Below are 144,179 nucleotides of genomic sequence, written 5' to 3' on the forward strand. Positions count from 1 at the left end.
AAGAGATCTGCTCTGAATTAAAAGAACAAGGAGTAACAGCTGTCAAGCGAATATCCATGCGTAAGGACGGGAATCTTGTCCCTACCCGAGTTCTCATCCTAACATTCAACACCCCAAGGCCTCCAAGTTCCATCAAGGCAGGGTACTTAAACTGCCCAGTGAGGATTTACGTTCCAAACCCACTGAGGTGTTTTAAATGTCAAATGTACGGCCACTCACAAACAGCTTGTCGTGGTAACCCTGCCTGTGCTCGATGTGGTGCTAAAGATCACGAGAGCAAGGAATGTATAGCTCCTAAGCCTAACTGTATTAACTGCCAAGGAGAGCACCCTGCATACTCTCGAGCATGCCAGCGGTGGAAGGACGAAAAGGAGATACAAAAGTTAAAACCGGAGCTAAACATCTCCTACCCAGAGGCCAGAAAACGCATACAACCAATAAATAGCGGAAAGCCTTCATATGCTCAGAAGGTTTCTGCGAAGTGCACTATCGGTACACAAACAGATATGACTATACCACCAAGAGAGTCATTCACGCCGATTGCACGCTATTTATTGAGTTCACAAAAGCCCACCACAAAAACACAATCAGCTGCTACTCCAATATCCGTACCTCCTAGTGCTCCACCACTAACAAAACCAAGTGGTAAAAAAGAGCAACAAAAATTAACAGAATCAATGGATGTAGAGGACAAGGAGGTACCGGACGATTCAGTCTTGCAACTCTTCGTGGAGGAAGAAATGGACACCGGACAGCGTCCATTCTCCCCCAAAAAAGATAAAGCCAAGACTGATAAAAGTAAGCCCTCAGCACCTGGGAAGCCGCCTGATGGACCCACCAAGCCAAAATAATGGCTAAATTCCTACAATGGAATTGTCGTGGATTCCGGCGAAATACAGATGACATCAAGGCCCTCCTGCAAAAGCATGAGCCAGTTTGCTTTTGCTTGCAGGAGACTTATCTAAAGGCAAATGATGATCCCACCATGCATAACATCACAATCTTTCGTAAGGATAGAATTGCGGATGGTCCTGCTCATGGAGGAGTGGCTATCCTTGTGAGTAATCAGACCCCAGTTCAGCCTTTGCTAATTACAACCAGCATAGAGGCTGTTGCAATTCGCCTTACAGTGGGATTTTTATTAACGGTCTGCTCTATTTGCCACCTGGGACTGACATCTCCCAGGAAGACCTTGATGATCTTCTAACGCAGTTTCCACCCCCTTTCTTACTTCTTGGGGATTTTAATGTGTTCCATTGATGTTAGCACTACCCTGTGGGGTAGTGCTAACATCAATGGAAGGGGACGGGTCATAGAGCGTATGCTCAATGACAATGCCCTTTCCCTTCTAAATACTGGAACAAACACCTTCTTCCATATGCCTACCCGTACTTTTTCTGCCATTGATCTCTCTATCTGCTCCCCTTCTCTACTCCCATCACTCACTTGGGAAGTGGAGGAGAATCCATACGGAAGTGATCACTTCCCTGTGATAACCTTGTTACACAGTGGGAGACCATGTCTTCCTTTTAGGTTACCACGGTGGAAGTTTGATCAGGCTGACTGGAATGCCTTCCAACATCAGGCAAATTTTGAACTCAGTACAGTCAGTCAGGAGCCTATCAATGACGCAGTAACGTACATCACAGAAATCATTGTCCAAGCAGCTGCGAATGCTGTTCCAAAAACATCTGCCCGGTTTCCACCATTTCCCAAACCTTGGTGGAATTCACAATGCACAGCAGCAAAAAAGGCTCAAAACAAAGCGTGGGGGATATTCCGTCGATATCCTACCACTTGTAATCTAATAGCCTTCAAGCGTGCACGAGCCAAAGCACGCTACATTCGCCGTCAGAGTCAAAAGGAATCATGGATCCGTTTTACATCATCTATTAACCAGGCTACCAATTCTAAGGTAGTCTGGGATAAAATCCGGAAAATGAAGGGAAAATATACATCCCACCCTTCTTCAATCCTAGATTATAATGGATGCGCTATTGCAGATCCAACTGCAATAGCCAATGACTCTACTCCCATCACTCACTTCCCAAGTGAGTGATGGGAGTAGAGAAACTCTTGGGGAAACATTCTCTAACATCTCCGCAACATCTTCGTATTCCCCAGAGTTCCTGGTCCTGAAACATAAAATCGAAAAGCAGGCACTTAATTTCAAGTCCAAGGGCCTCTATCCCTACAACGGGGCATTCACTATGCAGGAACTGAAGAGAGCCCTCACTCTTTCTAATGCAAGTGCTGTTGGACCAGATGGCATCCATTATGAAATGATTAAACGGCTTTCACCAAAATCTATGGATTATCTGCTCCTTCTTTATAACAGAATCTTTATTGAAGGGCAGTTTCCGGACTCCTGGCGGAAGGCAATCGTCCTTGCTTTTCCTAAGCCAGGAAAGGATCCAAAAGTCACCACCAATTATCGTCCTATAGCTCTGACTAGCTGTCTGTGCAAAATCCTGGAGAGAATGGTTAATTCTCGTTTAATATGGTACTTAGAAACAAATGACCTTCTCTCCAACATCCAGTGCGGCTTCCGAAGGAACCGGTCCACTTTGGACCATCTTATTAGATTGGAAACATCCATCCGGGATGCTTTCCTAAAACGCGAACACTTGGTGTCGGTGTTCTTTGACATGGAGAAAGCGTATGACACAACTTGGAGATTTGGCATCATAAAAGATCTGCATAGCCTTGGTCTTAGGGGACGACTCCCCATTTTTATTGAAAACTTTTTAGCCGATCGATCTTTCCAAGTTCGTGTGGGATCCTCACTCTCTCGTTCCTTTAGCCAAGAGGAGGGAGTACCACAGGGATCAGTTTTAAGTGTCACGCTTTTCGCCATCAAAGTAAATTCCATCACAGAACAACTTCCTCCAACCGTAAACGGTGCCCTCTATGTTGATGACTTTAGCATATTTTGTCAGTCATGCAACATGAGGGTTATTGAAAGACAACTGCAGAAAGCCATTGATCGCCTCAACTCCTGGGCACTTGAAAATGGTTTCAGGTTCTCGCCGGAGAAGACCGTTTGCGTACACTTTTGTCGTAAGCGTAATCTTCATCCTGAACCTGAATTAAGGCTCGGACAAAATGCTATTCCAGTTGCGGCGGATACAAAATTTCTGGGACTCGTATTTGATAAAAAGTTGACCTTTCTTGATCACATTCGTCAACTCCGCACCAAGTGCACAAGAGGGCTAAATATCCTCCGCTCTCTCTCCTCTACATCTTGGGGAGCAGACCGATGTACCCTCCTTCGGCTTTACCGTGCACTTGTGCGATCCAGACTAGATTACGGGTCCCTGGTATACAATTCGGCCAGAGACAGTATACTTCGTTGGCTGGATCCTGTCCATCATCTGGCACTCCGTATCGCTATTGGAGCATATCGAACATCTCCAGTCCAGAGCTTATACGTCGAAGCAAACGAACCGCCGTTATCGCTTCGTCGTAAGCAGTTGTCTCTAAACTACGTTTTCAAACTGAAATCCCTGCCAGACCATCCTACGTGGCTATCCGTTTTTGAGCCACGATGGGAAAATTTGTATAACACACATAAGACTGCCAACCGACCTTTTGGTATTCGTGTCCAAGAGCTACTCAAAGAATTTAATATCAAGGTAGACAAGGTTGCCCAAACACCGAAGCAACCCCTTCCACCCTGGCATGCTCATTTCCCGGCATGTGACTTGTCCCTTAGAAATTGGGGAAAGTCGGACACTCCATCGTCTGTCTACCTGCAGCTTTATTCAGCACACCGAGCTGAATATTCTGACTTCGCGCCAGTTTACACAGACGTCTCGAAGTCGGAATCATATGTGGGATCTGCTGCTGTATTTACAGACAGCACTACATCGGAGCAGATTCCCTCTGAATGCAGCATATTTACTGCAGAGCTGCTCGCTATAGAGTTAGCCTTGGATCACATTAGTAAATGCGAATACCATCGGTTCATTTTGTATACCGACGCTCTCAGCGTGTTACAGGCTTTAATATCTGTGAGATATAATTCTCATCCAGTTCTGTCTAGCATTCAGCAGAAGATTCACTTCATCCGAGAACGTGAATATGATATCCGCTTCTGCTGGATTCCCAGCCACATTGGGATTAAGGGAAATGATTTGGCTGACAATGCAGCCAAATCTGCAGTTCCCAATTATAATCGCTGCCTGTCAGTCCCTTATACAGACTGCAGGCGAATAATACACGAAAAGATACACTCCCAATGGCAGGATTCGTGGAATAGACAGACTGCGAATAAATTATATCTTATAAAGCCTTTAATTGAACCGTGGCAGTCTAGTCTGCGCAGGAATCGTAAAGAGGAAGTTGTTCTCGCCCGGACCCGCATAGGAAATAGTCATTTGACTCATTCGTTTTTGCTGAGGGCTGATGACCCTCCTATGTGTGAGTCCTGTGGCACAATTTTATCAATTAGACACATTTTAGTTGACTGTCCAGATTTTAGCAATATCCGTTTTACCGCTTTTAGCCATCTGACTGAGCCGTATACACTCAGTCAGATTTTATCTGACAATGACAATGTGTCTGCTATTTTTAGCTTTTTGAAAGCAATAAACGTTTTTAATCGTATTTAAAATTCATGTTATTATTATTTCGTTTATTGATTTATCATTGTAATTAGATCTGGACACGGTGGCCTAATTAATTAGGTCACTGAGATGTTAAATTTTTATATATTACCTGGTCTTGGCGCATTATAGCCTTAGATGCTAATGCGCCAATAAAACCAAACCAAACCAAACCAAACCAAGCTTGAACTACGGTCCACTCAAGGAGAGGGTACTATCGCACCCGCGCTATTGACCACTCCGCTAGGGTACCAGTCTCCAGAAGTTGTAAAGACATCGGAGGCGATTCTCAAACGCATGTCAAAAAAATGGCATCCACTATGTTTTTGAAGAATGGCAGAAACGTTCGACTACGTTCATTTCATCAGATTGGAGACTACTTTGAAAAGATCATCAAAATATGGAAGATTAATAAAAGTATGTAATGAAAAATCTGATCTTTATTGAACAGTCCTTGAAGAATAAACCAATAACATAAAAAAAATTATAAAATAAAAACATTTCATTATTTTAAGTTTATAAATGTTTGCCGATTATTAAGAATGAATTCAATTTATTAAAAATATAATTTTAAGTTGTTTACTGGGTCCCAGTGTACAATTGTAGGCCATGGTACTGTCCCTCGACGTGGGCACCTGTACGTGGTGAGGGGACCTCCCAGTGACGCTGCTGGACTTCAAGATTAGTATCACTGAGATCCAACGCCCACAGTCTAGGTTCCTGGCTAACATCAATGGAATCCGGCGTGTTTTCCGTGTGCTGTGACCCGTGGAAATTCGAAAAGGGATCCTGGTGGTTGAGGGGCCCAGCTTCAATATACCACTTTGGCCCCTGCTTCGACAAGACGGATGGTCCTGGAAAGCCCGGCTAGAATCAATCGGATAGTAGATTCGCCTGCGAGGGTCAACCGTGTCAATGCCATGGCCCTACCCTCATGGTCCGAGGGACTGGATTCAGTCTGACGGCTGTGCGAGTATGGTGTCTGGGTAGCCCTGGCGTTCCACTACCGAGCACATTTATTGCAAGCTGGGTAGTGGGTCCCTTTAGGCTCCCTGGTGGGTGGGGAGCCCGGGCACTGAACCATTTCAAAAATTCATGAATCCTGATAAACCTGAAAAGTAGAAGCGCTAGCGGTTCGCCTAACGGTGGGATTTTTATTAACAGTCTGTTCGGTTTATTTACCACCTGGGGCTGATATCTCCCAGAAAGACCTTGATGATCTCATCGTGCAGCTGCCTACTCCTGTCTTACTCTTGGGCGATTTCAATGGACATAACACCCTGTGGGGTAGTGCCGACGTTAATGGAAGGGGGGACGTTTCATAGAACATATGCTCATTGATAATGACCTTTCCCTTCTAAATGTAGGAATTAGCACCTTTTTCCACATGCCTACCCGTACGATCTCTGCTATTGACCCCTCCATGTGCTCCCCCTCTCTTCTTCCTTCACTCACCTGGGAGGTAGAGGAGAACCTTTATGTAAGCGATCACTTCCCCGTGATAACCAACTTACGTAAAGGGAGGCCGTGCCACTTTTTAGGTTACCGCGATGGAAGATTGATCAGGCTAACTGGTAGACCTTAACATCAGTGCTGTCAGTCAGGAGCCTATCAATGATGCAGTGGCATACATCACAGAAAGCATTCCCCGTGCAGCTGCAGCTACAATTCCAAAAACATCTAGCTGGTTCACGCCATTTCGAAAACCTTGGTGGAATCCTGAATGCACAGCAGCAAAAAAGGCACAAAATCACAAAATAAACGCGGGAAAGCACGATATACTCGTCGTCAGAGCCAAAAGGAATCGTGGATCCGCTTAACATCCACTTTTACCCAATCAGGCTATCTGGGACAAAATCCGGAAAATGAAGGGTAAATATACATCACACCCTTCATCGGTCCTGGAATGTAATGGATGCGTTATTGCGGACCCAACTGTAATAGCCTTTTCTGCTGGTGGCAGAAAAGGTCTCACTTGGGGAGACCTTTTCTGCCATCTCGTCAACATCTGCTTACTCCCCAATTTTTGGAGTGGAAAGCCAATCTCGAAAAGCAGCCAATTAACTTTAAATCTAAAAGGTCTCATCCCTGTAACGGGCCCTTTACCACGGAAGAGTTAGAAATAGCTCTAACTATTGCCAAGGCCAGTGCTGCTGGACCAGATCTTATCCAATATGATATGATCAAACATCTGTCTGCAAAATCCATGGACTAACTGCTTTTTCTATATAACAGAATATTTCAAGAAGAGCACTTTCCGGATTCCTGCCATAAGGCATTCGTGCTTGCCTTTCCTAAGCCAGGAAAAGATCCGAAAATCCCAACGAACTACCGTCCTGTTACTCTGACCAGCTGTCTGTGCAAAATTCTGGAGAGAGTGGTCAATGCCCGCCTTATATGGTATTTAGAGGCTAATGGGTTCCTCTCCAGATTTCAGTGCGGCTTCCGTAGGAATAGGTCAACTTTGGACCATTTAATCTGGCGCGAAACTTCCATTCGAGATGCCTTTTTAAAACGAGAACACCTGGTGTCAGTGTTCTTCGATATGGAAAAAGCGTACGACACAACTTGGAGATTTGGCATTTTAAAAGATTTAAATAGCCTTGGCCTTAGGGGGAAACTCCCCATTTTTATTAAAAACTTTTTAGCCAATCGATCTTTCCAAGTTCGTGTGGGATCCTCACTCTCTCGTTCCTTCAGCCAAGAGGAGGGAGTACCTCAAGGATCCGTTCTAAGTGTTACGCTTTTTGCCATTAAAGTGAATACCATCACAGAACAACTCCCTCCAACTGTAAATTGTGCCCTCTATGTTGACAATTTTAGCATTTTCTGTCATTCCTGCAACATGAGGGTAATTGAGAGGCAACTGCAACATGCCATTGACCATCTGAAATCATGGGCAATGAATAACGGATTCAGGTTCTCTCCACAGAAGACTGTTTGCATGCATCTTTGCAGATAGCGCAATCTTCACCCCGAACCTGAATTGAGGCTTGGACTTAATGCTATTCCAGGAGTACCTGAGACTAGATTTTGGGGCTCGTATTTGAAAGAAAGTTGACCTTTCTATAACACATTCGTCAACTACGTACGAAGTGCACGAGACATGGTACTGTATATCCTCAATACCCCTCTCTCTCTCTCGTCGGGCCTGGTTGCCAAACATTCGTTCCACTGTTAAGTGATATCGTTCTTGCTTGCATTTTGTTCATGGTAAACACCCTCTCAATGTTCTCCATGATACTTGTCACTTGTTTAGAGATTTAAAAGTAATACGAGCACCCCTTCTTCGATTTAGTATTTTATGGCAGCATGTGTAGTATAATGATGGGTGTTTTTACTATTAGTATGCAACTGCATCGCTAATTTCCAAATGAGCAGATAACAGCAGAGAAAAACGAGTACTTACTTCATACTTGGGCAAGTAATTGTACACCAACATGTTTCTGTCCAGGTACAATTTCAAAACTGCTTTCATCGCTTCCCTAGAAAAATAATTGGACTGTGAATATTGCTTAGAAGATAAAAAAGTACATTTTTATAATTTCTTGTATATATTTTAATTTTTATGACTTTTTGTGTGACTTTTTGAATGCTCGATTTTTCATCCATCAAACAAGCAAATCTACCACAGAATACAGAATTTAAAGACACAATATGCTGTCGCCTCATAGCCTTAGTTTCTTTGGACCTTAACACACACACATAGCCATTCATTTACTGACAATCAGTGGAAAAGAATTCGCAAATGCGGTTATTATAAAACTGGCTTCAACCAAAGCGAACTGTGAATAATACGATTTAATGTATCAGTGCAAAATAGTGTTGATATTACGGATTTTTACCAAACAAATTGGTAAATCCCAGGATTTACCGGATTTCAGACTTTTACAATAACATTTACACATCACAGCCATAAAATGGTCTATACACAGAGAAAATACTTACTCTTTAGCCTTCTTTCGGAATCTGCTTTTCATCGTTTTTCCCTGAAGTAAAATGAGAAAAAAAAAATAGGAATACAAGATTATCGTAAAATAATAAATAATCTTGCGTTCTAATACCGGAAAATACTTACGTAAGCGATGTACTCTTCCCCCTTCACATCGTAGTCATACCGTACATCACTGTAACCAAAAGGAGAAAAAAAAGTTTGAATTATACGTATATGCAAGGTGATTCAGTGATAATATATATTTGGTATCAAAAACTCAATCGCTTTTACGTTGACTAAAACTAATGCTACTGCCACCACATGAATATGATAAATTCCTCCTTCCTTCTGCTGAAAGTACGAGCTACCGTTATGGATTTTTTGAGCGCTTAGTTCCTTTTTCTGAGATAGATCTACCATGAACTAGTTTATGATGACTATATCTGTCAATGTTCCAGAAAATGACCATACAACCAGCGCTTTGTGAAGTAAAATACGAGGAAAGCATCAACAGTTTTATTCAAGGTTTAACTGGAAAGAAACCCCACCCCCTAGGAATAAAAATTACTTTTGTTTCGATTTGGACTAAGAACCGATTCTCAAATACAGCCATGGATCGCTTTTCATCCAGAAAACCAACCATAGTTGCACTGGAAACACCAAAGCTTTCGTGGGTAGCACAGTTGGCATAATCATTCACCTCATAGCGGATGAAAGAGATCAGAATTCAAATCCCTCAATGACACAAAGAACTTTTTATGGGCTCCGTGGATAAGTTCGTACAGACATGTCTGAGGAGTGGACAGCAAATCGTTCCTCTTGGAAACTCGGGTTTTTCGTTCAGTAAAGCAGGCAAACAGACCAGAGAACACCTGCAATTTACAGATATGATATACTTGGGTTGATGACGTTATTTTGGAGTTGCCCGAAGATTTTTGTTTACTTCTGTTGAGTTTGTGATCTGAAAATCTGCCATGAAAACCAGGCTGCATTCTCCCGTAAGATTTCTGCTTCATGTTAATGATATCTGTTACACACCCTTGATACTATTATTAGGCTGTTTACTGTGCACTCATCTTTTCGCAGCTATTTTATTAACATCACAAGAATGCATGAACAGTTTGTACATTTGAAAGAACAATACTTTACATTAGTCGACATTTTACCTAAATCGGAAACTTATCTCGTTAGTTGTTAAGGTGATTCTCATAATTTACTTTATTTGAATTATACAGTATGTACAATGCAAGAAACCACAATAAAAATACGAAATGACTTACTCGCATGGTTGGCTACATCTCTTAGAGCAATCTTCATAGACTGGAACTTCAGAAACACGATATTCAGACTCTAAAAAATGAATGATAATGGACTATAATAATCTCTTGGAGAATATGAATAGCTGAGAAAAGAACAGCGAAAAATACATGTTTAAATTTAGTAGTTGATAACAAAGATAACATTTAAAACTGGAGTGTGTCATAGTGGCTAAAAAGAGGATCATGTCGGTTCTCTTTTTGGCCGTTATGATAAATCCCATTCTCATGATGAGACGTTCTTCCAACGAACGGCAGACTGCAGGGGATATAATCATATTCCTTCTACAGAAACAGTTCAACTACTGATGTAGAAAGTGTTGGTCTTCCCCTCCCTCATCAGACGTTCCATTTCATTCTGTAGATGTTCCACACGGTTCACATTTCAATATGCGTTGGCCATTCCACCTTTTGCATATTTATGTCCATGAGCCATTCTAGAACAACACCGGTCGTATAGAATGGGGCAGAGCTCTGCTGAAACAAACGTTTCTCTGTACCAAAAAACTGCTAGTATCGTTGGGAGCATGAAATTGTTAAGCTAGTGTTGGCGTTCATGGTTCTCCCATAACCACCAAAAGTAAGTCCTAATCCATGCCATCAGAAACAGTGCAATATCGTAACCGCACTTGTTGGCGCAATGCACTCCAAGAGCACATATTTTCTAAATAATCTTACACGCCGACATCCCCCCATCTGATCGGAGAGTGTAGTGATATTCGTCACTCCACCGAACTCAGTTCATTATTGTGTAGACCAATTTTTCAATGGACGCCTCCTTTGCACCCTGAACGGCGAAACCCTGATTGCAACTGGTGTCGTTTAGCTAATGTACTCCTCCATGTAAACCGACAATGTGGAGCTCCATACATAGGGTGTTCGTACAGACATCAATCCTTGTGATGCTTTACACTTATGGTTGATATTTCACAGGGCTGTCTGACGAAGTTGATGTACTACTCTTCCAAGTACTCTCTGGCCACGTTTAGTGAGCGTCCATGGTTCTGTGCTTTGCTGAACGGTGGTGGTATTGTCACATTTCCATTTCATTTGTTATTTATTTTGTTATTTAGTGTTTAGGAACATTAGCAACTAAGGTCATTTTGCTCCGGGGATATGCGTTGGTCATTCTCTGACCTTTCCGCATCCTCCTTATTTGGTGGTCACGGGCTTGAACCCCGGTCTAATCAAGAAGCGTGTGCTACGCACTGCTGCTCCTGCCCACCCCTGGCTACGAAGGCGCCCTTTCCATTTCATGATAATATTATCCACAGTCGACTTTGTATGGTGTAGGCTGTCTGCAATGGCTGGAATCAACAAAGTTGCAATGTAACATCGCACATCTCGAAATCAGTCAGCTCCGCTCCACGTGCCATGACCAAAACAGCTAATCAATACGTCTTCCTTATATAGCGGTGTGAGTCACTTGTCCATCCGAGAAGATTCAATGGACTATGAAAACCGAGGTGTCCAGATACTTTTTGGAGAACAGTGTATGTGGAGTAAGTGACAGATGCTTATTTACAAAGAGATTTCACAGGGTAAATAGATCCTAATATTGAGATGTAAAATAGCAGTAACTTATATTGGAGAACACCCTTATAAACTACATTCTTTATAGGAGTTCTTGCCATATTGCTGATACTGATGCCATGCCATGATCCCTCAATAACAGATGTTGAAATCCCATTCATTAAAGAACCCAATAACACTAGTGTTTGAATTGTACAAGTTCAGTTGTCCGTGGTTAAGATTAATGATGACACTTACCATTGGCACACTTTTTCTTCGCATAGGGGTAGAGATGAGCGATTGGTACGCATCCGTTGTACTTCTCAATCAACTCTTCAGTTACACAGGTGTAGACGCAATCCTGAAAAGGCAGGTGGGATATCTCCGTATAGCACAAATAATTGCAGTTATTATTACTATATAAGTTTCCTTATATTTCATTTTGCATATTTAAATAGAAGTGATACGAATTCTGAAATGAAACAAATCCATCCCGTTTTGTTTACTTGCTAGAAATTAACATTGTCAGTCTCCTAAAGGAGTAAAAGATGGAACATTACTTGGAGTAGCATTAATTAAGATAGTTTAATAAAAGACACTTTGCCACGAGAAGCATTCGATTAGTTTATTGATACGAAAATAAAAAGATAAGTAAAATTAGACCAAAACATTCCCATATGTTTAAATTTGCCTTCCGACCTGGATTTTGGATTTAGAAAATGTTTACAACTTTATCATAGGAGAGCATAACTGTGGTAACCTCCTGGAAGATTTCAGATGAAAATTTTATTCTGCATGTTTAGTCCCTGGTGTGTAGCACTGTTGATAAAATCACCATCGTCCTCATACCGTGTGGAAACAACTTGAGTTCGAATCCCGCCAATGAAGGGAGGAATTTTTAGTTAGTTGGTTAGTTAGTAGAGGAAGTTAGTTGGTCTCAGAGAAGGGGACATGGCTTTTTCTCTTGGAAATTCGGGTTTTTCGTCCAGCAAACAGAAAATCGACCATAGAACACACGCATTTCACAGATATATTATCCGAAATTATAACCTTGGTCATTGTATGCCGTGGTAGTGAGTCAAAATGAGAGGAATAATCCGGTGGGACGTTCCTACATGTTTGTTGTGCCACAGTTTGATCTGGCCAAAGCTCCGAGAAGGTTGAAGTCCCAAAATTCAACTGAAGAACGTCGAAAGTCATTTTCCACTCCATGTTCCTCCAATAGTTATTTCTTCCCCTTGTTCACCCAACAAGAAATAAAAATAGAAGTTTAAGATCCTTCGATTGTTTTCAATAGCTTTGTTTTTTTTTTTTTTTTTTTTCTTTTCTTGGGTACTAAACCCAGTTGGGTGTAAAAACTTTCAATTGCACAGGTCCTCTAAGAGATATCTGATATTTACCTCAAAAGTAAGGGGTACGTTTTCTTCTTCTGTTTCTCTCAGTGCAGTATAGTTCGTGCAGTTAGTTTGATATGGAGGAGGAAGAAGAATTTTCCTTGTCTGTAAAAAAATAAAATAAAATCAGCAATAAATATTTACAAAGTTTATTACGTTGCTACGAATTCGATAAATTTTATTTTCCAGAAATTAGTCAACGCTTACTGCCTTTATTGGGATGGAATATAACTTATTGGGATGCACTACGAATCTATCGGAATGCTCAGGAAAGGAATATGGAGAATGGATGGCCACAGAAATCCCGACTTCCATATCCGGGAGGATGTAGTCGCTTTCGCCAAAGTACAAAGTGAGGAGCAAATAATGATCTAAGAATATGCAAGTTTCAAACCATTATTCCATATTATAAAAAAATACTATAACGATCAATTATATTAGAAAAGAAACAGACATTGCAAGACATCACAGATTAAAAGACTCAGAACTTTAAAATGGTACTCAGTGCTTTACTCGGGGTATCGTTTAGCTATAGTCAGGAGATAATCAACAGGCGGTTGGTTATTCACTACTTTCCACCCACCCCCTTTTCTTTCGCTCTGTACACCTTCGCCCATCTGGGAAAGGAAGCTCTCTTAGATCAAGGGTTTGTTTATGAGAAAGGAGTGGGTGTGAGTACGAAGTGAAGAAGCTAATGAACGATCTCGATCCATCTGTTGATTTTCTCTTGACTATAGCTCTCAGTGAATGTAGAAATTTAAAGAGGTCCAACGTTTCAAAGAAAATCTAAATATACAGTCGTAATTACCGAATGATGGCCTTATTGGATTTTCTTCCAGTCTTTTTCGCACTTCAGGGTCCCGTTTCGAAAATAAGGTGAAACATTTCTTCATTTGATTATCAATAAGAAATACGTGCTCGGTTACATAATTTCTGAAATAAACATAAAATAGAATCAACAATTTAGGGATTACAATGAAACCTATATCATGTTACTTTCTATAAACAACTATTGGGTGTTTATAATCATCAGAACGTAATCATAAAAACAACTACTGTGTTGGGTGTTTACAATTGTCTGAACACTACAATACAATATGTATAGAAAGCGACTTATTGTAATTACTGTTGGATATGCAGTACAGCCTGTGTTAAAAGCGATTTAGAATAAGCTTCGAGGCAGTTTTAGTACTGCTCAAGGTCATTCATTTGGCGTAGGAGCTTCAGGGTAGAGTAGACAAAAAAGTGAGAGCCCAGCGAGCAACCTTAAACCGCCTATTAAAGAAAGTGATATCTACAACGTTTTTGGGCATAACATCAGACCCAGCAAATGACATTAAAGCAGAAAAGAAAAGAATCTGGATTGAGATAACAGCTATTTGGCAGTCCAGATGGGACGAATCTGTGTCTGAAATGGTAATCAAAAGGTTCATTCAACAAGCAACTTTTGTATCTTCTCCGGGAATCTGTTCATTGTTCACACCATCTATGACTATAGCATGTTTACTAACGGGTCACGGTTCTCTCGGGCTAAGTTCCATGAGATGGGGCTGGAGCCGGATCCGTTCTGCACTTATGGTCAGAACCAGGATTGGGAACATGTCCTGTTAATGTGTCCACTGTACTCGGAACAGAGACGACGTCTTGTGACTAGGGTCCCTAACCTAACCTATCGGTGGATAATGATCATATCCTTCTAGAAAATGAACAAAATTTTACGGTCTTCTCACTGTAAATTTTTCAGAAGAGAACTGAACTTACGAAGATTTCTAATTGTTGAGTACCTTTGACTGGAAGGATAACAAGGATCATTATGCTCTTTTGTGGCAGTGGTCTCTTGTATGGTTGATTTGATTTCAAGTTTAGTAAGTCGATTTGGACCAGCTAATATTAATGGGCTGTGACAGTCTCGTTGTGGCTGTTCATAGCAACCATCATCACCATTAAATTTTTGATCTAATTTTCCTGAATTTGACTCTGTGGGAATCAATGCTTTATCGAGAAACAAAGCTTTTGTTTCCCATTGATGCTACTGGCTTTATCATCTGCTTCCAGTACGCCTCTTCTCGTGGAAGATTGTTAAGATGTGTTTCATTGCTGTGTATCTTGGATCGGAAGTGACGAAAATCAACATGCTTCCTGTAGCAGTAGTCTAATCGTGACTACTTGCCACTGGCTATCCGTTTAATTTCCTTGCGTCGTAATATCTAAAAGTTAAATTCAAGTAAGGTTTCTGTATCCGTGGTTTGGGCAACCTGGGATCGGGATTACTGGTGCCCACCGGTATTGCGTTACTCCGGTGGGTGCGGGATTTGTGTTTCAGCACTACAGGTGATAGTAGACCAAGACCAGCACATTTTTCGGGCTCGCTCTGCAGAGGTTCTGCACCACCACAGATGGACAGGGTGGAGATGGAAAAATGTCTAGGAGCCACCAGCGATACCACACACACGCTCCGTTACTATTCTCGCTAAATTTGTATAAAATTGGTATTAATACTATTTCGAAGGAACTTGTAAATACTTACGTGCAATATCTCTGAGGAAGACCTGCATTTAACTGACAGGGCCAACAGATTTCATGAAACTTATAACCAAATTCTTCTACTTGCTGGACATCGTCAAATGTAGGTTCGTTAATCGGAAACTAAAATGGAAACAAAAGTTCGTAAAGAGCACGTGAACAATTACATAAATGTAAACAGTTGAGGAACTTAGTAAAAATCATGATCTGAAGTTAATGTTGTGCTAGTTAGAGAAAACTTTGATTATTGCAACTGGCAATTGTAGATGTCCCTGAATAAAGTCCAAAGGGGTGCAATGTACAATGGCTGTCGTCTGTCACAGCAGAAAACTGTTGCAATCCACTTTTCCAATCAACGTAAATCACATACAGATCCTGAACGTCAGATGCCAAACTTTACTATTCCAGTGGCTAACAACATCAGATTCTTGGGATTAATCCTTGACAGGAAGTTATGGTCCGAAGGACAGGATTCAGGCTGGCGGTGGTGCGGGTATGATGTCTGTGGAAGCCCTGGCTTACTTGCACTCTGGCATGAGTGCAAGTAAGCCAGGCATGCAATAAATGCACTCCCGAGCGCATTTATTGCATGCCAGGTAGTGTGCGTATCTCTGGGCACCGTGGTGGGTGGGTGGGTAGCTCGGGCATTGAACCAAAACGAAACTACTATGAATCCTGATAAACTTAATTATTCAGGGGCCGCAACACGCTCCCTATCTGCAAATTTAAGTGAAGAAACAGAAGGCGTTATTGTGTCAATGAGATGACGTACTGAAATACCATCACTGCCTGTGCCAAGGTTCTTAATCATTCACTCAACCAGCGAGAAACCAATTGGAAAAATGTCACTCTTTTTTATACAGAAAGGGTTAGATAGTTTAGCAGATTCCCCTTAAAATCTCTGGAAATGCTCCGTTCTGGGGACCGCTTAATAGAACCAAAAAATGATAGACAATCTGAGCAGCTACTCCGAGCAACTTCAATCAGAGGATTGCCGATATCAGGAGGCAAGGAAAACAGTTAACCCTATAAATATGAACAGACCCACTAATGCCCAGTGGATAGCAGGCAGATGTTCCATCGGAACTCAGACGGACATGACCATTCCTCCAAAAGAGTCATTCACTCCCATCGCACGTTACCTCTTAATCTCACAAACAGCTGCACAGAAAGATCAATCAGCTGCCAATCCCATTTCGGTACATCCTAATGCTCCACCAGTATCAAAAGTAACAGTCAAAGAAAAGACCAAGAAAACTGAAGTACCTTCTAGTACTCAAGAAAACATGGACATCGAGGAGAAGGAGGTACAGCACGTTTCAGTCTTGGAACTCTTTCCTCTGGAGGAGATGGACACAGGACAGCGTCCATACTTCCCCCAGAAAAGATGAATCCAAGACTGACAAAGGCAAGCGTTCAGCACCTCGGAAACCGCCTTATGCACCCACCAAACCAAAATAATGGCTAAATTCTTATAATGGAACTGTCGTAGAATTCCGGCGAAACAATGATGACTTCAAGGCCCTCCTGCAAAAGAACGAACCAGTTTGCATTTGCTTGCAGGAGACATAGTTGAAGGCAAATGAAAACCGTTCCCTTTGTAATATTACTATCGTTCGAAAGGATAGAATCGGGAACTGATCTGCTCATGAGGGTGTTGCAATTCTTCTAGGCACAAAACCCATTTCAACCTATTCCGATCTCTACTAACATAGAATCGCTAACAGTTCGCCTCACGGTAGGGTTTTTGATAACACTGTGTTCGGTTAACTTGCCAACTGGAGCCGACATCTCCCATAAAGACCATGATGATCTCATTGCGCAGCTGCCTTCTCCTATCTTACTCCCGTAGTGCTGACGTTAATGGAAGGAGACGTGTCATAGAGTATATGCTCACTGACAATGACCTTTCTCTTTTAAATGTGGGAAGTAATACCTTTTTCCACATGCCTACCCGTAGGTTCTCTGCCATTGATCCCACTATATGCTCCCCCTCTCTCCTTCCTTCACTCTCTTGGAAGGTAGAGGAGAACCTCTATGGAAGCGATCACTTCCTCGTGATAACCAGCCTAATTAACGGAAGACCATGCCTTTGTCTACCTTTCAGGTTCCCGGGGTGGAAGGCTGATCACGCTGACTGGTATGCCTTTCAGTATCTAGTAGACTTTGACATCAATACAGTCAGCCAGGAGCCTATCAAGGATGCAATGGCATACATCACAAAGCATTGTTCACACAGCTGCAACTACAATTCCGAAAACATCAACCCGGTTTCTACCATTTGCGAAAACTTGGTAGTTTTCTGAATGCGCAGCAGCAAAAAAGGTACAGAACAGGGCTTGAGGGATATTTCGTCGATATCCCACCACGGACAACCTGTTAGCCTTGAAACCTGCACGCGCAGAACACGGTATATTCGACAACAGAGCCAAAAGGCATCGTGGATCCACTTTACATCCATTATTACTCAGTCGACCAGAGCTAAAGCTGTCTGGGACAAAATCCGGGAAATGAAGGAGAAATATACATCGCACCCTTCATCGGTCCTAGAACGTAATGGATGTGTTATTGTAGATCGAACTGCTTTTGATGGTAGCAAAAGTTTCTTGGGGAAACTTTTGCTACCATCTCTTCAACATCCTCTTACTCCCTAGAGATCTTGGTCCTCAAAATCAAACCCGAAAAGGAGCCCATTGCCTTCAAATGTAAGGATTCTCATCCTTATAATGGGCCCTTCGCTATAGAAGAGTTAAAAACAGCTCTTACTCTTACCATGACAAGTGCTGCTGAACCAGATCTCATCCATTACGAAAAGATCAAACACCTGTCAACAAAATCCATAGGCCATTTGCTCTTTCTATATAATAGGATCTTTCTAGAAGGGCAATTTCCGGATTTCTGGCATAAGGCAATCGTGCTTACCTTTTCTAAGCTAAGAAAAAGATCCAAAAATCCCAACAAACTACCGCCCTATCGCTCTGACTTGCTGTCTGTACAAAATCCTAGAGAGAATGACGCCTGCCTTATATGGTATTTGGAAGTAAATGGGCTCCTTTCCAGAGTACAGTGTGGCTTCCGAAGGAATAGGTCCACTTTGGACCGTTTAATCAGGCTCGAAACTTCTATTCGAGATGCCTTTTTAAAACGAGAACACCTGGTGTCCGTGTTCTTATAGGGAAAAAGCGTATGACACAACTTGGAGATTTGGAATTTTAAAAGACCTTTATAGCATCGCCCTTAGAGGTCATCTACAAGTTTTTATCAAAAACGTTTTAACCCATCGTTCCTTCCAAGTTCCTGTAGGTTCTACCCTCTCTCGACCTATCTGTCAAGAGGAGGGAGTACCTCAAGGATCCGTTTTAAGTGTTACGCTTTTTGCCATTAAAGTGAATTCCATCACGGAACAACTTCCTCCAGCTGTGAATTGTGCCCTGTATGTTGATGATTTTAGCATTTTCTCTTATTCTTGCAACATGAGGGTAATCAAAAGACAGCTGCAACATGACATTGACCACCTGAACTCATGGGCAATGAATAATGGCTTCAGGTACTCTCCGCAAAATACCGTTTGCGTGCACATTTGCCGCAAGCGTAATCTTCATCCCGAACCTGAACTTAGACCAGGGCAAAATGCTTTTCTAGTAGTACCTGGGACTAGATTTTTTGGGCTCCTACTTTACAGAAAGTTGGCCTTTCTACAGCACATTTGTCAACTAGGCGCAAAATGCATGAAAGGCTTGAACATAATGCGTTCTATCCCATGTATCTCTTGGGGTGCAAACCTATGCACATTATTACACCTCTATCGCGCAATCGTGCGATCTCATTTAGACTACGGATCCCAGGTATATGCATCTGCTGGGCTCAATGTACTTCGATGGTTGGAATGAATTCGTTCGATAGGAGTAAGGATCGAATAAGGGCCAAACCTATAAGGGCCAAACCAGCCCTTGAAATCGGGATCGGTACACTGGAGGGGCAAAGTATCAAATAATGGACGAATACATCCAAGTCGACGGAGTAAGTTCTGCCTATATTTTTTATCCAATCACTTGTACATCAGATCTTCGAAGAAGCCTCGGCCGAAGTCCCCGCATTGTTCCATAGGATTTCATTTTAATGGCAGTCTTAAAACAGGGTGTAGAAGAAGCAAAATTATTCTAGACGGGACCCACATCTTTACGAGTTGTAGTCTTTGATTTCTTTATGTCGATGAGAACTTCGATTGATTTGTTTTTCTTCTTAGGAAAGATAATTTTAGAAGAAGAAGAACTCTTTATTGCAGACAAAAGGCTCACGCCGTACATAATACCCTTCACGGCTACAAGCCAGGGGTTTACAGTAAAGGCTAATGCAATGTAATAAACAAGGATGAGATAGGAGAAAAAAAACAATATTATTGCTAATTATAAAGTGTAGGATTAAACATTGGGAAAAAAATTGAAAATTTTACCTATGAAAATATATACACAACAGCGTGTTATCAAGTTATTTTATTCTCCAAGAAGTAGTCCTTTTACAGTGCTGGAGTCATCTGAGCAGACGCAGAAAGTTGGAATAATGTAGTGATGGATCCATGGCAGTGATGGACAGGTCCTTGGGAGCAGGTTCTAATATCCTGTGAGGTGGTCCTGAGAAGGAAGTCGATGGAGTAAGTTCTGCCTGTATTTTTTATCCAATGCGAACTTGTAGAGGTCGCCATCCAAGGAGTATATGTACTGCAGCATTTGCACGGGTAAGAACCGATCGGATAACTTTAACCGGTTTGGAGTGGCCTGAAGGACTGGATTGGCCCTAAGGCTTGGTACTGGGATTCTCCATCCGCAGTTAGCCCAGAAGTCTGGTTCCGAAATAATGCCAACCATCATTTTTACAGCAAAGTCGAGTCTTCTCTCGTGGACAATGGCAGGAAGGCGTCTGATGTTTAGAGCTGCTGCCATCTGGGTGGTCCTTGGTGCAGGGGGAAGCCGAAATTTCCATATGGCCCACTTCAATAGCTAAAATTCACCCTCAAAAATCTGTCTCAGATGCTTTGTGGCAGTTGAGGTCCAGACTTCTGCGCCATAAAGTATGACCGGATAGATACATGTCTTAATATATCTGCACCCAACGGTCTGGTCAAGGACATGCATAAGTTGTTGCTTAGGCATCCGCCGGAGTCGACAGAACTTTCTTTGCAGATGGTTTATGTGTGGCAGAAAGGAGAGCTTTTGGTGAAAATAACGCCCAGATCGGTGTGTTGCTGAACAGCAGAAATCGCAGATCCTCTTATATTGGGTTGCACCATTGTTGGGTTGCGTTTGAGCAAGAAGGTCAACTGTTTCGACTTTTCAGGATTGATGTGAAGGCCGAAACCGGAGAGGAAGGCCTCGATGTTCTGGATTTTCTGTACGATAAAGAATTTGTGTAGTCAGCTGTGTCTCCAGGGTTGATAACAGTGTACAGCTTTATATCATCAGCAAATGTGATAATATCAGTTCGGCCCGTCGCGAAAGGCAGAAGAACAGCTGGGAACAAGCTAACAGAGAGGACCCCACCTTGTGAGACTCCAGCTGTAATAGTTCTGGTGTAGCGCCGATTGACATCGCGAACAAGAATAGTCCTGTTCTCAAGCATTGTCTGAATAAACCAGAGCACGTCTCCACCAATGAGCTAATACTCACATAATAGCCTTGCCAACGCGTGAATGGATACGGAATCAAATGCTGCCTGGACGTCGATATACGTAACGGTGATTTCCAAACGGTGCTCAAATGCCTCGAGGATCTTGGTAGTGGTGGTGACTAGATTTGTAGCGATGGATCTTGACAGGGTGGCATAGTCGATCTGCGGTGGCTGATGCGGCATTATTTGGGTGGTTAACGTTTTCAGAAGAGATTTCTCAAATGGCTTTAATAGGCATGATGCAGAAGAAATAAGACGGAAGTGACTGGGCTGAGAAGCAGAGCATGTTTTTGGCAGTGGTCTTACTAGATAGACATGCCACATAGGAGGGAAGAATTTTTGATGAAGAATTTTGTTGAATAACGACAGAATGGGATCAACAATAAATGTACTGAGGCATTTCAGAATAAACTGATGACCGTCAGCACCGAGTAAGGCCGTAGGTGCTAAGCTGTTTATTGAGTCGATCAGCTGCTGATTGGTGAGGTTAACTGAATTTAAGGGGTCTGTTGAAATCGGATTGATTGGGAATTCCATTGGTGTAGTGGACTCTGGCTGAGCGGCGAACTTAGTTATATGGTCGAGCCAACTGCTCAGATTGAGTGAGTCGATGGCGCCCTCTGAATTGCTTCTATGGAAGGGCTTCCCATTATATATGATTAGCATTAGCATTAGCATTAGTAGAGGCATATGATGCAAGAAAGCAAGCTTATTCAGCATCAGCCAAAAAAAAAAAAAAATACCTGTCCAATTGAGCCTTAAATTTGTTTAGGCTATCAACTTCAACAACAAGTGACGGAAGTCGGTTCCACCAACCAACCGCCCGCTGGCCAAAGGCAAATTTCCGCACATCTATCCGACATCCGTCCTTCCTCAATTTGAATTTATGCCCTCTGAGGTGATTATTTTGAGCACGATGAAGAATTCCATTGGCATTGAGCATGCTCAAACCATTCAAGGCTTTATACACCTCTATCAGATCACCTCGACGGTGCCTAGTCTCCAGACACTGTAATTTGCAAAACTTAAGCCTTTCTTCGTAAGAGCACCCCTTTGTTCCATTCACTAATCTTGTTGCCCTTCTCTGTACTCGTTCCAGCAGCTCTACATCCTTCTTGAAATGAGGCCTCCAGACCTGTATACAGTACTCAAGGTGGGGCCTGACCATTGCGTTATACAAGGGAATAATCACCTCCTTATCCCTGCTAGAAAAATTCCTGTATATCATTGACAAGACACCATTAGCTACTCTTGCAGCTCGTCTGCACTGCTCAGAGAACTTCATATCTGCCTGCACAATTACCCCCAGGTCCTTTTCATTCTCCACCACTGTCAGTGTAGTACCGCAGAGTTGATACGTTGCTCTGGGGTTACTGTTTCCCATATGTAGTACTTTACATTTGTCAATGTTAAACTTCATTTGCCACCTCTCAGCCCATCTGTTCAACCTTTCCAGATCCTGTTGCAGCAGCATAGCGTCAGTAGTGTCCTTTAACAACCCTGCCAACCTTTGTATCATCTGCAAACTTGGACATTAAACTTGATATCCCATCATCAATATCATTCATAAACACCGAAAACAACAACGGACCCAAAACTGAACCCTGAGGAACTCCACTAATAACATTAGTCCACGTTGAGCAGTGTCCATTGATTACCACTCTCTGTCTTCTGCCACTCAACCATCCCCTTATCCATAGCAGCAATTTGCCTCCAATGCCACACTGCTCCAATTTGTGCAGCAGTCTTCCATGTGCACAGTATCAAAAGCCTTTCTAAGATCCAAATATATAATATCAAAGTTATTCCCTGCATCCAGTTCTTTTGTGACTACATCATAGTATCCAATCAAATTGGTCAGGCAAGACCTGCCCTTAACAAAACCGTGCTGCGTCTGAGCTATAACTGAATTCTTGTCTAGATGATCCTGCAGTGCTTCTTTAACCAGTGCCTCCATTAATTTACCTGGAACAGAAGTTAAACTAACAGGTCTATAATTACTTGTGTCAGCCTTTGATCCTCCTTTGTGAATTGGGGTTACATTTGCACATCTCCAGTCTATGGGTACCTCCCCTGAGTCCAAAGCTCTCATAATTATGGCTAGGGGTTTGCTTACTTCCTTTGCTGCCTCCTTTAATATAACTGGATAGATCCCATCCACCCCAGGTGCTTTTTTATATTTATCCTCAACAATCTCTCCTCCACTTTCCTCTCAGTTATTACAAAATCATCCAGCTCACTGCCAACGTTTACTTTACCTACATCATTCTCCTTCCTGAATAACTCCTCATGCGTGAATGTAGATGCAAAATACTCGTTTATATTGTTAGCCACCTGAGCAGGATCCTCAACTGTTGAACCATCAATATCCAGTGGACCAATCTGATTCATCCCTTTCCTTCTTGAGTTTAAATAGGTAACGAACTCTTTTCTGTTTTTCTTTGCATCCTTTGCCAAGGATTTTTCGTAGTCTGCCTTTGCCTGCCTAATCTCCTTTGTGACTTGGTTACAGACCAACTTATATCTATCATAGGCTTCCATGTCACCCATTAATTTGTATGTATCCCATGCATTTTTCTTCTCTGCCACATGTCTCATTAGTTCATCTGACAACCATTTAGGCCTAAACCTTGAACAATATTTCTTAGTTGGCATGTAAAGCCTGGTAGCCACCAAGATTAGTTCCTTGAATGCTTCCCATTTTGAATTTGCTGTTGGTAACATCATCATCAGTTGGTCCCACTGTATAGAATTTAAATACTGTCTCAGACCATCATAGTCGCCTTTACGAAAACAAAAACCCTTCCCTTTACCTCTGATGGTAGTTACCTCCTTGAGTAAATCCCACTTCAACACACTGTGATCACTGCCACCTAGTGGTTCATTTATCTGCAGATTCTTAATGCATGAAGAATCACTACTGATAATCAGATCAAGAGTATTGCTCCCTCTTGTTGCCTCCCGAACATGCTGATGTAGAAAACAATCATCCAATAAATCCACAAAAGCCTTGCTAGTGTGCGAGTGATCAATCCACAAATTCCAGTCAATATCTGGGAAATTAAAATCCCCCATTATAAGACTCTCTGTTTTACTGGCCCACTCTATTTCCCTGTACAATATCGTATTATACTCATCAGAGTCATTAGGCCTATAGCACACTCCTACTCTCAATTTTGATCTCCCAATGCTTATGTCACACCAAACTGACTCGACACTGACCTGTCCATCGATGTCGACTGGCTTCACTTCCTTGGACTTTATGTGTTTCTTAATTAATAGCATAACCCCTCCCCCCTTCCTATCCTGTCTATCCTTTCTGTAGACGTTGTACTCTCCAAATTGCAGTTCTGCATCCCTTATATCTGTGTGACACCCCGTCTCTGAAATCCCAACAATAACTGCCTTTGATGTTTTGAGCAATACCTCAAATTCATCAAATTTATTTACCAAACTCCTAGCATTGGTGTACACACATGTATACATGCACCTGTTTCTATTCTTAGCTACCCTAACACAACCCATGTGTTTACTTGTACCGCAATGATTCCCAGCAGTCTCTGAAATATCCTGCATCTTGTTTTTCAGGCTTCTGCTCATTTCAATAGAAGCAGTGCAAGAATCACTTCCACCTCTGCCAGTGGCTACTGTTAATCTATTAGTCCTTGTATCCCCCCCCAACTAGCAGTTTTCCGACCCACCTAACACTGCCTCGACAGCATCAGCAAAAATTCTTGCACCCTTTCTATTTAAGTGTATCCCATCCCTGTAGAAGCAATCTCTCCTGTTAACAAGTACAGTCCAGGCTGAAAAAAATTCTACCCCTTGAGCCTTGCACAATCCCTCCAGGGCCGAATTGATCGACAAGGCTCTCATCATATACTCCCTCCTATCGTGTCTGGGCAGAATTGCAGACACTTTCAAATTCAACCCTAATTCACGGCTTTTTTTCAACAGTGACCTGTACTTGCTAAGTAATTCCGCTGGTCTCCTACTCTTAATAGCATTAGTGCCAACGTGTACAACTATATCACCTTTCGTGCCCTTAAAAGATGATATCCGCTCTACAACGTCATCAACCTTTGCCCCTGGCAGACATACCCTGGTCCTATTCCACCTATCCTTTTTACAAAGCATGTTCCCCGTTTCCCTGACAATAGAGTCACCAACAACTACTAGTTCCTGTGGGACCAGCGCATTCTGCCTAGGGGGCTGCCTCTGTGTTGCCTGATGACCAAGTGCAAGCTCTGGCGTTGGTGTGGGCAGCTGAGAGCTTGATGGGCCCCTCAATTTATTTCCTTCGAGGGCATCCACCCTGCCCTTCAAGCTCTCATAAAGGCCCATAACAACGCTGAGTTGTCGCCTGATTTCCTTGCACTCCTTACATCGTGCACACACAAAGACATCCCCCTTGGCAGTATCATGTCCCGTACCCGACTGCTCCGCAAACATCAAGCAAACAGTGCATTTTAAAAGACTGTGATTCAGAGGGCAACTGCCCCCCTCAGTTCTCCCCTGAACCACAGCACCCCCATTAGCTTGAGCCTTTTGCTTTGCTGCTCTGGTCTGAGTCATGATTCCGATTTATTCAATAAAATTTCAAAACAAAATTAATTCCTTAAGTTATATCCCAAAACAGTTATAACGCTATATTTATTTTTTCGGTATCTAGTGTTTTCTACGAGTTCCCTTTATACAACTTCCGTATCACGTGTACCACTATAGTTATGTATTAATTATTTGTTACGACCAAGTCGTTATATATATATATATATATATATTACTACACTAAGCTTATGCTGTCGTGTAAAAATGGCGGGAATTCACGAACGGTACTTCTACGGACTCGTAAGTATTGATTAGCTTCGAAATCTCGCTATCTCAATTTAGAATAAACTAAGGATCCTGACTAGGTCTATAATCTACTTATAGAAGATAATTTGATATAACAATTGGTTAATAAATCGACTAAATTTGGTTAAAAAAAAAAAGACCTCTCGTTCAATTTGTAACACGTGGATTTGATACCGTTAGCGATACTAAGTAATATCTACAAAATCTCTGTCTAAGTTAAACTTTAAACTAAGTATCGTAACTAGGAATATAAAGCTACTCTAGAAAATAAGTTAATATGACAATTTAAGCTAATAAATCAGAAAATAAATCAGGAAAAACTTCTCTGTTCCAAGAGCGTCGAAGAGTTTCGTCCGCACAGGCTAAGCTCGTACCCAGACCTCCTCGTACCCAGACAAATTGACCCATGATAGCCTCTAGGTGAAGTTTTATTGCCTCCCTCTTGTTCCTAATAAAAAGCGCCCTAGTTAGGGAGAAGGCAGTTCTGTCCGAAGGTGAGCCGGAGTTTTTCCATCGCTTGTGCATGTTCTGTTTGACGTGAAGGCTTTCAGAGACTTTTGGACTCCACTAGGCCCTTGAATGGTCTGTAATGGTTAGCTTCTTTGTTGCAGCATAGAGAGAGAGAGATAGTGGGTATCCATCTTGTCATTAGGTCACTTCCGAGTTCTGAGTCGCATTCCTCAAGGACATCCCATGGGATTGCTTGGGCCGCATAAACACACCTTTCAGGATTGAGGTATTTGGGCGCTGTAATTGTTTTGGCTGTGACTTTCCTCTGCCAGAAGTGATGGTCATTTCTGTTAGCACAGAAAGAATGATGGGGTTATGATTAGACTGCATGTTGCTTGTCGGGTTTTGATTTTTGCTGACGCTAACGCGAGGTTCAATATGCTTTCACCCCTTGTCGGTGGTATGCTCACCAGTTTAAGACCTAATATGTCTAGACGCTGACTTAGTCTTCTCTTGAGGCTCCCCCGAGTATTTGAGAGATTGAAATCCCCACACACAGAACGTGCTTCAGTGATGAATGGAGATGGTTAAGCAGCCAATTGAGGAGTTCTTCAACTACTTGTGCGTCTGGAACCGGTGGGATATACACTGCGACAATGTCGAGAGAACCGTTCTGGCTGTTGTTGTTTTTAGGTTTTAGTGTGACTAGCACTACCTCGAAAAAATCAGACTGACTTGATACTGAATGGAGGATAGAAAATACCTGCTCGTTGAACAAAATTGCAACTCCTCCTCCCCTGCGGTTTTCTCTAGACGTGCACACCATCTGATGTCTTGCAGGCCAAGTAGAAGAAAGTGTTTCTTCGCTGGGATCAAGCCATGTTTCTGCGAAGAAAACCACGTCCATTGAACTGGACAGCAAGAGCTCCTCAACTTCATTCAATTTTTTCTTCATGGATCGCACATTTTAAAATAGCAGTTGGAATGAAGCTGTTCTCTTGACCTTGACGAGGGATGTACACTGTCTGATGCGTTGCTGGTTTTCGATTTTTTTAAATGATGACAGGGATCGTAAAATTCAGAGATAGTGATGCCGGAGATTTTGAGTAGTTTCCAATCATCGTTGAGAGTCCCCTTTCCATATACATGTTAAGTGCGAAATATAGAATTACCTTTTTGCTATGCCAATTCCATGTAGAGCAGTTCGGTTGTCAGTTGGGAATAGAGATACATCGTCCAGTCAGCGTCAGGAGTATTTGAGGGTATCGCTTCTTTTCTGCTTTTCGTGTTTCATAAAATGGCCTGATGATGGTGCCGAGGGGCCATTTGGTACACGTTCCAATCCTTTCAAACTGGCTTGTGTCACAATAGATGCGAAAAGAAGCATTTTGTGGATTTCTCTTGATTTCTTGCCCAATGGAAAAATATACATTTCACGTGCCGAACGTCGACTAACAACATCTTGGATAACTTTTTCATTTATTTGAGTCTCAGAAAACAAACAGAATTTTAAATCGTTAGCCTGAGAGAATAATCCGGATTGGAACAGCATAAGAGTTCCAGTTCTGCTACAAAGAGGGTGGTAGATGATATGCCACACTGAGACACGTACTTGGTGACGGAAAAATTGGTATGAAATTCTTGATGTGACGTCAGTTGTTGGCTTTTCACGATGGATTTTAGGATACAAAGGAAGTTTCCTATTTTCAGAGTGTGTAATAGATCAGGAATTGTAATTATGCGTACGCTTCAAGGAAGATGATGTCCGGTTTCTTGCGTTCAGGGTCCGCTGTATGTGAATGGTGTTTCAAGGAGGTCAGTGGTAATTGACTTCTTATTGATTGCTGAGTGGAAGCAAGTTGGATGGTTGCCGCAGCAGTGGTCAACAATTGTTGAGTGAATAAACTACTCAAACCTTTTCAGGAATCAGTAGCCAATTGAAATAGTTTAAAGGTCTTCATTGGTTCTTTAGGCCACTGATATTCGGTATAGGTGTCAATAGATAGTGATTCAATTAGTTAGGGACGAGTAAGAAGAAATAATCCTGTTGGAGACTTGTAAGAGAAAGTCAACAGCAAGAGATGAAGATATGAAGTTCATCCAGGTTCACAGTTGTCTTCTTGGGAAGCTTGGAAAGCTTGAAACACTTGCGACGTACGAGAATCAAACAGCTTATAATCGCTGCTGACTACATTACGTTGCCTGATAAGGATTTCTTTATTATCAAGTTTTTATTGTGTACTTGAAAGTGAGCCTTCTTTCTGATACGAAATTTAGCAGCTTCAGGTATGATAGGCAAAACAGATGCAGATAAGCTGTTTTGCCTTTATGGTGATGTCTTTGACGATCCCGTTCTAGCCGAGTGATTGGTTTGTTTAGTTGATTAGTTATAATTAACCATTAACCTCACTTGGTTAGTTTAATTAGTTGGTTAGTAATTAAACTACATCTGATTTGGTTAAATAGCTATAGTTTATTTTAAAGAATGAATTTATTTGGCTATTTTCGCTTTTCATTTGGTTAGTTAATTAGTTTTTTGTTGATTGGTTAGTTTTAGTTAGTTATGGGTTACATAGTTTTAAAGTTAGTTAGTTGGTTTTAATTATGGGTTATAGTTTTAAAGTTAATTAGTTTTAGCTAGTTTTGTTTCATTTAGCTTACCTACACTTTTTGATTACTTTTAACATGTTAGTTTAGTTAGAATGTTAGTAATATGTTAGTTTAGTTAGAATGTTAGTAATATGATAGTTTAGTTAGATAGTATGAATCAGAGCTGTAATACTCAATATGTAGTACTACTGTTAGTTTAGTTAGAATTTTTGTAATATGATAGTTTAGTTAGAATGTTTGTAATATGATAGTTTAGTTAGAATGTTAGTAATATGATAGTTTAGTTAGAATGTTAGTAATATGTTAGTGTAGTTAGAATGGTAGTAATATGTTAGTTTAGTTAGAATGTTAGTAATATGTTAATTTAGTTAGAATGTTAGTAATATGTTAATTTAGTTAGAATGTTAGTAATATGTTAGTGTAGTTAGAATGGTAGTAATATGTTAGTTTAGTTAGAATGTTAGTAATATGTTAGTTTAGTTAGATAGTATGAATCAGAGCTGTAATACTCAATATGTAGTACTACTGTTAGTTTAGTTAGAATTTTTGTAATATGATAGTTTAGTTAGAATGTTTGTAATATGATAGTTTAGTTAGAATGTTAGTAATATGATAGTTTAGTTAGAATGTTAGTAATATGATAGTTTAGTTAGAATGTTAGTAATATGTTAATTTAGTTAGAATGTTAGTAATATGTTAGTGTAGTTAGAATGGTAGTAATATGTTAGTTTAGTTAGAATGTTAGTAATATGTTAATTTAGTTAGAATGTTAGTAATATGTTGATTTAGTTAGAATGTTAGTAATATGTTAGTGTAGTTAGAATGGTAGTAATATGTTAGTTTAGTTAGAATGTTAGTAATATGTTAGTTTAGTTAGAATATTAGTAATATGTTAGTTTAGTTAGATAGTATGAATCAGAGCTGTAATACTCAATATGTAATACTACTGTTAGTTTAGTTAGAATGTTAGTAATATGTTAGTTTAGTTAGAATGTTAGTAATATGTTAGTTAGTTAGAATGTTAGTAATATGTTAGTTTAGTCAGATAGTATGAATCAGAGCTGTAATACTCAATATGTAATACTACTGTTAGTTTAGTTAGAATGTTTGTAATATGATAGTTTAGTTAGAATGTTTGTAATATGATACTTTAGTTAGAATGTTAGTAATATGATAGTTTAGTTAGAATGTTAGTAATATGATAGTTTAGTTAGAATGTTAGTAATATGATAGTTTAGTTAGAATGTTAGTAATATGTTAGTGTAGTTAGAATGGTAGTAATATGTTAGTTTAGTTAGAATGTTAGTAATATGTTAATTTAGTTAGAATGTTAGTAATATGTTAATTTAGTTAGAATGTTAGTAATATGTTAGTGTAGTTAGAATGGTAGTAATATGTTAGTTTAGTTAGAATGTTAGTAATATGTTAGTTTAGTTAGATAGTATGAATCAGAGCTGTAATACTCAATATGTAGTACTACTGTTAGTTTAGTTAGAATTTTTGTAATATGATAGTTTAGTTAGAATGTTTGTAATATGATAGTTTAGTTAGAATGTTAGTAATATGATAGTTTAGTTAGAATGTTAGTAATATTATAGTTTAGTTAGAATGTTAGTAATATGTTAATTTAGTTAGAATGTTAGTAATATGTTAGTGTAGTTAGAATGGTAGTAATATGTTAGTTTAGTTAGAATGTTATAATATGTTAATTTAGTTAGAATGTTAGTAATATGTTAATTTAGTTAGAATGTTAGTAATATGTTAGTGTAGTTAGAATGGTAGTAATATGTTAGTTTAGTTAGAATGTTAGTAATATGTTAATTTAGTTACAATGTTAGTAATATGTTAGTTTAGTTAGATAGTATGAATCAGAGCTGTAATACTCAATATGTAATACTACTGTTAGTTTAGTTAGAATGTTAGTAATATGTTAGTTTAGTTAGAATGTTAGTAATATGTTAGTTTAGTTAGAATGTTAGTAATATGTTAGTTTAGTTAGAATGTTAGTAATATGTTAGTTTAGTCAGATAGTATGAATCAGAGCTGTAATACTCAATATGTAATACTACTGTTAGTTTAGATAGAATGTTTGTAATATGATAGTTTAGTTAGAATGTTAGTAATATGATAGTTTAGTTAGAATGTTAGTAATATGATAGTTTAGTTAGAATGTTAGTAATATGATAGTTTAGTTAGAATGTTAGTAATATGATAGTTTAATTAGAATGTTAGTAATATGTTAATTTAGTTAGAATGTTAGTAATATGTTAGTGTAGTTAGAATGACAGTAATATGTTAGTTTAGTTAGAATGTTAGTAATATGTTAATTTAGTTAGAATGTTAGTAATATGTTAATTTAGTTAGAATGTTAGTAATATGTTAGTGTAGTCAGAATGGTAGTAATATGTTAGTTTAGTTAGAATGTTAGTAATATGTTAGTTTAGTTAGAATGTTAGTAATATGTTAGTTTAGTTAGAATGTTAGTAATATGTTAGTTTAGTTAGAATGTTAGTAATATGTTAGTTTAGTTAGAATGTTAGTAATATGTTAGTTTAGTTAGATAGTATGAATCAGAGCTGTAATACTCAATATGTAATACTACTGTTAGTTTAGTTAGAATGTTAGTAATATGATAGTTTAGTTAGAATGTTAGTAATATGTTAGTTTAGTTAGAATGTTAGTAATATGATAGTTTAGTTAGAATGTTAGTAATATGTTAGTTTAGTCAGATAGTACGAATCAGAGCTGTAATACTCAATATGTAATACTACCGTTAGTTTAGTTAGAATGTTAGTAATATGTTAGTGTAGTTAGAATGGTAGTAATATGTTAATTTAGTTAGAATGTTAGTAATATGTTAGTTTAGTCAGATAGTACGAATCAGAGCTGTAATACTCAATATGTAATACTACTGTTAGTTTAGTTAGAATGTTAGTAATATGTTAGTGTAGTTAGAATGGTAGTAATATGTTAATTTAGTTAGAATGTTAGTAATATGTTAGTTTAGTTAGAATGTTAGTAATATGTTAGTTTAGTTAGAATATTAGTAATACGTTAGTGTAGTTAGAATGGTAGTAATATGTTAGTTTAGTTAGAATGTTAGTAATATGTTAATTTAGTTAGAATGTTAGTAATATGTTAGTGTAGTTAGAATGGTAGTAATATGTTAGTTTAGTTAGAATGTTAGTAATATGTTAGTTTAGTTAGATAGTATGAATCAGAGCTGTAATACTCAATATGTAGTACTACTGTTAGTTTAGTTAGAATTTTTGTAATATGATAGTTTAGTTAGAATGTTTGTAATATGATAGTTTAGTTAGAATGTTAGTAATATGATAGTTTAGTTAGAATGTTAGTAATATGATAGTTTAGTTAGAATGTTAGTAATATGTTAATTTAGTTAGAATGTTAGTAATATGTTAGTGTAGTTAGAATGGTAGTAATATGTTAGTTTAGTTAGAATGTTAGTAATATGTTAATTTAGTTAGAATGTTAGTAATATGTTAATTTAGTTTGAATGTTAGTAATATGTTAGTGTAGTTAGAATGGTAATAATATGTTAGTTTAGTTAGAATGTTAGTAATATGTTAGTTTAGTTAGAATGTTAGTAATATGTTAGTTTAGTTAGATAGTATGAATCAGAGCTGTAATACTCAATATGTAATACTACTGTTAGTTTAGTTAGAATGTTAGTAATATGTTAGTTTAGTTAGAATGTTAGTAATATGTTAGTTTAGTTAGAATGTTAGTAATATGTTAGTTTAGTTAGAATGTTAGTAATATATTAGTTTAGTCAGATAGTATGAATCAGAGCTGTAATACTCAATATGTAATACTACTGTTAGTTTAGTTAGATTGTTTGTAATATGATAGTTTAGTTAGAATGTTAGTAATATGATAGTTTAGTTAGAATGTTAGTAATATGATAGTTTAGTTAGAATGTTAGTAATATGATAGTTTAGTTAGAATGTTAGTAATATGATAGTTTAATTAGAATGTTAGTAATATGTTAATTTAGTTAGAATGTTAGTAATATGTTAGTGTAGTTAGAATGATAGTAATATGTTAGTTTAGTTAGAATGTTAGTAATATGTTAATTTAGTTAGAATGTTAGTAATATGTTAGTGTAGTTAGAATGGTAGTAATATGTTAGTTTAGTTAGAATGTTAGTAATATGTTAGTTTAGTTAGAATGTTAGTAATATGTTAGTTTAGTTAGATAGTATGAATCAGAGCTGTAATACTCAATATGTAATACTACTCTTAGTTTAGTTAGAATGTTAGTAATATGATAGTTTAGTTAGAATGTTAGTAATATGTTAGTTTAGTTAGAATGTTAGTAATATGATAGTTTAGTTAGAATGTTAGTAATATGTTAGTTTAGTCAGATAGTAGGAATCAGAGCTGTAATACTCAATATGTAATACTACTGTTAGTTTAGTTAGAATGTTAGTAATATGTTAGTGTAGTTAGAATGGTAGTAATATGTTAATTTAGTTAGAATGTTAGTAATATGTTAGTTTAGTTAGAATGTTAGTAATATGTTAGTTTAGTTAGAATGTTAGTAATATGTTAGTTTAGTTAGAATGTTAGTAATATGTTAGTTTAGTTCGAACTAGTTGCAATTAGTTCTGTTAATTACGTTAGTTATTAGTTGTTATAGTGGCAGAGCCACAAAGTCACGCAGGCCTAGGGTTCACAACCATCCTTCCTAGAATTTTTGAATATCAACTTTTTCATTAATGGATGGCAGTTACACGTTTACGTTTCTCTCTCTCTCTCTCTCTCTCTCTGCCTTTTTCACAATGTGGTTGAGCCAGTTGTCTTAAGGGACGGCTCAACAACATTGTGATTGAGCCGTCCCTTAAAGATTCCATTAAAACAAACTAAACGTTCCAATATCTTGAAACGTTTAGTTTGTTTTAATGGAATTTTTTGTTTTGGAGGATGAATTTTTCTTTTCGGTGTTTCGAGTTAACGACAGACTTTTCAAGACTGTATCGCGTTCATTACTGAGACGTTATGACATTTAAATTTTAGTTATATTTTAATCTAAACAGCAATTTAAAATCACGCCGTATTCTAAAATCTTCAACTTTTAACTGTGTGAAATCGAACTCAATATTTTCATTTTGGGATAAGACGTGTAGAGTAATTAAACATCGGATAGGTGTGAACTGTAGACTTGCGCATCGATGATTTCAGGTTTTTTTTGACATTCGTTTGAGTTTCCCATGAGCGCGACTCGAGCCCACTTGCTATCAACGTATGCCCAATAACTTTGAAGATTTGGGAAGTAAAGTTACATCAAGCCTTGCACAAGGGCATTAACCTCTTATATTGCAATGATATATCCAAAACTTTTTTCGGTATTACAGCTATGAATAAACGGTAGTGATTTTCGACGAAAGAAAATCAGAAAAAGGAGTACAGGCAGTCTCCGATTTACATCGAGGATGTGTTTCTATGAACAACCATGTATATCGAAACCACTTAAATCGGGCATGTTTTTAACTAAAGATAATGCATTCCTCTGGTCAAATTTTTTGAATGGCCTTATAATCGTTAATTAACTACTTATTAAAAAATAAATATTAATCTAATCACACTGGTTTCATAGGCAAGTTTCTGGACATCTGGATGGTGCCCAGAAACTTGTCCATGAAATATTGGACCCCCATCCACAACTTCAACATTAACAGGACAGCAGATGCGTTGCGCAAAAACAAGACCCTGGTTTAACCACCTAATCATCTTAAGGAGACCATCTACCATTTGATGAGGGATCAACATATTCCGAAACAAGCTATTTATTCAAAAGCCTGTTTCGGATTTTGTTGATCCCTCATCAAATGGTAGATGGTCTCCTTAATATGACTAGGTGGTCTCCTTGTCAGGTAACACCAGATGTCAACTGACTAGGGGACCATCAAGTGTAAAGAACGCACCTGGTCACTAGAAATCACCCGCTGTTTGATGAGGTACCAGTAAATTCCGGAACAGACACTCGTAGGAATATGCCAGTTTTTAAATTACTAATTAAGTTCTTTGGAACACTGTTTATTTCACGCTCATATTACTTAATTTAATATTATTCTACGTGACGCATTTATGACAATGCTAATTAAAATTGTATCCCAGTAGACCGCTAATCACTGCATCCTACTCTATATAATAATATGAAACAGCAAACTGTTTTTAAAGTGACTTACGTATTCTATCTGTTTGGTTGAATTCTCATAAAAAATTAAGCCTAAAAGTAAAATCGAAAACTAAACGTTCCAAGATATTTAAAAAGGCCTTAAACGTACTGTAATACATTTTAACTAAATTAAGTTTGAAACAAGCTACCGAAATTTTGCAAAAATTAAATTATTGCTTCAAAAAGCTGAAAAGAATTAACTTTTTTGGATTTTACTCGTTTTCGGTTGTCAGTACAGGAAAGCGATAGTAGCAGTTTTAATAATAGAGTCACGTGGACAGACGATTCACGTGGGTGAAGATAAATTCATTTTATCTAAGTACCAGATCCCAAGGATTCTACGGGTGGTCCAGCATTAAGCGTATGCTCATTATCTTTTAACCAAACAGAGAATAGAAGAGAGACACTTTAGCCATTTTATCATTATTGAAATGAATCGTTCTGTTTTAATTTAAGTCTCAAGAAAGTGCATATCTTATTGGAAAACTGACAAATGGCTCATCCTTATATATGTGTATGTAGATGTAGACGAGGGGTGTAGTTTATTCATAGCTGGAACCCCGAGGCAATGGGACAAGCATTGAAGGATTGGGAGGGCAGACCTGCATACCGACAGTTAACACGTTGCAGTTAAATATTTCAATGCGGTTAAAAGAGTCTGTAATAAGAGACTGCAGGCCATTATGTATAAGAGAGATGAAAAGGGACGAAGATCAGCTTTAAAGCACCTTTGAAGAATTGAATATGGTTGGAGGGAGAGGGGTGTATATTTAATATAAAACTTAAAAACTGTTAATGGAAGTAAGGAATGGAAAGGTCATGTGGTGAGGAACTGAGACACAGCTTTTGCATGGGTAAGAGATGTGGGGTAAGAGGGGATGAAGTAGTTGTGGGAGATTGGAGGGGAATTTGAGTGAGGGTTAAATAATAAAGGTAGAGATTGGAACGAACAGAATTGGAATTAGAGTTGTTTTAAGAGAGGGGGTTAGGGTTTGGGGAGCAGGAGAGGTAAAGGAATGTAAAGGAGGATCGGAAAAGTTGTTGCAAGGAAGTATAAGGTTGGGTGAGGATGGGAAAAGACAGGGTATTAGTTGGTAGGGTCGCTTCTTTTATAACAGCTTTAATATAACTACAATAAAACTTCATTAATTCGAAACCTCTATAATCTGAGTACCTTCTCGTATTTACACAGAACAGATTTTTCTTAAACGAGAATTTAATGACATATTCTAAACTTTAATAATTTTAAATGAAGAAAAATTATCCAAAGTACCTTCCAATATAATCTAGGGAATCCTACTTAGCTTTTTGTGTCAAAGGAAACAGGATTGGTAGAGTCTTTCTGAGGATTCTGACAGTAAGTAGGACAAAGGAGGCGAAAAGACACTGGACAATATTAAAAGTATAACTTAAAAGCACCAATTGCGACTAGGTTTCAAGCTGCAATAAAGTAAAAAAGAATACAATAATAATTGTATAAAGAAAGCTATTAAATGATGAAGATTTCCCTATTGATTTGCCTGGAATCAAAGATAAATAGTGTGGCAAAAGGAATATTGATTTGAAGAAAGTAGAGAAGGTGAAGACCGGGCTGAATATCGTATGGCAAAACAAGAAGGAGAAATAGCAACGCAGTTCAAGGAGGAAAGCAATATGTGAGGCAAGAATTATTACAGAACCTAGATTTGCTTCTACTTCAAGACCCTCTGACCCTTACCTAATTACAATATAAGAATTTTGCATTTATTTAAAGCCGAATATTCAGACCTTTGTACAAACCATTGATTACCAATAAACAAATGAAATAAACCTATTACACAGAAGAATGAACGAAACCCATTAAAACAGTTAAGACCATTAAATGAAATCACTATAAGGATTAAAATCAAAGATGAACACAAATGAAAGATTTAATAATGCATCCCAATGAATGAGAAAGAACAGTGGATAAGTTTCCGACGTGTGATTCAATGGATGAAGCATCGACCCTATGAAGGAAGGTAAAAAGAAAGAGTAGGATAGTTAGAAATCTCTCCGCTCCCTCGGATAACCCTAATAGATTGGAGAGGGAAAGTAGTAGAGTTTAGTAAAGTTGAAAGAAAGTAGAAGTAAGATTGAAAGTTTTCACTCGGAAATCCGGGTGCGTGACTACCCGTCCTCATTAGTAGAGGTCCTGGATTGTGAGGCTGTAAAAGGGGCGCTGGTGGGAAGGGAGGGAAGGGGGTCTCCTAATTTGTTTCCAGAAGGCGAAAGGTGAAAGATCAGGACAGTTAGAAATCTCTCCGCTCCCTCGGATTACCCTAATAGATTGGAGAGGGAAAAAGGAGATTTTAGTAAAGCGAAAAGAAAGTAGAAGATAAAGCGAAAGTTTTTCACTCGGAAATCCGGGTGCGTGACTACCCGCCCTCATTAGTAGAGGTCCTGGATTGGGGAAAACTATGAAAGGGAAGGGGCTGGGGGGAGGGGGTCAACGTTAAAGGACATGGATATTCTGAAAAGGAATTCGAAAAGTATATATACGTTCTAAGAGAAATGAAAATACAGTAGGACGTAGAATAAGAGTTCTTTCGTTCAATTCAAAAAAAGACAGCACGATTGGAGATGGAACGTGTATTTCTCATTGAAATTGAAGATACTGAAGTCTACTGATTAAAAATACCATAATCTCTGTGTTCTATTTCGGTTGAACTCCTTATTTCAATTTTGTGTGGATTAAAAATGAAGTTGAACGTAAATTAATGCGTAACTAACCTCATATTAACTAACCCTTTCTTTTTTGTCATATCTGGGTCCTAACAATCCATTAAGTTAACATACGTTGCTGGATTGAATAATCTGTTCCTTTGTCCGAACTTGAAATCATGAACAGATAATTGCGTTCTACAACTCGGACTGGACTATTCCTTGCTGTTACCGAATCACTGAAATTTTACTGTATAATATTAAAGCACTCCGCTCGCGTTAATTAATAAAATTCTAAAGACTTAGCAACTTATTAAGGTGCTAATTCTTCTTTTAAACAGGAAAATGGGGAGAAATTTAAGGAGATAATTGAAACGTAAGAAACCAGTAAATTTTGTGCAACGACCATCAGGCTTTTAACTTGGCGAACCTTCCTTCGATACCGAGCATACATTAATCTCAACAGGCTGTTGCCCTCCTCATTTGAAACTGAGGAATTTTCAGTTGAGAAGCACTTTTTATTCGTGTTTGCATATTGTTGCAAATTGTTGCGAATTGTGACAATTACTGATGCAGAAACTCCAGTGAAATAATAATGCAGTATAGAAAACATTGTCGTCAATTTTCAAAGTCCAAGAGTCCAAGATAAATTATTATTAATTCCAGGTGGTATAAGAGTGGTTATTAAATACAGCAATTAATCTTCGTGGAAAACAACCACGTAACTTCCTTCCCTAACTATAAAATAGTACTAAGTTAATTCTTCAGTGCGCTGGAGTATTTCACCCTGTGATGGTTCGATAAAATTCTTCACCATCTCCAGAGAAATCGTCTGCTCAATCCAGTTGTTGAACCCACAGATCTCGGACACAAAGATCCGTGAATTTGATTTTCACGATTATTATGGACTCCTGACATTTGAGGGATGGTTTCTCAATCCCAATAGGCTAGGAGGATTCAAGAATATCCTCCATTACCGTGAATTTCAACTTAGTAAGTAGTAATTATGAAAATAGTACGAAAGAAGATGATTATTGTCGAACTGAATCAATATGGAACACTCACCTGGAGATTTTCCGTGTCGTTGCTACAGAAATGTGGTGAAACTTCACAAAGTTCGCTAACGTTGCTGACTGGAGCACATTTCTCTGGATGTTTTTCACAGAACGGCTTTCTACGAAATCTGAAAATTTTCAATGAAATTATTTAATGGTAACTAAACACATAAGTGGATCTTTATTTACGATTAGGAATATGTTATATTAAAAATAACATAAAGCGATAATACAATGGAACCTCTCAAATCCTGCAATATCGGTAACTTTGCTAGATCTTGGAATGTTCAAGTTTTCAAGTCATCCAGAACTGAATAATAAGAATGATTACTGTTATTTCTACTAATCTGTAAGGTTACTCTCGTTTGATTATGTGATTAATACATGTCTAAACATCCATAAAGAAGCCCGACTATAACTTGTTGATAAGGATCCTTATTTCCATGAGTGATGATTATGTGTCTTTTAGAAGCAATAAAGATTTATACTGAGTTGTGTTATAGTATAATTAGTATTCAATGAATCAAAATAGGACGAATTATAAGAAGAGAATAAAGTCCTATAATCAATGCACTGTTTTCTGTGTCATGCAATATCTTATAATAAATATGAATATAAAACTTCTAAAATACACTGCACGACAAAATTAACAGAACAAAATGTTCTTCGTGAATGTTATATTGTGAACAGTGTCGCCGAAGGCGAATATTTGATATAATCCGCATTCTGGCATTCAAATTCCGACTGTCCAATAGATCTCGATCTCCTATCTTACAAAGATGCTAATTCATGTTCAAGAACAATTCTCCTCGAGAATCATTCTTGAACATGAATGTATAAAAGTTGGAAGGGATGGTGCAGAATCCGGTGGTAGTTGATATTGGATGGTAATACCAAATTGAATATAGGAAAGCCCACTACGTGCAATACAGGAAAGCCCTCGTGGGGAATACAGTTGGTATAATCATCGTCCTGCCCACACAGGGTGGAAAAGATCGGAATTCGAATCCTGTTAATGATGCGAGGAATTTTCATGGATCTCTTTTACAACGTGACTGAATTAGTCAGTCTCAGACGAGGGCAGCATGGTGTTTTTCTCCCAGACACTAGGGCTTTTCATCCAGCAAACAAATCAATCAACACAACGCTTAATTTTCAGACATATTAGATATGGGGCAATATGCGCCTAAAACCTTACATCACTAATAGTAGTGTAGGAATCAATGTCTACTTAACGAAATGCCCCAGAGTGTTAGTTACCAAATCAAATTTGATGCGCCAGTATATTGTGTCTGTATGTTGCGTGCATTTTGCTGTCGATTTGTTGTTTGTTGTACGAAAAACCTGAATTTAAGAGAGGGAGAAACAATGCAACTCCTCGCCTGAGACCGACTAACTGGGCCACGCGTGAAAAAAAAAAAAGTCCATAAAAATTCATGGTATTTCTGATAGGAATTCGAACCCCTACATTTCCACCTGGCGTAGGGAGCACTAGGTGCGTTCAGAACATCTCCAGTGCAAAGTTTGTATGTTGAAGCCCATCAACCTCCTCTAAACATCAGGAGAAAGATGTTGCTGTTGAACTATGCAACCAAGATCCAAAGCCAGGTGACCCATCCTAATTGATCAATACTATATGATCCGGTGTATATGACCCTCTATAGAAACAAACCACAGTCAGTTCGGCCTGCTGATATTAGTCTAAAACTTCTAGCAGAAGATTGGGATATAAACTTCAATAAAATCATGCAAGATCCAACAGATCCCGAACCTCCATGGTCTGTCATCATGCCGTCTTGTAACAATTATTTCCACCAGTGTGGAAAACACTCTCTATCATCCAACAGCTACACATTGAGCATACTCAACATTATCCCGACTTCGCTAAAATATATACAGATGGATCGAAGTCTGAGAGTGGAACGGGCGCAGCAGTGGTACTCCCTGATACTATCATTTCACTATCTCTTTCAACAGAGTGTAGTAGCTACACGACTGAATTATATGCCATAAAGCTTGCATTAGAAAATATTTTCCATGTGTCAATTTAAAAGAGCATAATATACACAGACTCGCCAGGTTCCGTATTAGCATTGCAAAACAATTCCCCGCCTACTCACCCGTTATTAAAGCTCATCAAAACACAGTTGATACGTCTCAGAGAACATCAGCAAAAGGTTATCTTCTGCTGGATCCCAGGCCATACGGGAATACCAGGAAATGAAATTGCAGATGATGCTGCCAAAAATCCATCCAGCTCAGCCCCAACGAATTCCCTAGTACCGGTCACAGATTATAAAATGAATATACAAAGAATATGTAAAGATCAATTAACCCTTCAGTGGCAAACGCAATCTATAATAAACTACTCCAAATAAAACCCTTACAAAAATTATGGGCTTCTAACCCCATTGCAAACAGACAAGAAGTAATTCTAGCCAGAACCAGAATCGGCCATACTCATTTAACTCATTTGTTCCTCCTATCAGGGAATGACCCTCCTCAGTGTAATCATTGTCATACACCACTCACAGTCAAACACATACTTCTGGAATGTACTCTATATGATAATTTGAGGAGATAGTCATGGAATTAGCAGAACAGAAAGTAACTCAAGCAAGAAGAATTATGATAAAGAAGGATGACAAACTTGTTCCCACACGTAATATTATACTGACCTTTAGTACACCAAATTTGCCGACCTCAGTTAAAGCAGGCTACCTAAACTGCCGTATCCGCCCATACATTCCAAACCCTCTAAGATGTTTCAAGTGCCAAAAGTTTGGTCACTCCCAAACAACATGTAGAGGCGAAAATACTTGTCCTAACTGCGGGTCAAAAAACCATTCACAAACAGAGTGCACTGCAAAGGCTCCGGAATGTCCAAATTGCAAGAATGACCATCCAGCCTACTCAAAATCATGCGAACTCTGGAAAATTGAAAAAAGAATACAAAAGTACAAGACTGAGAATAAGGTCACATATCAAGAAGCAAGAAAGCAAATAAAATCAACTGTCCCAAAAACCACGTACGCTGCCGTTACACTAAAATGCCAAGCTGTTTCAACCCAAACTGATGTATCAATTCCGCCAAATACATCCATTGCAGAATGGGCACGATCTGTGCTGTCAACACCTCAACCTATCAGCAAACCCGTTGTAGTTGATGAAATAAGCAATACCCCTATCACAGTTCCGCCTAAAATAAAATCATGTGATAAAATGTCAAATAAATCACGAAGGCAACAAGCCACTGAATCACAAAAGGCAAACTCAAATAGAATGGACTCTGAAAATATAACTACACACGATGAAACAGTACTTGATCTTCATGCAGAAGATGATATGGAGACTGGATTTTCATCAGGTCAAACTGATGACGTAGAAGAGGGTACAGATTCCGGACGTCCCAATTTCCCTAGAAAAGATAAAATGAAATACGACCGTCAAAAGCAACCCACTCACAAGAAACAGACAGACTCGCCTTCCCTCCTCAAACCCCGATAATGCAGAACATTGTTCAATGGAATTGTAGAGGTTTACGAAGCAGTACCGATGACATCTATGATTTAATCTCCCGATATGGTCCTATAGCCGTTTGCATACAAGAGACTAATCTAACTCCACAAGTCACTCCATCAATCAGAAATTTTACATTTTACAGAAAAGATAGAAACTCCTCATTATCCGCACGTGGAGGCGTCGCGATTCTAGTTGACTGTAAAATACCATCTAGAAAAATTCCGCTTCAAACCCACTTAGAAGGCATTGCCGTACGTGTATCAGTTGGGCAAATTCTAACTCTAGTATCTCTGTACCTTCCACCTAACAAGATGTGCACGTTTAAAGAACTAGAAGACCTTATAAGACAGATACCACCACCTTTCTGTATCTTTGGTGATTTCAACGCGCATCATCCATTGTGGGGATCAGACCACATGGACAGTAGAGGACACTTGATCGAGACGATACTAGACCAACTGAATCTAACATTACTGAACACTGGTGAAAATACTTATACTCACCTTTCCACTGGATCTATGTCAGCAATTGATTTAACACTCTGTTCCCCCAAATTATACCCCAGTATAGAATGGACAGTATTAAACGACCCACACAACAGTGATCATTTTCCAATCATATGCAGAATCCAAACGCTTCAAACATCATATCCTGATAACCGCTCAAAATGGAAATTCTCCAGAGCAGACTGGAAAAAGTTTTCAACCCGTCTTTCTTTTGATAGCCAATTGATCAAACTACAATCCATTGATGATGCAACAGAGCATATTACCAAACAAATACTGACCACTGCCTCCGAAGCAATACCTCAAGCCTCCACATTTAAACACAAAAACCTTAAACGCTGGTGGAATGAAGCTTGTACCAATGCCAAAAAGGAAAAAAATAAAGCTTGGAACCTGTTCCGGAAGTTCCCAACTACCAACAACCTAATTCAGTATAAAAGGCTAAAGTCAAAAGCTAGGCAAGTTAGAAGAAAAGCCAAAAAGGAATCGTGGATACAGTTTGCCTCCACTATTACAAAAGATACTAGCAGTCGTCTCATCTGGAAAAAGATTCGGCAATTAAATGGGAAATATCCAACTCTTCCTTCTCCCATCTTAATCAAAAATGGACAGGAAATTTTTCCATGTCAAGAAATAGCTAACGTCCTTGCAGAGAACTTTTACCAAACATCTGCCACGTCAGCATATAGCAACTCCTTTCTTAAAATCAAAGTTTCAGCAGAAAGGTACAAAATAAAATTCCATACTTCCCAATATATTGGCTATAATCAACCGTTTAACCTATTTGAACTGCAAACAGCATTAAAAAGATCACCTAACAGTGCAGCTGGACCTGATGGTATATATTATGTAATGCTGAAACATATAAACAGTACAGCCTTGAATTTACTATTAATGTTCTATAATCGGATTTTTCTTGAGGGTACGTATCCATCTTCCTGGCATCATTCCATCATTTTGGCCTTTCCTAAACCAGGAAAAGATCACACATTTCTAGAAAATTACCGACCTATTTCTCTAACTAGCTGCCTAAGTAAAATCCTAGAAAGAATGATACACAGACGGCTTACCCGGGCTCTTGAAACTAAACAACTGATGAACAACAATCAGTTTGGTTTCCGACAAAACAGATCCACTTTAGATCTAATGGTGAAAGCTGAGACTAACATCCGCAATGCTTACGTCAAAAATGAACATCTTGTAATGGTAAGTCTCGATATAGAAAAGGCTTTCGACACTACCTGGAGATACGGCATATTGAGAGAGCTTCATTCCATAGGATTGCGAGGGCACTTACCAGAATTCGTTAAAAATTTTCTTCAATACAGAAGCTTTCAGGTCCGCTATCAATCTGTACTTTCCCGGTACTACACTCAAGAAGAAGGTATCCCGCAAGGATCAGTACTGAGCTCTACCCTTTTTTCACTTAGACTGAACACCATAACACACAACATCCCAAATACTGTAGAACTATATATGTATGCTGATGATCTAACTATATCTTGCCGTTCCAAAAATATACATACCATTGAAAGACAGCTGCAACTCTCTATAAATAAGTTGGAGGCATGGGCAATGCAGAATGGATATCGTTTATCAGACCAAAAAACAATTGCAGTTCACTTTTGCAAAAAACGTAAGCTACACCAAGAACCAGAACTCAGATTAAAAAACCATTTGATCCCTCTCACCAGTAATTTCCGTTTTTTAGGATTAATATTGGACACCAAACTGAACTTTGTTTCACATATCACACACCTCCGAACTGTCTGTCTAAAGAAACTTAATATACTTAGGTCCATTTCTGCTATGACATGGGGAGCTGATAGGTACACTCTGTTACATTTGTATCGTGCTATTATCAGATCTCGTTTAGACTACGGTGCTATTGTATATGATTCAGCTAGGAAAAGCGCATTAATCAGACTTAATACCATCCAACACAGTGCCCTTCGAACTTCTCTGGGCGCATTTAGAACATCCCCTGTTCAGAGTCTGTATGTAGAGGCACACGAACCTCCACTTCACCTTCGAAGGAAAATGTTGCTTCTAAATTATGGAGCTAAAATTCAGAGCCTTCCAGACCATCCCGTTCGACCGTTGCTTTCCAACCCTGAGTGGACAACGTTCTATAACAGTAAACCGAATGAAAATAGACCAACTGGCATGAGACTAAAAGATTTGCTTCACACCTGGAATATTGATTTTGATAACATACTTAAAGAAAGCGATATTCCTGATCCACCCTGGTCTGTAAATCTCCCTCACTGTGATACGCACTTTCAGCAATGGGGAAAGAACTCCCTGGCAAATGAAAATATCAAACAACTACATAAAGAACATGCCCTCAACAATATACAAAGCTACCAAATATATACAGATGGCTCAAAAACAGATTCTACAGCTGGTGCCGCAGCTGTCTTTCCATCTTTTACAGTCTCCATATCACTACCAGTTGAATGTAGCAGTTATACTGCTGAGTTATATGCAATTAAACTAGCCTTACAGAATATTAACACTGTCCACAATACTAGCAGTATAATATACACTGATTCATTGAGTGCAGTGTCTGCTTTGGGTAATCAGTTTTCAATATCACAACCAATCGAAAAACAAATCATTTGCTACTTAAACCACCTACGAAGTAGGAATCATTCAGTGAAATTCTGCTGGATCCCAGGGCATTCTGGTATCTTAGGCAATGAGAGAGCAGATCAGGAAGCCAAAAATCCAAACAGTACAACACCAGCAAATTATAAAGTACCATATAGAGATTATTTGAAGCACATAAAAAAAGTCTGTATGTTTCAGTGGTCAGAAATATGGAAGGCACAAAGTAATAACAAGTTGCTCCAAATCAAAAAAGAACCTGCGTTATGGATTTCCAGCTTTAGACAAAATAGACAGGAAGAAGTTGTTCTAGCAAGACTAAGGATTGGACATACTCATCTAACCCATATGTTTCTACTCATGGGGGATGACCCACCTCGATGCACGCATTGTTCACTACCGCTTACAGTCAAGCATATACTTTTAGATTGTCCTCACTATTCTCCTTTCAGAATAATTTTCCACTCTCAATCACAACTACAAGAACCGTTATCGCTTAACCACATGATTGGCAATAGTGCTAACCTAGCTACACTCTATACATTTCTGAAGGAAATACATATATATGAATTCCTATGATGCCAAAATAGAACATATTATATTACCTTAGAATAATAATGTAGGACCTGGCACATTTTGGCCTTAGTTGCCCTTGTGCCTTTAAACACCAATACCAGTACCAATACCAATATGATAATTTGGTATTTGGTATGTTGAGGGTCTAGCGGCTCCTGGGATTTCTCCCATCTCCGCGGTGTTCTCTGTATCGAGTGACAAGCCAGAGATTTAAAGTGTGTGGATCGTATATAGTGTAGTCTGTTGTGCCCATTGTTCATCTGGCTTATTGGCCATCGGGCCCCTGATGGGACCCAACGTTGCCCATACCGCGCCACGTGGATGCTAGCCAGGTGTTACCAATAAGGAATAAGTACTCTGGCAGGTCCTGCCACCTACTTTCCTCAGATTTCAATGGCTAGGACTTATAAAAAAAAAAAAAAAAAAAAAAAAAAAAGACATTGCTTTAATCGCTGTTAGTGCTTTGTTTGGTCATAGAGATTTGCCTTAAGAGCGAGAATGGATTGTACGCTGGATGAGTTTTATTTATTTTATTTTTTTTTGGCCGAAAAGGGTCGGGCAAGCAATTTTGGTGTGGATACAATTTTGACATGTGGGGCTGTGCGCTGTGAAGGTAGACAGATTTGGGTGGGGAGAAGGAAGGCTGGAGGGTAGAAAAGGAAGAAAGGGACCGATAGAGGAGGTGGCCCCCAAATGTTCAGTGGGCATGCCCATGCCACACCAGAGGGATAATGCTCGACTAGTGTCATTCAGTTCTCTGGCAAGCTTAAAGGAACCTTTGTCACTTAGCCATATCATAGGCGAAAAATCAAATCTCGCAGAATTCTTTCCTTCCTAAAACGGATAGGATTGTATAGTCGTTTTTAACTGCTTCTAAATCAACAAACTCAGGCAGTATGCACCACTTTCGTAAGTGCAATATGGCCTAAGCGGCCATTACACTTAAAATCCCATCATCAACAACAACAACATCGTACCACAATGACTTTACCCAGCCTGACTATGAATCTGTACATCAAAGTTCATTTTGAGCTATGGATCTGATCATTCGAACATTCTCTCCAACTCTCATGAGATCACCCCCTAATTTCCCATGTTACAAATAAGGCATTACGAAGTGACTCCCTCTGCAGAGATGCAATAAGGAAGCACTGCTCAAAGCGGTCCTAATCAGAATCACACAATGCCCACAATCGTTTCCCGCACAAAATCATCTGAGTTGTTCAGCAGTCAAATACATCCCATTTAATAATTTATCCCATTCATAATTATATTTTCTACCAGAATTCAAGAGGCATTAGAAATAAACTCAACTCACTTCACTAATTATGACAAAATGTGACGTGCCTAAAAAAAATGGGATTGAAAATTAAACAAAGTTCCTAAGCACTGCAAATGCAGCATGCGATTAAGCGCTTGGAACATCAAGAAAGCATCGTGGGGTAGCGATGCTGCAGTCATCTACATGTCGGACATTTTTCCCTTGTTCAGCATTGTTTTAGTAAGACTCTTACTGAAGCCTCAAACTAAAGTGATCTGGACCAGTTCATTTAAATATTCGAAAACGATTTTTACTGCCTCGATTCTTCCTTGGGACCCCTCAATGACTACAGCTTTGGCCTGGCTATGCTATTTAGCTCACTAGATGGTTGAATCTAGTTGCTGAGACTTCTGCATTCAAGAAACCAACCATAACTACAAAAGCAAACGCTTAGTGGACCTCCACAACTCTTTAACTTATTAAAACTCAAGGAACCTCCAGTCACTGTGGAAGGTCTTAGAAAACCCACAGGACAGATCTGCATATTTCAAAATGAAGGAGATCACCAACAGTAAAAAACGGGAATTACCAAACTATAATTGCAGGAAACTCCGCGGAAAGGGAACCTACCTAATACACAAACTTTAGTGGAATTTCCCAACTATTTTGATGCCTGGCTTGATCATACTACCAGAATCCAAATAAACCACAATTCCTACACTTCACAATTAGAAAATGATTTGGAAATACAACCTCTGGCAAGATTCATACCTGCCGTCAACCATCTAGCAATAACAACTGCTAGAGATGATAATCTACCTCAGTTCCTTCTTAAATGCCTGACTCAATTTATCATCGTATTCCTTAACATATGTATATCATAGCATTTCAAAGTAAAACTTTGCTTCAACCCCATTGAAGTATATATCGTATCACAACAATTCAAAAAATTCGTACACCAACTGCCAAAAATTTGGGTTTATTTTTTTAAAAATAAATGGGCTCATTTAAATTATTTTTTTATGTAAAAAAGTGTTTGTAGCAGCGATACCCACCCGTTCATATTACACACAGTGATGGCTGGGATCTGAATGTTCTTCTCGTACACTAAGTTGATACTGGGATAGCAAGGATATTGCAGATATAACAATAAAAATCGAACCGTGTAGGCCATGAAGCCACAGAGACATGCCACTAGAATTGCGATCCTTTCAATCTTCCTGATAATGTTTTTGCTCGATATTATTTGGGGCACCCCAGTCAGTATCGATTTCCCGAACACGTAAGCTAGGTGGTCTTTCGTGGAAGTCATCTTGCAGATGTGAATAGGTTTTCACAAGTTCGTTCATTTCATATCTGAAAGTAAATAATAAATATTTTATTTATTATAAATATATATATATAAATACATTAGTAAATATTGTAAATATAAAAATATACACTGAGTTTCCGTTGCATTAGCAACACCTGCCACCTTTTTCTGTAATACAGCCTGTACCCGACCCTGACACGCTTCCTAGAAGCAATCATGGCAAAGTGGAGGAGCACCACTAAAGTCTAGAACATCAAGACTAGACTGATACCCATCAGAAAAGGAATCTTCTAGAGAGATGCCCTGAGCCCACTATAGTTCTCTCTACCACTGAACCCACTGTCCACTATGCTCAATAAGAGCAAGTACGAATCTACCCTAAAAGATGGAAAAATAACGTATACACCCTCTCTCAGCTGATGTACATGGATGACATCAAACTCTATACGGCAATTCAGAATCATCTCCAACAGCTATTCCGGATCACCGAAGAGTTCAGCAAATTGCATGTCTGGAAGAAAAACCAGTTTCCGGAAGAAAAAACCATGCTACCCTCGCCTGAGACCGATTAACTAAGCCATGTTGTGAAAATGATAGAGGGAGAAACATGCAAATATCTGGAGATGATGCAGGCACACTAGTTAGAACACAAGGAGATCAAGGTCCGCCTGACTGAGAAATACAAACAGAGACTGAGCAGGTTTCTAAAATCAAAGCTGAATTGCGGGAATATGGTCACAGCCAAAAATACTTATATATTCCAATACTAACCTACTCCTTCGACTTCAGAGATTTGAGCACCACGGAGCTGTAGGATATTATAAGTTCGACCAGTATAATGATCACCAAAAGCCGCAAACACCATACGAAGTCGGCCATCAAGAGACTGACCATAGCCCGTAAAAAAAAGGAAGGGATTGACTGACTTCATTGAAGAAAGAAAGAAAGCGATTAAGAACCTGCGCTATTATTTCCATGAAAGCACCAATCTCCCAAGCCATAAGAAAGATTGAAAAACGGAACACAATGCTCAACCTCAACTAGAGGACCACAGTCATACAGACAGAAGAAACAAAGACAGAAAGATGGGCGAAGAAGACATTCCATGGCAGATGAAATGACCATAAAGACTACATAGATAAGATGGCTTCCAATACTTGACTCACGAATGAAAGGATCTCTCCGAAGATGGCAGTATTTATCTCCGCATTCCAAGACCAGGATTTCAACACTAGAAACAGCAGGAAATACATCGTTAAGAACCCCGGAATAACAAATGATACATATTGACGATGGCATCTGGTCCCAGAAACAATGCAGCACACCAACGCAGGATACAGGATGATCACCCACACGGATTATACTCACAGACACGACAGATGGGTAGGATAATACATTGGAAGCTAGCGCAAAACACCAGCTGCTCAAAGGAAGTTTACCATATTTGAAGTACGAGCCTCGGGCCGTACTACAGATCTCTACTGACAGACTATACTAGGACCGTGCCATAATGACGGACAAAACGATCCCGCACAACAGACCAAATATAACCATCATTGACAAGAAGGAAATGGCTACCTACCCGATCGACATAGCGATGCCCAACACCAGCAATCTCCAGGAAACATACGACGAAAAGATCAGGAAGTACGCAGACCTAAGAGAGGAAGTCAAAATAAGAGATATGTTTCTTATGGAACAAGTAATGACCATTCGGATCGTCATGTCGACCATGAGCATGGTACCAAAGAACCTCCGTAAGAACTTAGCAACGATAGGCCTCCGAGAGAACACTTCCAGAAAGCCGCAATGCTGAACACCTGTAGGACAGTAAAAGAGTTTCTCGACCAATAGTAACCGGATACAACCAACCATCCCATGCACTTGATGCCAGTACCCGTAATGGGGCGAAAAAATGCCATGAATGGGGGAACGGTTTTAATAATAATAATCAATTCTCTTGGTACAGAGTTCGGCAACTTAAACGTTGTCCCACTCAGATCTCTATGCGCTTTGAGATCTGTCCGACTCAGATCTCAAAGCGCATATGCAATTGGCCGACAGTTTATTTTTACTGCGTTTAGCTTTAAACACAATCAATGACTATTATAGAAAAAGAAATGCAAATTTCCACGACACAAACTTAACAAATTAATGCTATAATTAGGGTTACACTTGGAAAGTTGCCTTCTGCTACCTGGGCACCAAAGTACCGTAATATTCAGCATGGTCATAAAGTCATAACGATGTTTGTCTTTATAGAAAAGACAACAAGAATACGTGTACTGCAATACTCTAATATGGCATTTGTTTATCACCTCCAATTGATCTTACCACACCTAAAAATAAACTCTCGACCAAATCCATGACGATTTGAGATCTTCAGACCACCGGCTAAGTTGTTGAGCAGCTGGTGGTGACCCTTTCTCTGTTCCGAAGAGGAAAATAAGTAAGAAGGAACAATTTACTATAAATGTGCTGCGGCTCAACGCATCAACATGTTATCACCGAATTCGTGAGTAAACTTGTTGAACATTTTGTGAACTCATTTCGTTTTCGGTCGTCCGTACATTTTGTTAAGAGACAATCGATTCAAATATGCCGAAAGTTCTCACTTACTTGCTAGAGAGGATTGCTTTTATGGCCCATGATATTCATCTGGAAACGTTGGAAATAGCTCTGCTGCTTTTCACATTGATATGGAGAGGAAAACAACGAATATTATTAACCTCGGGGCGTTTTCTGTGAAATGCATTACCTGACTGTTCTCATCCCTCCAATTGGCTACTGAAAGTGGTAGTCAAAGTGGCATCTGCTGCGCGTGTAGATGCTCTCCTGAGGGTAGGTGTCACCCCGAATTAGGTCAATTCTATCTCATTTTCATCTATTTTTCATTAACGTGTAAGGCTATTTTTCCTATTAGTATCGGATTTAAAGTACTAGTGATGGGCATTATCGACAGATTCATTGAGAGCTGTGGCAAAAATTCCATTCATTCGGTTATACTTCTCATTGCAATGATTAGTAGTTACTAAGTGCTTGATTCATTCATTATAATCATATCATTTGAAGGTGTTTTTTTTTTTGTTGAGTCTTTTAGAAATATTTGTCAAACCATTCCAAATTTCATTAAACTCGGACCAAAAGAAATCCGGCAATTTTTTTTCACAATATTTAGAGTTATCTTTATACGTAAATATAAGTAGGGCCATTGCTCGATAAGAAAGTGTCTGATCGATACCAAATTTTCAGTGTACATTCTATTAATTCCTGGGAAGAGTTCAGGATCAATTCGTATTCAATAAACCCGGTCCAATAAGTTTCATCTCCTCATCCCCACAGAATCCTCTATTAGTTTCAGAAGTTGTGTAGGCTATCCACTTCCACAACACCAAATGGAAGTTTGTTCTAGCAATCAATCATCCGTTGGCTGAAGGCAAAATCCGCACATCTATTCTGCAGCACCATCCTTTCTCAATTTTAATTTATGCTCTCTCCTGTGTGTAGTCTGAACTAGAGGAAGAATGCCATCAGCATTGAGCTTGCTGAATCCGCCCAAAGCCTTAACCACCTCAATCAGATCACCTCGCAGGTGCCTAGTCTCCAGACGCTGAGGGGAGTGGGAATGGTAAGGGCTCCTGCCTTCCTCTTTGGTAGCTTTTACGAGCGTCATTACTTGACAATACAATTTTATAATATAAAACAAAATGTTCTGCAGAGCCATTATTCCCCTTATCCTCCCTGTGGGTGTGCCCATGATGTCGATTTGAAATATGCGATTAAACTTTCCAGCAACCACAGATTTTATGAAATTTTGGAAGATAATAAATTTCTTCCTTCGCGTATTATTTTCACATATTTGGAGAAAACCAAAAGGAACTTTGTTTTTCTTCAAGACAAACAAAGATTAAGCTTCGCCGAAAGAATAAACCTCTCCGAAGCCGACATTTTGAAAACAGATAGGACATTTTCACGATCGTCCCTTGCAGATATCAATAAAAAAAAAACTGCTTTGCAGCTGTCGCTTTCTAAGCTACAAACGTTATGGTGATGACTGAGTCCTCGCAATTTGTATGAATATCAAAACCCAATTTTTCGTTATCATTCAAAATTTAGAATTGTCTTGTCCCATTTTGTAAAAATCACATATTGATTTGCATTAAGAAAATGATTGCTAACCGCTACTCCAGTCTGAACAAGTGTGGAACTCACAGAACATTCACAACCTTTAGTTTCATCTAGATGAGTATTGGTTACTTGCTCAACTAAGTGTTATATAAAGGCATTGATTTTAGAGCTTCAAATTCGAGATGTAGAAATTATACCAGAAACCAGAAGTATCTACCTTTGTTTTTTAATGGTGACTGCGAACAACAAACGTTATTGGAGGGATCCCAAAATATTCTTGTATCGTGGATGGGTTGGAAGTTAAGCAGCAGGTTCGGAAATTAGAGAAAAAGAAGAAAAGTTGTTCAGTGAGTTTGGAGAAGAACTATGGTTTCCAATAGCATTGAGCAGAGTATTAATGAAAATATCTCTATAAAATTTGCGTTGAACAAATGGAACGTCTGTTGATTCAGGAGTGGAGTGAGTGTGAATATGAAAACATCGCTTTAACTTCGCTTCTGTTTCAGATTTAGAAAACCAGATATTGTATAATGGGACAATTTTAGACTTGTATAAGCCTCTCAAAGAAAAAAGGAACCAGTAAAAGTATCAGCAGTAAAATTCAGAGGACATTAGATTAAAAAACAGCTCAGAAATATTAATTCCTGCTTAAAGTGCTCAAATAGTGTACAAAACTATTTTTAAAGTAAGTTTTGAGTTAAATTGAACATTTATTTCTTGGGATGATTATTGGGCAATATACGAGTATTTCGTTGATATGGAACTTACTCTAAAACCATACAGGAACTTGAGAAGAAATACTCAAAGGTCGTGTTGTTCTGTCAGCCAACGGATATAATTTAAAATAGCCACACAAACATAATCTTTCCAATTTTTATACGACTACATAGGGTAACATTTAACGTTACATGTGGAATTGTTTCATCAGTGGTAGGCTAAGTTAAGTACACGCATGAGTTACTGTCTCTTGTACCTAACCTGCGATTTCTAACTCGTTTCCTTTAAGTTTTCCATCACACTTCATCCTTGAAAGGTAATTATTGTGTGTCCATTCTTCTGCTGGTCATGAATGGTATTAGTATAACGATTTCCTTATAACCGCACGAGCGATTATGAGCAAATATATGGTGAAAGACGAAACAGTAAGCGATAAGAAAGTTAAATAGCTAAAAACTGGATTTCTTTTCAGTATTTAACTGAAAGCTAAGCTCTAGAGGACTGTTTCGATGGAATCTGAAAGAATTTGTGCTTCTTTATGTGAAATTACTCTTGATTTCAACCGATTCAGGCATTAGAGTGTTTGTCAATGATTCCAAAACATAGTAAGTTCTTAATCGCATTTGTAAATATTGATTTTAGCTTTTTAATGTAGTATCGAGTGCAAAATTTATGCTGTTCCTTTTTCTTTATGTACAAAATTCAACATTGAAAATGGTAAACGATTTGGTTTACGTTTCAAACCCCAAAATTTATTTTTTTATTGTTTCTCTAAATGTTTTTAATTCTACATTAACCAATAACGTTTCAGTTTTCTGGTTTTTGAAAATTTTGAAGATGACAAAAAGAATCAACCAGAGAAGATGTTGACGAAGTTCTATTTCGTTTGTACACCCAAGCGGTTCCTCTTGGCATTCCAATTAAAGTGCCACTATCAAAAAGCAGCATCTTTAGCTAAATAACTGGATGTGTACGGAACGTTTAATGGACAATGGATACATCGATGGTGTCAGCGCTGAATGATTCAGTTCAAAAAATCACGTGAAAAGCAAAGTCACGACAAGGAGGCAATGGAGTATTGGCAGGCAATGTTTGTCTGACAACCGTGAGTACTACGAAGCAGAGGACATCTGTAATTGTGATGAAACGTTGGTCTGTTGCCGTGACCTCCGGGACGGTGGGCAAGGCATCATCATCATATTTACACTCATTGGAGCGTTCCCTGAGCAAAGGCTCATCAACGCAATTTTAGCTGCTTTCGACCTATTTAGCCTTCCTGACGGCAAGAACTCGTCTTGCCACCAGGAAGTTTACCATCCCTAGCCCCGTGGAGGCAGGTCGCTACTATCCTTATAAACACAACGTTATAGCTCTAAGTTTATAGAATTCTGATTGCTTTGATCTTACCCACAATCAAGAAAACTACTTCAATTTAGAAGTCTAAAGGGTGTTATATACATCAATTTAGAAGTCAAACAATATTTTGCACATAATATACAAACTAATTTGCGACTTCAAGCAGTCGCAACACAAAACTAACATCCGCAAGCATGCGGGAATACTGAACCCACTTTGGTTCAAGTAGTGCCTTGAGCACTATGAATAGTATTAACAACTTTTAAAAATGTCAAGAAAACTTTATATACAATTTCAGATCCTTATCGTTCGCAGTGTATGGCTCTTGCAGAAGGATACAGTCACATTTCTCTCTTCTAGAGCAGTCAGCTAACTGCAAGGCCACTGGGCACGATCTCTGACCATAATCTGAATAACACTGAACTCATCAGTAAAAGTTGTTATAGGTGTACTACCCATAAACAACCTTGTTTTCTATTTGTTCGAGGTAGCTCTTGAAGACTGGACAGTCTCTACTGTGAACAGAGTGGTCAGAGGCGTTACCACGTTTTTTACAGTTAATACAGGTCGGTTTTCAGCCGCCTTAGAACACTCCTTGAGAATATGGCCTTCTCCAGCACAATGCGCATACACAGCTTTGAACTTACAGTTCCTTGCTAAGTGCCCAAAGGCAAGACACTTGAAACATTTAACCGTGAAGTGAATGTCGCGAACTTTATACGACGACCAGTGCAGGAACACACGTCCTTTCTCGATCATGATATTCCTCAGGTCTGTGGGAACCTCTATGATCCAGTTCGTGGTGTCCCTATTGGCGACCTTCGCCTTGGACCGAATGATAATACTCTGCTGAAAATGATCTTTACTAACACCATGCGAACTAAAGTTGCGTTCATACAGCTCAGAGAGGAAATCTTCTTGCTTAACATCTGAATCTACGTCGTAGATAATGAGACGATTACCTGGTTTCTTCGGAACCTCGGTCTTTAAGCCTCTCGCTTTTATCGTCTCACAGTTCAGAATTTTCTGTGCGTCAGCTTGACTGGCAACCTCCAGCACATCTCCGGTATCTTTGATAGTTCTCATACGTACGAACGTTAACAGATTTGAGAACAGGCTTTACAGACTGCAAAACCACCTGTTTTACAGCCTCACTGGTCTTGAGAGAGTCTGAATCTGACTTGATCAAAACGGCATGCACATCCATCTTCTTGGGAGCACTACTCGTCGGGGCGCTTACGACACTCGCGTATGATGTGGGTGCGACGTTGGCTGAGGACTGTCTCATCTTCAACATCGATTTCAGCGTTTGATTCTCGGCGTAAACTTCTATCGCCTTGGTTTCTAACTGATCCCACATACCCAACAGAGTGGACTCGCCCGTTGGCTTGTGTATATGTGCTAATATAGTGCTCCTAATATTGTGCTTATTACTGTGGATACTCTTGGATTAATTATGCAAATAGGATACCATTGGATCTATGAAGGGTTGGTGAGTACATAGAGATAGGTTTCACCGTGATTCCTGCAGGGATTATTAAGAAATTTGTGGTTTTCTGAACGTTATTGAAAACAAGCATCGTGCCGTAGACTACAATGGCAAGCGTCTTCCATATGTTTACGTAGGGTAGCTATTATTAGACTGTTTGTAATGGCTGACAGTTTTTTGAATAAATACTATTTCAAACATAGGGTTGTTACAAACCCCTGACTGTACAGTAGGAAAAAAAAATATAGAAGACTACGGAGAGAATAATTTTCTCTTTCTTGTCGTATACTGGATTCCAAAATTGGTTTACCCATTGAGTAGCTATCAGCGAACGATGTAAATATTATTTTTAATTATGCTTTTTAGGTTGAAAATTATGGCTGCCATAGCGTCTTCACTCCAAAAGAGTTGGAGGGAAAATTGAATGTCGCCAGTTTGGAACACAGCGCCACCTAGGATTTAGGTAATTGTTTTTCAGCTTAGAAATAAAAATCCAAAAAAAAAAAAAAAAAATTAACAATCTTAAAATTTAGATGAATAATAAGAAAACAATGGATTCCGATGATTTAGTCAACTTGGTGAACAGTTTTCCACCATTACCTTCACAAGTTGTTGAAGGTAGAGCTGAAGACACAGATTGTTCCTAAGAATTGGGTGTTAGGGTGGAGTTGCCCAGATTGGAACCCAGTGATAGTCCAGTGGTCGCGAACATGATTTCAACTAGGTCTCAGGATTCCCTGGATGCTACAACAGCCAGAGACTCTGTAGATACACTAGACCAATCTCAATCATCGCAATATCTTGGATCATATACAGACCAGGTTTTTTCATTGCATTCACATTTGTTTGAGGTTATTTCTGACGGTGGTAGATTGACCAAGACGGTTACCACGGACATTCAAACAACTTGGACAGCAATGGAGCAATTATTGACCAAAGTTATCATGGAGAATGAGCGGCTAAAGGCCAAACTTGAGGAAAGAGAATACCAACTTAGCAAGGTACAAGGAACTATTGGTGGACCTCCAGTGTCTTTGCCAACTACTTTGGCTGCTTCTAATTTGTCATATGGACAAGCGGCAAAAATCTACACTCCATCACATGTTGCTACGCCAAGGACTGGATCAGTGAAGCCTGTGCCAGAGCCACACATTATACTTATTAAGGCTCAGGAAGGCAGCGCCTTTTCTACCAGCGAAGAGGTTAGGCAGGAGGTTAAAACCAAATTGGCGTCGGACATCAAGGATGTAAAAATTAAATACATAAGAAAGATTCGATCTAATGGGATACTTATTGAGACTGCAACTTCTCAGGATCTTGATAAGATACGAAAGTGTTCAAAATTGCAAGATTGTGGTCTCAAATCTGAGACACCCAAGAAACTAGGACCCACAATTGTTATGTATGACATACACAAGGAGGTTAAAATTGAAGATATATTAGATGATTTATTTCACAAAAATCTAAAGGATTATCGATTTACCTCAGAGGAGGTACAGGCGCAAGTAAAACCTAGGTTTTCAACACGTCCCAAACCAAATCGGTCAACGGTAAATTGGATATTCGAGGTTTCCAGTGATATTAGGAAAGCTTTGCTTTTAACTCATAGAGTTTACATAGGGTGGACATCGCACACGGTTAAGGACTATACTATAGTACCACGATGCTTTAAATGCCTTGGCTACGGCCATTCAGTTAGGACGTGTACTCAAGAAGCTCAAACATGTGGTCACTGCGGTTGTTCAGGTCATAATATTGCAGATTGCCAGAATAAAGACAAACCCCCTGAATGTCCGAACTGTAAGCGGAGAAAAAAGAACTATGCTCACTCATACAAAGATGCTAAATGCCAAGAATATTTAAAGGCGCTGGAAATTATCAGATCTAAAACTAGTTATGAATAATACACCTCCAATCAGTTCCAACACAAGCAGTACAAATTTAAAACAATTAAATTTTCTCCAACTTAACTGTCAACGTGCGATTGCAGTTATGCATGACCTCACCACAACCGTTCTTGATCACTCTATTCATATCATGGCCCTACAGGAACCTTACTCCTATAAGGGATTAGTAAAAGGTTTACCTATGCGATTTAGAGTCTTACAATCTGACCCAGACATTACTGGTACTGGCGGAAATGCAAGAAGGAGAATTTGGGCAGCTATTGTCATTGCTGACCCTAATTTAACTGTTACTCGGATTTCAAGTCTTTGCTCTGCACACGCAGTCTGTGCCTGCATTGAAGGCTGGTTCGGGAAATTTTATATTATCTCGATTTATTGTCAATGTGCCCAACATAATGATTCTATTCAACCATTTGTGAACTATATTGATTCCGCCGTGAGAGCTTTACAGAATGAACAAATATTCCTGTTAATGGATGCTAATGCCCATTCGACACTGTGGAATGCTCAACAAACAAATGAAAAAGGGGAACTTTTAGAGGAAGTAATTATGACACATCGTCTAAAAATTCTTAACACACATGGACATCCACCGACTTTTGTTTCCACACGTGGACAATCATTTATAGATGTCTCCTTGGCAACACTGTCTTTGGCCCAAAGGATCTCGGATTGGCAGGTTAAAACTGATTGGGTAACAAGTGACCATAATGTTATCAAGTTTACTATGACAGATATTGTTTCTCGTTCTAGATCGGATCCTTTTGATGTGCCTCGTTTTCACACTAGGTCTGCAAAGTGGCAGGTCTTTGACAAGGTAATAAAAGAAATGTTTACTCCTGAGCAGATGGGTATTATGGAATCTCTTCCTTTGGATAATCAAGTTGAATTTATACAGAACACTATTATACAGGCTTGTGAAGCCTCAATGAAATTTAGAAAGCGCAAACCATATCACGTTCCTTGGTGGTCTTCTACATTAACTGATTTAAAACAGCTTACTAGAAGGACTAGACGTGAATTCCAGAGGGCGAAGAGAAATCCATCGCGTACGGTACTTGAATTGACGGTTTTACAAAGTAGATACAAACAAGCAAGACGAAATTATCATAATGAGATTCGCAAACAAAAAAGGACTTCTTGGGAGAGTTTAATTAGCACCCAGGGAAATAGTGATCCCTGGGGATTTATTTACAAGCTTGTGACCAAAAAGATTCCACCAGGGGAGATTTTCACTTCTGTCACAACAGCAGAAGGTCAAAGTACCCTATCTTGGTCTTCTACTATAGATAGAATATTAGACGTAATTATACATCAAGATTCTGATACTAATATGTCACCGGAACAAATTGACATCGTACATTTAAATTCTAACTACACAGGATTGACTGAAGAACCTCCATTCTCTCTGGAAGAGGTCGAATGCGCAATAAAATCCATGCGCTCAGGTAAATCCCCTGGGTATGATAAAATTGAAGTTGATGTTGTTAAAAGAGTCTGGAAAATTGTACCAGCTTCAATATTAATTTTGTTTAATTCATGCCTACGAAGTGGTGAATTCCCTAGAGTGTGGAAAAGAGCTTTGCTCAAAATCTTGCTTAAGAATCCCAAAAAACCGGCTGAGGATCCATCATCATATAGGCCTATAGCCCTTCTCCCAGTTCTGGGAAAGGCGCTAGAGAAGGTTGTTGCCAGCAGATTAATTGCAGCATATGCCGACAAAAGACTTGCTTCTGGAGACCAGTATGGGTTCACCAAAGGACGAGGGACAGAAGATGCATTAGTTAGACTTCTAGATATTCAGGCTGATACAGATTCCAAGTATTTGCTCGGCCTCTTTGTGGACTTCAAAGGGGCCTTTGACACCCTTTGGTGGCAAAGTGCCCTGGCGAGGTTCCGGGAGGCCGAAGTGTCCATAAATATATATAAGCTTTTAAAGAGCTATTTTTCTGATCGTACCATTTCTGTCAAATCTGGACTGGAGGAGGTCTCTCGCAGAGTTACAAGAGGATGTCCACAGGGGTCAATACTTGGTCCCTTGTGTTGGAATCTGGTTTTTGATTCCTGGTTGGTTAAGAGTTTTCCAGCTATTCATATGATCGCATACGCTGACGATCTTACAATATTAATCCAGGGTAATTCTAGGAAAAGCCTTGAAGAATCAGCAAATGCTGTGCTGTTAGAACTCTCCAACTGGTCTTCAACACATAAATTGCAGGTTTCAATTGCAAAAACGTCTCAGATGTTGCTTAAGGGAAAGCTTGACCATGGAAGACCTCCAGTTATTAAATATAGGGAACAAACCATTAAGTACCTATCGAAGACCAAATACCTAGGCATTTATATTGATGATGCTCTCAGTTTCCTACCACATGTTCAGTATGTGAAAGAAAAGGCTAAATTGTTCCTGAGCCGAATTAAACAGATAACAAGACAAGACTGGGGTCTTAGAGGTCAAACCTTACGACTTCACTATAATTGTGTGTTTTTGTCGATAATTTCTTATGGAGCTGGTGCATGGGGCTTTAGAGCTAATAAAGTTGCTGTAGTAAAGCAACTGTTACAAGCACAGAGGGCTGCCCTCCTAACCATGTCAAGAGCTTGTCGAACTACCTCCACGATGGCTCTTCAGGTTTTGCTTGGGAAACTACCTGTCCATTTTGAAGTTCAGTACCGCTACCTTAAGTATCACCTTTTGAAGAAAATACCATTGACCTATGATAACATCCAATTAGATCTAAGTGCTCCCATTAAGACTGAGAAGACAAGATTAAGGCAAATTTTTATTGCAAAATGGCAGCAGGAGTGGTCTTCATATGATATTGGTGCAGTCACAAGGGACTTTCTGCCTGTAGCAAGGGAAATTAAAAAGGAGGAGTTAAAGTGGTTTTCGCCGGGCTTATATGGTATGTTTATATTAACTGGCCACGGAAGTATAAATACTAAACTTCACAAACTGGGACTTTCACCAACAACATCTTGTTTGTGTGGCCAGGAAGAAACTGTTAACCATATTCTTCATCAATGTCATTATTATAACGATCTTCGACGTGACCTACTTAGTGTAGTTCCTAACTTGGACTCCAGCAACAATAAAATTCTGGTTGAGTCCCAGACAGCTTTTAATGCTATGAATGTGTTTGCTTCTCGTGCATTTAAAAGAAGAACCGAAATTAGGTCCTAGTTTTACTGTTCCTGCGATTTCTTGGATCCTTTATTGGATTAGGAAAGAAATATCTCTCATTTTTGATTGGATTCTATATCTGCAACTGATTAGTATCATTAAGTGCTACACTATACTTTCCTGGATTTTATAATAGACTTGTTCTTGATGTGGAACTGTTTTCAGCAGAATAGGTATTTATTGTATAAGGAATTTTGCTCTACTCATCGAGATATTATTTGGCCTTTAGCGTTTCATTGTTTTTGGAATTAATATTTCTTTGTGAGTGACATGTGACCACTGTGACTTTTCATATTACAGACTTTTCCTAGTAACTCTGTTATCAACTATCTTGGATGATTATCTTAGACTTTTTGGGCTCTCTTAGAGCTTGTATTTAGGCAAGAACTTTTTAAAACATAATTTTGAACCCTGCCTAATGTGATCTCATCTAGGATTTGGACATGTATATTACTTTTGCGTTAACCCTGAAACATTTTATTTATTGGGCCAGGTTATGGCATTACCCTGGCATTACATTGGACGAATCTGTACATAGTGTATATTCTGCTGTGTTCCTGAAGAAGAGGATATTGTACATATTGCACATAGTGTCTTTCTGTGGAGCTTTTCAGAATTCGTGGATTTGCTTTCACTGTGTTTTTTGTTAGAAGATCAATTATTTCTTCAACAACTGAAGACGTTCTGCCTACAAGGGGTTAGGCAAACTGTAAATTAAGATGTTTTGCTGATCCTAGTTCCTAGGATGGGATTTACCATGAGATAGGTCTCCATGGTTAGAGAAGTTAGTCCACTTCTCCCTACTTTATTCTTGCTTAACTTCTTCTCACTTCTAACTATTGGAGAGTCCCTCTGTTGATTCTCCTCTATTCTATCTATTTACCTCCCCAGATCCCAAACTTCTCCCTCTGTATTCCTCTTTTTCCACTTCATTCTCTTTTTCGGGCACTCTCAGGTGTTATGCCCTGGGCTTGCCCAGCAGGAGATAATTGATCCTGGCCGCCTCCACGTGGCGGGGATGGGGGGTGAGACGTAGTGACCAGGTGTTACTGCTTCTTACCTGCTAAGAGCCAGGTACCGGCCGATAACATAACAACAGAACACATCATAACACTTACACGTCCAACACACTACATACAATTGGCCGGTCTTGGCATAAGCTTCAACACAAGAAGTACAATAGCGGCTTATGGGGGAAACCCTGGGATCCGCCACAACAACACATGAATATCCCTGAATATCCCCTGATCCCACATACCCAAAATGGCGTACATAGCCGCTCTGTTCACCTTGTTCGAATCGTTGAACATGTAATCATGGAGTCTCTGACGTACTTCCTTCATATCTTTGAAGTGTTCCATCGACTCATCCTCTTCATCAGAGGAATCTGGCCTGAGCCTTTTAGCAGCAGCTCGCTGGTGTGACTCGACAACCGTCGAATCATTAGAATCACTCGCCATGCAGATCTCCACTAGGTCACTGGGCAAACGATCGAGCACAACTTGTGTCGAAATCTGTTCGCAGCTTCTAGCACTACCGTCCGCAGAACTTGAAGCAGGTTTATCGACGAGGTTCGTCGTCTCACTGTCTAAGGCCTTGAGGCTCATCTTAGCTCTTGGCTGTAGAGACATAATCAGTTCGTTAAATTTGCAACAGTACTTTTATGTATATAAAGTTATATATGGTAAATCTGTCCAAGAACACAATGTCTTTATTCCCAACAGAGTCCCGCACTACACAAGCACTTTGGATCGACAAAGTCCGTCGATCAGGGCCTGTTTAGCCGACCAGGACTCGCCTGGTCGCCCACCCCGGACTGCGTGGAAGTAAGGTCCACCAGATAGCAGTATTCACTGCACAGCAGACAAGAAGTCTCTTGCGGAAGCACTAAGATCACTATAATAAACGCTAGATCAAAGCAATAAGAACACTGTGCACCCAGACCGCCAAAATGGTACCGGGGCGATGGGCAAGGCAGTCAATACCAGTGAAATACGCATCCAACTGCATCCCCTGGATGACCTCTTCTATATTTAAGGAGTGACTCATGGAATTCAACAAAGCCGCGACGAACCAACAGAAGTGGGGACTCCCGAATATGTGCTGGTCTTCGAAACAAGGAATATGAAGCAAAAGAGGGAGAAGAGGAGGAAGAAGCTGTTGTTGATCCATCAAACAGCTATAATGGAAGTGCTTGACACCCTTAGGAATAGGCATCTATATTAGAATGCTGCTCCAACAGGGAGATCCTTTGACCCCTTCATAAAACGGCGTGAGAGCAGAAATATTCAAAGCCACTAAGCAAAAAACTTTATTTGATTTTTTTAATGTACATAAAAGAGACATTCAGCTATTTTCGTACAGAGAATGTTTTAATTTCAATTTTGTAGTAGTTCGTTAAGGTGAAATTGGATGTTAATTTTAAAAAAAATTACTGCGTGTCATTTGGCCACTTTGTAGATGTATTATCGTTCAAATTACTAGATATTCTGTTGGGTTTACTTATAGTTACTGTAAAGTACTTGCGTTTTTTGTGTGTTGTGTTTTCTCTTCGATAAACGAAAAGATATGAAAATATTGCCACTTTCTGGCATCATTTGGCAACGTCTTCAACATCACCCAAATGAGGTAGAAGACGTTGATGAATAAAAACAATTTATTCATAAAAAAAAAATCTGTTTCCATTAAATAAACTTGTTAAAAAAATTACACTTCGTGACAACAAGTTGTTATTCATCACATACAACAGTTTTCCATTCAAATTTAGTTGTTTATTGAGTTGGGAGTCCACTAATTCATAATATAAGGTAACTTTTGTTCTAAGATTTTACTTATTCTTAATGTAGTAAAAGAAGTACGCATAAAACCTTATTTTTTATACAAATTTGTTATATGAATTGCCCAACTAAGACTCTAGTCAATCCATAATCCAAGGTAACAATGAGTTGAAACATGTTTAGCAGTCCATAAGGTCTATAATCATAATAGCCATCTGGTTATCCCTTTTTATATATTGGAATAATCTTAAATTACTTATAAAAAAAGAAAATGTTTCTTTTTTTTCCTTCCAGCCAAGATAAAAGATCATGGATACTAACAAAGACTACCTCTGTGGAATCGGAAAGTTCAAACCGCCTTGGCTGCAGAGATTTGCTAATCCGATAGCTTATTTAATCGTGATTTGCATCCTAAGTACGTTTCAAGGTGCGTACGATACCTATTATATTGGTGTCCTCACTACCCTAGAGAAGCGATTTGGATTTGACAGCATGACAAGTGGGGCATTAATGACAGCCCAAAATTTAGGCCCTCTATTGGGAAGCTTGATTATCGGGTACTACAGCAGGCAGGCCCACAGACCACATCTCATAGCTATTGGAATGTTCATTCAAGTGTTTAGCTCCTTCCTCTCTGTAATCCCATACGTGGTCTATGGAGCAAATTACAATGTACCACAAGACCCAACGCAGAACGCATCAAAAAGCGAGTACCAAACGTGTAATGCCTTTCGGGAACAAGATTCGTGTGACCATGATGAAGTTTCTCCCACCATTGCAGTAGCTTGCATTTATTTCATTGCACGTTTTCTGAATGGCTTTGGAAGTGTGGCTATTTATATAATTGGATTCCCTTACTTGGATGACAATATCAAAAAGCAAAGCTCTCCGTTGTATTTGAGTAAGTAATAATCATTTCTTTCTATAATATGCTGTAGTTCATTAATCCGATTTTAGAAATGTATTTAAACGCATAAATTATTGTTATCGTCACATAATACAATTTTTTGCGCATATTTATGTTATTGTACGCTGTCCTCCAAAAACGTACCAAGGCACCCCTATTTTCATAGTCCAGTGGACCTTCCCAGTTGAACACGTGACTAGGATTGGTATATAAGGAAAGCGCGTGAAGGACAAAGATTAGTTGTTTTTATTATGCTGTATAGAGCCAAGTTAATTGAGTTGGAGAGGGATGTTACTGTTCGATATCACTTTGCTGGCTTGGGGATTCGTGTAATTGCTTTTATCATCCAAAGTCGGCCATCGGCGAGAGAGGCGTAAGGATACTCCCACCGTCCAGCAACGCACAGAAAGACCGACAGCTCATACTACGTGACCAGAAGTACTCAGAAAGGCACTACAATAATCTTGTCAACTGGACTCAGCTGCTTAAGTTGTTCCGAAAAGTTGCAAACTCACCCCATTGCGTGGAAAGGCAACAAGGTGGAAGATGTCTGGAAAGTCTGTCCTTTTAGTGATTAGCTGGGCAATGAGAAAGTTCTTTTCATTCGTAATTATCTGCTGCTTCCGTGGTATAGCGCTCATGATCACATGGAGACTGTCACGAGAAATAGTGAACATAGGTCCCTGTAAAAGACTACAGAATGTAAATGATGTGTTAATTATATCGTGTTATGTAGAGTTCTGTTGTTCTGGTCTCTTTACCTAGGAGTCTGTACAGCACCACACAAAATTAGTTTCCGTCCCTCGAGCAGTCCAGGGAGTCCGGAGTTATAACTCTGGCTAGGTCACTCCTAGGGTCGTCTGAGCTTCCCGGGAAGGCATCACTAAAAGAAAAAAGAATTTCATTGGAAAAGAGTTCGGAGGGAAAAGTCAAGGGAGGTGAAAGAAAGGGGAGGGTGGAAAGTAACAGATAAACTATAGGAAAGAATGTTCACTTGTACATTAGACTAAGAGACAAAAGCGAAAGTGGGTGGTCAAAATACCAAGGAGGAAAGGTCACAGGGAGAAGGGGTCTGTGGTAGTCAGTAGTTCTATAGTTTCCTCCACTGAAAGATGACAGTGTAAAGAGCAGTGTTGGTCCGAGGATGCCCATTAATGTTAATGAGATGCGAGCCTCCAACATGGAGATGGTCAGGGAACAGCAGTGGCATGAAGATCGTTCTGAAGTCTAGTTCTCCTGTTTTCAAAAACAGTTCTTGCGCATCAGGTAAGGGCGTGATAGTAGTGATCTTCTATGTTCTTGATTCATAGAATGATCAGTAATATATTCGGTGAGCCGACTTCTAAGGTCTTCATCGGCAGGGCAGTAGTACATGACGTGGTTCCAGTCTTCAGAGGAACCACAGTGGCACAAGGGGTTCAGAAAACCCAGATTTCTTAATTTCTGTTTAAACGAACCATTGCTAGGTAGTACAAAAGTGACATAGAGGCCTGGGGAAACTAGAGATATCCTTTGATATCTCTGGTTTCCCCAGGCCTTTGATGGTTTTATCTCAATACTCCTGCCATTTTCGGCACACTTCTCTGTGATTCCTTTGGGCTCTTGCTTGTGATCATTTGATAGGTCTAGTGAGAAACTAGAGATTTCAGTTAGTATATTTTTCTTTAAAAGTCGGAATAGGCCACGCCTTAGGACGTCAGGGTAGAGATGAAGAAAGCCAGCAAAGACTTAGAGGGCGGGCATACTGACATTACAGAACAGTCATATATTGGAGAAGAGGATTATTCTCTGTATAGAATCAAGTTTCTGTTTATTACGGATTAGTGTGATCTAAACCCAGTCCTGACACCTTAACATAAAGTATGTAGAAAAACAACTTTGTATATAGTTGTCAAAGCCCTCCGCTTGAGGTTCCAGGTTGCGCATAGTTTCTAATTTTGGTAGCCAGGTAGTTTAGATGGTAAGGAAATGAATGTAAGCTTCATGTCTAGAATGAGCCAGAGATATTTGATTCTGGCGGCATCTTGATGGGAGTCGCAAAAAACCTAATAACTGGAGGCCATCGAGGATTGAGGAAACCTTTAAGCAGGATAGATTTCATCGAGAAATAGTTCAGGGTTCGCCTGTAACCCTCTTTACCCAAAGATGAATTTAATATTCAATCCCAAAATGAGATTCCATTTCTGTGTCCGACGCCGAGGATCAGATGGTAGAGGCAAAGAGTGAAATGGGTATAAGGTACTTTTGGATGTACCAAACAATGGCAGTAGGGAATGACATCCGACAAGTTTCGGATTTACAGCTCACAAGAATCCAATGGGTCTTGGCCTTACTTGGAAAAATCAAATACAACCGTCAATTATTAAGAAAATGAGCGATTTCAAAGCACATTTTATTTTCTCACAATTCCAGGTTTGTCTATAAATTAAATATTCAACAAAAATTTTTACAATATCTTGTTTTGTGGTTTACTTAGTTCTGTAGACCAAACTTCTAAAATAATAAAAAATTCAATTTTTATCTCATTTATTTTCATAAATGTTTTTTAGGTATAATGTTCGGCCTACGGATACTTGGTCCGGTGGTTGGTTTCTGTGTTTCCTCATTGAGTCTAAAATACTATGAAGATCCATTCTGTAAGTAAAGTTGTCACTAATATTTTCCTCATTAAGAATTGCTCTCTCTTGAAAATTATCTATAACTATTTTATTTTACTTTATCCCACGAAACAACGATCTTTGAAAAGGAACATGAAAATGTTCTTTTTCAAAAAACAAACCTCTGGAAAATCGTAGCCGAAAAATCATTTCATTTGAGATCAAGTATCAATTATATTTCAGACGATAGAGGAAAGAGATTATATCTCTTAAGCGAGTTGGAATGCTAATACGTTGCATGAAAGGCATCTGCGCAAATGACATTTTTCATAAATTGAAGTCGGAAATTATTGCACGAAGTCTTTAGAGCAGAGGTACGAAAATTGGTAAGGGGACACGATTAATATCAGCCGTGATTTATATAACAATTTCTATAAAATAATTATGCATCGTATGATTCTTTTAGATGATCCAGGTTACGGGCCAGAAGATCCTAGGTGGGTAGGAGCATGGTGGACAGGGTATCCTGTATTAGCCGTCACAATACTGCTGGCTGCGGGTCCAATGGCTATGTTTCCAAAACAGTTTAAACAATCGGACTCTCCCGAAGAAAAAGAAGAACTGGACCAAAGTTCAAAATTAAAATTCTCAGGCAAGTTGCTTGCAGTGATAAAATAAACTATGGATTAAAAATTCACTTCTGACTTTTAATTTCATTGGCATTTTTTCGATAGGCATTCCCAAAGCTACAAAGAAAATACTAAGAAACCCGATAATTGTGTTTCTGGTCATCGCCCTCATCTTCCACATCTATGCCCTTGGAGGATACCACATGTTCTTGCCTAAATACATGGAGACGCAGTATCGTTTATCAGCATCAACAGCAAATCTGCTCTCAGGTGAAGAAACAGTCAAGGTTTTGTTCAATTTATTGCCTTATAAATGTATTGTCAGTTTATTTTACAGTCTAAGGCACTGAATACAGTTTTTAAACCACTACTATAAATAAGGCAAATAGGCCAATTTAATTTCCCAATATATATTTAAAGTAATGCTAGTATAGTAAAACCAGCTGGTCTTCGCCTTCTTGAACTGATGCAAGTTTGGAATGTTTCCATCCATTCCGTACAACAGATAGCAACTTGTACGCAACCACCATGGGTTCCTCCTCCAATACCGACCTATGACACTTACTTCTGCCAATGGGGAAAGAATATTTTGTAAAAATCAAAGGTCAAACAACTTCATGCAGTTCACACTCAAAGATATATTGTTTTTTCCCAATTTATACAGATGGCTCCAAATCTAATTCAAACATTGGAGCAGCTGCAGTGTTTCTTAATACCACTTTTTCAGCATCCCTTCCATCTGAATTCAGTATTCCCCAGAAAAGGTTGTTACTAATTATAGATGCGATACTCTAGAATGTCGCATCTTTAATTAGTAACAGCCGTCAAGACGTTCCATTACATCTTGCAAGTGTTTCATTGAAAATAAAGCCAGACTAATTGGCATTTACTGAAATTCAAACGAATCTTTCGTCATGGGGTCTGAACAGTCAGCTGTCATATTTCATTGTTTTTTTTTCTACTGCAAGATTAGATTGCACAATCAAGTTCAGATCATCACATTCAAATGAACTGTGTGGACACGATTGGATGCTAAACTTCTTTCTCGTGACCGAGAGTTAAACATTGCTTTACTGCACCGTTATCGCCATATTCAGTTAATACATCTGAACTATGGAAACAGCTGAAATCAGCTATCTTCAAGATGCTGAAGACAGTCAGGTCTGAAGAATACTCCCTTTTTACGATATTCATCAATTTCACTTATAAAAACATTCAAAAATTATCTTAGGAAATATTTATAGCACTATCTTGCAAGTCGATCTCAGGATCGAATAGCAAGGCTTCCCCACCCCTAATAAGACAGTTTTTTATAGCCCTCATTGCATACATGTTAAGCCCTTCTCCCACCACCTTTAAAACGGTTGGAGAAGGTAATCCCTTCGTCCCAAGTGAGCCCAAGGCTAAAGTGATAAGTCACAGGGTTAACTTTAGCACCTCCTATCCATAGTTCAACTCAATTTTTTGTATCCTTTTTAGTAAACGTTAGCTTTGCTGATTTTCTGGAATTTATTTCAAGGTCATTAAGATGTTTCAGATGTACAGACAAATAAAAAAAGTCGATTTGAGCTTTACTGTTATAAGTTCCCGAAGCGGAGGACCAGACTTGAAAGGAATTTAGAACTTGAATTTAGACTAGACTAGTCTAAACTTTCCTTATATTTATTCAAATTAACCATTTGCCACTACGTATTAATAGTAACTTACAATAATCCAAAATTGAATGTTAGAATTCATTTAGTTAAATAGCTGAAAAATAATGCCACATGACAGCACAAAACAATTAAAATAAAATGCATTTTAACTTTTAGGTTCGGTAACTATGACGACTATGCTAGTAGGTACAATACTAGGTGGCGTGGTGATCGCAAAGTTTAAACTATCGCCTCGTTATATAACCGGGTACATCGTACTTCAGCAAATCCTTGTTGTTGTTAGACTGGTGGCGTCCATGTTCATGGAGTGTCCTTCATTAAACTTGCCCCAAACAACCTACTCAGACAATGGGTGAGTATTTTTAATTATTTGAATATTAACTTATTTTTTTATTTTCATTTATCTTTGTGTTTATAATCTCCTCGTTAAACTTACTGTATTATTTCCATCACATGTTCGTTATAAAAGAATTTATTGTAAATATAATTATTGTAAGAAAAATTCCGAAGTTTCTGGAAAATAAGAAAAATAATAAAAGAATTAATAACACTTTTTTTAAACATTAGAGTAATTCTAATCTAGTGCGTTTATTTAAAATTCTTTCACAAATGCAATGTTTTAAAAAATTCTGATCATGAATAATGAATGAATTTATATATTATCCTTGCCAGAATATTTGTAGCACTAACTGAATATTTAAACATCTTTTCAGGCTTTTAAATCTAACAAACAACTGCAATCATCAATGTGAATGCACAACAGCAAATTTTGACCCTGTCTGTGGATCAGATGGAGTTTCCACCTATTTCTCTCCATGTTATGCCGGATGTAGTAACTACACCACAAATCCCAATGCTACAAACAACGAAACGGTAAACAAATTTAAATATTTTTTGCAGAGATGCTTAAATTTTAGGTTTTTCAACAGCTTATTAGTATTGGATAGTTTTTGTTAGTATGGCAGGTGAGATTATTGTTTAATTAATAATTTAAGACAAAGAGACCACTTATTAATTAAAGACGCTTTATTATAACTCTAAATCGAAATATTACAGATATTTCTTGATTGTTTGTGTGTGGAAAATGCTACAAGTGGTTACTGTCCACAAGAATGCGGAATGCTTGTCCCATACATGGTCTTTCTTTGCATCACTTTGATAATTGAGTCCGCAGCTTTTCACACTGGAAGTACCCTAATTTTCTTAAGGTACGTAGCCATATTTCATTTAGCGCATGCGCAATTATGATTTCTACACGTATCATGCTGTTAAAACTGTCTTTCATTTATCACATGCGCATTTTATGATTTCTTCGTTTTAAAACAGTTCCGTTCGCGTTTATTTTTCGTGTAGAATTTTCGGGTGAATAGAATTTTCAATTCAACTGCCTTTCTTTCCTCCGAGTTTTTTGGATCAGTTCTATCGGTAGAAAAATAATGCGAAAATTTTAATGTAGCCTTCAACAGGCAGGAATTAGTCGAAATACTCTTTCTTAAGCTTTGAATTCGTAAATATAAAATTCAGATTACTTTTAACAAATGGAGTTTCATTTAGTTAAACTCCATTTGCTATAAGTGGGATGTCCTCTACATTAAAAGTTAATATTATTTCCAGGTGCGTTGAGAAGGAGGATAAAGGTCTAGTTCTAGGATTATTCGATGTCATTTGCACCTTATTCGGTAAGTTTATTTTTTTTTTTTTTAACTCGGTGTGCTAAAGCATTAGGTCTGAACTGTAGTTTTGTATTTACATTCCCTGTCCAATGAAAGGTTAAGTCACACCAGTGAGTTTGAATGGTATTTTGATTGGTATCAAAGACGGACATGAGGATGTTCGCGATGACCGAAGAAGTGGGTGTCCGTCTGTCAAGCTCCCGAAATGAGGACAGAGTTGCAAAATTGAGACACGATATCGTCGTCTGACCTTGTGATTCATGAAATTCTGCAAGAAGATTTAGGGAAAAAGACGAGCAGAAGCAACGAAGAGTGTCATTATGCAAAGACTTCTTCCAGACTTATCAAGATAATCTAATATCCTCGACTGTATTACCACTGGAGATGAGTGTTGGGAAAGCATCTGAGCATGCAATGGACTTCGAAACCATCAACAAGGCCAAAACGTTTCGTTTCAAAACGATGCTGATCGTGTCTTCGACAAACAGGGTGTGATTCACAAAGAATTTGTAACTGAATTTGAAACCACGATTCCACTTCACTGATGACTTCCTCAGACGAATCAAAGCGTCGTCCACGCAATGGTTTCTTCATTTCTCGAAACAAGAAGACGTCTGACGATGCTAGGTCAGGAGAATAGGGTGGATGCTGCAGTAGTTCGAAGCTGCAATTGGACAGCTTTGGTTAACATTCCAAGCCTTTTCACCTTAAATTACGATTTCAGTACTTGGTTTCTGATTTATTTTAATCTCATTTGATGTATATAATTAATTTGTAATTTTAATTTTACTTAATATGTATGGATATTTTTTAATTATAGAGAGTTGTTTCCTTTTTAACGGTAATAACAATTGGACACCAATAGATAAAATGAACAGAATGCATCTCCACACTGCTGTCTCTGCAGTATTTGTACTTGAATATTGTTTTATTTTATACATAGATGGCGCCACTACCGAAGCTTTGTTAGAATGGCAGTCTCTAAACTAAACAGTTGTATTAATTAAAGTACGTCTAAACAGTTGTTGTATTAATTACAGTACGTTTGTTTGTGTTTTTCAGCATGCATCCCATTTCCATTGATATATGGAAGAATAACTGATGCTGCATGCATCGTGTGGGAGGAAGAGTGTGGGGAAACTGGCCATTGCTGGCTTTATGATGCTGACAAATTTCGTTACTACTTGCACGGGACCACAATCGGTTTCACATGCGCTGGTATCGTCTTTGATTCAGTGGTGTTTTACTTAAGTGATCGAGTGAAGAATTTCTACGAAGTTGATGAAGAAAACTTTCCGGACGAGAAAGAAGAGAATAAAACTAAGAAACTTCGAGGAAACGAATCTAAGATGATCAGAGATCTCACTGATATGAGCAAAGGAAATATTAAAGAAGTAGCTGTTATGCAGACTAACAAAGAAGGAAAGTGTCTGAAAAACACGAAATTATAGACATTTATCATCCACCAATCAGTCTCATCAGCGACAGATGATGAAACCGGTTGGTGGATGATAAATAGAACTATCTGCGAAGACCACTGTATAAATAATTTTCAATAAATTATCATTCTTCATGTCGAGGTGTGTCTCTCCTTTTGAAAGCAATGTAATTTTTACCTTCCTGCATTTTGCATGCTAATATTATCAACACTAATGTTATTTCATTTAAACCAGTGCACAAACAGATGTGTATTTTTGTTTTTGCTGAAAATTAACCGGAACACACCCTAAAAGGGAGAATCGATAAGTAGGTCACAAAGTATGGGGTGGGGAAAAAAGAATAAAGCAGGAAACTTGCGTAATCACCAAAACCATTTTGATTTTGGTGATTACGCCAGTTTTATTGTAGTATTAGCAGTAGTATTAATAGCGCAAATGATACAAAAAGCAAGCTTATGCAGTACCAGCAAAAAACAAGCTTCCCATTTCACCAACCCATCCCCTCCAACCTCCAACAGTTTGCCAAAAGAACATGACGTAAAATTTTGGAAGAAAACAGAATTCTTCCTTCGCGTATTATATACACATATTTGGAGAAAACCAAAAGGAACTTTTGTTTGTCTTTGAGACAAGCAAAGTACATCTCGAAGATTAAGTTCACCGAAAGAACGAACATCTCCGAAGCTGATATTTTGAAAACATCAGCACTGGACCTTGGATGATTGGAGATGGATCTCGTGGTCCGATGAGTCCCGTTTCTAGTTATTTCGAGCGGAGGGAAGGGTGCGTATCTGACGGAAACCGCACAAAGCTATGACCTGTTACATCAACACGGAACTGTTCAGGAAAGTGGACGGTCTGTAATGGTCTGGGTGTGTTCAACCTTGGGACCTCTAGTGCGTTGAGACGCATCGCTGAAAGGTCCAGGCTACATATCCATCCTTGTAGGCAATTTGCATCCCTTCATGGTCATCGTTTACCACCAGGGCATTGGACTGTTCCAGCAGGACAATGTGCATCCCCACAGAGCCGTGTTGACTAGAACATGGTTCGAACAGCATCCGCAGATTTTACCACCTTGGAATGGCTTCCCCATTTACCGGATATGAACCCTATGGAGCATCTTTGGGATGGTATGGAAAGGTCCATTCGAGCTTTGGATCCTCGACCCAGGAATGCGATGGAATTATGGACAGTGATGCAGCAAGCATGACTGGAAATACCTATGGAACACTTTCGTGAACTAGTGGACTCAATACCATGCCGTGTGACTGTCGTTATCCGGGCGATGGGTGGGCCTACCCATTACTAAGTCGGTATCTTATGATTTCTGTTCACTAAATGTATAATGAGACAATTTTAAATTTGTACAAGACTGTCAAAGATAAAAGGAACCACTAAAAGTATCACTAGTAAAGTTTAGAGGACATTTGATTAAAAAACTATTCAGAGATATCAATACCTTCTTAAAATGCTCAAATATTGTACCAAACACTTTTAAGTTAAAGTAAACATATTTTTCTTGTGTTGATTGTTGGGAAATATACGAGTATTTCTTTGATATGGAACACACTATCAAACCAGACAGGAACTCGAGAAGAGGTACTCAAAAATCGTGTTGTCCTATGTGGAAATGGGTATAGTTTTCTGCAAAAATCTAACACATTGAGAGACAAATATTTCATTAAATTTCTGAACTGTTCCTATTTTTCTCCAAGTAGATTTGATGCGTACAACAATATCTTGGAGTTATAAGACCCAATTTTGAGAATCAGTTAAGAGCCTGCTTTTTATTATGCCTCAGTATGCGAGCCTTCTTAAATGACATTCTTCCCCACAAAATTACTCCAAATGAAGAAACTGTCTTTTGATCGTACCCTAAATGATGTACGCACAGATTTTCACAGCGCTAACTGTAGCCGTTTTGACACAAGGTTCTCCTGAATAGGGAAACTTATTTTATAACCACCCAGTGTACGTGTAGATATTCTTTAAACAATAAAAATTTAATTCTAAATTTGGCAATCAGATGTGCAATGTGATTAATTCAGAAAAATATTTTAAAGGTAAATTTTTTGCTAATCTGTATTGACGTCAAATCTCCACTTGTCCACCATTATTTCTAATATGCAATCGCGAATGAGCACTGTGTTCTCTGTAACAACCTTCAAAATTTCCACTGGATCATTCGCTACCTTCCAAAGAGTTGCATCCATTAATTTGGAAAGAGAAGTTGCTGTTGCTCCTCATCAATTCTTGAATCAGTTCTTGAGATGGTGACCGATGACTACTTCTAGCCATAGGAGCCAGGTAGCCATCTTAGAACTGTCTAACAATATTTAGTATGGTTTTTCTTGAAGAATGAGTCTCTGAGACACATTTTGCTGTCTTTGATGTTTTGAGCAGTGCTCAATAACACTATTAAATTATGCAACAGCTTCAAGTGGTTTCTTCACAACAAAGGATATGACCGTGACCATCAAATACTGGAATTTTCCGACCTAGGAGCGATTCCATTTTATAAGGAATGCAAAAGATAATTTATTTATTACAATTAATAAATCTCTTAGCCTCTAGTGGTCCAATTCCGAACTGATTCTTTAAATAATTACTTTATTAAACTTTTCATTGATTCCATGATGTAATTATTGTACCATAGAAGTAGTAGTGAGTGGGGATACGAATACATTGGCCTTTGACCCCCAGAAGTGAGTCTTGGGAAATAATTTATAGCCTGCCAGACTGGCGCTATTTTGTTTTCATTTTTCCTCCCTAATGGTGTTAGTGGTATTTAATTTTATTTTCATTTAATTTTTGTTTTTGCCTGGTCTTGAACTAGGGTCTGTTTGCTTGGTGGTTGGCAATGTTTCCTCTCAGCTGATGGGTCTCCTGGTATTGGAAAGTTAGTTGTTGCCTTCCATGGTGTAATTATCACACCATAGTAGTTGTAACGGGTTGGGATATGAACACATTAACTTTTGACTCTGGAATTGAGTCAAATCTGTTGTAGTATTTGAAACCTGAAAAAAAAACCTGTTAGTAGAAAAAAAAATCATGCCCAGAATAAACTGTTTTTCTGAAACTAAAAAAATTTCAATGTTTAAAAATCAGACTGTTTATTTGTCAACTACTTTAAAACCAGCTAAGGTGACCTTAAAAACATGATGTTAACAAATTCGAAAAACAATTGCAAAGTTATAAAAAAAAGATATCTTTATGATAGAATTATCTAAAAATGAAATACACGAAGTATTATAGGCTTTAGAAGAATAATTTTATCAAAGGTTGGGCTAGATGGGCTTGCCGTTCATTGTGGTAGCAATACGGACGACAGCGCCACTCGTTCTACTGTCCTCCGAGGTGGGAGACTGTCTCCCACTTTTCGAACTGAACCCTCTGCCTAAGGCCTGAAGGCGAGTGACTTTATCCTGCGCCACACTCGATGCAGTATGTTTTTCTACTTCTCATCTTCGTCCAGCTATGGTAGTGCCACCTATTATTATTATATCCTCGTTATTGGATGGTTCCACCCCGTGACGGATACTTCTTCCAAGTATATAGAGCGGTTTGGTATGTCTGCTGTTGCTATTGGTCAAGGAACTCTCTGACTATCCTACTGTTGTTCAGGATTGCTACTTTCTGGAGTTCCTTGTAGGTTCCTTCGCTGGGAGACCTATTGCTGCTAGGCTGTTATGTAAGGTCTTTGGCACCATACCGGTGGTTGACACGATGATCGGGATGGTCGTTACTTCTTGCATATGCCACATCTCTTTGATCTCCTGTCTTAGGTTCGTGTACTTCCTGATTTTTTCCCCATGGGTTTTCTGCAGGTTGCCAGAGTTGGGCACCGCTATATCAATCAGGTAGGTAGCCTTTTCCTTCTTGTCCACAAGGGTTATGTTTAGTCTGTTGTGTGGGATTGTCTTATCCGTTATTATAGTACGGTACCAGTACAGCGTATGGGTTTTGGTCTCTAGTACTGCCTAGGATTCGTACTTGTAGTACGGTACACTTTCTTTGATCAACTGGTATTTGGTATAAATTATTATTGTTACGATTTCCTAAGTCCTCGAATCCGCAGTACCAATGGTGCAACGAGGTCGCCACCTTTCTGTCTGGTCCAAGGACGTATGACCACTCGATGACAAGTTGAAAGTTCCACATCAAGATTATAGACGAATAATCCATGAGAAATGTATGTACCAGTGGCAGTTAAAATGGCAAAACCAACTTAAAAATAATCTTCGAAGTATCAAGCGAAATTTTGAGAAGTGGCCTTCAAACTTCAGTCCAATTCGACAACAGGAGGTAATACTAGCTCGTCTGCGAATAGGTCACAATAATATTATTCATGGTTATCTTTTAAGAGGGGAGATTCGCCCCCAGTGTGATCACTGTAAAACAGTACTTTCAGTGAAGCATATCCTGGGGAATGCAAAATGTTCAATAGAACGCCAGAATCTCTTCACTCCAGCCACAACAGAAGACCCTCTAACACTTACTTCACTTTTGGGAAATAAAACAAACATATTTACCTTTCTCAACGCGAAAGAATAATCTTTCTAATTTGTATACGAATACGCAGTAGGTTTTATTGTGTGTTGAGAAAACGAAATTGTTCCACCAGCATTCTGGTAGGCTAACTAGTTAAGCACACGCATGAGTTACTGACTGTTGTACCTAATCTGCGATTTCTAACTGCTTTCATTTACATTTTCCATCAAACGTCATCCTTGAAAGGTAATATTTATACTTCTGCGAATCATAAAGGGTATTACATCACTGGCGTCCATTCACTGGTTAAAGTACGTGTTCCTTATAACCACACGAGCGATTATGAGCAAACATTTGGTGAAAGATGAAACTGTATATCCGGAAGCGATAAGAAAGTTAAACAGCTAAAAACTAGCTATTTTTCAGTATTTAATTCAAAGCTAAGCTCTAGAGGACTGTGTTTCAATGGAAGCTGAAAGAATTTGTGACTTCTTTTTGTGGAATTACTCTTGATTTCAACCGATTCGGGCATTAGAGTGTTTGTAAATGATTCCAAAACATAGTAAGTTCTTATCGCTTTTGCAAATATTGATTTTAGCTGTTTAATCATTGCGTAATGTAGTATCGAGTGCTAAATTTATGCTGTTCCTTTTTTTTATGTACAAAATTCAACATTGAAAATGGTAATCAATAGTTTTTCAGTTTTCTGGTTTTTGAAGACGATAAACAGAATCAACCAGAGAAAATGTTGACGAAGCCCTATTTCGTTGGTACACCCAAGCTCTTGGCATTCCAATTTCATGCCCACTCCTAAAAAGCAGCAGCTTTAGCTAAGCAACTGGATGTGTAAGGAACTCTTAATCGACAATGGATTCATCGATGGAGTCAGTGAGAATGATTCGATTCAAAAAATCACATGGTGCAAAGCAAAGTCACGACAAGGAGACAATGGAGTATTGGCAGGCAATGTTTGGTCTGACAACCATGAGCACTACGAATCAGAGGACATCTATAATTGTGATGAAACGTTGGTCTGTTACTGTGCCCTTTTAGGACGGTGGTCTCATCTTCGCAAATGAAGAACTATCTGGAGATAAGGTGAGCAAAGAAAGAATAACAACCCTCGTTGCGTGCAACAGGAGCAGATAAGAGTAAAACTGCTCACCATCGGCAAATCAGCCAACCCAGTCTACCTGCGTGGATTTCAGTTAATACCAGTGAAATATGCATCCAGCTGCAGCGCTTCGATGGCATCTTCTATGTTTAAAGTGGCTCGTGGGATTTAACAAAGATATGGCTAGGCGAAAGTGTATAAATAAATACACTTTATTTATTTATGAATAAATAAATTTTCTGGCATCATTTCGCAACATTTACAGCATCAGCCAAAAATACTAAAAAAGAGATTATTCACACTATTCCCATTCTCATATCTGTCCTTAGTAATAAATAGAAAATATGCGAATATCTATTTCAATCATTCTTATAAGAAATGAATAAGTTTTCCTTCATTTGTATTTAATATCAACGTTTCTTTTTTTTTTTATTTCCAGCCACGATAAACGATCATGGATACTAACAAAGACTACCTCTGTGGAATCGGAAAGTTCAAACCGCCTTGGCTGCAGAAATTTGCTAATCCGATAGCTTATTTAATCGTGATTTGCATCCTAAGTACGTTTCAAGGTGCTTACGATGTCTATTATGTTGGTGTCCTCACTACCCTAGAGAAGCGATTTGGATTTGACAGCATGACAAGTGGGGCATTAATAACAGCCCAAAATTTAAGCCCTCTGTTGGGAAGCTTGATTATCGGGTACTACAGCAGGCAGGCCCACAGACCACATCTCATAGCTATTGGAATGTTCATACAAGTGTTTAGCTCCTTCTTCTCTGTAATCCCGTACTTGGTCTATGGAGCAAATTACAATGTACCACAAGACCCAACGCAGAACGCATCAAAAAGCGAGTACCAAACGTGCAATGCCTTTCCGGAACAAGATTCGTGTGACCATGATGAAATTTCTCCCACCATTGCAGTAGCTTGCATTTATTTCATTGCCCTTTTTCTGAATGGCTTTGGAGGTGTGGCTATTTATATAGTTGGATTCCCTTACTTGGATGACAATATCAAAAAGCAAAGCTCGCCGTTGTATTTGAGTAAGTAGTAATAATAATCTTTCGATAATATGCTGTGGTTCATTAATCCGATTTCACTAATTTATTTAAACGACTATAAATTAATGCTATTGTTCCATGATGAACATTATATACACGCGCATATTTATATTATTGTACATTATCCTCCAAAAAGTATCCAGACACTCCTGTTTATATGGTCCATTGGACCTTCCCGGATAAACAGTTAGTTGCTCTTATTATGTTGCACAGACCCAAGTTAATTGATTTGGAGAGGGATGTTACAGTCAAATATCACATCATCGCGTGGATTCGTGCAACTTCTTATATCATCCAAAGTCGGCTATCAATGGCAGAGGCATAATGATACTCCCACACTCAAGCAACGCACAGAAAGATCATGAAAGCTCACTCTACGTGACCAGGGCTATGCGGAAGGACACTATGACAATCTTGTCAGTTGGCTTACGTTGCTCACGTGAGGAAAGTTGTTTGGCAAAAGTTGTAAACTTACCCCATTGCGTGGAAAGACTTCCAGACTTCATCCACCTTGTTGATGAAGTCTGGAAAGTTTGAACTTTTTGTGATGAGCTCGGCAATTAGAAGGGTTTTTTTTTTTTCATTGTTAATTATTGCTACTTCCATCGTACAGTGTTTATGATCACATGGAGAATGGCACGAGAAATAGTGGACATAGTGCTGAGAGTCAAGCGGCAACCGATGGTTTACTACCACGAGTGATGTGTTGTTTTTGTCGTATAATTTAGGGTTCTTTTTCCTTCTGGGCTCTTTGCCTAGGGGCATGTGGAACTCTACACAATCTTAGTTTCCATCCGTGGCACATGGAGCCGGCCCAGGAAACTCGGAATCATTATTCTGGTTAGGCCATCCCTGGGTTCGTTGGAAAAGAGTTCAGAGGAAATAGTTAAGTGAGGTGGAAGAAAAGAGAGGATGTAACGTAATAACTGAACTGTAGGGAAGAATATTTACCTGGACATTAGGCGAAAAGACAAAAGGGAAAGTGATTGAGAAAATTCTCAGGATGAAAGGACACAGAAGAGAGAATGGATCTATGGTAGCCAGTTGTTCTATAGTTTCCCCCACTGGAAGATGCTACTGTCAGCAGTATTGATCCGAGGACGTTGTTTATGTTACTCAGATGAGAGCATCCAATGAAGATAGTCAGGGATCAGCAATGGCATGAAGATCGCTTTGAAGTCTAGTTCGCATATGTTCGAAAACAGCTTTTGCGAACAGGGTAAGGGCGTGATTGTAGTGCTCCTCTATTAGGTAGAGATTTACTTGATTCCTAAAATCATCCGTAATATTTATGATGAGGTGAGTTCTCAGACTTCATTGGCAGGGCAGTGGTACATGATGTGGTTCCAGTGTTCAAAAGAACCGCAGTGACACAAGACGTTATTCACAACACCCAGATTTGTTGACTTCTGGTTAAACGGGCAATGGCATGGTAGTACAAAAGTCACATAGAGGCCTGAGGAAAACCAGGGCTTGTCATGATTACCCTTGCCTTTTTTGTAATGACTCCTTTGATGGTTTCTTCTCAATAGTCCTGCCCTTTTCGGTACAATTCATTGTGATTCTTTTGCTCAATTACTTCTGATTATTTGATAGTTCTTGTGAGAAGCCAGAGATTTCATCGTATATTTTCCTTTGGCAGTTGGAATAGGCCACGTCGCAGGACTTCAGGGTAGAGAGGGGAAAGCCAGCAAGGACTTGGATGGCGAGAATACCGACATTGCAGAAAGCTCGCACGTTGGTGAGGAGGAAACAGAATCAAGATTCTGTTTATTACGGGTTAGTGTGAACTTGTCTTGGTTGGTTGCTTATTAGAAAATAATGGTGGTCACATTGAAATTTGATGGTCAATAAAAAAAATAAAGTTTTTCGCAATCCTAACAACCACTTTGTAATACGACTTATAATTTTCGCGTTATTTATTTTTAGCACTGTATAACGCTGTGTAAAATAAAATATTGTGTACTACAGCACATAAACTAATTCCATACGCAGAAAAAATAACTGAAGATTATCAATGCGGCTTCAGAAGAAATCGATCAATAATTATCCAAAATTTCTCATCGCGACAACTGGGTAAAACAAGCTTGAATTTTCACAAGGTGTGCACCTTATATCATTAGATTACTGCCCTTAAGTTCTCTACGATAGTATCATAAAGAACTAAGGGCAATAATGGGGAAATCTAGCATGCCAAAGACGCTTGTTAATATGACCGAAATGTGTATATTGGAGAACACCATCAAAAGCAATGGAACCTTAACACTTCCATCAGTTTACCGATCCTAGAAATATATATGAACATTGGAGGTAAAAGTATAATTCGCCGGCTGGAAGGCACCTTAATCGGAGTTTAGATTTTTGATTTTCATTCCAAATTGACTTGTCCCAGATGGCAATGAACATATATTGATCCTGAATCAATTAAAGAAATAAATAAGCTTGCAGACCACAGTTAGGCGATATGACTGTTAATTATTCAGAAAATGAACGACTGAAGAACTTCCAAAATAATAAAAAAGCCTTTTATCACATTTATTTTCATAAATGTTTTCTAGGTATAATGTTCGCCCTACGGATACTTGGTCCAGTGGTTGGTTTCTGTCTTTCCTCGTTGAGTCTCAAATACTATGAAGATCCATTATGTAAGTAAAGTTGTTACTAAATAAGCGTGATCTTAAAATGTATTGCTCATTAAGAATTGTTCTCTCCCGAAGATTATTAGAAAATTATTAGAGGGAACAAGATGAATATATCAGGGGTGATTTATATAATAATATCTCTAAAGGAATAATGCAGTGTATGATTTTTTTAGATGATCCAGGATATGGACCAGAAGATCCTCGATGGGTAGGAGCTTGGTGGACTGGGTATCCTATATTAGCCATCGCAGTACTGCTGGCAACGGGTCCGATGGCTATGTTTCCAAAACAGTTGAAACCATCGCACTCTCTGGAAGAAAAGGAAGAACAAAGTTCGAAATTAAAATTCTCAGGCAAGTTGCTTGCAGTGATAAAATAAACTGTGGATTAAAAATTCATTTCTGACACTTACTTTCATTGTCATTGTTTGTTTTCAATAGATATTCCCAAAGCTACAAAGAACGTACTAAGAAACCCGATAATTGGGTTTATGTTCATCGCCGTCATCTTCTACCTCAATGCCCTTGGAGGATACTACATGTTCTTGCCTAAATACGTGGAGACGCAGTATCGTTTATCAGCATCAACAGCAAATCTGCTCTCAGGTGAAGAAACAGTCAAGGTTTTGTCAATTTATTCCCTTATAAATGTATTATCTGTTTATTTTACATTTTAAGGCACTAAATACAGTTTTTAAACCACTACTAGATAAGGCAAATGTGCCAAGGCCCCGAGTGCCAAGCGTTCCGTGGCCAAGCGATTCTAGTGCGTCTGTAAAAGCGTTTTCTCTAAAGAGGTTTTTCAGCGTATAGATTCTATTTTTGTTTCAACAACAGTTTTTCTTGATTTCCCGATCAAAGTAGCTCTTTCGCACTACAAGAAGTAGGCAAAGGCCCAGGAAGGAAAACCACCTTTCTGTTTCTTCTTATATTAATACTAACCTCCTAACTGAGCCGCTTGGTCACCTTGTGGCACTGCTCCTGCCTCCCCGTGGCCGGGCCGGAAACCTGGGTGGTAAAGCAAACCCCCAGGGCCAAAAGGAGCAAAACATGGACTTTGAAAACTTTCCCCCGATTCAGACAGCAAATCCAAATTCAAAGGATTTGCATCAACCTAATGATGACAAAACCAACCGAAAGAGACTGAAGACGGATGATTCCCTAATAGAACATCCGAGTTTCCTGATCCTGCATTCCTTAACGAACCAGGCCCTTGGCAATCTATCACCATTCCTCATACAAAAGTGTCTGGAAAATGTAGCAGGTTCCCCCAAAATGGTGCGCCGTCTCAAATCTGGCGATCTGTTGGTTGAGACTACAAGCTCTAAACATTCAGAGTACCTTCTCAAGCTCACAACATTCAATGGAATCCCTGTTAAGGTGTCACCACACGCAACACTCGATACCTCCAAGGGTGTTATCGCAGAATGGGACCTAATGAATGTCTCAGAAGAGGAAATTGTCAACGAATTGCAGGAGCAGAAGGTCATATCAAGCGAAGAGAATTATGATTAAGAAAGATGGCGAACTTATTCCAACTCGCAGTATCATACTGACATTTAGCTCACCCAACCTACCATCATCAGTAAAAGCAGGGTATTTGAACTGCCGCATTCGCCCGTATATCCCAAACCCGCTAAGGTGTTATAAATGTCAAAAATTTGGACATTCCTAAACTGTCTGTAGAGGTGATGCAGTATGCCCTAACTGTGGGTCGAAGGAACATGCCCAAGACGATTGTAAATCGCAGTCCTCACTTTGCCCTAATTGTAAAGGCAATCACCCAGCCTTCTCAAAAACATGTGATCAGTGGAAAAATGAGAAGAAAATCCGAAAATACAAGATAGAAAAGAAAGTCTCATTTTCCGAAGCCAGAAAACAATTACAGCAACTAATACCAATGCCAAAACGTACATATGCCGACGCTGCTCAAAACTTTCACTCAATATCAGTTCAAACAGATACATCAATCCCGCCAAGCATCTCTATTTCTGAATGGGCTCGAACTTTACTCTCTACTGTACCTCAGTCCTCAAAGCAACAGACTTCTAATAGATCTAATAACACACCAGTCACGATACCTCCTGTTACTCTTACAACTCCTGTAAGATCTACTCAAACAGAAAACTCTGATCCCGGTAACAAGCAGCATGCTGAATCTTTCTTCATGGACACAAATGAGACTTGCTCTCATGAAGAAACGGAAACCATTCTGGAAATTCATCCAGAAGATGTAATAGAGGACAGACCAATATTTTCAAAGAGAGACAAAATAAAAATTGACCGACAGAAGCAGATTTCCAAAAAGCAGACAGACACAGCTTCTTCATTTAAATCCAAACAATGAAAAACATCATCCAATGGAACTGCAGAGGCTTTCGCAGCAATATCGACGACATCCGCGAGATAATTAAGCGTTATAAACCAATTAGAATCTGTTTACAAGAGACATATTTAACGCCTCAGGTGTCTACTTCGATAAAAAATTACACTCTCTCTTTCGGCAAGACAGACCTGCTACTAATAATGCTCACGGAGGGGTAGCGATACTTATAGATGGAAAAGTACCCTGCAAACGCATTCAGTTGCAAACCACTGTTGAAATTGTTGCCACACGAATAGCCATTCGCGTTACCCTAACACTTGCTTCAATCTACCTGCCATCCAGTCGCCCTTGTACCATACATTAACTTGAAGATCTCATTCAGCAGTTGCCAACCACTTTCTGCTTATTGGGTGACTTCAATGGACACCATCCATTGTGGGTCTTCCAATACAGACGGACGAGGAAAAATCATTTAAATGCTTATTGAAAGACGAAATTTAACCATATTAAATACTGGTTCACCAACTTACCTCCACCTCTCAACAGGAACAGTCTCTTCAATAGATCTCTCTATCTGCTCTCCAATCCTTTTCCTTAATATCCAGTGGACAGCTCTGGATGATCCACTCAACAGTGACCACTACCCTATAATATATAAAATTGAAACGTCACACTGCATACCTTCAGAAACTCACACAAAATGGAAATTTTCCAAGGCAGACTGGGCAAAGTATACCACTAACGTATCCTTCGACAATGAGATCATCAAATCTCATCTGATTGACATAGTTGCCGACCATATTACAAAACAAATTCTAGCAGATGCATCCACTGCCATCCCACAGTCAAAGTCAAGCACTCGTAGAACCAGAAATTATTGGTGGAACGAGGACTGTAAGAATATAAAAAAAAAAAAAACCGTGCATGGAATTTATTCCGCAAACATCCTACCACGCTAATCTTATAAATCTTGGGTTCGATTCGCAACTACAGTTAATAAAAGTATGGATGTAAGAATTATTTGGAGAAAAATAAGACAATTAAATGGTAAATTTCCCCCTTTGTCGTCCCCACTTTTCACCGTGAATGGACAGGAGCTATCTACTCCTGCAGAGATTGCAAATGCTCTATGGACTGTATATTCACAGTTGTCTGACTCTACGGCATATGATCCATCATTTCAAAAGATTAAAGCTTTAGCGGAAAAATCCCATCCGAAATTTAGAACTACATCCTCTTTCCAATACAATACACCACTTACTTTGGTAGAACTTCAAGAAGCTTTATCCACCGCTAAGAACAGTGCTGCTACATAATGCTACAACATCTAGACAATAAATCATTATCTTCGCTACTGACCTTCTACAATCGCATATTTATGGAGCATTCCTTCCCCAGCTTCTCGCGTCATGCTTTTGTACTGGCGATACCCAAACCAGGGAAGGATCATTCTATTCCGAACAATTACAGACCCATTTCGCTCACAAGCTGCCTAAGTAAAACCATAGAAAAAATGATACACCGTCGACTAACGTGGTATCTTGATTCCCAAAATATTATCTCTGACAATCAATTTGGTTTCCGAAAACACCGATCATCTCTAGATCTCATGATCAAAGCAGAAACAGACATCAGGAATGCGTTTATCCAAAATAAACATCTAGTAATGGTGTCTCGACATAGAGAAGGCCTTTGACACCACTTGGCGGTTTGGTATCCTGAGAGATCTTCATTCCCTGGACCTGAGAGGACACTTACCTTATTTCATACAGAATTTCCTACAACACAGGACCTTTCAAGTTCGCTATCGGCAAGTCCTTTCGCAAACATACATACAAGAAGAAGGAGTCCCGCAGGGCTCTGTACTCAGTGCAACCTTATTTGCAATTAGAATAAATCAGATGACAAAAAATATTCCAAAAGCTGTAAATTCATACCTCTATGCTGATGATCTGACTGTCTCTTGCAGCTCGCAAAACATGAGCTTTATTGAAAGGCAGCTGCAAACATCTATAAATAATATTGAGCTATGGATGACACAGAATGGTTACCGATTATGCTATTAGAAATCTAGAGTCATTCACTTTTGTAATAAACGAAAGATGCATCCAGATCCAGAGGTACAACTAACAAATCATCCCATCACAGTGGTGAATAGCATTCGTCTCCTTGGTCTGATTTTTGATAATAAACTGAACTTCTCAGAATATATCACACATCTAAAGATTGCTTGCCAGAAAAAAATGAACCTATTAAGAATTATCTCTTCTACATCGTGGGGTGCAGATCGATACACCTTACTTCACTTGTACAGAGCCCTAATCAGATCTCGCCTCGATTATGGCGCCCCGGTGTATGATTCTGCTAGGGAAAGCGTGCTAGCACGTCTTGCTCCTATTAAACATTCTGCCCTCAGGGTTGCTGTAGGCGCTTATAGAACATCACCAGTGCAAAGTCTTTATATCGAAGCCCATGAACCTCCGCTCAACCTCAGGAAAAAGATGTTACTTCTGAACTATGCAGCCAAAATTCAAAGTCTGCCTTCTCACCCCAATTGGCCAATACTTAATGATCCACAGTCCACAATGTACTTCAGAAATAAACCTAGAGCAGTTCGACCTACTGGCATCAGATTACAGGAATTATCATAAACTTGGAATATGCATCTGGACAAAATCCTCCATGATCTGAACAGTTCCCCTCGACGTGGGCACCTGTACGTGGTGAGGGGACCTCCCAGTGACGCTGCTGGACTTCCAGACTAGCATCACTGGGATCCAACGCCCACAGCCTAGGTTCCGGGCTTACATCAATGGAATCCGGCGTGTTTGCCGTGCGCTGCGACCCGTGGAAATTCGGAAAGGGGGATCCTGGTGGTTGAGGGGCCCAGCTTCAATACACCACTTTGGCCCCTGCTTCGACAAGACGGGTGGTCCTGGAAGGCCCGGCTAGGATCAATGGGCTAGTAGGTTCTCCTGCGAGGGTCAACCGTGTCAATGCCACGCCCCTACCCTCATGGTCCGAGGGACAGGATTCAGGCTGGCAGCGGTGCGGGTATAGTGTCTGGGTAGCCCTGGCGTCCCACTCCCGAGCGCATTTATTGCATGCCGGGTAGTGGGCGTCCCTTTGGGCTCCGTGTGGGTGGGGAGCCCGGGCACTGAACAATTTAAAAACCTATATGAATCCTGATAAACATATTTCTTCAGGGGCCCCAACCCAGTCCCTATCTGCAAACATAGACGAAGATCCAGATAGTATTATTAGTACAAAGAGGCAGCGAACAGAAGTAACATCAGGGCCTGTACCAAGGTTCCTAATAATGCACTCAACCGGTGAAAAACCGATTGGTAAAATGTCGCCCTTTTTCATTCAAAAAGGGTTGGATGGGTTAGCAGGTTCACCCAAGTCAGTTAAGAGGCTCCGTTCTGGAGACCTCTTAATTGAAACTAAAAATGACAGGCAATCAGAACACCTACTCCGAACAACATCAATCGGAGGAATCCCTATAACAGTGACACCACACAGAACACTCAATTCATCTAGAGGAGTCATTTCGGAGTGGGACCTTCTCGACGTATACGAGGAGGAAATCTGCTCCGAATTAAAACCACAGGGAGTCATTGCCGTCAAGAGAATCACTGCGCGAAGGGATGGAAAAATAGTTAAAACCAGGAGCGTTATCCTGACTTTTAACACTCCTAAACCTCCTGATGAGATTAAAGCTGGATACATCAACTGTTCAGTACGTCCATACATTCCGAACCCTTTACGGTGCTTCAAATGCCAGAAGTATGGACATTCTCAAATGGCCTGCCGTGGAGTCTTTGCATGCGCTAGATGCGGTGCAAAGGACCACGAAACAACAGCATGTTCAGCCGCAAAACCCACCTGTATTAACTGTGAAGGCGAACACCCGGCCTATTCACGAGCATGCCAGAGGTGGAAAGAAGAAAAAGAAATTCAACGGCTGAAGGCAGAGCTAAATATATCATACCAGGAGGCAAGAAAATCGGTCAAACCCCTGAATATCAACAAACCTACCTACGCCCAGAAGGTAGCAGGGAGATGTTCCGTCGAAACTCAGACGGACATGACCATTCCTCCAAAGGAGTCTTTCACTCCCATCGCGCGGTATCTCTTAAGTTCTCAAAAACCTGCACAAAAGGACCAATCAGCTGCCACTCCTATATCGGTACCTCCTAATGCTCCACACGTTCCAAAGGTAATTATGAAAGAAAAGAATAAGAAAGGGGAAGTCCCTCCTAGTACCCAAGAAAAGATGGATGTCGAGCAGAAGGAGGTACCCGAAGATTCAGTCTTGGAACTCTTTGCGGAGGAGGAAATGGACACCGGACAGCGTCCATTCCTCCCCAAAAAAGATAAATCCAAGACAGATAAAAGTAAGCCCTCAGCACCTCGGAAGCCGCCTGATGGACCCACCAAGCCAAAATAATGGCTAAATTCCTACAATGGAATTGTCGTGGATTCCGGCGAAATATAGACGACATCAAGGCCCTCCTGCAAAAGCACGAGCCAGTTTGCTTTTGCCTGCAGGAGACATATTTAAAGGCAAATGATGATCCCACCATGCACAACATCACAGTTTTTCGAAAGGATAGAATTGCGGACGGCTCCGTACATGGGGGAGTGGCTATCCTTGTGGGTAACCATACCCCAGTGCAGCCCTTGCTAATTACAACCAGCATAGAGGCTGTTGCAATTCGCCTTTCAGTGGGATTCTTATTAACTGTATGCTCTATTTATTTGCCACCTGGGACTGACATCTCCCAGGCAGACCTTGATGATCTTCTAACGCAGCTGCCTCCCCCTTTCTTACTTCTTGGGGATTTTAATGGACATAACACCCTGTGGGGTAGTGCTAACATCAATGGAAGGGGACGAGTCATAGAGCGTATGCTCAATGACAATGACCTTTCCCTTCTAAATACTGGAACAAACACCTTTTTCCACATGCCTACCCGTACTTTTTCTGCCATTGATCTCTCTATCTGCTCCCCTTCTCTACTCCCTTCACTCACCTGGGAAGTGGAGGAGAGTCCATACGGTAGTGATCACTTCCCCGTGATAACCTTACTACACAGTGGGAGACCATGTCTTCCCTTCAGGTTACCACGGTGGAAGATTGATCAGGCTGACTGGACTGCCTTCGAACACCAGGCAAATTTTGATCTTAGTACAGTCAGTCAAGAGCCTATCAATGATGCAGTTAAGTACATCACAGAAAATATTGTCCAAGCAGCTGCTAATGCTGTCCCAAAAACATCAGCCCGGTTTCCACCATTTCCTAAACCTTGGTGGAATTCACAATGCACAGCAGCAAAAAAGGCTCAAAACAAAGCGTGGGGGATATTTCGCCGATATCCTACCACGAACAACCTTATAGCCTTCAAACGTGCACGAGCCAAAGCACGCTACATCCGTCGTCAGAGTCAAAAGGAATCGTGGATCCGTTTTACATCATCTATTAACCAGTCTACCAACTCTAAGGTAGTCTGGGATAAAATCCGGAAAATGAAGGGAAAATATACATCCCACCCTTCTTCAATCGTAGATTATAATGGATGCGCTATTGCAGATCCAACTGCAATAGCTAATTCTCTTGGGGAAACATTCTCCAAGATCTCGGCAACATCTTCGTATTCCCAAGAGTTTCTGGTCCTGAAATATAAAATCGAAAAACAGGCACTTAGCTTTAAATCTAAGAGCACTTATCCCTACAACGGGGATTTCACTATTCTCGAACTGAAAAGGGCCCTCGCTCTTTCCAAAGCAAGTGCCGTTGGACCAGATGGCATCCATTATGACATGATTAAACATCTTTCATCAAAATCTATGGATTGTCTGCTCCTTCTGTGTAACAGAATCTTTACTGAAGGGCAGTTTCCGGACTCCTGGCGAAAGGCTATCATTCTTGCCTTTCCTAAGCCAGGAAAGGATCCAAAAGTCACCACCAATTATCGTCCTATTGCTCTGACTAGCTGTCTGTGCAAAATCCTGGAGAGAATGGTTAATTCTCGTTTAATATGGTACTTAGAATCAAACGACCTTCTCTCCAAAATCCAGTGCGGCTTCCGAAGGAACCGGTCCACTTTGGACCATCTTATTAGATTGGAAGCATCCATAAGGGATGCTTTCCTAAAACGCGAACACTTGGTGTCGGTGTTCTTTGACATGGAGAAAGCGTATGACACAACTTGGAGATTTGGCATCTTAAAAGATCTGCATCGCCTTGGTCTTAGGGGGCAACTCTCCATTTTTATTCAAAACTTTTTAGCCAATCGATCGTTCCAAGTTCGTGTGGGATCCTCACTCTCTCGCTCCTTTAACCAAGAAGAGGGAGTACCACAAGGATCAGTATTAAGTGTCACGCTTTTTGCCATAAAAATAAATTCCATCACAGAACAACTTCCTCCAACTGTAAACAGTGCCCTCTATCTTGATGACTTAAGCATTTTTTGCCAGTCGTGCAACATGAGGGTTATTGAAAGACAACTGCAGAAAGCCATTGATAATCTGAATGTCTGGGCACTTGCTAATGGCTTCAGGTTCTCGCCGCAGAAGACCGTTTGCGTACACTTTTGTCGCAAGCGTAATCTTCATCCTGAACCTGAATTAAGGCTCGGACAAAATGCTATTCCAGTAGCAGCGAACACAAAATTCTTGGGACTCATATTCGATAAAAAATTGACCTTTTTGGATCACATTCGCCAACTCCGCACAAAATGCACAAGAGCCCTTAATATACTCCGCTCGCTGTCCTCCTTATCCTGGGGTGCAGACCGATGCACCCTTTTACGGCTTTACCGTGCACTTGTGCGATCCAAATTAGATTATGGGTCCCAAGTATATTCTTCAGCTAGAGATAGTGTCCTTCGATGGCTGGACCCTGTCCACCATCAGGCTATCCGTATCGCTACTGGAGCTTTTCGAACATCTCCTGTCCAGAGTCTATACGTCGAAGCAAACGAACCACCGTTATCGTTTCGACGTAAGCAGTTGTCTTTAAAGTACGCTTTAAAACTGAAATCCCTGCCAGACCATCCTACGTGGCCATTCGTTTTTGAGCCACGATGGGAAAACTTGTACAACACCAGTAAGACTGCCAATCGTCCTTTTGGTATTCGTGTCCAAGAGCTACTGAACGAACTCAATATCAAGGTAGACAAGGTTGCCCAAACATCAAAGCAACCGCTTCTACCCTGGCATGCTCGTGTCCCGGCATGCGACTTGTCGCTTAGAAACTGGGGAAAGTCGGACACTCCATCATGCGTCTACCTGCAGCTTCATTCAGCACACCGAACTGAATATTCCGACTTCGCGCCAGTCTACACAGACGGTTCGAAGTCAGAATCATATGTGGGATCTGCTGCTGTCTTTACAGACAGCACTATATCAGAGCAGATTCCCTCTGATTGCAGCATATTTACTGCAGAGCTGCACGCAATTGAGTTAGCCTTGGATCAAATTAGTAAATGCCAATACCAACGGTTCATTTTATATTCCGGCTCTCTTAGCATGTTACAGGCTTTAATATCTGTGAGGTATAATCCTCATCCAGTTCTGTCTAGTATTCAGCAGAAGATTCACGTTCTCCATGAACGCGAATATGACATCCGCTTCTGTTGGATTCCCAGCCACATTGGGATTAGGGGAAATGATTTGGCTGACGCCGCAGCCAAATCAGCAATTCCCAATAATAACCGCTGCCTGTTAGTCCCCTATACAGACTACAGGCAAATAATACATCAAAAGGTTCATTCCCAATGGCAGGAATCGTGGAATAGACAGACTGGAAATAAATTATATCGTATAAAGCCTGTAATTGAACCGTGGCAGTCTAGTCTGCGCAGGAATCGCAAGGAGGAAGTTGTTCTTGCCCGGACCCGCATAGGACACAGTCATTTAACTCATTCGTTTTTGCTGAGGGCTGATGACCCTCCTATGTGTGTGTCCTGTGGCACAGTTTTAACGATTAGACACCTTTTAATTGACTGTCCAGATTTTAGCAATATCCGTTTTAGTGCTTTTAATCATCTGACTGAGCCGTATACACTCAGTCAGATTTTATCTGACAATGACAACGTGTCGGCTGTTTTTAGCTATTTTAAATTAATAAAAGTTTTTAATTGTATTTAATTTATGTTATTGTTACGTTTTTATTGATTTATTTTTTATATCATTGTTATTATATATATGGACATGGTGGCCTTACTAATTAGGTCACCGAGAATTTAAAAAAAAAAAAAAAAAATTTAAATATTACCTAGTCTTGGCGCATCATAGCCGTAGTTGCTAGTGCGCCAAAAAAAAAAAAAAAAAAAAAATCCAAAAAATCTGAACAGTTCAGATCCTCCATGGTTTTTTATTAAAGCATCCTGTGACAGCTATTTCCTAAACTGGGGAAAACACTCGCTTGCAAATACCAATATACAGCAACTGCATGCTGCTCACACACAAAATTACTCAAATTTTACGCAAGTATACACTGATGGATCCAAGTCTGGTAGTAGAGTCGGTGCTGCAGCTGTGTTTCCCTTTAACACTATCTCTACTTCACTTCCCACCGAATGCAGCAGTTATACAGCTGAATTATATGCTATCAAACTTGCCTTAGAAAACATTCTCCAACTGTCCATCCAAAAAAGTGTAATATATAGTGACTCACAGAGTTCGATCTTAGCCTTACAAAATTCTTCCTCAGCAACGCATCCCTTAATAAAAGCTATAAAATGTCATCTGATGCATATCCATGATCGCCAGCAAGTAGTCATCTTTTGCTGGATCCCAGGCCACACTGGGATATCAGGGAATGAAAAAGCAGACCAAGCAGCCAAACATTCATCCAACATAGCATCGCCAGATTACTATGTTCCATATATGGACTACAGATCCTATATAAGAAATACTTGTAAGGAACAATGGACACTTCTGTGGCAATCTCAGCCGAATAACAAGCTCCGTGGAATAAAACCTGAACCACAGTTATGGGCTTCCAGTTTTTGTGTAAACAGAAAGGAAGAAGTCATCCTGGCTAGAGCTCGAATCGGGCACAGTCAGCTCACACACAATTTTCTTCTTACAGGAAACGATCCTCCGCAGTGTACGCACTGCAACTCTGTTCTCACAATAAAGCACATACTCGTTGAATGTACCTTATACACTGATGCCTGAAAAGCCTCATTCAGTAACCTCCAAAATCTTCAAGAACCTTTGACACTCCGACAGCTCATAGGTAATGATGCAAATCTCCAGGAATTTTTCTACTTCTTAAAACGGACACATCTGTATAATTGGTTCTAACTGTTTTTACAGACACCGTGTAATCCTCATCTCGTTTATAGGCGCAATATGGCCTAAGTAGCCCTTGCGCCAGAAATAATCATACCAATACCAATACCAAATGTGCCAATTTAGCTTCCAAATATATTTTTAAGCGCCAATCAACACCCACAAGTCTGCTAAACTTCAAACTAAATTTTAAATGTATTTGGGACGAAGGCTTCAGTTGCATTTTGATATATCTAATCCATTATTAACTGCGAAAATATCCACGCAATTCTCGTTCTCTCTAAAGAAGTCTATCAAGTTAATGAGATAGATTTAAAACCCCTCCTCTTTACAAAGAAATTGGCATTTACTGAAATTCAAACTAATCGAATGTTTCATGGGTTCTAAACAGTCATCTGTCTATCTCAGGGTTTTCTTTTACCTCAAGATTAGATTTCACCATCACGTTGAGTTCATCACATTAAGATGAACAATGTGGTCACGATTGAATGCTAAACATCTTTCGCGTGACCTAGTACCAAACATTACTTTACAACACCATGTTCAACGACTCTCAAGACAGTCAGATCTGATGAATACTCGCTTTTTACGATATTCATCGATGTCACTTACAAAACCATTCAAAATGATGTTAGAAGATGTTTATGCCACTATCTTTCGGGAGGAATGCACACGACGGATTCCTCATAGAGCCTTTTCCTTTCTACAACCGATTACTCACAAGCTTAGGCGAGCTGATGGATTTCTTCCAATGCAGATGTTAGCTGAAACCTACAGTCCAAATGTGGTCTATCGGAAATTCATTGATGGCAGATGATACAGAGGATACGTGATCTCTCGCCAGTTTCTACAATTATGACCTCCATTAAAAGGATACTGGAGTGTTGTTCAACATACGATAATCTGCTAATGCAACTGTGTTCTGTTGCTCCAGCAGTTTCTATCTCAATGCTGTTGTAGTCTGAGCACCAGAAGTTACTGCTGGTCCATTTCCATCTTTCAGTATTAATATCAGTATATTCAGTACCAATATACAGTACTGTATATTAGTTTCTATTAATTACTTTTGATGGCTTTCATCTTTCAGCTCTTGAATGGCAAAAGAGTAAGTTAAAGTTAATTTAACAGTACGTTAAGTTAATTTACAAAACAGTAAATAAAAGGGGAAATTAATTAAGAAAACTTTCCTTAAATTTATTGAAATTAATAATTTCCCACTACGAATTAATTCTAACTTACAATAATCCGAAATTGAGTGTAATATGTTAGAATTTATTTAGTTAAATAGCTGAAGAACAATGCCACATAACAGTCCAAAACAATTAAAATAAAATGCATTTTAATTTTTCAGGTTCGGTAACTATGGCAACTATGGTAGTAGGTACGCTGCTAGGTGGCGTGGTGATCACAAAGTTCAAACCATCGCCTCGTTGTATAACCGGGTACATCGTACTTCAGCAAATCCTTGTTGTTGTTAGATTGGTAGCGTCCATGTTCATGGAGTGTCCTTCATTAAACTTACCCCAAACAACCTACTCAGACAATGGGTGTGTATTTTTAATTATTTGAATATTAAATCATTTATCTTTGTGTTTATAATCTGCTCGTTAAACTTGCTGTATTATTTCCATCACGTGTTCGTTATAAAAGAATTTATTGTAAATATAATGTGCACAATTTTCTATCAAAACGCTAGAAGCCTGAGGAATCATCTTCAGGCAATGGAAATTCTTCTCTTGTTTCTATTAAGAAATATTGTTCAAGGTTTAGGCCTAAATGGTTGTCAAATGAACTAATGAGACTCGTGACAGAGAAGGAAAATGCATGGGATGCATATAAATTATCAAGCGACTCAGAAGCCTATGGCAGATATAAGCTATTCTGTAATCGGTTCACAAAGGAGGTTAGGCAGATTACGAGAAATCTTTGGCAAAAGATGCTAAGAAAAACAGCAAGGATTTCTTTACTTATATAAACTCTAAAAGGAAGGGGATGAATCTGATTGGTCCACTTGACATCGATGGTTCGACTATTGATGATCCTGCTCAGATAGCAAACAAACTGAATGAGTATTTTGCACTACATTCACACTTGAGGAGTTATTAAGGTTTGAAAATGGAAGAAGGTTATCAAATTGTAGAAGGGTACTTAATGATTTTGTAATAACTGAAAGCAAAGTGGAGGAGAAACTGTTGAAGTTAAACATAAGAAAGGCACCTGAGGTGGATGGGATCTATAAAGTTATATTAAAGGAAGCGAAAAAGCAACTAAGCAAGCAAACCCTTAGTCATAATTATGAGAGCATCCTTGGACTCAGGGGAGGTTCCCACGGACTGGAAATGTGCAAATGTATCCCCAATTCACAAAGGGGGATCGAAGGGTGACACGAGTAATTACAGACCAGTTAGTTTAACTTCTGTTCCGGGTAAAATAATGGAGTCGCTGGTTAAAGATGCATTGCAGGATCATCTAGACAAGACTGCAGTAATAATTCAGACACAGCATGGGTTTGTTAAGGGAAAGTCTTGTCTGACAAATTTGATTGGATATTATGATGTGGTTACAAAGGAACTGGATGCAAAAAACAATTTTGATATCATATATTTGGATTTCAGGAAAGCTTTTGACACTGTTGCGCATGGAAGACTACTGTACAAATTGGAGCAGAATGGTATTAAGGGTAAGTTGCTACAATGGATAAAAGGATGGTTAAGTGGGAGAAGACAGAGGGTGGTAATTAATGGGTGCTGCTCTTCGTGGACAAATGTTATTAGTGGAGTCCCACAGGGTTCGGTGTTAGGTCCACTATTGTTTCGTATATTTATCAATGATATTGATGAAGGAACATCAGGCTTAATGTCGAAGTTTGCAGATGATACAAAGGTTGGCAAGGTTGTTAATGACAGTAATGGCAGTGTGCTACTGCAACAGGATCTAGATAATTTGGGCAGATGGGCTCAGAAGTGGCAACTGAAGTTTAACCTTGACAAATGCAAAGTACTGCATATGGGTAGAAGTAACCCCAGAGAAACGTACCAACTGTGTGGTACTACACTTAAGGTGGTAGAAAATGAAAAAGACCTGGGAGTAATTGTGCAGTCAGATATGAAGTTTTCTGAGCAATGTAGACAGGCTGCTAGGGCAGGTCATGGGGTTTTGTCAATGATATATAGGAATTTTGCTAGCAGGAAGAAGGAGGTGATTGTCCCTCTGTATAATGGTCAGGCCACTCCTTGAGTACTGTGTACAGGTCTGGAGGCCTCATTTTAGGAAGGATGTAAATTTGCTTGAGCGTGTACGGAGAAGGGCAACAAGATTGTTGAGGGGAATGAAGGGATCCTCTTACCAAGAGAGGCTTAAGTTCTGCAAATTGCAGTGGCTGGAGTCTAGGCACCTGCGAGGTGATATGATTGAGGTGTGTAAGGCGTGGAATGGGTTGAGCACACTGAATTCTGATGGGATCCGTCCACTTGTTCAGATTACGAACCTACGGAGGCATAAATTCAAATTAAGAAAAGGCAGATGTAGAATAGATGTGCGGAAATTTGCCTTCAGCCAACGGGTTGTTAATTGCTGGAACAAACTTCCATCTGCCGTTGTGGATGTTGATAGTTTAAATAAATGTAAGGAGGAACTGGACAAACATTTAGAGGGGATTGTTTTGTAATTTTTTTTTTTTTGCTGATGCTGCATAAGCACATACACTTGCTTTGTTGCATCACATGCCCCTACTACCACTACTACCATTCATTTATTATGCCTTGAAACGCAGGTTCACCATTACCAACCTCTACAAGATAGGGCTGTGATGGCAATTGTTTATCTTGATATCCAGTTTGCATTCGACAGCACAGACATCCAGCCCCTCCTGCAACTTTGTGAGGAGGGATACCAGATAAAAGACAATATACTGGAATTCTTGAAGCCGCTACTTACGACCAGGGTCCTTCACCTGACTGTGAATAAAAAATCTTTCACAAGGAAAGTTTGTGTACGTGTTCCCCAGGGCGGAGTTCTTTCGGGGCTCCTCTTTACGGCTGCCATCCACCCATTCCTGTGCCAACAAACAGAATTTATCAGTTATGCAGACAACTTGAAGCTCCTCTATCGGATCAGCGGAACCGCCCGACCTGATTCTGTTTCTGAAACCATTATTAACAGCCTTAAGAATATGATTACATACTTGGCACAGTTTTCTCTTAAGATAAATCCAAACAAATCTGCACAAATCGTGTTTTCACTCAAATCAAATCCAACGCAACTGAACCTGGAAATCCATGGAACCCCCATCACCCCAGTAACCAAGCACAGAGATCTCGGCGTTATCTTCGACCCTAAACTCAGTTTCAAACACCATGTTGCAGACATTGACAACAAGGTCTGCAGATCAAGATGGCTTGCCAAACAATACCTCCTTCATGTCATAGAATCTGAGTACACGCTCCAATACATATACTGGTTTCTGCAGCCAGTCATCACCTATGGTTCAGAAATTACCCAAGCTCAAATATCACCCAATTCAGATATCACCCAAGTTCTAAATTACAGAAAAGTCTCCAAACGGATATTCACCCTCCAATATTAATTTTATATGTAATTATACGTTTTATGTATTTTTTCCTGTATTAGTTATTTCAAGTTAAATCCCTAGCATTGTAGCCGTTATGGGTATTATTGTATCAGGCATCCCTGCAACTATTCACTGCTTGCAATAAAGATATTAATTATTGTAAGAAAATTGCCCAAGTTTGTGGAAAATAAGAAAAATAATAAAAGAATTAATAACCCTTTTTTTTAAATGCTAGAGTAATCCAAAATATTTGTAGCACTAACTGAATATTTAAACTTCTTTTCAGGCTTTTAAATCTAACAAACAACTGCAATCATCAATGTGAATGCACAACAGCAGTTTTTGAACCCGTCTGTGGATCAGATGGAGTTTCCACCTATTTCTCTCCATGTTATGCCGGATGTAGTAACTACACCACAAATCCCAATGCTACAAACAACGAAACGGTAAACAAATTTAAATATTTTTGCAGAGATCCTTAAATTCAAGTTTTTCAACAACTCATTATTGTTTGTTAGTATGGCAGGTCAGATTATTGTTTCATTAATAATTTATGAATTAAAGACGCTTTATTATTACTCTTAATCGAAATATTACAGATATTTCTCGGTTGTTTGTGTGTGGAAAATGCTACAAGTGGTTACTGTCCACAAGAATGCGGAATGCTTGCCCCATTCATGGTCTTTCTTTGCATCACTTTGATAATTGAGTTTGCTGGTTTTCACGTTGGAAGTACCCTAATTATCTTAAGGTACGTAGCCATATTTCGTTTATCATATGTGCATTTTATGATTTCTACGTTTAAAAACAGTTCCTTCGCGTTTATTTTTCGTGTAAAATGTAAAACTTTCGGGTGGATAGAATTATCAATCCAACTGCCTTTCTTTTTCCTCTTTGAATTCGTAAGAATAAAATTCAGATTACTTTTAGCAAATATAAGTGGGATGTCCTCTGCATTAAAAGTTAATATTTCTTTCCAGGTGCGTTGACAAGGAGGATAAAGGTCTAGTTCTAGGATTATTCGATGTCCTTTGCACCTTATTTGGTAAGTTTACTTTTTTTTTTTAACTCGCTGTGCTAAAGCATAGGTCTGAACTGTAGTTTTGCATTTACATTCCCGGTCCAATGAAAGGTTAAGTCACACCAGTGAGTTTGAACGGTATTAGAGGTTCAAAGACGGACATGAGGATGTTCGCGATGACCGAAGAAGTGGGTGTCCGTTTGTCAAGCTCCCGATATGAGGACAGAGTTGCAAAATTGTGTCTGATGAGTTGTATATGAATAAGGAAACAATTCATCAAATTCTGCACGAAGATTTAGGGCCCCGAGTGCCAAGCGATATCTTTCTAGTGCGATTTAACAGCATTTTTCCTAAGGCGAATACTAGTGCTTTCATAAACCCTCCATCTCTCGTAATGTTACTGCTAACCTCTCTAGCAACGTACTGCTCTCCTCTTCTCCTGATCGCTTGGTCACTGGTTGACACCGCTACTGCCTCCACGGTGCGGGGCCGCTAACCTGGGAGAAGGAATTTCCTCTTCCAAGGCTAAAAGGAGCAGCGATGGATTGCGAGGCATATCCACCGCTAGAGCCCACAGGCTCCAGACTTGATTAAAATGTCTCAGAGCATGACTCAGATCATTCAAAGATACTACGGACGGAAAACCCAAAGACAGATATGCTAACATTCACTATCCACCCAACCTGTCTTCAAACTATCGCCTTTTCTAATACAAAAACATTTAGAATCGGTTGTTGGATCTCCTAAAAAGGTCAAGAGACTTCAATTAGTCCTCCAATCTGGAGGACTAATTGAAGCTTTCAAGCCAAGTCATTCAGAAAAATTGTTAAAATTAACAATATTTCACAATATTCCAGTGTCGGTTACGCCCCATAATACTCTGAACACCTCTAAAAGCATTATCAGCGAATGGAAAGAAATAGTACAGGAGCTCTGTGAACAAAAAGTGACTCGTGCACGGAGAATAATGAAAGATCCATCATTTTGACATTCCTGCTTCGACTCTTCCATCTTCTGTTAAAGCAGGTTACCTAAACTGCAAAAAATGGCATTACATCCCGAATCCCATTCGCTTCTTTAAGTGTCAGAAGTACGGCCATATCGAGGCGATACTGTGTGTCCTATTTGTGGCTCCATGAAGTATTCCCAAGGAGATTGTACAGCTTCTACCTCTACTTTCCCAAACTGTAAAGGAAGCCATCCTACATTTTTTAAAGCGTGTGACCTTTGGAAAACATTACCTTGCCAGAAACAACAAAATCAGCTATTGTTGAAAATCATAAGAAAGTAAAACCACGCAATAACAACATGGAAATTGAGATTCAGTCAGTATGACGACACATTACTAGAGTTACACGCTAACGATACCATGGACACAAGACGTCCAATATTTCCCAGAAATGAAAAATAAAAACTAAGCAGACAAAAACCTTCTCACAAAAAACAGTCAGATCAATCTTCCTTAAATAAACCCAATCATTGAACAATTCCTACAATGGAAATGCAGAGGATTACGTATTAATTCAGATGACCTGATTGATTTACTCATACAAACTAATGCAGTAGTTGTATGCTTAGAGGAAACATTTTTATCACCAAAAGTTTCGCTCAAATTCAAAACTATACTATGTTTAGGCGAGACAGGGATTCTGACTCTTCTCCTCGTGGAGGGGTAGGTATTCCTGTCAAAACTATCATACCATCAAGACATCTCCAACTACAAACCCCCTTAGAAGTTGTCGCAGTTCGGATGACAATGGAGATATCGTTAAACCTTGCATCCGTTTATATCCCACCGAATTATCCTTGCTCTCAGACTGAACTTGATAATCTTATCACACAACTACGACTTCCTGTCTGTTTACTGGTAATTTCAACAGTCACCACCCATTGCGAGGATCTTCCATCATGGATACTAGAGGCCAATTAATTAAAACATTCCTGGATAACCACAACCTGACTCTATTAAATTCTGGCTCTCCAACTCATATTCAACTACCTACAGGTGCTACATCAGCGTTAGACTTATCCATCTGTTCAGCATCTCTATCGAAGAATGGAATGGTCAGTGCTGAATGATCCATTCCATAATGATCATTTTCCCATCGTTAGTGGTGCACTATGGCCATAGTTGCCGATGCGCCTAATAAATCCCCAAATAAACAAACAAACAAACCTATCATCAGCTCAATTCAAACACAGGTCATATCATGTCCTAAAGACTGTACTTCTTGGAATTTTCATAAAGCAGACTGGAAAAAACTTTCCACTTGTGTCCTACTTGACAAACTATATGTACAGAAACAGCATATCAATGATGTAACTGATCACATTACCAGCCATATATTATCTGCCGCAGAAATTTCCATTCCAAAATCTGACCAGCGCAAGCGTGTACACCAAAATCCGTGGTGGAATGAAGAATGCTCCAAAGCGAAACGAGAAAAACACCGTGCATGGAAGCAGTTTCCAAATTCCCAACTACCACCCACCTAATTGCTTACAAAAAACTCAGAGCAATTGCAAGACAAATTAGGAAGAAAGCAAAACGTGACTCCTGGATTAACTCCTGGATTTCCCAAGGTAAAAACTGTCCTCAAAAAGGAAAGAGATTTGATGTTGAGGACTTAATGAAAAACGTAACTGCCGAAGTGAATATCATCTCTTTAGATGCCTTCGTTGACTCTTTTCAGAAACTTTTAGAACGGTGTGATGGGTGCATTCAATCCTGTGGTGACTACTCTGAATAAAATTAAAACCACTTTTGTGCACGTTCGCTTTGTGTTCTTTTTATTGTACCAGTCCGGGACGTTATTGCCACACTTCTTATACGCATATTACATCTGTTTTTTTTTCATCATGTCCACATGCAATAAATCGGCTCCTTGTGGACGGATTTTAATGAAGTTTTAGAATGAGCATTTAAAAAGATTCATGCAGCCTCTCAAAGGGCATTCAAATCGGATCAGTATTTTCTTCTTTTTTTTTCAAATTATTACATGCAGACGTTCAAATACGTCCATGTTATCGTTGTCGAACATTGATCGGTCCATTGTAAACATCCTGTTCCTTCACATTGCTGGAATTTTAGTGTCTTGTTGCCATGCGCTTGCTTTTTGCTCTTTGTTTTGTTAAAAATCATGAATGGCCTGGTATGAATTATGCATTTAAAAACTGTGATTGGGAATTACTATTAAAAATCAGTGATCCTCCTCAAGAAGCACTGGACTGCTTTTACCAAATCATTAACGAAATTACAAACAATCTTGTTCCTTGCTATAGTGCTCCTGATCCAAATTACCCACACTGATTCTCTAAGGAACTAAAATCCCTACTGGCAAAAAAACGAAAAATGCATAGTTGCTTTCCTTTGGACACTTTGATGGTTCTATTTTGAAGAGGGGATGTGAAAAACTTCAATATTTGGCCTGTGATTTGATAGTGATTTTGAAGGAGCTTAAGACAAATAAGGAAATATGCCTTTACAATAAATATTCTTCCTTAAGAAGACAGGTTAAAATTACATTAAAACAGGACTACAACAAATACTTGGGCTTTGTCGAAAGAAGAGTCTTTGAGGCAAAAGAGATGAAGCCTATATTCAGTTATTTCAAATCAAAATGCGGCTGTAAACACGCTAGATATTCCCAATGATTTGTCATCTTTGTCTGAGGCAGACTACCTTGCTAGCAGCTTTGAAGAAATTTACAAAACAGATACAACAAATGACGGGAAGGAAAGTAACGAAGATTTTCCTCTCAACTACATTGATACACTAACAGCATTTGAAATCAACCAAGCAGAATTGTTGAGCACAATCCACAGTATGAAAAAGGACCTCACACGAAGCCCGGACGGTATCCCTACTGTCTTGTGGAAAAAATGTGGGACCACACTTGTAAAGCCATTACTTCACTTAATAAAATTGGTCTTTGAGAGTGGAATCTATCCAGCTCAACTGTAAAAGGCCTTTGTTACTCCTCTTTACAAAAAAGGAGATCCATCCTCGCCCAACAACTACAGACCAGTTTGTCAATTGAATACACTCTCAAAGATAATTGAATCCATTGTAATGAAGCAGCTATTTAACTTTATGAAACTTAATTTGTCAGATTACTCTCACGGATTTATCAAGGGTCGTTCCACCTGCACAGATATGATCTCGTTTGTCTCGAATATATCCCAGGCGCTTGACGAAGGAAACCAAGTCGACTCCATCTTCCTTGATTTAAGTAAAGCCTTCGACAAGGTAGTCCATCAGAGACTAGTCAATAAACTGCATTGCTATGGTCTCATTGGTGGGTGGTGACATTTAAAGGTAAAACCTCATATCCTTTCTAGAAATTGGTGTCCCACAGGGTTCATCCTTAGGCCCGCTATTATTTCTTATCTGACTGATCCGTCCTATTTTTATCTGTAGACTTCAATTTCCTGTTCTCTTTATGTACATTTAGTTTTCGCCTTACTTTGTAAATGCATACTCCAAGCTTCTGCTTTGAAGCTGTGTAATAATTCTTTGTAGCTGCACCCTCAGGCACGTTTGATTTGCTGTTTTTGTAGTTGTTAACAATAATAATAATAATAACACAGCATTTAAACTATACTATTATGTTCTCCTTTATTCATGTAGATGGCGTCACTACAGAGGCTTTATTAGAATGATAACATCTAAACTAAACAGTTGTTGTAGTTGCTTTAATTACAGCACGTTTGTTTGTGATTTTTTTCAGCATTCATTCCATTTCCATTGATATATGGAAGAATAACGGATGCTGCATGCATCGTGTGGGAGGAAGAGTGTGGGGAAACTGGCCATTGCTGGCTTTATGATGCTGACAAATTTCGTTACTACTTTCACGGGACCACAATCGGTTTCACGTGCGCTGGTATTGTCTTTGATTTTGTAGTATTTTGCTTAAGTGATCGAGTGAAGAATTTCTACGAAGATGATGAAGAAAACTTTCCGGAAGAGAAAAAAGAGAATAAAACTAAGAAACTTCAAGGAAACGAATCTAAGATGATCAGAGAGCTCACTGATATGAGCAAAGGAAATATTAAAGAAGTAGCTGTTATACAAACTAATAAAGAAGAAAAGGATCTTAAAAACACGAAATTATAGACATTTATCATCCACCAATCAGTTTCATCAGCGACAGATGATGAAACCGATTGGTGGATGGTAAATAGAACTATCTACGAAGACCGCTGTATAAATAATTTTCAATAAATGATCATTCTTCATGCCGAGGTGTGTCTCTCCTTTCGAAGGCATTGTAATTTTTATCTTCCTCGTTTTTCGCGTGCTAATTAGCAACACTAATATCATTTCGCTTAAAACAATAATAAAATAGATGTGTGTTTATTTTTGCTGGAAATAAATAGGAATACACCCTAAAACGTCGAATCAATAAGTAAGTCAAAAAGTATGAGGTGGGGTAAAAAAGAAGAAAACTGACTCGAACATGGCGTAATGACCAAAACCATTTATACGTCTGTCCTTAGTTATTAATGATCTCTTTAACTCACACGCTGTATGCAACCTTGCAATATCGTGCAATAGCAGTACGTTAAAAAAGTTTTCCTCCTAGTGATATTTATTCGAGCCAATGGGAGAAGAGGGCGGGGCGATTACCTCACTACAAATGCGTAGGCAGATAATTACATTTTTGTCTTACATTGAAAGACAGTGCCTCCATAACGTTCACCAACATTGTGCACTTGCTTCACTGTCTAATACATGACCACGCCCGGCATCATTTGATGTTCCATTGTAATGTCAGCTGATGAAGGGACCCGAGATAGTTTATATATTTGTCGATGATTAGCTTACGTGGATGATTTGTTGTTGGTGGTGCATGGTAAGTCTAGGCAGCAAATTGAGGTTAATTTGCAGATCAAATCTCATGAGGCAGTGCTGTATTTCTGATAAAGTCTTGTTGATGTTCACTGTGGTGTTTCCTGCTTCATCGGCCGATTTTATTTTTGTTAGGAGCTTCGAGTCATCTGCATATGATAATATCTGTTCTGTTGTGTATTAGCGGGTTAATGATGGCTGTAAAAAGAATGCCAGACAAGACTCCCCCATGTGGTACGCCTGCTTGTATTTTCTTCGTATACGTTTGCTTTCCTATGGACACTTTGATGGTTCTATTTTGAAGAGGGGATGTGAAAAACTTCAATATTTGGCCTGTGATTTGATAGTGATTTTGAAGGAGCTTAAGCAGGGCTGGGATATTGACACTATCGAACGCAAATTGTAGATATAGATATGCGATGGCAATTTCTTCTTTCTCCTCAAACGATTCAAGGGTGGCATTGGTAGTCATAAGCAGATTACCAACTGTTGATCTATCCTGCAGAGCATAATGAATTTGCTGAGGCCTGTGAGGGAGGATGTGAATGTATAGTTTGATATTTGATATAGTTATTATGAGGGAGGATGTACAGTTTCACTAATGTTCTCGAGACATAATCGATTACTATAATCAGGTATTGGGAACCTCTTCAGGAGATAAATCCGCTTAGAAATTTGTATTTCTTTGTATTGATAACGGATAGCAGCACTGCCCATCTAGTGCTGCCATCATTTTTAATACTGTAAACCTAAATACTGTACTGTAAATAAATATACATTTATCTATTTCTGTGCAATGAAAAGAGAAATAAAATTTCGGCATTGTGAATATGATTCAATATCAATTTCGCACAACTGTGTGAAAACCATATTTCAAATTCAGAATTTTGTATTTATGTGAATATCAATTTCCTCCCGGACCACTGTTTAAAAGTTCACAAAATGAGAAATAGATGTCGTAAAACTTCACTAATTAAAACGCTGTTTGGAAGTATTAATATGAATAGTCGAAGCATACGACACAAGAATTGAAGCTTATGCAGCATCAGCCGAAACAAAAAATAATAATTTCACACATCCATTCCTCTAAAAGTTTGTCCAGTTCCTCCTTGAATTTATTTAACCTATCAACTTCCACAACGACAGATGGAAGTTTGTTCCAGCAATTAACCACCCGCTGGCTAAAGGCAAATTTCCCCACATCTATTCTACATCTGTCTTTTCTTAATTTGAATTTATGTCCCGGTAGGTTCGTAATCTGAACATGAGGAAGGATCCCATCAGAATTCAGTGTGCTCAACCCATTCCAGGCCTTATACATCTAAATCAGATCACCTTGCAGGTGCCTAGTCTCCAGCCACTGCAATTTGCAGAACGTAAGCCTCTCTTGGTAAGAGGGTCCCTTCATTCCCCTCACCAACCTTGTTGCCCTTCTCTGTACACGCTCAAGCATATCTACATCCTTCCTAAAATGAGGCCTCCAGACCTGTACGCAGTACTCAAGGCGTAGCCCGACCATTACCTTATACAAGAGGACAATCACCTCCTTATCCCTGCTCACAAAATTCCTGTATATCATTGACAAGACCCCATGACCTACTGTGGCAACCTGTCTCCACTTCTTAGAAATCATCATATCTAACTGCACAATTACCCCTAGGTCTTTTTCATTTTTTACTTCCATAAGTGTTCGTACACACAGTTTCACAGTTTCGTACGTTTCTCTTTCTACCCATATGCATTAATTTGCATTTCTCAATGTTAAACTTCAATTCCCATTTTCCAGCCCATCTGCCCAAAGTTTCTAGATCCTGTTGCAGTAGCACACTGCCATTAGTGTCATTAACAACCCTGCCAACTTTGTATCATCTGGAAACTTCGACATTAAGCCTGATATACCTTCATCAATATCATTGATAAATATACAAAACAACAATGGGCCCAACACCGAATCCTGGGGGACTCCGCTGATAGCATTAGTCCACGAAGAACGCCCATACCTTGGTTCCAGGGTTACATCTGTGGAATCCGGCGTGTGCAGCCGTGCGCCGCTACCCGTGGATTTCGGAAAGGGGGATCCTGGTGGTTGAGGGGCCCAGCCTTAATACACCACTTTGGCCCCTGCTTCGACAAGATGGGTGGTCGCGGAACGGCCCGACTGGGATCAATCGGCGGGTGGTTCTTACTGCTAGGGTCAACTGCGTTCCAATAAGTCTCCGTCCCTATGGTCCTGGGACGGGATAAAGACTTATTCGTAACGTGGGTATGGTGCTTCTAAGCGAACTCGGCGTCCCATTCGTGTACGCAGTACCTGCTAGTTCACGAGTGGGCGTCCACTCCTAGGGCTCCGTGGTGGGTGAGGTACTTAGACATCAGACACTTTTTCTTTACTCGCATGAGTAATTTAAATCCAATTTCTTCTGTGGCCCCAACAGGCCCTACCTAATCGAAACGATGACAAAGAAAACACCTCTGCAAAAAGAGCCAGGACTGAGGATACACCACCACCATCAGTGACACCGCATTTCCTCATTCTCCATTCCATCGGAGAGCAGTCAATTGGAAAGATGTCACCCTTCTTTATCCAGAAAGGATTAGAAGGGTTGGCAGGTTCACCAAAATTCGTTAAACGACTGCGTTCTGGCGATCTTTTGGTTGAAGCTTCCAGCACAAAACAAGCTGAAAAATTTTTGAACTCTACATCCATAGGGGGAATACCTATCACCGTAACCCCCCACAAAACTCTGAATTCTTCACGTGGTGTTATATCAAAATGGGACCTTCTTCATGTTTCTGAAGAAGAGATCTGCTCTGAATTGAAAGACCAAGGAGTGACAACTGTCAAAAGAATATCGATACGAAAGGATGGGAATCTCGTCCCTACCCGAGTTCTTATCCTCACGTTCAATACCCCACGGCCTCCAAGTTCCATCAAGGCAGGCTACTTAATCTGCCCAGTGAGGATTTACATCACAAACCCACTGAGGCGTTTTAGATGCCAAAAATACGACCACTCACAACCATCTTGTCGTGGTAACGCTGCCTGTGCTCGATGTGGTGTTAAAGACCACTAGAGCAAGGAAGGTTCAGCTTTAAAACCGATCTGTATTAATTGCCAAGGAGAGCACCCCGCCTACTCTCGAGCATGCCAGCGGTGGAAGGATGAAAAAGAGATCCAAAAATTGAAAACGGATCTGAATATCTCCTATCCAGGGGCCAGAAAACGTATCCAACGAATAAATAGCGGGAAACCTTCATATGCTCAGAAGGTTTCTGCAAAGTGCACTACCAGTACACAAACTGAGATGACTATACCACCGAAAGGGTCATTCACTCCTATTGCACGCTATTTATTGAGTTCACAAAAGCCCACCAAAAAAACACAATCAGTTGCCACTCCGATATATCCGTACCTCCTAGTGCTCCACCACTACCAAAACCAAGTGGTAAAACAGAGCAAAAACGTTCGGAAGAGTCACCCATAATACAAGAAACAATGGATGTAGAGAATAAGGAGGTATCGGACGAATCAGTCTTGGAACTCTTTGCGGAGGAAGAAATGGACACGGGACAGCGTCCATTCTTCCCAAAAAAGGATAAAGCCAGGACTAATAAAAGTAAGCCCTCAACACCTCGAAAGCCGCCTGATGGACCCACCAAGCCAAAATAATGGCTAAATTCCTACAATGGAATTGTCGTGGATTCCGGCGAAATACTGCTGACATCAAGGCCCTCCTGCAAATGCACGAGCCAGTTTTCTTTTGTTTGCAGGAGACTTACCTAAAAGCAAATGATTATCCCGCGATGTATAACATCACAATCTTTCGTAAGGATAGAATTGCGGATGGTCCTGCTCATGGAGGAGTAGCTATCATTGTGGGTAATCAGACCCCAGTTCAGCCCTTGCTAATTATAACTAGCATAGAGGCTGTTGCAATTCGCCTTACAGTGGATTTTTATTAACGGTCTGCTCTATTTATTTGCCACCTGGGACTGACACCTCCCAGGAAGACCTTGATGATCTTGTAACGCAATTGCCTCCCCCTTTTTTACTTCTCGGGGATTTTAATGGACATAACACCCTGTGGGGTAGTGATAACATCAATGGAAGGCGACAGGTCATAGAGCGTATGCTCAATGACAATGACCTTTCCTTTCTAAATACTGGAACAAACACCTTCTTCCACATGCCTACCCGTACTTTTTCTGCCATTGATCTCTCTATCTGCTCCCCTTCTCTACTCCCTTCACTCACTTGGGAAGTGGAGGAGAATCCATACGGAAGTGATCACTTCCCCGTGATAACCTTGTTACACAGTGGGAGACCGTGTCTTCCTGAAGTTACCAGGGTGGAAGATTGATCAGGCTGACTTTTCTGCCTTCCAACATCAGGCAAATTTTGATCTCAGCACCGTCAGTCAGGAGCCTATTTATGATGCAGTAATGTACATCACAGAAATTATCGTCCAAGCAGCTGCGAATGCTGTCCCAAAAACATCTGCTCGGTTTCCACCATTTCCCAAACCTTGGTGGAATTCACAATGCACAGCAGCAAAAAAGGCTCAAAACAAAGCGTGGGGGATATTCCGCCGATATTCTCCCACGACCAACCTAATAGCCTTTAAACGTGCACGAGCCAAAGCACGCTATATCCGCCGTCAGAGTCAAAAGGAATCATGGATCCATTTTACATCATCCATTAACCAGTCTACCAACTCTAAGGTAGTCTGGGATAAAATCCGGAAAATGAAGGGAAAATATACATCCCACCCTTCTTCAATCCAAGATTATAATGGATGCGCTATTGCAGATCCAACTGCAATAGCCAACTCTCTTGGGGAAACATTCTCCAACATCTCTGCAACATCTTCGTATTCCCCAGAGTTCCTGGTCCTGAAACATAAACTCGAAACACAGGCACTTAATTTTAAGTCCAAGAGCATCTATCCCTACAACGGGTCATTCACTATTCAGGAACTGAAAAGAGCCCTTGCTCTTTCCAAAGCAAGTGCTGTTGGACCAGATGGCATCCATTATGAAATGATTAAGCATCTTTCACCAAAATCTATGGATTATCTGCTCCTTCTGTATAACAGAATCTTTATTGAAGGGCAGGTTCCGGATTCCTGGCGCCAGGCAACCGTTCTTGCCTTTGCTAAGCCAGGGAAGGATCCAAAAGTCACAAGAAATTATCGTCCTATTGCTCTGACTAGCTGTCTGTGCAAAATCCTGGAGAGAATGGTTAATTCTCGTTTAATCTGGTATTTAGAATCAAATGACCTTCTCTTCAACATACAGTGCGGCTTCCGAAGGAACCGGTCCATTTTGGACCATCTTATTAGATTGGAAACATCCATCCGGGATGCTTTCCTTAAACGCGAACACTTGGCGTCAATATTCTTTGACATGCAGAAAGCGTATGACACAACTTGGAGATTTGGCATCTTAAAAGATCTGCATAGACTTGGTCTCAGGGGCAACTGCCCATTTTTATTAAAAACCTTTTAGCCAATCGATGTTTCCAAGTTCGTGTGGGATCCACACTCTCTCGCTCCTTCACCCAAGAGGAGGGAGTACCACAAGGATCAGTTTTAAGTGTCACGCTTTTCGCCATCAAAGAAAATTCCATCACAGAACAACTTCCTCCGACTGTAAACAGTGCCCTCTATGTTGATGACTTTAGCATATTTTTTCAGTCATGCAACATGAGGGTTATTGAAAGACAACTGCAAAAAGCCATTGATCGTCTTAATTCCTGGGTACTTGCTAATGGCTTCAGTTTCTCGCCGGAGAAGACCGTTTGCTTGCACTTTTGCCGTAAGCGTAATCTTCATCCTGAACCCGAATTAAGGCTTGGACAAAACCCTATTCCAGTAGCGGCGGACACAAAATTTTTGGGACTCGTATTTGATAAAAAGTTGACCTTTCTGGATCACATCCGTCAACTCCGCACAAAGTGCACAAGAGGGCTGAATATTCTGCGCTCTCTCTCCTCTGCATCTTGGGGTGCGGATCGATGCACCCTACTACGCATCTACCGTGCACTTGTACGATCCAGATTAGATTACGGGTCCCTGGTATACAATTCGGCCAGAGACAGTGTACTTCGATGGCTGGATCCTGTCCATCATCTGGCTCTCCGTACCGCTATTGGGGCATATCGAACATCTCCAGTCCAGAGCTTATACTTCGAAGCAAACGAACCACCGTTATCACTCCGACGTAAGCAGTTGTCTCTAAAGTACGCCTTAAAACTGAAATCCCTGCCAGACCATCCTACGTGGCCATTCGTTTTTGAGCCACGATGGGAAAATTTATACACCACCCGTAAGACTGCCAATCGTCCTTTTGGTATTCGTCTCCAAGAGCTACTCAAAGAACTTAATATCAAGGTAGACAAGGTTGCTCAAACACCGAAGCAACCCTTTCCACCCTGGCATGCTCATGTTCCAACATGTGACTTGTCCTTTAGTAATTGGGGAAAATCGGACACTCCATCGTCTGTCTACCTGCAGCTTTATTCAGCACACCGAGCTGAACATTCTGACTTCTCGCCACTTTACACAGACGGTTCGAAGTCGGACTCATATGTGGGATCTGCTGCTGTCTTTACAGGCAGCTCTATATCGGAGCAGATTCCCTCTGAATGCAGCATATTTACTGCAGAGCTGCACGCTATAGAGCTAGCCTTGGATCACATTAGTAAATGCCAATACCATCGGTTCATTTTATATTCTGACTCTCTTAGCATGTTACAGGCCTTAATATCTGTGAGATATAATCCTCATCCAGTTCTGTCTAGCATTCAGCCGAAGATTCACGTTCTCCATGAACGTGAATATGATATCCGCTTCTGCTGGATTCCCAGCCACATTGGGATTAGGGGAAATGATTTGGCTGACGCCGCAGCGAAATCAGCAATTTCCAATAATAGCCGCTGCCTGTTAGTCCCTTATACAGACTACAGGCAAAGAATACACGAGAAGATACATTCCCAATGGCAGAATTCGCGGAATAGACAAACTGCGAATAAATTATATCGTATAAAGCCTGTAATTGAACCGTGGCAGTCTAGTCTGCGCAGGAATCGTACTGAGGAAGTTGTTCTAGCTCGCCTCTGAATAGGACACAGTCATCTTACACATTCCTTTCTGCTGAGGGCTGATGACCCTCCTATGTGTGAGTTCTGTGGCACAATTTTATCTATTAGACACATTTTAGTTGACTGTCCAGATTTTAGCAGCACTCGTTCTACCGCTTTTAACCATCTGACTGAGACGTATACACTCAGTCAGATTTTATCCGACAATGACAATGTGTCTGCTGTTTTTAGCTATTTTAAATCATTAGAGGTTTTAATTGTATTTAAAATTTACATTTTTCTTTTATACATTTTATACATTGGTTATACATATTGACATAGTGACCTAATTGATTAGGTCACTGAAAGTTTAAAATTTTTTTTTTATATGTCCTGTTCTTGGCGCATTATAGCCTTAATAGCTAATGCGCCAATAAAATCAAAACAAACAAACAAAAGCTACCGCTGCTGCAAGTTCGGTCACACCACGCATACGTGTGAACAAACCACCCCAACATGCGGCCACTGCTCAGAAAAAGGCCATGAATATAATGCCTGCTCCCACAAAGATGTGGGACCTACCTGCGTAAACTGTAAAAACCTAAAATATTACAAGCATTCACTGAGAGACCCCATGTGTCCCACGTACCAACGAGCCAAGAGTTTATACCAAAGTAGGATTAACTATGGGGACGAAAATTAAAGTTTGCAACACAAATATACTAAAAATAATTCAAATAAATGCGCAGAGGGCTAGAGCAGTAGCCGACCAGATCCGGGTTAAAGCTGAAGAGGAAAACGCGGATGTCATCATATTACAGGAGCCATACTCGCATGGGAAACGGGTTGTAGGCCACCCACTCACCTACAAAGTGATACTCACAGTTGAAGATACCCCACGGGCTGCTGTCCTGGTAAGGAACAGTAATATCACAGCGACTAAAATCACGCAGTTCTGCACGGAGTGGGCCGCCTGTGCCCAGCTAAATACAGCTTTAGGGAACCTGTACGTTGTGGCACTCTATTGTAGACCAGGACAACAGATAGATTTTGCAATCGAATATCTTCAATGCCTGCAGGACATCCTACCAAACCAAAATCTCATCATAGGAGCTGACGTGAACTGTCGATCCCCGACATGGCACAGTACTACCCCTGGCAGGCGTGGAACCCAAAATGGTCAACTCCTTGAGGATTACTTGGCAGGATCACAGCTGACAGTGCTAAATCAACCTCACCACTTGCCAACCTTTTGCAACACCCTCTGGGAGGCTACGATTGATGTATCCCTAGCCACTAGGAACTTGGCGGGATTTGTGACTGACTGGAAGGTGGAGGAGGCATGGACTACCTCAGACCACCGTGTGCAATCACCTTTAAAATAATCAGACAACTGACAACAGTAACACTAACAAACCAACAGAAAAACAGATATACAGTTGCCAAAGCAGACTGGATGTCATTCAAAACCTGCTCATCACAGCCATAGAAAGCAACCCAGCTAGTATAAACCCACAGAATGACCCGGATGACCTGCTGAGGGGGACCACAAACCTAATACAAACCATTAGCGATTGAACAATCAAAAGAAAAAACTCAAAACTTGGTGCTGTTCCTTGGTGGACCCCAGAAATAGCCGTGTTTTGACGCGAGATGCAAAAAGCTAGGAAAGATTTCCAGAGAGCCCGTAGGACTTGGCCCGCACATGAAGTGGAGGCTTTAAGACAGCGCTATCGAGAAGCCAGAAATCACTATACGGACACGATACAGAAAAGCAAGAAGCGTTCCTGGGAGCGTCTAGTATCTACGACAGGAAGAACTGACCCCTGGGGTGTAGTTTACAAGGTGACTACAAACAAACTGCCCAGGGGGAGGTGATCAGCACCACCAGGACCTCGCAAGGAGACTACACAACCACTTGGGAGCAGTCAATGGGTAATATACTGGACACAATTTTCAAGGAACCCGCGACCTTAACTCTGCAAGAACAACATAAGATCTGCGAAGAAAATGAAAAATATATCACCCCTGCGCTCGAGCACCCCTTCACCCATGAGAAACTCGGCGCGGCTGCTACCAGGATCAAAAACCGCAAATGCCCGGGACTTGATATGATCGAACCGGAGATACTGAAAAAAATAGTAGAAACTGCCCCGCAAATCCTACTCACCCTCTACAACAGATGTTTGGAAACAGGGAAATTCCCTGCGGCGTGGAAAACTGCAAACACCAAGCTAATTCTGAAAAACTCTACTAAGAACCCAGAATGTCCATCATCATACAGACCCATCGCGCTGCTCTGAGTAGTCAGTAAATTATACGAGAGGCTGCTCCACATGCGGATACAGTACCACTACGAAAGGGCAAGCCTGGCAGCTAAAAATCAGTTTGGCTTTAAGCCAGGATCCTCTATGGTGGATGCCCTTGGAGATCTGCTTAGGAAAGCACAAGACTGCAGGAAAAAATATCTATTGGTCATTTCAGTCGATTTTTCCGGGGCGTTCGACTCACTTTGGTGGCCGAGCGTCCTGAACAGACTGAGAGAAGCTGCAGTACCAATCAACTTATACAAAGAAATGGAAGACTACCTTTCAGGCAGAAGAGTGGAAATAAACACAAATTATCAAAAGATCACAAGAAACATACATAGGGGATGTCCACAGGGGGCTGTCTTTGGTCCTCTCATTTGGAACATGGTCTTGGACGATTTCCTGTGCCAGGACTTGGGGCTGGCTGAGGCCCAGGCCTTTGCGGACGATCTCATTGTTACTATTGAGGCAGATTCCAGAGTCCAACTGGAAAACATCGGTAATCAGGCAATGCAGAAATTACAATACTGGGCCACAAAAAAAACCAGCTAAAAATTGCACCGACGAAAACCATATCCATCTTGCTGAAAGGAACTCTTCAAGTACAGCGTCCGCCCCAAATAAAAATAAATGGTCTGACCATCAAACTCACCAAGCAAATGAAGTACTTAGGAGTTATCTTAGATAATAACCTATCCTTCATACCTCACCTGAAACACATAAGAATGAAAATAAGAAGATACTCAGCCCTAGTGGCTAGGATTACGAGGAAGGATTGGGGACTGAAAAAACGAACCCTAATGCTATATTGCAAGTCAACCTTCATCCCAGCAATAATCTACGCAGCTGCAGTATGGTACACCAAAACATCACTGGTAACCAACAAGAAAATCCTGGATATGACACATAGGACCATCCTATTGACAACCACACGAGCTTGCCGCACGGTAAGCACACCTGCACTGCAGGTGCTTGCTGGAGCGCTACCCCTGGATTTAGAAGCTGTGAAAGCAGGACTGCTCTACCTGCACTCAGAGGGAGTGGCCGCAAATCATCAGGACTTCACAATCAACCCAGCAAGCAGTCAAAAAACGGAAAGAGCACGGCTACAGACCTACCTCCTTCAGGAGTAGCAACAAAGATGGACAGAGACAACAAAGGGCGAGATCACTCGTAAATTCTTTCCAGAACTGAACAAAATATACCCAAGGCAACCGGGCTGGTTCTTCCCGGGCTTGCACCTGACCTCGTTACTCACAGGACATGGTGGACCCTTCAACCAGAAACTGTTCAGCTTCTGCCTCGTCGATGACCCAAATTGAACGTGCGGGGAGGTCGAAAGGTGGGACCACCTGCTTTACGGCTGCCCACAATACGAAGACCTCAGATGCACCCTCATCACGAAAATCCATTACCTCCTCAAAGGACTTGAACATCACTTCATTGACACAGAAGAGGAGTACCGCGCGCTCTCCCAGTATGCACAGGACCTCTTCACAAGGAGAAGGGTGTTAATTGCCATACACCGAGACTGATAGTACAGTAACATAAATCGCATAAGACAGAGACAACTCCTGGAAAAGAAAACTGTGGAAGAAAAGAAAATGAATGGAAAAGAAAGGAATAAAGAAAAGAAGGGAAAAAGAAGAAGAAAAGAGAATCAACGGAAAAAAAAAAAAAAGGACAGGGATTGCCTCATGAGTGTCCCAATCTGAATCAAGTGGACAAGAATAGAGGCAACAAACAACAAACTGCAGCCTAGCTCCCAAAGCCTCACGGCAGCCTGAAGAGGGCACCCAAGCCTCCTTCACCTTTAAACCCTACTCCCCCGGGGAGACGATTCTCTCGTCGCCCGCCCCCCTAATTTCTACTCTGGTGGGGCATGGGCATGCCACACTGAAACTTGGGGCTGTCTTCCCTATTGGCTCCATACTTCTGTCTTTCTCCCCCCAGTCTTCAGCCTCCCCCCCCTCTCTATCTTCACGCTAGCGAAGCCCCACACACCTCAATTTAAATACATCCAAAATATCTTCACCCACGTTCTGGCCCATCTCAAGCGACGTCAATCCCACGATTGACGACTGTACATATGTGCATGTGTGTATATATGTGCTTGTATGCACACATATATGCATGCAATATAAATACAATAAATTTTTTTTTTTTTTTTAGGTCCTAGCCACTGAAATCTCAGGAAATTAGGTGGCAGGACCTGCCAGAGTAACTTAGGTCTACTGGGTTCCTGGTCTGTCTCCATGGGGCGAAGGTGGAGCAACGTTGGGCCTCAGCAGGGGTCCAGCGGCTAAACGACCAGATGAACAACGGTACATAACACTACACATATACAATATCCATACACTTTTTAATCTCTGGCATTTCCAGTGAACTGGTACACCCACAATGAAAACTACGCGGAGATGGGGGAAACCCCTGGTGCCGTCTGACACTAAATACACCTTACACCTTATCTTACACCTTAGTGGTACTCCCTGATACTACCATTTCTCTATCTCTTCCAACAGAGTGTAGTAGCTACACGACTGAATTATATGCCATAAAGCTTGCATTAGAAAATATTTTCCATATGTCAAGGTTCCGTATTAGCATTGCAAAACGTTCCCCACCTACTCACCCGTTATTAAAGCTCATCAGATCACAGTTGACACGACACGCCTCAGAGAGCATCAGCAAAAGATTATCATCTGCTGGATCCCAGGCCATACCGGAATACCAGGAAATGAAATTGCGGATGATGTCGGCCATTATGTTCTGGCTCTCCAAGTAGTTAGTAGTAGTAGTAGTGGCACTTGATGCAAGAAAGCAGTGTAGGAGCTTATGCAGCATCAGCCAAAAAAAAAAAAAAAAAAAAAATCACACCATACCCTCCAATTGCCTGTCCAGTTCCTCCTTAAATTTATTTAACCTATCAACTTCCACAACGACAGATGGAAGTTTGTTCCAGCAATTAACAACCCGCTGGCTAAAGGCAAATTTCCGCACATCTATTCTACATCTATCCTTTCTTAATTTGAACTTATGTCCCCGTAGGTTCGTATTCTGAACAAGTGGGAGGATCCCATCAGAATTCAGCGTGCTCAACCCATTCAAGGCCTTATAGACCTCAATCAGATCACCGCGCAGGTGCCTAGTCTCCAGCCACTGCAATTTGCAGAAATTAAGCCTCTCTTGGTAAGAGAATCCCTTCATTCCCCTCACCAATCGTGTTGCTCTTCTCTGTACACGCTCAAGCAAATCTACATCCTTCCTAAAATGAGGCCTCCAGACCTGTACGCAGTACTCAAGGCGTGGCCTGACCATTGCCTTATACAGAGGGACAATCACCTCCTTTTCCCTGCTAGCAAAATTCCTATATATCATTGACAAAACCCCATGACCTGCCCTAGCAGCCTGTCTACATTGCTCAGAAAACTTCATATCTGACTGCACAATTACTCCCAGGTCTTTTTCATTTTCTACCACCTTAAGTGTAGTACCACACAGTTGGTACGTTTCTCTGGGGTTACTTCTACCCATATGCAGTACTTTGCATTTGTCAAGGTTAAACTTCAGTTGCCACTTCTTAGCCCATCTGCCCAAATTATCTAGATCCTGTTGCAGTAGCACACTGCCATTACTGTCATTAACAACCCTGCCAACCTTCGTGTCATCTGCAAACTTCGACATTAAGCCTGATATACCTTCATCAATATCATTGATAAATATACAAAACAACAGTGGCCGCAACACCGAACCCTGTGGGACTCCACTAATAACATTAGTCCACGAAGAGCAGCACCCATTGATTACCACCCTCTGTCTTCTCCCACTTAACCATCCTTTTATCCATTGCAGCAACTTACCCTTAATACCATTCTGCTCCAATTTGTACAGTAGTCTTCCATGCGCAACAGTGTCAAAAGCTTTCCTGAAATCCAAGTATATGATATCAAAATTATTTTTTATTTTTTGCATCCAGTTCCTTTGTGACCACATCATAATAACCAATCAAATTTGTCAGACAAGACTTTCCCTTAACAAACCCATGCTGTGTCTGAATTATTGCTGCAGTCTTGTCTAGATGATCCTGCAATGCATCTTTAACCAGTGACTCCATTATTTTACCCGGAACAGAAGTTAAACTAACTGGTCTGTAATTACTCGTGTCACCCTTCGAACCTCCTTTGTGAATTGGGGATACATTTGCACATCTCCAGTCCGTGGGAACCTCTCCTGAGTCCAAGGATGCTCTCATAATTATGGCTAAGGGTTTGCTTAGTTGCTTTGCCGCCTCCTTTAATATAACTGGATAGATCCCATCCGCCCCAGGTGCCTTTCTTATGTTTAACTTCAACAATTTCTCCTCCACTTTGCTCTCAGTTATTACAAAATCATTAAGCACACTGCTACAATTTGATAACCTTCTTCCATTTTCAAACTGTAATAATTCCTCACGTGTGAATGTAGATGCAAAATACTCATTCAGTTTGTTTGCTATCTGAGCAGGATCATCAACAGTCGAACCATCGATGTCAAGTGGACCAATCATATTCAGCCCCTTCCTTTTAGAGTTTATATAAGTAAAGAAATCCTTGCTGTTTTTCTTAGCATCTTTTGCCAAAGATTTCTCGTAATCCGCCTTTGCCTGCCGAACCTCCTTTGTGACCTGATTACAGACTAGCTTATATCTGCTACAGGCTTCTGCGTCGCCTGATAATTTATATGCATCCCATGCATTTTTCTTCTCTGTCACGAGTCTCATTAGTTCATTTGATAACCATTTAGGCCTAAACCTTGAACAATATTTCTTCATCGGTATGAAAAGTCTAGTAGCTTCCACGATTAATTCCTTGAATGCTTCCCACTTAGAATTTACTGTTTGTAACATCGTCAGTTGATCCCACTGTACAGAATTTAAAAACTGTCTGAGACCACTGTACTCCCCTTTACGGAAGCAAAAACCCTTTCCTTTACCCCTGACGGTAGTTACCTCTTTGAGTAAATCCCACTTCAGCACACTGTGATCACTGCCACCTAGTGGTTCCTTTATCTGCAAATTCTTAATACACGAATGATCACTGCTGATAACCAGATCAAGAGTATTACTTTCTCTGGTTGCCTCTCGAACATGCTGCTGCAGAAAACAATCATCCAATAAATCCACAAAAGTCTGACTAGTGTGTGAGTGACCAACCCACAAGTTCCAGTCAATATCTGGGAAGTTAAAATCCCCCATTATAAGACATTCTGATTTACTGGCCCACTCTATTTCTCCGTACAATTGTTCATTGTACTCATTCGAGTCATTAGGCCTATAACACACTCCTACTCTTATTTTTGCTTTTGCAGTGCTTATGTCACACCAAACTGACTCAACAGTGCACTGTCCATCTATATCAACTGGATGCACTTCTCTTGATTTTATGTTTTTCTTAATTAACAGCATAACACCTCCTCCCTTTCTGTCCTGTCTATCCTTTCTGTACACATTGTACTCCCCAAATTCCAGTTCTGCATTCCTTATATCTTTGTGACACCACGTCTCTGCTATCCCAACAATATCCGCCTTTGATGTCTTGACCAACACTTCAAATTCATCAAATTTATTTATTTAGTTGTGGACGTTTTTATTATTATTATTTTTGCTCTTATATTATTTCTCTCTGATTGGGGGATTCCACTCTGTGACGGGTACTGCTACCAAGTACACAGAGCGTTGTAATGTCTGGTGTTACTGTTGGTCGAGGAAATCTCTGACTATCCCACAGGTGTTCAGGATTGCGACTATTTGGAGTTCCTTGTAGGTATTCTCTGGGAGACCTGTTGCTGCTAGGCTGCTATGTAGAGTCTTTGGCACCATACCGGTGGTTGATACGATGATCGGGATGGTCGATACTTCTTGCATATGCTAGATCTCCTTGACTTCATGTCTCAGGTTCGTGTACTTCCTAATTTTTTCCTCATGATTTTTCTGGACATTGCTAGTGTTGGGCACCGTTATGTCAATCACTAGGTAGCCTTTTCCATCTTGTCCACAACGGGTATGTCCGGTCTGTTGTGCGGGATTGTCTTATCCGTTATTATGGCGCGATCCCAGTACAGCTTGTGGGTTCGGGTCTCTAGTACTGCCTGGGGTTCGTACTTGTAGTATGGTACACTTTCTTTGGTCAACTGGTATTTCCTCGCTAGCTTCTGATGTATTATCCTGGCTACCTGGTCGTGTCTATGAGTGTACACAGTCTGCAACCCGCGGTGCTGTGTTGGATCGTTTCTGAGGCCAGGTGGCATCGTCGACATGTGTCATCTGACATTCCTGGGTCCTTTGCAATGTATTTTCTATAGTTTCTGGTGTTGATTACCTGGTCTTGGATGGCCAACATGAATCCTTCAGTTTCGGGAGCGTCCCACTTGTGAGCCATGTATTGGAAGCAATGTTATCGATATGATCTTGATGGAGATCATTGTAGTTTCTGCCTTGGAGTGTCTTCTTTGCTCATCTTTCCAACTTCGTTTCTTGTGCCGTCTGGGTGGGTGAGGGATTCCTCGATTAGGTTGAGTGGGGTATACCACTTATCCATCTTCCTTGTGGCCTGGTGGAGTGGTGCTGTGTTGTTCTCGAAGTAATCCTTCAGGTTCACTATCGCTGTTTTCTGTTGGTCTATCAGGCCCCTTCCTCCCTCTTTCCGAGCTATTGTTGCTCTTTCCACTGATGACTTCGTGTGATGTTGGCGGCTCTTGGTCATCATTGTCCTTGTCTTTCGCATGATATCTTCTAGCTCGGCGTTAGTCCAATCTATGACCTCGAAGGTGTATGTTAGTACTGGAGCTGCACAGGTGCTTATGGCTTTCACTGTGTTCCCTCGGTTCAATTTTGCTTTCAGTAGGCTTCTAAGTCTCTTATCTGATGATATTTTTCGGTCAGGCACTTCTTGATTTCTTTGTGTTCTAACTGCTCAGCCTGCATCATCCCTAGGTATTTGTAGGTCTCTCCTTCTGTCATAGCTTCGATCTCTTTATCAGTCAGCAGCTGGTAGTTTCGGCCAACTAATTTTCCCTGGTGCAGTGTGTGGGTCTTGCATTTCTCTAGACCAAATTCCATCCTGATATCCTTGCTGAATTCTTCGGTGATCCGGAGTAGTTACTGGAGTTGCCGCGTAGAGCTTGATGTCATCCATGTACATCAGGTGGGTGAGGGTGTACAGGTTCTTTCTTCCTTCTTTGAGTTTATATCTATACTTGCTACCGTTGAGCATGGTGGATAGCGGGTTGAGTGCTACAGAACCATAGTGGGCTCAGAGCATCTATCTGAAAGATTTCTCTTCTAATGGGGATTGGCCTGGTTGTGATGTTCTCGACCTTAATGGTGGTACTCCATTTCGCCATTGTTGCTCCTAGGAAGTTGTCACTATCGGATTGACCTTGTAGATCTTCAGGGTCTCTATTAGGTCAGGCACTTCTTGATTTCTTCTTTGGTCTCTATGAGGTACGGAATCGAAGGCCTTGAGGTAATCGATGTAGGCCGTGATAGGTTGCGGTGCTTCTTGTAGGCTTGCTCCATAACTGTGGCATCTATGGTTAATTGCTCCTTGCATCCTTTGCTCCTCCGCTTGCATCCTTTCTGCTCTTCGACCATTATGTTCTGACTCTCTAAGTGGTCTGATGTCTTCTTGGTTATGCAGCTGGTCAGGATCTTGTACATCGTTGGAAGCCAGGTGATTGGCCTGTATTTCGCCGGGTTTCTTGTATCTTCGTCTTTAGGCTTCAGATATGTGACTCCTTCTGTGAGAAACTTCGGGATTATCTCCGGGTGCCTTATCATTATATTATTATATTAAGGTTACCCGTAAATGATTACATTAACCCGTATTCGTGTCTGTAAATTGCGTGTGTTCTCTGGTCGATTTGCCTGTTTTTCTGGACGAAAACACCCCAGTTTCTGGGGGGGAAAAACCTTGCTATCTACGCCTGAGACCGACTAACTGAGCCACGGAGTCAAAAAAGCCCACTAAAGTTCCTCGCGTCATCGACGGGATTCGAACCCGGGCCTTTTCCACGCGGTGTGGGTAGGACGGTGACGATGCCACTGTGCTACACGCGCAGACCTGCCTTATCATTACAGTGAACTGCTCTGCTAGGTGCTTGTGTGTGTGCAGGTGAGCTTCTTGTACCAGTAGTTGTAGATGTTATCAATTCCTGGGGTTCGCCAGTTGTGGGTGTTCCTGATGGACTGTTTTACTTCTTCTCAAATCTCCCACTCTCTCTCTTCTCTTGATTGTGCTTGGTTTTCCTCCGTTCTATTTCTATCCAGGGTGCTCTTCTGTTATGTCTTACTTCACTGCTCCAGATATTTTCCCAGAACTCATAGATCATCTTCTTCTTGGGTCGTCCGTTTCTTGCTTTCTCATCTTCACCCAGTTTCCTGTGGAAGGATCTTTGGTGCTCATTGAAGATTCGGTTGTTTATTTTCCTCTGGGAGGTTTCAATGTATCTGCGTAGTCTCTTGCTGAATGCGAGGAGGTTCTGCTTCAGTGTGTCCAAGTATTCTCCTATTCTCTGATTTCTGGTCTCATGTTTGTTGTGGTCGTTGTCTCTCTTGAGACAACGTCATCCATGCTCTTCACCTTTCCAATCAAATTCTTACTTCTATTACCCTGTTGGTACTGGGTCAACTGACCTATCTTCACTCTTAATTCTTCTATCTTCTCCCGAAGATATTATTATTATTGTTGCTGTTATATTATTTCTCCCTGATTGGGGGATTCTACTCCTTGACGGGTACTGCTACCGAGTACACGGAGTGGTTGTAATGTCTGGTGTTACTGTTGGTCGAGGAAATCTCTGACTATCCTACAGATGTTCAGGATTGCGACTTTCTGGAGTTCCTTATTATTATTATTATTTCCTCAGTCCTCGAATCCGAAATCCCAATGTTGCAGCGAGGTCGCTACCATTTAGCATTAGCATTAGCATTAGTAGAGGCATTTGATGCAAGAAAGCAAGCTTATGCAGCATCAGCCAAAAAAAAAAAAATAATAAAGTAAAATAAATAAATAAAAAATAACCACTTCCACTTCACCCAACTGTTCGTTCGAAATACCTGTCCAGCTGAGCCTTAAACTTATTTAGGCTATCAACTTCCACGACAAGAGATGGAAGTCTGTTCCACCTACCAACCACCCGCTGGCTAAAGGCAAATTTCCGCACATCTATCCTACATCTGTCTTTCCTCAATTTGAATTTATGCCCTCTCAGGTGATTATTCTGAGCAAGAGGAAGAATCCCATCAGCATTGAGCATGCTCAAACCATTCAAGGCTTTGTACACCTCTATCAGATCACCTCGCTGGTGCCTAGTCTCCAGACACTGTAATTCGCAAAACTTAAGCCTTTCTTCGTAAGAGCACACCTTTGTTCCATTCACTAATCTTGTTACCCTTCTCTGTACTCGTTCCAGCAGCTCTACATCCTTCTTGAAATGAGGCCTCCAGACCTGTATACAGTACTCTAGGTGTGGCCTGACCATTACCTTATACAATGGAATAATCACCTCCTTATCCCTGCTGGAAAAATTCCTGTATATCATTGACAATACACCATGAGCTACTCTTGCAGCTCGTCTGCACTGCTCAGAGAACTTCATATCTGCCTGCACCACCACCCCCAGGTCCCTTTCATTCTCTGCCACTGTCAGTGTAGTACCACAGAGTTGATACGTTGCTCTGAGGTTGCTGTTTCCCATATGTAGTACTTTACATTTGTCAATGTTAAACTTCATTTGCCACCTCTCAGCCCATCTGCTCAACCTTTCCAGATCCTGTTGCAGCAGCATAATGTCAGTAGTGTCCTTGACAACCCTGCCAACCTTCATATCGTCTGCAAACTTGGACATTAAGCTTGATATACCATCATCAATATCATTTATAAATACAGAAAACAATAAAGGACCCAATACTGAACTCTGAGGGACTCCACTAATAACATTAGTCCACGATGAGCTGTGTCCATTGATTACCACTCTCTGTCTTCTCCCCCTCAACCACCCCTTTATCCATAGCAGCAATTTGCCTCCAATGCCACACTGCTCCAATTTGTGCAGCAGTCTTCCATGTGCAACAGTATCAAAAGCCTTTCTCAGATTCAAGTATATAATATCAAAGTTATTTCCTGCATCCAGTTCTTTTGTGACTGCATCATAGTATCCAATCAAATTGGTCAGGCAAGACTTTCCCTTAACAAAACTATGCTGTGTCCGAGCTATAACTGAAGTCTTGTCTAGATGATCCTGCAGTGCTTCTTTAACCAGTGCCTCCATTAATTTTCCAGGAACAGAAGTTAAACTCACAGGTCTATAATTACTTGTGTCAGCCTTTGATCCTCCTTTGTGAATTGGGGTCACATTTGCACATCTCCAGTCCATGGGTACCTCCCCTGAGTCCAAGGAAGCTCTCATAATTATGGCTAAGGGTTTGCTTACTTCCTTTGCTGCCTCCGTTAATATAACTGGATAGATCCCATCCACCCCGGGTGCCTTTCTTGTGTTTATCTTCAACAGTTTCTCCTCCACTTTCCGCTCAGTTATTACAAGATTATCTAGCTTACTGCCATAGTTGGATACGCCTCTGGCATTCCCTTCGCTGAATAACTCCTCATGTGTGAATGTCGATGCAAAATATTCATTTAGTTTGTTAGCTACCTGAGCAGGATCCTCAACAGTTGAACCGTCGATATCAAGTGGACCAATCTGATTCATATACCTTCCTTCTAGAGTTTACATAAGTAAAGAACTCTTTGCTGTTTCTCTTCGCATCCTTTGCCAAAGATTTCTCGTAATCTGCCTTCGCCTGCCTAACCTCCTTTGTAACTTGGTTGCATATCAACTTGTATCTATCATAGGCTTCTGTGTCATGTGTTAATTTGTAAGTATCCCATGCATTTTTCTTCTCTGCCATATGCCTCATTAGTTCATCTGACATCCATTTTGGCCTAAACCTTGAACAATATTTCTTAGTTGGTATGTAAAGCCTAGTAGCTTCCAAGATAAGTTCTTTGAATGCTTCCCATTTTGAATTTGCTGTTGGTAATGTCATCAGTTGGTCCCACTGTATAGAATTTAAATACTGTCTCAGTCCATCGTAGTCGCCTTTACAGAAGCAATAACCCTTCCCTTTACCCCTAATGGTAGTTACCTCTTTGAGTAACTCACACTTCAGCACACTGAGATCACTGCCACCTAGAGGTTCATTTATCTTCAGATTCTTAATGCATGAAGAATCACTGCTGATAATCAAATCAAGGGTATTACTCCCTCTAGTTGCCTCCCGAACATGCTGATGTAGAAAACAATCATCCAATAAACCCACAAAAGCCTTGCTAGTGTGTGAGTGACCAGCCCCCAAATTCCAGTCAATATCTGGGAAATTAAAATCCCCCATTATAAGACTCTCTGATTTACTGGCCCACTCCATTTCCCTGTACAATATCTTATTATACTCATCAGAGTCATTAGGCCTATAGCACACTCTCCTACTCTCACCCCTCGACGTGGGCACCTGTACGTGGTGAGGGGACCTCCCAGTGATGCTGCTGGTTTTCCAGATTAGCATCACTGGGATCCAACGCCCATACCTTGGTTCCAGGGTTACAACATTGGAATCCGGCGTGTGCAGCCGTGCGCCGCGACCCGTGGAAGCGGAAAGGGGGATCCTGGTGGTTGAGGGGCCCAGCCTTAATACACCACTTTGGCCCCTGCTTCGACGAGACGGGTGGTCCCGGACCGGCTCGACTGGGATCAATCGGCGGGTGGTTCTATACTGCTAGGGTCAACTGCGTTCCAATAAGTCTCCCTCCCTTTGGTCCTGGGACGGGATAAAGACTTATTGGTAACGTGGGTATGGTGTTCTAAGCGAACTCGGCGTCCCATTCGTGTACGCAGTACCTGCTAGTTCACGAGTGGGCGCCCCCTCGTAGGGCTCCGTGGTGGGTGAGGTACTTAGGCATCAGACACTTTCTCTTTACTCCTATGAGTAATTTAAATCTTTCTTCTGGGGCCCCAACAAGGCCCCTACCTAATCGAGACGAAACCACAGAAAATACATCTGCAAAAAGAGCCAGAACTGAGGATACACCACCATCTGTGACACCGCTTTTCCTCATTCTCCATTCCACCGGAGAGCAGACACTCGGGAAAATGTCACCCTTTTTCATCCAGAAAGGATTAGAAGGGTTGACAGGATCTCCAAAATCTGTAAAAAGGCTACGTTCTGGAGACATTTTAGTCGAGGCTGCAAGCCAAAAACATGCACAGAAACTACTGAAAGCCACATCGTTAGTGGGACTACCTATCGTCGTTACCCCCCATAAAACCTTGAATTTCTCACGCGGTGTCATATCAGAGTGGGATCTTCTTCATGTTTCTGAAGAAGAGATCTGCTCTGAACTTAAAGACCAAGGAGTGACGGCTGTGAAAAGAATATCGATGCGGAAGGATGGGAATCTCGTCCCTACCCGAGTTCTCATCGTGACGTTCAACACCCCACGGCCTCCAAGTTCTATAAAAGCAGGCTATTTAAACTGCCCAGTGAGGATTTATATCCCGAACCCACTGAGGTGTTTTAAATGCCAAAAGTATGGCCACTCTCAAACAGCTTGTCGTGGTAACCCTGCCTGTGCTCGATGTGGTGCCAAAGACCACGAGAGCAAGGAATGTTTAGTTTCTAAGCCTAGTTGTACAAACTGCCAAGGGGAACACCCTGCATGCCAGCGGTGGAAAGAGGAGAAGGAAATTCAGAAACTAAAAACAGAGCTAAACATCTCCTATCAGGAGGCCAGAAGACGCATCCAACCTATAAATAGCGCCAAGCCCTCATATGCCCAGAAAGCTTCTGGGAAAAGTACCATTGGTACTCAGACTGATATGAGTATTCCACCAAGGGAGTCTTTTACCCCCATTGCGCGCTATTTATTAAGTTCCGAAAAGCCCACCCAAAAATCACAGTCAGCCGCCACTGCTATATCCGTACCTCCTAGTGCTCCACCATTTCCAAAACAGAGTACTAAAGAAACTAAGAAGAAAGGGGAACAGGCATCTACAATTCAAGAGACAATGGATGTCGAAAATAAGGAGGTACAGGACGACTCTGTCCTGGAACTCTTTGCGAAAGATGAAGAAGAAATGGATACAGGCCAACGTCCAGTCTGTCCAAAGAGAGATAAACCCAGGACTGAGAAAATGAAGCCCACAGCCCTTCGGAAGCCACCAGACGGACCCAGTAAATCAAAATAATGGGTACATTTAAATTTCTCCAATGGAATTGCCGTGGATTTCGTAGAAATAGAGATGACATCAAGGCTCTCCTGAGTAAGCATGAACCAACTGGCTTATGCTTACAGGAGACGTATTTAAAGGCAAACGAGGACCCTTACTTACGTAACTGCTCAGTTATTCGCAGAGACAGAGCTGGGGATGAACCTGCCCACGGAGGAGTCGCTATCCTTGTGGGTAACCATAACCCCTTTCAAGTTGTGCTTCTCACCACTAATCTGGAGGCTGTAGCAGTTCGTCTTACAGTTGGGTTCCTTTTAACTGTTTGCTCCATTTATTTGCCACCTGGGAACGACACCGCCCAGGCAGACCTTGATGATCTCATTAAGCAACTGCCACCCCCTTTTCTATTATTGGGGGATTTCAATGGACATAATCCTCTGTGGGGTAGTTCTGACATCAACAGAAGAGGTCGGATTATCGAGCGATTGCTTGAAAACAATGATCTGGCCCTTCTAAATGTGGGATCTAACACCTTTTTTCACTCGGCTACCCGTTCATTTACTGCCATTGATCTTTCCATCTGCTCCCCTTCCCTCCTGCCTCTGAGTACATGGGAGGTTGAAGAAAACGTTTATGGTAGTGATCACTTCCCCGTGTTATCCACCATTTCAAATGGGAGACAATGTCACCAGTCGAGGATACCACGTTGGAAGATCGATCACGCCGACTGGAATGCCTTTCGTCATCTGGCAACGTTCAATACCAGTATAGTCGGCCAGGAGCCAATCAATGAGTCAGTAAAACATATCACAGAAAGTATAGTCCAGGCAGCAGCAGTTGCAATTTCAAGGACATCGTCCCGCTTTCCACGGTTTCCAAAACCATGGTGGAATGGAGAATGCACAACAGCTAGGAAGGCTCAAAACAAAGCATGGGGAATATTTCGTCGTTACCCCACGACAGATAATTTAATAGCCTTTAAACGTGCACGTGCCAAAGCACGGTACATTAGACGTCAGAGCCAAAAGGAAATTTGGATCAAATTTTCATCTTCCCTTACACGGGCTGCCAATCCCAAAGCCATCTGGGACAAAGTTCGGAAAATGAAGGGCAAATATACCTCACATCCTTCGTCGATCCTGGAACATAATGGATGTACAATTGCAGATCTAACTGCAATTGCTAATACTCTCGGGGAGACATTTGCTAAAGTGTCTTCAGAAACATCATACCCCCCAGAGTTCCTCGCACTCAAACAAAGATCAGAAAAACATCACCTGAAGCTGTCCTCTAACAATCGCGAGGAATACAATCAGCCCTTTACACAATGGGAGCTGAAAGCAGCACTCTCGCTATCCAAGGCGAGTGCTGTTGGGCCAGACGACATCCATTATGAGATGACTAAACATCTTTCATCGGAATCCATGGATCATTTGCTCTGTCTCTATAATAGAATCTATATTGAAGAGACATTTCCGGACTCATGGCATATGGCAACCATCCTTCCCTTTCCGAAACCTGGAAAGGATCCAAAAATACCAAAAAATTATCGTCCTATCGCTCTGACGAGCTGCTTGTGCAAGATTCTGGAAAGAATGGTCAATGCTCGTCTTTTGTGGTATTTAGAAGCTAATGACCTTCTTTCCAGAATACAGTGTGGCTTCAGAAGGAACAGGTCAACACTTGACCATTTAATCCGCTTGGAAACATCTATACGTGATGCTTTCCTGAAACGTGAGCACCAGGTGTCGGTTTGCTTTGATATGGAAAAAGCGTACGACACGGCTTGGAGATATGGAATTTTAAAAGACATATATAACTTTGGTCTTCGAGGACACATTGCCTTCTTTATTAAAAACTTCCTTACAGACCGGTCTTTCCAAGTTCGTGTAGGATCCACTCTCTCCCGGCCATTCTGCCAAGAAGAGGGAGTTCCACAAGGATCAGTTTTAAGCGTTACGCTTTTTGCTATTAAAGTTAACTCTATAACTGAACAACTTCCTCCAGTCGTAAACAGTGCCCTCTTTGTAGATGATTTCAGCATCTTTTTGCAGTCATGCAATATGAGGGTCATCGAAAGCCAATTGCAGCATGCCATAGACCACGTCAACTCTTGGGCAGTGACTAATGGGTTTAGGTTCTCGCCACAGAAGACTGCCTGCGTACACTTTTGTCGCAAACGGAACCTTCACCCTGAACCAGAACTTAAACTCGGACAAGACATCATTCCAGTAGCACCCGAGACAAAATTCTTGAGGCCATTTTCGACAAGAAGTTGACATTTTTACCTTATATTCGTCAACTGCGGACAAAGTGCACAAGAGGGTTGAATCTCCTACGCTCTATTTCCTCCAATAAATGGGGAGCAGACCGCTCCACTTTGCTCAGCCTCTATCGTGCACTTGTCCGATCTAAACTAGATTATGGGTCCCAAGTGTACGCATCGGCTAGAAATAGCGTACTTAGGTGGCTGGACCCAGTTCACCACCAAGCCATCCGCATTGCTACTGGAGCATTTAGAACATCCCCTGTCCAGAGTTTATATGTTGAAGCAACTGAACCACCACTGTCATTTCGACGAAAGCAATTGTCTTTAAAATATACTTTTAAATTAAAATCCCTGCCAGACAACCCTACGTGGACATCCGTTTTCAAGCCACGATGGGAAAAGCTATATAACACTCGTCAGACTGCCAACCGGCCTTTTGGTATCCGTGTCCAAGAGCTGCTCAGAGAGCTCGACATCATGGTAGACAATGTTGCCCAGTCACCAAGGCAACCACTTCCACCCTGGCATGCTCGCTTACCATCATGTGACTTCTCCCTTAAAAACTGGGATAAGTCAGTAACTCCACCTTCTGTCTACCACCAACTCTACACTGCCCACCGGGCCGAATTTTCCAACTTCTTGCCTGTCTTCACTGATGGCTCGAAGTCGGAGTTGTCTGTTGGATCTGCTGCTATCTTTCCAGGTCGCTCTATATCTGGAAAGATTCCCCAACAATGCAGCATATATACAGCCGAGTTGTATGCTATAGAGTTAGCCTTGGACCACATTAAAACCCACAGGTATCAAAGGTGTATGGTGTACACTGACTCTCTAAGTACACTGCAGGCTTTATCTAGTATGAGGTATAATCCTCATCCATTTGTGACCCGGATTCAGCAGATGCTACACTCTCTGTCTGAGTGCTCTTTCGACATTCGTTTCTGCTGGATTCCAAGCCACATTGGGATCGTGGGAAATGAACTGGCAGATGCTGCGGCCAGGTCACCAGAACCCCACAGCACTTATTGCCTGTTAGTCCCCTATACAGACTACAGGCAGCTCATACAGGCTAAATTACTGTCCCAATGGCAACATTCTTGGCATGATCAAGTCACAAACAAGCTTTATCAGATAAAGCCTGTAATCCGACATTGGCAGTCTAGTCTGTGCAGGAGTCGCAGAGAGGAAGTTGTTCTAGCTCGCCTCCACATAGGACACAGCCATCTTACGCATGCATTTCTGCTGAGGGCAGATGACTGTCCTATGTGTGAGAACTGTGACACCTATTTAAGTATACGTCACATTTTAACCGAGTGTCCACGTTTTAGACATGAACGTGACTTTTATTTTACCAATTTTAGTCATCTGGCTGAGCCTTATACACTCAGTCAGATTTTATCTGACAATGACAATGTGTCTGCTGTTTTTATCTTTTTAAAATCAGTAAGCCTTTTTACCCGTATTTAAAATTGAATTGTTATTGCTTTGCTGATATATTTTTTACTTTTATACCTTTAATATCTATGTTATGCCTCGACATGGTGGCCTAACTAATTAGGTCACTGAATATTTTAATTTTTTAAACATGACCTGGATTTGGCGCATTATAGCCTTAGTTGCTAATGCGCCAATAAACCCCAAATCAATCAATCAATCAATCCTACTCTCAATTTTTATCTCCCAATGCTTATGTCACACCAAACTGACTCGACACTGCACTGTCCAGCGATGTCGACTAGCTTCACTTCCTTGGATTTTATGTGTTTGTTAACTAATAGCAGAACCCCTCCTCCCTTCCTATCCTGTCTATCCTTTCTGTAGCCATTGTACTCCCCAAATTCCAGTTCTGCATTCCTTATATCTGTGTGACACAACGTCTCTGAAATCTCAACAATATCTGCATTTGATGTTTTGAGCAATACCTCAAATTCATCAAATTTATTTACTAAACTCCTAGCATTGGTGTACACGCAAGTATATATGCACCTGCTCTTTCTCTTAGCCACCCTAACACAACCCATGTGTTCACTTGTACCCCCATGATTCCCAGCAGTCTCTGAAATATCCGGCATCTTATTTTCCAGGTTGCTGCTCATTCCAATAGAAGGAGTGCAAGAATCACTTTCTCCTTTGCCAGTGGCTACTGTTAATCTATTAGTCCTTGTATCCCCCCCCAATCTAGCAGTTTTCCGACCCACCTAACACTGCCTCGATAGCATCAGCAAACATTCTTGCACCCTTTCTATTTAAGTGTATCCCATCCCTGTAGAAGCAATCTCTCCTGTTAACAAGTACAGTCCAGGCTGAAAAAAATTCTACCCCTTGAGCCTTGCACAATCTTTCCAGGGCCGAATTGATCGATAAGGCTCTCATCATATACTCCCTCCTATCGTGTCTGGACAGAATTGCAGACACTTTCAAATTCAACCCTAATTCACGGCTTTTTTTCATCAGTGACCTGTACTTGTCAAGTAATTCCGCCGGTCTCCTACTCTTAATGTCATTAGTGCCAACGTGTACAACTATATCACCTTTTGTGCCCTTAAAAGATGATATCCGCTCTACAACGTCATCAACCTTTGCCCCTGGCAGACATACCCTGGTCCTGTTCCACCTATCCTTTTTACAAAGCATGTTTCCCGTTTCCCTGACAATAGAGTCACCAACAACTACTAGTTCCTTTGGGACCAGCGCATTCTGCCTTGGGGGTTGCCTCTGTGTTGCACGATGACCAAGTGCAAGCTCTGGCATTGGTGTGGGCAGCTGAGAGCTTGATGGGCCCTTCACTTGTAATCCTTCGAGGGCATCCACCCTGTCCTTCAAGCTCTCATATAGGCCCATAACAACGCTGCGTTGTCGCCTGATTTCCTTACACTCCTTGCATCGCGCACATACAAAGACATCCCCCATGGCAGTATCATGTCCCATACCTGACTGCTCCACAAACATCAAGCAAATAGTGCATCTTAAAAGGCTGTGATTCAGAGGGCAACTGCCCCCCTCAGTTCTCCCCGGAGCCACAGCATTCCCATTAGCTTGAGCCTTTTGCTTTGCTGCTCTGGTTTGGGTCATGATTTCATTTACTTTCAATAAAATTTCAATTTCAGTACGAAATTAAATCCTAAACTTGTATCCCAACACAGTTATAACGCTATATTTATGGTTCAGTAACGAGTGTTTTCTACGAAATCCCTTTATATAACTTCCGTATAAGGTTATGTATTAATTATTTATTGTTACTAATTATTTATGTTACGTAACCTAAGTGGTTATATGTATAGTTAAAAGTACAATTTAATTGGCAGTGAAGTTCGACAAGATTTTACTGATTAATTTTCCCGTAACAATGGCGGCTACTTACGAACGGTAAACACGTGGATTTGATACCCTTTCCGATACTAAGTAATACCTACAAAATCTCTATCTAAGTTACTTTAAACTTAATACCGTAAATAGGAATATAAAGCTATTCTAGAAAATAAGTTAATATGTCAATTTAAACTAATAAAGCAGAAAATAAATCAGAAAAAACTTCTCTGTTCCAAGAGCAGCAGAAAGGCACGTCCGCACCACCAACCCTCGTCCTCAGATTTTCAATAGATTCTTGGAACCTTTGGTAACAGACAGCAGCATGACAAAGTTGATAACTGCATATGAATTTACTACATCTGGAATTCAAATCTAAAAAGCCTGAAATATTTAAATTTTATGTTTTTATTATCTTCTCTTTCATTTCTGTGGCATTCTTTGAGAATTTTAATTAATCATTCCAATCGAAATTCCGTTCCTATCTTAAGAAATTAAATGTATACTAAATATTCCTGAATGTTTACTTATTCAGAATTTAAGAAGAGAATTGCCGAGTGATTCTCGATCTTGATACAATCTTTAATGGGGGACGCCATCTTTATAAATAAACTGCTGGCGCCATGCGCCGATGATTTTAAAAATTAGCTTAAAATGTCATTATCAGTAAAATACTAATGTCCCGTCAGGAGAATGTAGTAGGCCAACTAGTTAAGCGCACGCATCAGTTACTGACTATTATATTAACCTGGGATTTTTAACTGGTCTTCTTTAAGTTTTCCATCAAACGCCATCCTTGAAAGGTAATTTTTTATACGTGTGTTAATACTAATGCGGATCATTAGTATTACGTCACTGGCGTCCATTCACTGGTTAAAGTACGTGTTCCTTATAACCACACGAGCGATTATGAATAAACATTTCGTGAAAGATGAAACTGTATATCCGGAAGCGATAAGAAAGTTAAACTGCTAAAACTAGCTATTTTTTCGGTATTTAACTCAAAGTTAAGCTCAAGAGGACTGTGTTTCAATGGAATTTGAAAGAATTTGTGCTTCTTTTTGTGAAATTACGCTCGATTTCAACCGATTCGGGCATTAGAGTGTTTGTAAATGATTCCAAAACAAAGTAAGTTCCTAATCTCATTTGCAAATATTGATTTTAGCTGTTTAATCATTACGTAATGTAGTATCGAGTGCTAAATTTATGCTGTTCCTTTTTTTTTATGTAGAAAATTCAACATTGAAATTATAAATGATTTGGCTTAACCTTTCAAACGCCAAAATTTATTTTTTCTAAATATATATATATTTCTGATTGTTTTCCTAAATGTTTTTAATTCTACATTAACCAATGGCTTTTCAGTTTTCTGGTTTTTGAACATTTTGAAGATGACAAAAAGAATCAACAAGAGAAGATGTTGACAAAGTCCTATTTCGTTGGTACACCCAAGCCGTTCCTCTTGGCATTCCAATTACAGTGCCACTATCAAAAATCAGCTGCAGCTTTAGCTAAGCAACTGGATGTGTAAGGAACGTTTAATGGACAATGGATTCATCGATGGTGTCAGCGCCGAATAATTCAATTCAAAAAAATCACATGGTGAAGAGCAAAGTCACGACAAGGAGACAATGGAGTATTGGCTACACAATGTTTGGTCTCACAACCATGAGATCTAAGAAGCAGAGGAAGCATCTATAATTGTGATGAAACATTGGTCTGTTACTGTGCCCTCCAGGACCGTGTCTCGTGTTCGCAAATGAAGAACTTTCTGGAGCCAAAGTATGCAAAGAAAGAATAACAACCCTCGTTGAATGCAACAGGAACGGATATCAGTAAATCAGCCAATCCAGTCAGTACCAATGAAATACCCATCCAACTGCAGCGCTTGAATGACCTCTTCTGCGTTTAAAGAGTTGTTCATACAATTCAACAAAGATACAGCTATTAGAAATCTGCTGCTAGATAATTGTGCATCCAAAAATACTGATGTTAAGGACCAAGCCGTGGAAATTGTTTTTCTTCTCTCAAACACGACCGGTTCCATTCAATCATTAGATCAAGGAATTATTCAAAATATAAAACATTATTACTGCAGTAGTATGATGATAAAGATTATGTCCCAGGTTGACGGTGGAAGATTCGATCGTGCACCAAAACTTGCAATGGCTATTACACAGCTTGATGCAATTCACCTCCTGTCCAGTGCATGGACTCTAGTTAAACCCGAACAGTCAAGATTTGTTTTATGTCCATCCTCACAGTTGATGTGTCCGAAGTTTCTGAGGGATTCGAAACAGGACGTATCCGGAAATGTGTATGAAGAAGTGTGTAGTAGATGCGTGGAGGTAGACGGCGACGAACCAACAGAAGGGGGACTCACAAATATATGCTCGTCTTGGAAAAAAGGAATATGAAGCCAAAGAGAAATTGCATCTATACTAGAACACTGTTGCAACAAGGAGGTTCTTTGTCCCCTTCAAAAAAGGGCATAAGACCAGGAATATGCAAAATCACTGAGAAAAACACCTTATTTGATTTTTTAAAGCACATAAAAGAGACATTCATTTATTTTCGTACTGAGAACGTTTTGATTTCAATTTTGCAGAAGTTCGTTATGTGAAATTGGATGTTAATTCAAAAATTATTGCATGTCATTCAATAACTTAACTTCTTTACTTAATGAAAAATGTTTCTTTTTATTTCCTTCCAGTCAAGATAAAAGATCATGGATACTAACAAAGACTACCTCTGTGGAATCGGAAAGTTTACACCCCCTTGGCTGCAGAGATTTGCTAATCCGATAGCTTATTTAATCGTGATTTGCATCCTAAGTACGTTTCAAGGTGCTTACGATACCTATTATGTTGGTGTCCTCACTACCTTGGAGAAGCGATTTGGATTTGACAGCATGACAAGTGGGGCATTAACAACGGCCCACAATTTGGGACCACTATTCGGAAGCCTAATAATCGGGTACTACAGCAGGCAGGCCCACAGACCACATCTCATAGCTATTGGAATGTTCATCCAAGTGTTCAGCTCCTTCCTCTCTGTAATCCCGTACTTGGTCTATGGAGCGTATTACAATGTACCACAAGACCCAACGAATTTCCAGAACGCATCAAAAAGCGAGTACCAAACGTGTAATGCCTTTCGGGAACAAGATTCGTGTGACCATGATGAAGTTTCTCCCACCATTGCAGTAGCTTGCATTTATTTCATTGCCCTTTTTCTGAATGGCTTTGGAAGTGTGGCTATTTATATAGTTGGATTCCCTTACTTGGATGACAATATCAAAAAGCAAAGCTCGCCGTTGTATTTGAGTAAGTAGTAATAATTTCTTTCGATAATATGCTGTGGTTCATTAATCCGATTTCACTAATTTATTTAAACGACTATAAATGTATTTACGTTATTGTACACTATCCTCCAAAAAGTATCGAGACACTCCTGTTTTCATAATCAAATGGAGCGTTCCGTGACTCAGATTGGTATATAAGGAAAGCGCGTGAAGGACAACGGTTAGTTGTTCTTATTATGGTGCATAGAGCCAAGTTAATTAATTTGGAGAGGGATGTTGCTGTCGTATATAACGTAGCTGGCTTGTGGATTCGTGCAACTGATTTTATCATTCAAAGTATTAGTATCAGCAGTGGCCACATGGTGCAAAGAAGCCTATGGCTTATGCTGCGCCATCCAAAAAAAAAAATAAATAATAATAATAATAATAATAATAATAAATAAAATAAAATAAAATAATAATAATAAGACAGAATTAGACAACCCATAGGTTTTCCTCCTCCCGTAGGTAATTATCCAGTTGACCTTTGAATTTCCCCAGACTGTCAGCCTCTACCACCCGTGTAGGCAATTTATTCCAATAATTTATAACTCGCTGGCTAAAATAAAACTTCCTGCAATCCAGTCTAAACAACTCCCCCCTTAACTTGAAATTATGGTCCCTAGTTCTAGAATCATTTATAATCTTGAAAATTTCGTCCTCATTCATTTTACTGATGCCTCTCAGAGCCTTAAACACCTCAATCAAGTCTCCTCGAAGGTGCCTAGTTTCCAAGCTCTGCAACCCACATATTCGAAGTCATTCCTCATATGGACACCCTTTTGCCGATCTCACCAAGCGAGTTACCCGTCTTAGGACCCTTTCAAGAAGCTCAATGTCTTTCTTTAGGTGCGATCTCCATACTTGGACACAGTATTCCAAGTGTGGTCTAACAATAGCCTTATATAATGGGATTATCACGTCCTCCCTGTCCCTACTTGCAAAAGTTCGATAGATCATCGATAGAACACCATGGACCTTCCTTGCAACTTGTCTACAATGCTCAGAGAACTTAGTCTGACCGTATCGTAACACCCAAGTCCGTTTCCTCCACTACCGGCTTTAATTCAACTCCGCCAAGTGTATAAGTTATTTATGGGTTACTGTTCCCCAGGTGCAAATACCTTACACTTTGCTGGATTAAAGCATAGCTGCCATTTTTCTGACCATCCCTGAAATCTATCTAGGTCACTCTGAAGAAGCTCTGCTTGGTGGAGATCATTAACTACTCTACCAATTTTAACATCATCTGCAAATTTAGACATCACGCCCTCTATCCCTTCATCAATGTCATTTATGAAAATTAAAAACAACAGTGGTCCAATACTGATCCTTGGGAAACCCCACTTCTTACATCAACCCAATCTGAGGAATAGCCATTTATCACAACCCTCTGCCTCCTGCCCTGAAGCCATCCTTCTATCCATCTAAGGATTTTCCCAGTGATTCCAACCTGTTCCAGCTTATAAAGTAACCGCTCATGTGGGACTGAGTCAAATTCTTTGCTGAAATCCAAATAAACAATGTCGAAATTATTCCCAAAGTCCAGCTCTTGAGTGACCCTATCAAAATAGTTACCCGGATTAGTTAAACATGAATTTCCCTTTATAAAACCATGCTGAGTATCCTTCAGAATTCCATTTCTATCTAAATGATCCTGAATTCCAACCTTGATCATAGTCTCCATGATTTTCCCTTCTGCTGAAGCGGACTAACCAGTCCCGGTAATTTCCCACTTCACTCTTAGAACGGCCCTTATGTATTGGAGATACATTGGCACTTTTCCAATCCAACGGACTCACTCCCGAGTCCAGTGATGCTCTCATAATTAGCCTCAATGGTTCAATGCACTCACTTGCCGCCTCCCTTAAGAATATAGGGTATATTTCATCAACTCCAGGAGCCTTACTGGCCTGTAGGCTCGAAAGTTTTTTCATAAAATAAACGTGTGAAATTTCAACATCATTAATTACAAGTTTTTCAACTTCCCTTCCATAATTTCTCATTGACGTAAAGGGTTTTTCTTCTGTAAATATCGATGCAAACTAACCATTGAGTTCATCTGCAACTTCAGCTGGGGTATCTAATACTATCCCACGTCCATTACATAAGGGTCCGATCTGGTATGTCCTTCTCTTCTTTTCATTTATATATGTGAAGAATTCCTTAGCCCCCCTCTTTGCTCTTTTTGCCAGCGATTTCTCATAATCTGCCTTTGCCAGACTAACCTTTTCTGTGTCACTATTACAGATCAATTTGTAGCAGTTATAGCCTTCAGTACTTTTTATTGCTCTGTAACTTTTCCATGCTGTCTTTTCCTGCTCAAGTAATTTGACAACTTAGTTATTCATCCAACTTGGAATCCTCCTCGTGGAGTATTTTTTTAGTGGTATAAGAGTCGCTTATATCATCCAATACCAACGGTACTCCAACCGTCCAGCAACGCACAGAAAGACCATGAAAGCTCCTACTACGTGACCAGAGGTACTCAGAAGACCACTACGACAATCTCCTCAGCTGGCGTAAACTGCTTACATTGAGGAGATTTGTTCCGGAAAAGTTTTAAACTTATCCCATTGCGTGGAAAGGCAACAAGGTGGAAGATATCTGATAATTCTGTCGTTTTAGTGATGAGCTGGGCAATTAGAAAGGTTTTTCATTCTTAATTATCTGCTGATTCCATGGTACACAGTCATAGTTTCCGTCCTTGACACAGGGAACCGAACCAGGGAGTACGGAATCATTACTCTGGCTAGGCCAACCCTGGAGTCACCTGAACTTCCCGGGGTGGGCCTACAAAAATAAAAAAATCATTGGAATAGAGTTCAGAGGGAAAAGTCAAGGGAGGTGGAAGAAAGGAGAGGGTGGAAAGTAACAGCTGAACTATAGGAAAGAATGTTCACTTGTACATTAGGCGAAGAAACAAAAGGGAAAGTGGGTGGGCAAATACCCAGGGGGAACGAACACAGGGAGAAGGGGCCTGTGGTAGCCAGTAGTTCTGTATTTTCCTCTACTGAAAGATGACAGTGTCAGTAGTGTTGATCCGAGTATGTCCATTAATGTTATTGAGATGACAGCCCCTCCAACGTGGAGATGATCAGGGTACACAGAGGCATGAAGGTCGTTTGGAAGTACTGCTTTCAAAAAAACTCTTGCAAATGAGGTAATGGCGTGATAGTAGTGATCTTCTATTAGACAAAAGATGTTCTTGATTCCTAGAAGTATCAGTTATTTGTGATGAGGCGAATTCTGAGGTCTTCATCGGCAGGGCAGTGGTACATGATGTGGTCCCAGTCTTCAGACACAATGGGTTATTCATGACACCCAGATTTGTTGACTTCTGGTTAAACGGGCCATGGCTAGGTAGTACAAAAGTGACATAGAGGCCTTGAGAAAACCAGGGAGGAGGCTTTGGACTTGTCATGACTAACTTGGTATAACCTTTTTTTGTAACGGCTGCTTTTATGGTTTCGTGCCAATCCTCCTGCCATTTTTGGTACACTTCTCCGTGATTCCTTTGCGCTCTTTCTTGTGATCATTTGACATTCTAGTGAGAAACCAGAGATTTCACCATATATATATTTATTTTTCTTTAGAAGTTGGAACAGGCCATGCCTCAGGACTTCAGAGTGAAAGCCAGTAAGAACCTGGAAGCATACTGACATTATAGAATGCCCACATATTGGTGAAAACGATTATTCTCTGTTTAGAATCAACCCTCTGTTCATTACAGACTAGTGCGATCTTGTTGTACCAAGCACTGGCACCATAACATAAGGTAGGTAGGAAAACAACTTTGTAGACGGTTGTCAAATCCCTCTGCTTGAGGTCGCAGTGTCCTCTGCATATACAGAATAGTTTCTAATTTTGGTAGCCAGGTAGTTTAGATGGTAAGGAAATGAATGTAAGCTTCATGTCTAGAATGAGCCAGAGATATTTGATTCTGGCGGCATCTTGATGGGAGTCGCAAAAAACCTAATAACTGGAGGCCATCGAGGATTGAGGGAACCTTTAAGAAGGATAGATTTCAATGAGAAATAGTGAAGGGTTCCCCTGTAACCCTCTTTACCCAAAGATGAATTTAATATTCAATCTCAAAACGAGATTCCATGTATGTGTCGGGGGCCGAGGACCAGATGGCAGAGGCATAAAGTGAAATGAGCATAAGGTACCTTTGGATGTACCAAACAATGGCAGTAGGAGATGACATCCGACAAGTTTCGGCTTTACAGCTCACAAGAATCCAATGCGTCTTGGCCTTACTATATTTAAAATTACGGCAGCAGGTGAGTCCATCCTAGCATACCAAACTACATCAGGCCCCTTTGGTTGCGAGGATATCTGGATAATCGTTTTTACAAAGATTCTCTTCAACTTTTCACAATCAGAACACCCGCTTTCCAATACGACTTATAATTTTCGCGTTATTTTTTTTAGGACTGTATAACCCTGCGAAAAATCAAATATTGTACTGCAGTACATAAACTAATTCCATTTGAATAAAAAATAACTGAAGATTATCAAGCTTGAATTTTCAAAAGACCTTATGTAATTAGATTATTGCCCTCAGTTCTCTACGGTGGTGTCGTAGAGAACTAGGGACAATAATGGAGGTATCTAGCATACCAAAAAAACTTGCCAATATAACCAAAATATGTATATCAAAAGTAATGGAACCTTAGCACTTCCATCACTTTACCGATTCTAGAAAGATATATATTGGAGATAAAAGTATGAATCGCTCAGCTGGAAGACAGAGTGATCGGAGTTTTAGATTTTTGATTTTCAATCCAAATTGACTTATCCCAGCATATGCTGACAGTAAGCATATATTGATCCTGAATCAAATAAATAAAGAAGCTTGTAGACCACTAAGTAGATGATCCAGGATATGGACCAGAAGACCCTCTGTGGGTAGGAGCTTGGTGGACAAGGAATTGGAATATCATCGGTTTGGCTGAAACAAGAAGAAGAAATGAATCACTTATAAGTTTATCAAGTGGAAATCTGCTGTACACCAATGGAAACAGTGAAAGGAGTGAAGGTGGAGTTGGGTTTCTGGTCCATAAAGATTTTAAAAACAACATTTTGGAATTCAAAAGTACATCACCAAGGGTGTCAAGACTAATATTCAAGATTTCTAAGAGGTACAAGCTAAAGATTATAATGATTTATGCACCAACATCGAGCCATGATGAAGAGGTTGAAGAAATGTACACTGAAATTGAGAGTCTTCTAGATGAGCAGAAAACCCACTACACTATTATTATGGGGGACTTCAATGCTAAGGTTGGAAAAAGGCAAAACAGCGCAGAAAGAGGAACTATAGGAAATTCTGGAATTGGTGAAAGAAATAAAAGAGGTGAAAGACTTGTGGAATTTGCAGAATCTCAAGGACTGTCAGTAATGAACACTTTTTTCAAGAAAAGGGTGAACAGAAAGTGGACATGGAAGAGTCCAAATGGATTAACAACTAATGAAATCGACTTCATCCTCACTAACAGAAGATATATTGTGAATGATGTTACCGTCCTGAATAAGGTAAATGTTGGAAGTCATCACAGAATGGTAAGATGTACACTTGATATAGATGAAGGAAAGGAAAAAACTGACTCGAGTAAATAATACAAAGGTCTTTGAGATAACAGAAGAGGAGGAGAAAAAGCAGTATGTACTGGAACTTAAGAACAAGTTTGAGCTTCTGCAGACTCTTGAGCTGCTCAGGACCAAGATATCGATGAGGAATATTACAACTTTCTGAAAGTGATAAAGCCCAAGAAACCTATAGGGAAACAGAAATCCAAAGAAGAAAAAATTAGTCAAGAAACACTTGTCATGATGAACCAAAGACGACAAATGAAGAGCAAGAAAAACACTGACAAGGAAAAAATTGAGTATACTGAGTTATGCAAAGCCATTAGAAAGAGACTCAGAGAGGACATAAGAAGATTTAACACAAGAAAAGTAGAACAAGCATTAAGGGAAAACAAAGGATTTAAATCAGCAGCCATGAGCAGTAATACAGAAAGACAAATGATACTGAAACTGAAGAATAGCGATGGTGTACTTATAAACAGCAGAGAAGGCATAATTCAAATAGCAGAAGACTACTATAGAGAATTATACAAGGAGCGAGGGAATGATACCAGCAGTGGGGAAGATGGATTGCAAAGTAGCAACACATACGACATACCCGATATTCTTCCTGATGAGGTAGAACATGCATTGAAGAAAATGAAGAATCAGAAAGCCCTGGGGGAAGATGAAGTTACTGTAGAGTTGTTAAAATTGGGAGGAAGAGACATAACACAAAAACTGGCAAGGCCCTTCACAAAGTGCATTAGAAAAGGTGTGACGCCTAAGCAGTGGAATAATGCAATCATAGTTTTGCTGCATAAGAAAGGAGATAAATCAGAAATTTTGAAATTATAGACCAATTAGCTTGTTATCCCATATCTACAAGTTGTTCACAAGGGTCATTACTAACAGATTAGAAAGAATACTTGATGAGAATCAACCGAAAGAGCAAGCTGGCTTTAGGACAGGATTCTCAACTATGGATCACCTTCACGTAATATCACAGCTAATGGAGAAAGCAAATGAATATAAAACACCATTATGCCTGGCATTTGTGGATTATGAAAAGGCATTTGACTCCATACAGCATAAGGCAATGTTCCGGGCACTGGAAAGACAAGGCATAGATACTCCATATATTATGATTTTGAAGAAAATATATGAGAGTGCTACATCCTTTATTAGACTAGACAAAGACAGTAGCAAATTTAAAATCGAGAAAGGAGTTCGACAAGGAGACACAATATCTTCGAAGCTGTTTACTGCTGCCCTTGAGGAAGCTTTCAGAAGATTAGACTGGTCGCAGAAAGGAGTCAATGTGAACGGAGAGTACCTAAACCATTTACGATTCGCAGATGACATTGTGGTTATAAGCCACGATCCCAAAGAATTAGAGGAAAATCTTAATCAGTTATGCACAGTTAGTAAGGATTTTGGACTAAAGATGAATATGGCTAAAACAAAAGTAATGATGAACAAGTATGCCACGGAAAGGGAAATAATGATTGAAGGAGCAGTAATTGAAAAGGTGGAGTCATATACTTATCTGGGACAAGTGATTAGCTGTAATAATGATAAATGGCTGGAAGTCAAG

At 40.2% G+C, this 144,179-nt stretch overlaps 4 protein-coding genes across 4 annotated transcripts in view; 3 read left to right on the forward strand and 1 right to left on the reverse strand.

Annotated features, from left to right (window-relative positions):
• Nucleotides 1–7,931: 7,931 nt before the first annotated feature.
• On the reverse strand, nt 7,932–48,433 carry LOC150077197 (uncharacterized). Its single transcript, XM_090386849.1, has 11 exons — nt 48,333–48,433; nt 38,813–38,930; nt 15,291–15,409; nt 13,572–13,696; nt 12,971–13,134; nt 12,770–12,868; nt 11,628–11,730; nt 9,822–9,891; nt 8,686–8,734; nt 8,556–8,596; nt 7,932–8,092 (listed from the first exon to the last, which is right to left on the reverse strand). The coding sequence occupies exons 1-11, from the start codon at nt 48,338–48,340 to the stop codon at nt 7,951–7,953; spliced, it is 1,038 nt and encodes a 345-aa protein (XP_090242975.1). The 5' UTR covers nt 48,341–48,433; the 3' UTR covers nt 7,932–7,950.
• Nucleotides 48,434–53,978: 5,545 nt separating this feature from the next.
• LOC150077198 (solute carrier organic anion transporter family member 74D-like) lies at nt 53,979–73,059 on the forward strand. The gene is made up of 10 exons (XM_090385811.1): nt 53,979–54,039; nt 64,442–65,048; nt 67,604–67,690; nt 68,118–68,303; nt 68,386–68,550; nt 70,092–70,287; nt 70,649–70,808; nt 70,992–71,143; nt 71,550–71,614; nt 72,671–73,059. The coding sequence occupies exons 2-10, from the start codon at nt 64,457–64,459 to the stop codon at nt 73,057–73,059; spliced, it is 1,992 nt and encodes a 663-aa protein (XP_090241937.1). The 5' UTR covers nt 53,979–54,039; nt 64,442–64,456.
• A 6,050-nt stretch (nt 73,060–79,109) lies between these two features.
• Nucleotides 79,110–104,705, forward strand: LOC150077199 (solute carrier organic anion transporter family member 74D-like). The gene is made up of 9 exons (XM_090385812.1): nt 79,110–79,701; nt 82,278–82,364; nt 82,535–82,714; nt 82,802–82,966; nt 95,347–95,542; nt 98,852–99,011; nt 99,165–99,316; nt 99,546–99,610; nt 104,317–104,705. The coding sequence occupies exons 1-9, from the start codon at nt 79,110–79,112 to the stop codon at nt 104,703–104,705; spliced, it is 1,986 nt and encodes a 661-aa protein (XP_090241938.1).
• Nucleotides 104,706–136,393: 31,688 nt separating this feature from the next.
• Nucleotides 136,394–144,179, forward strand: part of LOC150077200 (solute carrier organic anion transporter family member 74D-like) — a 13,267-nt gene continuing 5,481 nt past the window's right edge. Inside the window, exon 1 of the mRNA XM_090385813.1 lies at nt 136,394–136,991. Coding sequence (XP_090241939.1) covers nt 136,394–136,991 — 598 coding nt within the window. The remainder of the gene's footprint in view (nt 136,992–144,179) is intronic.

This window comes from Mastigoproctus giganteus, chromosome 12 (genome assembly GCF_048544385.1).
Source record: "Mastigoproctus giganteus isolate SK-2022 chromosome 12, ASM4854438v1, whole genome shotgun sequence".
Classification (NCBI taxonomy): domain Eukaryota; kingdom Metazoa; phylum Arthropoda; class Arachnida; order Uropygi; family Thelyphonidae; genus Mastigoproctus; species Mastigoproctus giganteus.

Excerpts from the sequence above, each read along its gene's own strand:
- LOC150077197 (XM_090386849.1), bottom strand. Across the intron at positions 12,869-12,970 it reads ATTCCATCCCAATAAAGGCA|ACAAGGAAAATTCTTCTTCC; the intron begins GTAAGCGTTGAC and ends ATTTTTTTACAG. Across the intron at positions 8,093-8,555 it reads TTCCGAAAGAAGGCTAAAGA|GGAAGCGATGAAAGCAGTTT; the intron begins GTAAGTATTTTC and ends TTATTTTTCTAG.
- LOC150077198 (XM_090385811.1), top strand. The coding sequence starts at position 64,457 with ATGGATACTAACAAAGACTACCTCTGTGGAATCGGAAAGTTCAAACCG. Across the intron at positions 67,691-68,117 it reads ATACTATGAAGATCCATTCT|ATGATCCAGGTTACGGGCCA; the intron begins GTAAGTAAAGTT and ends TGATTCTTTTAG. Across the intron at positions 68,304-68,385 it reads TTCAAAATTAAAATTCTCAG|GCATTCCCAAAGCTACAAAG; the intron begins GCAAGTTGCTTG and ends TTTTTTCGATAG.
- LOC150077199 (XM_090385812.1), top strand. The coding sequence starts at position 79,110 with ATGGATACTAACAAAGACTACCTCTGTGGAATCGGAAAGTTCAAACCG. Across the intron at positions 82,967-95,346 it reads AACAGCAAATCTGCTCTCAG|GTTCGGTAACTATGGCAACT; the intron begins GTGAAGAAACAG and ends TTAATTTTTCAG. Across the intron at positions 99,012-99,164 it reads ATGCTACAAACAACGAAACG|ATATTTCTCGGTTGTTTGTG; the intron begins GTAAACAAATTT and ends GAAATATTACAG.